Raw genomic sequence first — 143,117 nt, 5'->3', positions numbered from 1 at the left:
GGGGGTAGGGCCGCACTTTCACACGTTCCTATATATGCCTGAGTGCAGGAACAACACTACCTGGTAGCATTCTTTTTCCATAATATTAAGGGTTAAATACGCATACCCCCCTAAAATGTACTCATGCCCCCCCTAAGGTTTTGATAAGTCCACACGCACCTCCTGAAAATTCCACGTGCCCCCCCCCTAAGGTTTTGATAAGTCCACACGCATCTCCTGAAAATTCCACGTACTACCCTTTACGTCTTTACCCCCTAAAGCCATTTAAGTCCAAAATGCTAAAAAATGGCCAAACTACCCTTTCTTCTATCTTTTCTAAAATTTGAAAAGACCTATTTGCCCTGACCTATTTACTAAAATTTGAAAAGACCAAAATGCCCCCATCTTCCCCAAATCATCATCTTCTTTTACAATATAGATACCCACCACCACCACCACCGTCACCCACCACCACCACCACCGCTTTAGAACGGATATACAGGTACCACCACCTCTCTCTCTCTCTTCACCCCTCACTTCCTCCATCATTCTCTCTTCCCTCCAATCTCTCTCTCTCTCTCTCTCTCTGCAACTGATTGAAGGCGACGAAAGTGAAAAGTGAAATAAATAATTGCTAAGCTCCATTGATGGCTGAATCACTCAGAGAGAGAACTTTCTCGCGCACTATCTCATCTCAAGTCTCAGTGGTCGCGCCCACCTCCCATTTCCATCGTACCCTAATTTTCCTATTCTCTTATCCTTTTCCATGGGAGAATCTTGAGTGGTCTCTAATGATTCTAAGGCCCTAGTTTTCAAATACACAATGGAAAATCTCGGAAAGGGAACGGCTTGTAAGGTTGTGGAGAACCAAAGCTTACTAGACACAATGGAAAATCCCTCCCTCAAGATGAAGGAGGAGTTGAGGAAGTTAATAAATTCAAAGCACCTCTTTTTCAGGGAGATGTGCGCTTACCACAATAGCTGCGCTGGCGGTGGGGGAGCTGGCGCAGCCGCTGCTGCTGGCCATCAGTCCGCCGAGGTTTCCGTGGACTCTACCCACCATTCACCGCATCAGCGTTGCCTCCATTCCTCTGAAAATAATGGCGTTCTCGCTAATTCAAGAGGTGGGGCTGATACACAGGGATTGAAGGTGGATAGGGGAGGAATCGGGAAGAGGAAGGAGATGATGAAGAACTCGAATTAATTACCTTGACATCATTAAGAAAGATAAACTTCCAACCATTGAGATGAGCACGAACAGCTATATCCATACCCTCTACAGTAGTCCTTTCTAGCCAACCCCCAAATCCTCAAGGGTTTTGATTCTCCACACCTCAGCAGTCCCATTAAAGCCAAAAAAATTTAGGAAAACCCCATTAACCTGCTGCTCTACTTCAAAGTGGAAACAAAGATTAATGTTTTGAAGGCGAGTCAACAGGTTTTCATTTTGTTCACAAAGGACCAACGAGCCTGAACAAATCCCATTTCAAGATTGCCCTGCAACACAAAATTACAAGCAATAAACAACAAGTATTCTCATCTTTGTCACTTAAATAAAGCTCTTTGAGTTTATTTTACCTTAAAATGTGGAACAGTGACCTTAAGGAAATCTGGGTTTGGTTGAAAATGAGAAAATGGTTCTTCTCCTTCGACACAAAGAACTCGAATTAATTGATCTTCAGCAACACCAACTTTCATCTAACAGAAGGCCTGACCCATCTTCACTTGTTCGTCGCCTTCAATCAGTTGCAGACACAGAGAGAGAGAGAGAGAGAGAGAGAGAGAGAGAGAGAGAGAGTGGAGGGAAGAGAGAATGATGGAGGAAGTGAGGGGTGAAGAGAGAGAGAGGTGGTGGTGGGTATCTACATTGTAAAAGAAGATGATGATTTGGGGAAGATGAGGGCATTTTGGTCTTTTTAAATTTTAGCAAATAGGTCAAGGCAAATTTTAAAAAAGATAGAAGAAAAGGTAGTTTGGCCATTTTTTAGAATTTTAGACTTAAATGGCTTTAGGGGGTAAAGCAAGGGTGGTACATGGAATTTTCAGGGGGTGCGTGTGAACTTGTCAAAACCTTAGGGGGCATGAGGAATATTGGGTGCATTTTAAAGGTATGCATATTTTAATAATAAGTATCTATCTATCCCGTGTATATCCAACCTTTAATTTGTTTTCACCAAGTTTTCCAAGGTCTTGATTTTTTAATGATTATCAAGGGCAGGGTGTTCTAGGTTAGCCAACTTGGAAGGAGCCATGATTTGCATGTCTATTTTTCCTAGTTCACAAGTCATTGCGTTTTTCAAACAAAAAAAAAAAAAAGTCATTGTGTTACACTGAATTTTGCCACTCAAATAATCCTTGCAATAAAAAGACTAGTAGTAGTACCCTTAGAGCATGTATGCCAAAAAAAAATACTCAAATCTACCCTTTGCTGTGAGGACGACATCACCTCATCGCCATTTCACATTGAAAACGTATTCATAGGTTCCCCATTTTGAAGGTATTTTTTGACATGATTTCCAAAATAATTTATATCCAATATATACATCGTTGTATAGGATTCATGGAAACGTTTCTAGTGATATCCAGATCATCAAAATCCGATGGTCAGATTAAAAGATATCATTCTCAAAAGAATTTAATAATAGTAATAATTTCCCTAGATTCTTCAAAATACCCTCACAAGTTGTAAATCGAAATTCTACCGAAATTGTAATAGTAGAGCCAAAACTCCGCCCTACTAGCTTGGCAAGGCCGGCCAATATCTCTTCCCTCCCCTATATAATTTGTATGTATGTCATAGTATAGACATCTTTTCCTAAAATACTCTATTCATTCTGTTATAATGCTGAAATTGCTATAAATGGAATTTTGCTAAAATCTCTTATTTATATCATTATAACACCAAATTAGAGATTTTCTAAATAATAAAATATGTCTACACCGAAAGGCTGCCCAAATGATTTTAAAAAATACTTTAAATAGTTATATTTATTTGGTATCCGTTATTAAACTAATTGTAACCATGCATTATTACATAGTGAATATTGGTTCAAAATAATCATGTGGTACAAACCATAGTTAGTCAAAACGCTTTTAAACGCCATTTTCTTTTCTGTCTCGGTTTTTTTTATTTTTTCATTTCTGAATTGATCTCAATTATAAATAATTAAAGGGCAAGAGAACACTAACCAATCGTGTAGCCCAGCTGCCTAGCGTAGTTGGTGACCTATGGTGCGCTTCATGCCCATGCTCACCAGGGTCTTGAGTTCGAGTCTCTTGGTTGTTACCTTCCCCCCTCCCCAATGCAGTAGCCAATGAAAGTGCACACAAAGGCATAGGTATGGATGTGATTTTCAATTTCATTGAGGGTTGGTTTGTGTGTAGGCACAGAAACCATGCTAACCACGCAACCGGTTAGCATTCTTTTTACATAATTAAATATTGGGTTAGAGAACGTTAACCATGCCTATAGGGCCTGCACATGAGCGATGACCAGTGAGAGGGTGCACAAACGTATCATGGGGGTGGGATTTCCGCCTTTCCATGAGGTGGGACGGTCATTCCGCACCCTGTGAGTTTAGGTGCAGGGCTACTGGCCCAATTAGATCGAGTTATTTTCCCCTAAATATTGTATAAACTTATGATTAATACATAAAATATTAATTATTAAGGCATGAGTTGGTCCCACATTTTGTGTTCTTTTTTTAAGGCAATTGTCTTTAGGGAGCCCAGGGTGCTGCCAGCCGTTGGGCTGTGCCACACACATCCCTAGGCATGCACCAAGATGTGTGCAGCACAACTCGACCACTGGATGCCCCCTGGCCTTGGCACTGGGCTCCCTAGAGACGATCCTAATCCGCCATTTTCATTTTTGTTTTTAAAAAATGTTTGACCATAATTTTGACTGTACCACTCAAATTCTGAACCATTTTAAACACGGCATACTCTGAAAAGTTTTTTTTTTGTTTTTTTTGACTACTGTGATACAAACACAATTTGGATCCTCTACTGCCGAGTTTCCTGGCAAGATCGTGTTGCTCAGACACGGTGTTGCACGTAATGTCCGCCTTATCCCTACCCAAATGCTTTGCCTGAGTGGGGGTAAGGCGGTCATTGCATGCAACACTATGTCTGGGCAGCACCGTCCTGCCGGGCAGCTCGGTAGTAGAGGATCTGGATCCGTAGAAACAAGCCCGTTGGTTGTTCAGAGTGGATTCCATCTGAACAGCCTTGAATCGTTTACGTACGTGAACATTCCCAATACTCAAGAAATTCAAAGAAGAAGAAAAAAATATGTAGGGAGCACTAATGAATAGAAAAAATGTAAACTTTATATTATTGGTGATGAATTAATTCGTCATAATCTTTTGGTGGTGCGAGTGATTCGCGTAATAGGATTCACAAAACCAGCAACACAGGATTATATATACATAATAATAATGGCTTGCTGAACTTTGTAATTCAGATGCCTTGCGTTTTTCACGCTCAAATAATAATATTTAGTTCTCTGTTTACCAAAACAAAAACAAAAAAAGAAAAAGAAAAAAAGCTACAATTCTAAGAACACTCATCCCTTAAATATATGATACTACAAAGGGATTTGGCTTGAATTGATTATTCTTAATTTGCCTGATCGATCATCTTAATTATGAATATAATCGAATGCTTAATCAATTTATAAGTCTCTTAATCACGCATCATTGGTCTCAATGTGCGTTCTTGGGGTTGGCTTCAACGAATAATTGAATAACAGCGTCTGGATCGCCTCGCATATTAAAACACGCATCTTCACAAGCCTTCTTGCAAGGGTTGTGGGTAGCACGAGGGACGGCCATGCATGTTGGCATACATCTGGTTACACATGGATCATCAACCCCTTCACCCACTTCCACACAGCCCATGATCACCATTGCAGAGATTAAAAGCATCACAATCACCTTCTTGCTGCAACCCATTCTTATATATTCTTGTACGTTATTGTGATCTTTCTTTCTTTCTTTCAGGAATTCAAGAATTCAAGAACTTCTGAGTTTGTGTGATCAAATGGAGTTTACGAGAAAACATGGAAGGATAGAAGGATTAATTGAATGTGTTATTTATATGGGTTCGTTAGTTGCACTAATTTTGGAAAGGAACGACAATTTCTCAAATGTTATGGTGTGGATGGAAACAAGGTCAATCAAAGGCAAGAAGAAACTATGAAGGATTAGCCGATTAGGTTCCATGGTCTCTATATATATATATATGCCTCGATCAAGCCTGTGAGATCTATAGATACTTAAGCCCCATGCATGTTATGGGTGATGATCCCGGTAAAAGGTTCTTTGCGTGGCACACATAGGAAGGACTAGTTTCCATGCAACCCATCTAGCTAGTAGTGCCACGTAAAAGATTGACGTGGTAATATTTCTTAGTGTAGGATAAATAGAACACGATGGCGCGGCCGGTGGTGATTAACCAAATGTCAAATTTCATAGTAAAAATAATAATAAAGGCAATCGATCTCTATTTGGTCAAGTAGTGCAGTTCAACACGAGTCAATGAGAGTGCACACATGAACATCAACATATATGTAATTTTTTATTTATTTAATTGGGGTAGGGCGGCACTTTCACATGTTCCTATATATGCCTGAGTGCAGGAACAACACTACCTGGTAGCGTTCTTTTTCCATAATATTAAGGGTTAAATACGCATACCCCCTAAAATACACTCATGCCCCCCCTAAGGTTCTGATAAGTCCACACGCACCCCTTGAAAATTCCACGTACCACCCTTTACGTCTTTATCCCCCTAAAGCCATTTAAGTCCAAAATGCTAAAAAATGGCCAAACTACCCTTTCTTCTATCTTTTCTAAAATTTGAAAAGACCTATTTGCCCTGACCTATTTGCTAAAATTTGAAAAGACCAAAATGCCCTCATCTTCCCCAAATCATCATCTTCTTTTACAATATAGATACCCACCACCACCATCGTCACCCACCACCACCACCACCACTTTAGAACGGATATGCAGGTACCACCACCTCTCTCTCTCTCTCTCTCTCTCTTCACCCCACACTTCCTCCATCATTCTCTCTTCCCTCCAATCTCTCTCTCTCTCTCTCTCTCTGCAACTGATTGAAGGCGACGAAAGTGAAAAGTGAAATAAGTAATTGCTAAGCTCCATTGATGGCTGAATCACTCAGAGAGAGAACTTTCTCGCGCACTATCTCATCTCAAGTCTCAGCGGTCGCGCCCACCTCCCATTTCCATCGTACCCTAATTTTCCTATTGTCTCTTATCCTTTTCCATGGGAGAATCTTGAGTCGTCTCTAATGATTCTAAGGCCCTAGTTTTCAAATACACAATGGAAAATCTCGGCAAGGGAACGGCTTGTAAGGTTGTGGAGAACCAAAGCTTACTAGACACAATGGAAAATCCCTCCCTCAAGATGAAGGAGGAGTTGAGGAAGTTACTCAATTCAAAGCACCTCTTTTTCAGGGAGATGTGCGCTTACCACAATAGCTGCGCTGGCGGTGGGGGAGCTGGCGCAAGGTTTCCGTGGACTCTACCCACCATTCACCGCATCAGCGTTGCCTCCATTCCTCTGAAAATAATGGCGTTCTCGCTAATTCAAGAGGTGGGGCTGATACACAGGGATTGAAGGTGGATAGCGGAGGAATCGGGAAGTGGAAGGAGATGATGAAGAACTCGAATTAATTACCTTGACATCATTAAGAAAGATAAACTTCCAACCATTGAGATGAGGACGAACAGCTATATCCATACCCTCTACAGTAGTCCTTTCTAGCCAACCCCCAAATCCTCAAGGGCTTTGATTCTCCACACCTCAGCAGTCCCATTAAAGCCAAAGAAATTTAGGAAAACCCCATTAACCTGCTGCTCTACTTCAAAGTGGAAACAAAGATTAATGTTTTGAAGGCGAGTCAACAGGTTTTCATTTTGTTCACAAAGGACCAACGAGCCTGAACAAATCCCATTTCAAGATTGCCCTGCAACACCAAATTACAAGCAATAAACAACAAGTATTCTCATCTTTGTCACTTAAATAAAGCTCTTTGAGTTTATTTTACCTTAAAATGTGGAACAGTGAGCTTAAGGAAATCTGGGTTTGGTTGAAAATGAGAAAATGGTTCTTCTCCTTCGACACAAAGAACTCAAATTAATTGATCTTCAGCAACACCAACTTTCATCTAACAGAAGGCCTGACCCATCTTCCATCACTGGATGATTATCAGATACAAACCAGAATTTTTCTTCACTTGTTCGTCGCCTTCAATCAGTTGCAGACACAGAGAGAGAGTGGAGGGAAGAGAGAATGATGGAGGAAGTGAGGGGTGAAGAGAGAGAGAGGTGGTGGTGGGTATCTACATTGTAAAAGAAGATGATGATTTGGGGAAGATGAGGGCATTTTGGTCTTTTTAAATTTTAGCAAATAGGTCAAGGCAAATTTTAAAAAAGATAGAAGAAAAAGTAGTTTGGCCATTTTTTAGAATTTTAGACTTAAATGGCTTTAGGGGGGTAAAGTAAGGGTGGTATATGGAATTTTCAGGGGGTGCGTGTGGACTTGTCAAAACCTTAGGGGGCATGAGGAATATTGGGTGCATTTTAAGGATATGCATATTTTAATAATAAGTATCTATCTATCCCGTGTATATCCAACCTTTAATTTGTTTTCACCAAGTTTTCCAAGGTCTTGATTTTTTAATGATTATCAAGGGCAGGGTGTTCTAGGCTAGCCAACTTGGAAGGAGCCATGATTTGCATGTCTATTTTTCCTAGTTCACAAGTCATTGTGTTTTTCAAACAAAAAAAGAAAAAAGTCATTGTGTTTCACTGAATTTTGCCACTCAAATAATCCTTGCAATAAAAAGACTAGTAGTAGTACCCTTAGGGCATGTATGCCAAAAAAAAAATACTCAAATCTACCCTTTGCTGTGAGGACGACATCATCTCATCGCCATTTCACCTTGAAAACGTATTCATAGGTTCCCCATTTTGAAGGTATTTTTTGACATGATTTCCAAAATAATTTATATCCAATATATACATCGTCGTATAGGACTCATGGAAACGTTTCTAGTGATATCCAGATCATCAAAATCCGATGGTCAGATTAAAAGATATCATTCTCAAAAGAATTTAATAATAGTAATAATTTCCCTAGATTCTTCAAAATACCCTCACAAGTTGTAAATCGAAATTCTACCGAAATTGTAATAGTAGAGCCAAAACTCCGCCCTACTAGCTTGGCAAGGCCGGCCAATATCTCTTCCCTCCCCTATATAATTTGTATGTATGTCATAGTATAGACATCTTTTCCTAAAATACTCTATTCATTCTGTTATAATGCTGAAATTGCTATAAATGGAATTTTGCTAAAATCTCTTATTTATATCATTATAACACCAAATTAGAGATTTTCTAAATAATAAAATATGTCTACACCGAAAGGCTGCCCAAATGATTTTAAAAAAATACTTTAAATAATTATATTTATTTGGTATCCGTTATTAAACTAATTGTAACCATGCATTATTACATGGTGAATATTGGTTCAAAATAATCATGTGGTACAAACCATAGTTAGTCAAAACGCTTTTAAACGCCATTTTCTTTTCTGTCTCGGTTTTTTTTATTTTTTCATTTCTGAATTGATCTCAATTATAAATAATTAAAGGGCAAGAGAACACTAACCAATCGTGTAGCCCAGCTGCCTAGCGTAGTTGGTGACCTATGGTGCGCTTCATGCCCATGCTCACCAGGGTCTTGAGTTCGAGTCTCCTGGTTGTTACCTTCCCCCCTCCCCAATGCAGTAGCCAATGAAAGTGCACACAAAGGCATAGGTATGGATGTGATTTTCAATTTCATTGAGGGTTGGTTTGTGTGTAGGCACAGAAACCATGCTAACCACGCAACCAGTTAGCATTCTTTTTACACAATTAAATATTGGGTTAGAGAACGTTAACCATGCCTATAGGGCCTGCACATGAGCGATGACCAGTGAGAGGGTGCACAAACGTATCATGGGGGTGGGATTTCCGCCTTTCCATGAGGTGGGACGGTCATTCCGCACCCTGTGAGTTTAGGTGCAGGGCTACTGGCCCGATTAGATCGAGTTATTTTCTCCTAAATATTGTTTAAACTTATGATTAATACATAAAATATTAATTATTAAGGCATGAGTTGGTCCCACATTTTGGGTTCTTTTTTTAAGGCAATTGTCTCTAGGGAGCCCAGGGTGCTGCCAGCCGTTGGGCTGTGCCACACACATCCCTAGGCATGCACCGAGATGTGTGCAACACAACTCGACCGCTGGATGCCCCCTGGCAGCACCCTTGGCACTAGGCTCCCTAGAGACGATCCTAATCCTCCATTTTCATTTTTGTTTTTAAAAAATGTTTGACCATAATTTTGACTGTACCACTCAAATTCTGAACCATTTTAAACACGTCATACTCTGAAAAGTTTTTTTTTTTTGTTTTTTTTGACTACTGTGGTACAAACACAATTTGGATCCTCTACTGCCGAGTTTCCTGGCAAGACCGTGTTGCTCAGACACGGTGTTGCACGTAATGTCCGCCTTATCCCTACCCAAATGCTTTGCCTGAGTGGGGGTAAGGCGGTCATTACATGCAACACTTTGTCTGGGCAGCACCGTCCTGCCGGGCAGCTCGGTAGTAGAGGATCTGGATCCGTAGAAACAAGCCCGTTGCTTGTTTGAGCCATAGTAAGTGGGAGTGTGGGACTGCCCCATGCTTTATACAGGTGGCATAATCTACCATGCTGCTGGTCGGGCTCAAATTTTGGCTGCTGATGAGCCCCACCCATTCCTATTTCCAGATTCAAGTTCAACCCAAAACCACCTATGTTACAACAATGTAAAGAAAAAGAAAAATGCTATTGGAACTAAACTTTTAAGTAATTTTGAATCTTTGGAAGTATAAGAAAAAAAAGTGCAATACAAGTAAATTATAAGATTCAATTAGCCCGTCCCTTTCTACTTCTCTACCAAAGTCGTAGTCTAATATAAATTGGGCGAATGTGTTTTTAAAAAGCACAGCCCTGATAAGCTACCAGAATGGCCCAAATTATCACTTCGCAAATCGGATAGAATAAGCATTTTTTATCCCTACAGAATGGATTCTATCTGAACAAGCTGTGAGTCAAGAAATTCTTTGTATTGAAGAAATTCAAAAAAGAAAAAAAAATATAAAGAACATTAATGAATAGAAAAATGGTAAACTTTATATTATTGGTGATGAATTAACTCATCATAATCTCTTGGTAACAAAAAAAAAAAGTTAAAATTCTAAGAACACTCATCCCTCACATATATATATATGAGACTACAAAGGGATTGGTTTGAGTTCATTAATCTTAATATGCATGATCAATCGATCGATCATCTTAATTATGAATATGATCGAATGCTTAATCAACTTGAAAGTCTCTTAATCACATCATTGGTCTCGAGAGACCTAATAATTCAATATCCATTCCCAGAGGCAGAGCTGCCGGGGACTGAGTCGTCGCCAGCGCCAGCGCCAGCGCCAACGCCAACGCCAACGCCAACGCCAGCGAATGATTTAATAACAGCGTCTATATCTTGTCGCATATTAAAACACGCATCTTCACAAACCTTCGTGCAAGGGTCGGGGTTAGCACGAAGGACGTTCATGCATACTAGCATACATCTCGGTACACATCGATCATCAACCCCTTCACCCACTTCCACACAGCCCATGATCACCATTGCAGAGATTAAAAGCATCACAACCACCTTCTTGCTGCAACCCATTCTTATTCTTGTACGTTATTGTGATATTTATTTCTTTCTTTCTTTCAGGAATTCAAGAACTTCCGAGTTTGTGTGATCAAATGGAGTTGACGAGAAAACATGGAAGGAAAGAAGGATTTGCATGTGTTATTTATATGGGTTAGTTAGTTGCACTAATTTTGGAAAGGAACGACAATTTCTCAAATCTTATGGTGTGGATGGAAACAAAGGTCAACCAAAGGCAAGAAGAAACTATGAAGGATTAGCGGATTAGGTTCCATGGTCTATATATGCATCAGCCCCATGCATGTTATGGGTCATAATCCCGGTAAAAGGTTCTTTGTGTGGCCCACATAGGAAGGACTAGTTTCCGAATCGTGATCGTCTACGGCCTGTTGCCCGTAGCGACCATAGCAACGCATCAATGAGGCGAGGCATAATGACTGCCTTACCCCCGCTCGGACAAGGTGCTCGAGCAGGGGTAAGGTGGTCATTGCATCAGTGCGCCACTCTGGCAGCTACGGGCAGGCAAGCCGTAGACGATCTGGATACCTTGTTTCCATGCAACCAATCTAGCTAGTAGTGCCATGTAAAAGATTGACGTGGTAATATTTTGGAGTGTACGTAGGATAAATAGAACACGGTGGGTGGCCGGTGGAGATTAATCAAATGTCAAATTTCATAGTCAAAATAATAATAAGGGCAAGCGATCTCTATCTAATCAAGTAGTGTAGTTCAACACGAGTCAATGAGAGTGCACACATGAATATCAATATATATGTAATTTTTTATTTATTTAAAAGGGGGGAGGGAGGCATTTTCACACGTTCCTATGTCTGCAGGAACCACACTATCTGGTAGCGTTCCTTTTTTCATAATATTAATTAATAATAATAAATATCTATCTGTCCCATGTATATCCAACCTTTAATTTGTTTTCAACCACTTTTCCAAGGTCTTGATTTTTTAATGGTTATCAAGGGCAGGGTGTTCTGGGTTAGCCAAATTGGAAGGAGCCATGATTTGCATGTCTATTTTTCCTAGTTGACAAGTCATTGTGTGACACTGAATTCACTGAATTTTGCCACTCAAATAATCCTTGCAATAAAAAAACCGGTGGTAGTACCCTTAGCATGTATGCCAAAAAATACTCAAATCTCTGCCATTCCACAGTCTTAAAAATCTGTTAACCTTTTGGGATCGAGTAATGGTGTGTGATTTGTGTGATTACAATTTCATCAAAAAATATTCAAATCTACTGTTTGGTGTGAAGACGACATCACTTCATCGCCATTCCACCTTGAAAACGTATTCATAGGTTCCTCACTTTGAAGGTATTTTTTGACATAATTCCCAAAATAATTTATATCCAATATATACATTGTCGTATAGTACTCACAAAAACGTTTCTAGTGATATCTAGATCATCAAAATCCGATGGATAGATTAAAAGATATCACTCGTAGAAGAATCCGATAATAATAATAATTTCCCTAGAACCCCCAAAATACCCTCACAAGCCGTAAATTGGAAGTCTACCGAAATCGTAATAGGAGAGACAAAACTCCGCCCAACCAGCTTGGCAAGGCCGGCCAAACAAGTAAGTTTCTCTCCCCTACCCTATATATGTCATAGTATAGACATCTTTTCCTAAAATACTCTATTCATTCTGTTATAATGCTAAAATTGCTATAAATGGGATTTTGCTAAAATCTCTTATTTATATCATTATAACATCAAATTAGAGATTTTCTAAATAATAAAATATGTAAGTCTACACCGAAAGGCTGCCCAAATGATTTTCAAAAATACTTTAAATAGTTATATTTATTTGGTATCCGTTATTAAACTAATTGTAACCATGCATTATTACATGGTGAATATTGGTTCAAAATAATCATGTGGTACAAACCATAGTTAGTCAAAACGCTTTTAAGTGCCATTTTCTTTTCTGTCTTGGTTTTTTTTTTATTTTTTCATTTCTAAATTGATCTCAATTATAAATAATTAAAGGGCAAGAGAACACTAACCAATCGTGTAGCCCAGCTGCCTAGCATAGTTGGTGACCTGTGGTGCGCTTCATGCCCATGCTCACCAGGGTCTTGAGTTCGAGTCTCCTGGTTGTTACCTTCCCCCCTCCCCAGTGCAGTAGCCAATGAAAGTGCACACAAAGGCATAGGTATGGATGTGATTTTCAACTTCATTGAGGGTTGGTTTGCGTGTAGGCACAGAAACCATGCTAACCACGCGACCGGTTAGCATTCTTTTTTGCATAATTAAATAACCAGGCCTATAGGGCTTGCACATGAGCGATGGCCAATGAGAGGGTGCACAAACGTATCATGGGGGTGGGATTTCCGCCTTTCCATGAGGCGGGACGGTCATTTCGCACCCTGTGAGTTTAGGTGTAGGGCTACTGGCCCGATTAGAGTTCTGTTCCCCTAAATATTATATAAACTTATGATTAATACATAAAATATTAATTAAAAAGGCATGAGTTGGTCCCACAATTTGTGTACTTTTTTTAAGGCATCATCTCCAGGGAGCCCAGCATGCCCAGGGTGCTGCCAACCGTTGGGCTGTGCCGCACACATCCCTAGGCAATTGTCAAAATGTGTGCGGCACAGCTCGACCACTGGATGCCCCCTGACAGCACCCTTGGCGTTGAGCTCCCTCGAGATGATCCTAATCCTCCGTTTTCATTTTGTTTTTCAAAAATGTTTGACCATAATTTTGACTGTACCACTCAAATTCTGAACCATTTTAAACACGTCATACTCTGAAAAGTTTTTTTTTTTTTTTCCCGCTATTGTGGTACATACAAAATTTGGATCGTCTACGGCCTGCCTGATCGTAGCAACCATAGCAGCGCCCTAATGAGGTGCTGTGCAATGACCGCCTTACCCCTGCCCTAGAAGGGGTAAGGCGGTCATTGCATCGCACCTCATTAGTGGGCTGCTATGGTTGCTATGGGCAGCAGGCCATAGACGATCCTGATCCGGTACAAACAAGCCCGTTGCTTGTTTGAGCCATGGTAAGTGGGAGTGTGGGACTGCCCCTGCTTTACACAGGTGGCATAATCTACCATGCAGCTGGTCGGGCTCAAATTTGGGCTGCTGATGAGCCCCTCCCATTCCTATTTCCAGATTCAAGTTCAACCGAAAACCACCTATTTTACAACAAAATGTAAAGAAAAATGTCATTGGAACCAAACTTTTAAGTAATTTTGAATCTTTGGAAGTATAAGAAAAAAAAATGCTATACAAGTAAATTATAAGATTCAATTAGCCGTCTCTTTCAACTTCTCTACCAAAGTCGTAGTCTAATATAAATTGGGCGAATGTTTTTTGAAAAAGGACAGCCCTGATAAGCTATCAGAATGGCCCAAATTACCATTGGGCAGATCGGATAGAACAAGAATTTTTTATCTCTACAGAGTAGATTATCTAAACGGCTGTGAGTCAAGAAATTCTCTGTACTCAAGAAATTCAAAGAAGAAAAAAAATATGTAGGGAACATTAATGAATAGAAAATTGGTAAACTTTATATTATTGGTGATGAATTAATTCATCATAACAAAAAAAAGTTACAATTCTGAAAACACTCATCCCTCACATATATGATACTAGAAAGGGATTTGGTTTGAATTGATTATTCCTAATTTGCATGATCGATCGATCAGCTTAATTATGAATATGATCGAATGCTTAATCAACTTAGAAGTCTCCTAATCACATCATTGTTCTCGAGAGACCTAATAATTCAATTTCCATTCCCAGAGCTGCCCCCGGGGACGGAGTCGCCGCCTGCATTGCCTTGCGTATTTAAACACCCATCTTCACAAGCCTGCTTGCAAGGGTTGGTGGTAGCACGAGGGACGGCCATGCATGTTGGCATACATCTGGTTACACATGGATCATCAACCCCTTCACCCACTTCCACACAGCCCATGATCACCATTGCAGAGATTAAAAGCATCACAATCACCTTCTTGCTGCAACCCATTCTTATTCTTGTTATTCTCAAGAATTCAAGAACTTCTGGGTTTGTGTGATCAAATGGAGTTGACGAGAAGACGTGGAAGGATATATAGAAGGATTAATTGAATGTGTTATTTATATATATGGCTTTAACTTGTTAGTTGCACTAATTTTGGAAAGGAACGACAATTTCTCAAATGTTGTGGTGGGGAAGGAAACAAGGACAATCAAAAGGCAAGAACAATCTTAATTTGAAGTTTATAAATTAGTTTTCAACGGTCTATATGGGACCAGAAAACTCTGAGGAGATCATTTAAATTTTAGATCTAAATTACCTAATTTTGAAATTTAGGATATAATGATATTGAAATTAGGTCAATTGGAATTTCAGGGAAAAAGATTCAATTTCGAGGGTCTTTATTAGCCGACAATGATGTGAGCCAGAAAATTATGAGGAGAACAAGGAAAGGTAACATCTGGACTCGCAACAAAGAGAGAGTTTAGCAGAACAGGAGACGTGAGCCAATGGTTGATTCCTAAGAACGGAAAATAAAAATGAAAAATCCATAACGGATGGACCATAACAAATGCCTCACTCCCTCCATTTGGCTTTAGATAGGTGTCGTGCTGTAGATGGAGAGTCATTTATACTTAACAAATTGAAGCTTCTTTTTTTATTTACTTAGAACCATAGAGGTTTACAATACAAATACTTGTTAATATAAATAGGGAATAGTTTTTATACACTGTTGTGTAAACCATGTATGTGAGAGGGTCTCTCACAAAGAGTTAGAAAAATAATAAATTCACACCCATTAATTAATACCTTGAAACTCTCACCCTCTCACATACACAGTTTACACGACCGTGTATGAAAATTTTTCCTATCTATATATTTAGGGAAACCATTCTCTACATGGGAGTGGAGGGGCAATACGCCAGTGGCAGCCAATGAGAGCGCATTCTAGCACATTAGATGTAAAAATTCTGTCATTCATGGGGATGGGACAGTCATTTCCACCCCCCCAACGTGTCTTGGCATAGCCATGCATCCCATGCCTGGGAACTTCTCTCCATGTATTTATCAAACAAGATGGGTCATTCTGAAAGGCCTCCCTAAATAGGTCATGGAATTAAGAACCTCAAAAGGCCATACCATCAAAAAATCAGTGGATATTAACCCAATTCATGCTCTAAAGATATATATGCGAGAGCAATGCCACTTGGTTCTCATCTCTTTTAGGCTTAAGAACTGATTAATGTGGTGATATTTAGTGGTAGAAATGGTGGCTTGAGCCTCCTAATGCATGTTTCTTATCTCTGCAAAATCAAAAAAAAAAATTCGCAAAATATTTTTGTTTTTGGGCTTTTTGGGAGGCGGGGAAATAATTAATTTATTTTACTGATAAGACTCCAGCTCTTAATTAATTATTTTGTTATGAGGAAAGATTATTTGGCTATCCTTCTCAATTGATCTACTGTTGTCAATTAGACCCATTTTTTTACCCCCAAAAAAAAATTTTAATTAGACCCTTTTAGAAAGAACCAAAGCCAATTATGAGCAAGAATCACGGATCACCTACTGCCTATCTGCCCACCAAAAAAAACCAGATATCCCAATCACAATAACAGATCAAGTTAACGTTATATCCCAATCATTATCTAAACAAATTCAAGAGCTCACCATCTCTGCTACCACACCCCTTTTGCATCAGGGAGACTTCAGGGAGCAGGGAAAGCTCAGGGTACTATTACTCGTTGGATTGTGCGACACACATTCTTAGGCATGCATCGACATGTGTGTGGCACAGTTCCACCATTAGATGTCCTCTTACAGCACCTTGGGCACACACCTCCCTGGAGATGAGCTAAAATTCGCTAATCTTTGGATTTTAACCTTTTAAGGCCTGCTTTTAATTATAGAATAAAATGTTACGGTGTGCATGTGAGGAAAGGAAAGAAAACTACGTATTGATTGCCAAAAGAGACCGATGAGAGTTTAATAATGACAAGTTCCAAGGTTGACTCATTGTGTATAACCAACCTTCTTTTCTTAGTTGTATGATGAGAATTTAATAATGACAAGTTTCAAGCTAGGTTGGACTGATTGTTATAACCTTTTTAGTTTTTAGTTTGGAGCAAATAAAGTTAGATGGTCGCGTCCAGCATCTAGACACAAGTCTGTGTGAAATGATCATAGTACTTTTATGAAAAAAAAAAAAGAAGAAAATCTTTGAGAGCATGACAGTCATTTTGTACATTCCTATGTCTAGGCGCAGAAACCGTGTATACACGATTAGGTAGTGTTCTATTTTCGCAATTAACCCCAGCCCCCCAAAAAAATCTAAAATAATAATAATAATAAATAAGCCCACTTAGCCATGACAAGGCACTCAAATTAAAAAGTGATACCTGCCTCAAGAACCAAGAACTAAGCATAGTTTTCATTCCAAGCTGATACCTCTCTCTCACTCACACACACTGAGAGGAAAGAATAAAAGAGAACTAACAAGTTTCAATACAAAAGGCCAGTCCGAAATTACGATAAATATGAGTCTAGTAACGATGTACACAATCCATAGGTAGGGGGGAGCGGGAGGGGGGGGGTGAAAGAAAAGTACACAATGAGGAGCAAGAAATTAAGATAAATGGATGAAGCAAACACATCCAAATCCCAACAAAATACTCCATAAACGACTAATATATACCAGAATGGCCCAAATTATATAATCAAGATCGAGCATGCATGCATGGATCTCAAACATCTAATACTACCAATTAAGTACTGGTCCAAATTAAGAAGAACGAGTATCAAATTAATGTCATAAATTAAGATCGATCTCATCATGGGCTAGTTTTAGTTGTTGAAGAAGAAGTTGAAGGTGGTGGGGAGACTGGTTTAAAAGGGATTGTGGTTGGAATATTAGAAGGGATTGTGATTGGAATATTTAAAGGGATGTTAGGGATGACAAAAGGTAATGGCGGCGATGTAGTAACCACCGTAGGAATAGAAGGGATTGTTGGCATGTTAGTAGGAACTGGGATGGTCGGAATTGGTGGTATTGGTGGCATTTGGGTGGCTGGAAATGGTGGTGGCAACATCGGTTTCGGCATTGAGGGAATGCTCGGAAGGGCTGGTACTGCCGGAGTTGCAGTTTGAAGTAGACCGCGAGCCGCCGCGAAGCACATGTCCATGCTTTGAAGTGAGACAAGTAATGTAACCACAAAAACGAAGAAGGTCTTGCTGGAAGCCATGGATGGCTGGCTGTAAGAGATTGAGGTCTTAGAAGAAAAATACTACAAGAGATTGAAAGCCTGAGAATAGATAGCTAGGTACTCCATTGAGTAAAGAATAGGAGCAAATTTTGGGTTTATATAGAGAGGAAAAGTGGGGCAGAACTTTGGATTTTTGGTAGTTCAAATAAGTCTTGAGTTGGTGGGTGTCTGAGTTCCATGGGTCGTTCGGGAAGCGTATTAATTACTTGTTTTTATTGTTTTTGTTTGTTCATCTCCCCACCCACCCACATGGACCAAGATGTCAAAAGGGGGAGAGAAGAAAATAAATTCTTAATAATGATGACAATGATAGGATTTTCATCTTCTCAACTGCGTTGTACTATCTATCTTGTACCTTTAAAGTGTATGGGATGGGGAAGTGGCCATTGCACTTTTTTTTTTTTGGATAAAAATTAAAAAACTAAATTATCAAAGACGAAGGTTCACATCAGTTTTAACCCCAGAGGGGGATGGAACATCAAGAGAGGTTAGAGAATTATGCTTGAGTAAACTAGCTAGCCCACAAAAATAGAGCTGCTCCTGGGCATATGTACAAAATTACATAATTGATCAGAGTCCAAAATGTTTAAGATTAGAGGGATCAAAATAAACGGCGTGGCCATTGCACTTGATACTTAGGAGGATAAGAATCCGAGTCTCATTCAATGCACTTTAAAAGTATAATGGGCAGTGCATCACACTTGAGAGAACAAAAATTCTGATTATGATGTCCTGTATTAATTATGGGCAAGAGAATGCTAACCAGTCCTGTAGCCCCTCACCAGCGTGGGGCCAATGAAAATGCACATAAAGGAATGGATTTGGATGGAATTTTCGATTTCACTAGAGTTGAACAGTCTTTTCGTACCCTCCTATATTTGGATGTAGGAACCACACGATTAGTTAGCGTTCTTTTTCCATTAACTATTAAGACTAAGGGAGGAAGATCACTGTCAGGCTACGTGACCCCTGCACCAATGCTGGGCCAATGAAAACATGCAGAGACATCCAATAGAGGTGGGATTTTTCGTTTTTATGAGGTAGGGCGGTCATTTCTCCCTTCCTGTGCTTGGGTAGAAGCTCCATGCAACATGGCAGCCTTTTTTTTTTCTTAAGATTAAATATGAGATTTTTTATTTTATAGGGGTAGGGTGGTCATTTCTCCCTTCCTGTGTTTGGCCACAAGTTCCTTGCACCCTGACAGTAGGGATGTAAATGGATAGGATTCGGCTCGGATAGTGCTATATCCGCATCCGCATCCGATTAGCTTTTGGACAAATTCGGATAGTGCTAAATGGATACGGACACAGATACGGATCGAATATTTTATTCGTTTACATGTAAATATAGTTTTTCGGATAGCTATAGCCTATCCGTATCCACATCCGTTTAGCTTTCGGACGGATTCAGATAGTGCTAAACGGATATGGACATGGATTTCGGCTATTCATTTACACCCCTACCTGGCAGCCTTCTTTTTCTGTATTTGGCTCTCCTCCAGCCGTGGCAGGAGCTGGGGGATCCAACCCAACAAAAACATGGGTGTTTGGGTCATATCACAGTCGGACCCCCCTATGAAATGACCAAAACCCCCTGTTTTTGTTGGGTTGGATCCTCCAACTCCAGCCACTGCTAGAAGAGAGCCAGGTCCCTTTTTCCATAAGACTAAATATCATTTAGTTTCTATTTTTTCTTGAGTTTTTTTTTTTTTTTAAAGAAAAATGATAGATATATTATCAAAATGACAAGTATAGAGATCAGTTATAAAAACAGAGTTATTTAATTGAATCAGAGTTAAAAACTGAATTATTAAAGAAAATTATGAGATGTTCTTTATTTTTATTTAATGTTGAATTGGTGCCATCCATCCCCCAAAGTATTCTAATTTTGCATTAGGTTACTGCCCTTTGTCGTTCAACTAACTCTCAGCATCTCCACAGGAAGAAAGAGAGAGAGGTTATAAAGGTTTTGTTTCTGACCCAAAGCAAGAAATGGAATCATAACAACTTACACAGTTGTTGAACATTTGGAATCAAAGATAAAACTCTAACGACAATCTTATAGAGACTAAACACTACACATGTACATTGGAATTGGATTAGGAAAAATAAATTGCGGCCAAATCACAATTATTTTGTAACATGACTTTAAAAGAAATTATCAATAGCTTTATGAAAATTATTATTTGTTTAAAAGACATAGAATGTTGTTAGTTTTATATGGGAAAATGTTCTCCGCACTAGGGTCACAGGATGTGGGCAAAATGACTGGCCCACCACGTGTGTCTGGGCACAGCCTATGCCCCCGTGCACTCGTGCGCACAAAGACATTGACTTGGATGGGAATTTCGATTTCACTAAGGGCTGAGTGGTCTTTTTGCACGCTCCTATGTCTGGATGTAGGGACTACACGGTCGGTTACCATTGTTTTAGCTCGGCTTTTTTTGTTGCTTTCTTTGTTATAAATTGTGAATCACGTAATTAAGCAGGTTCACATTGAGACATAGGTGGGAACCAAGACCTTTCAAAGGGATCCGGACTTGGGTAGAAACCATCCTTAAAAGCTAACCTTTGAGGAGACAGTGCCCAATTCCTTATATACCTCCACACCGGATTATTCACCTCCGATGTGGGATTATTGCTCTCGCATAGAACCCTAACGACACTTGACAAAATGAGGATTTTTATTTGCTCCATTACTGACACGCTCCATTTTGCTCCATTTACCCTTTAGATGGTTGACACGTGGCATATTTAAATCCAATGGTCAGATTTGAGTTATGAGATTTACCCATCCAACCCTAATCTAACCTGAGTTAATTACCCATTCTCTCTCCTCTCTCTATGCAGCTCCACCTGCAACACCGCCCCCTTCTCTCCTCCCACCTCCACCCTTACCCATCTGAAACCCTCGGCGAAGAACAAAGAAGAAGAAAGTCAGCCAGTTGCTAGCCCCCATTTTACGCTTCTTCGTTTGACCAAAGGTCTCTGCTTCTTCTTTTGCTTCATCAAATCGGGGTTCTAATGGCAGAAACACTGAAGCGAAAAGTATGCCAGAAGCTGAGAAGAAGAAAGAGCTACATACAACATCATGGCCTACTCATCTGATTTCATTTTATATCTAAGTGATGTGGTCACCAATGTTTATTCAATGTCTCCAGATAAATGTTCCAAAAGTTATAAAGAAGTGGGAAGTAGTTTGGAAAACAAGAAGAAAAGAGAAAGAAACAGATGAAAGTCTACAGGGAGAAATCCCTTAGAACACATAAAATCTTTATTCATCAGTTATCCACAAGTTGAACAGAACACAAGTTCATCTGTTCCAAACCCATCTCAATAAAGGCAATGGATCCAAACCTGAGCTCCAAAACTTCAACCCCTGCTGAATATATGGATTAAGAGGATCAAAGGAGACAAAAAAATAAAACAATAAAAAAAAGGAGAGATTGGTCGCTGCCACAGTGGATTGGGTCTTCTCCCTAGGGCAACTGAGATCCTAGGTCCCTAACCCCAACTATCTCCTCTATCATGAGATATTAATTTGAAACCAGACCTGACATTCCTTCTTCCGCTAGACCCAGGTTCATATCCACCAATCCCTCTTATTGCAGGCTTTCTCAATTTGATTTGTAGCACTGCTGGGAGGATTGGTAGTTGCGATTCACTGCCTGAAAACCCACATCGATTGAGTTCCTCAAGAGGGAGATCCCATCTCGAATCATATTCCTCGTCTCTGAGAGTTGCAGCAGAGAGAGAAAGAGAATAGGTTAGAATTGGAAGAGGAGAGAGATGAGGGTTGGATTTGAAAACCATTGTTAGGATTAGGATTGGGTTTGAAAACATGGTTAGAATTGGGTTGGTTAGATTTTGAATGGTTTTTATTCTTGATCGTTGAATTTAAATATGCCATGTGTCAACCATCTAAAGGATAAATGGAGCAAAACGGAGCATATCAGTAATGGAGCAGATAAAAATCCACAAAATGATGTAAATAGTGCATTGGCATTTGTCATCGGAGACGATTTGAATTGGAAATTGATGCAATTCAAAGCAAAAATACAAATTATATCTACTTGACATTTGAGTCTCTATGCTATCGTTTTCTATATGTAATTAATATTAGTCATGTAAGTCGGGAGTAGAACCTTGAGCCACCTAATTCAAACAAATGATGCCTTAAAAAAAAATTTATAAATTTATTTTATTCAAATAAGTGCTTTAGATGATTATATTGATAATATGGACGGTGAGATTTTAAGAACGCATTCCGAAGCTTCTTTCCGGCCTCCTTTATTAGTTTTACCTATTCCGTTTTAATTAAACTTGAAATTCAGACTTTGATTCGTCATTTAAAGCACCTTAAAAGAGTTAATTTAGTCAATTACTTCAACTCTTACTCCTCATCGAAAGGGAATTAAGAAGAACTTGGCTTTTACCCAAATACATAACGAGGCTCCAGATCTCGTAAATGTACCTATGCACACAGACAGACTAGCCCCCATATTAATGCTGGATTTGGACCTTTCCAATACACAAAGCAAATTCTGATAGTCAACTTGTAATTAAGTTTGGATTAAAATCTTTTTCAATTTCTTGATCCCCGTATGCGGTGAAGTTCGGGATAGAGAGGTTGACATCTGGCAGGCTGTGACATCCAACGGCCTAAGGTCGATTGAGGCAATTTTATTTATTTTTTTTTTTTTCTCGAACTTGGCACCATTTGATATCGCACCTGTCAGGTGTCAAAGCTTTCAATCCTACGCTGCACCACAATGTACTTTAGGAAATTGAAGAGGATTTTTTTTTCTATTAAATTTAAGCTTTTTGCTAGTTCTAGCAGTACTCTCATAATCTAATTGTCTTGAGGTCTCTCTCTCTCTCTCACACACACACACACACACACACACACACACACACACACAGAGGAAGAGTAATAGAGAACTGATGTGTTTCACTACAAATTACAATATGAGGCCAACAAGTACACAATCCATGGAAAATGGCATTAAAAAAATAGTACACAATCAAGACCCGGAAAGACAAATGGATAATAATTAATAAAGCACACACTCACACCCTAACAAAATACTCCATATATATATATAATACCATAGTAGACCAAATATATAGTCCAATATTACTACTGCCTCCTCACAATCAAGAGCTTCTCAAAAATATAATTCTACCACCAACTGATGCAATTAAGGCTTGTCTTGAGAGGAGCTAGTATCGACTTGCTGCATGAAGATCTCAAGGACTAGTAGTTGAAGTAGAAGGAGGTGGGGACAAGAAAGGGAGAAATGGGATTATGGTTGAAATAGATGGGATATTTGGAATGGAAGGGATGGTGGGCATTGGTGGCATTGTGACCTTAGGAATTGAAGGGATTGTAGGCATGGTAGGGATGGTTGGCATTCCAGTAGGTAGCGGCGGCAATGTTGCCTTAGGCAAAGGTGGCACTTGGGTAGTTGGCAATGGTGGTGGCAATGTTGGTTTTGGCATTGAAGGGATGGTAGGTAGAGCCGGTGCAGGAGGCACGGTTTGAAGTAGATTGCGAGCAGCGAAGCAGGTATCAATGCTTTGAAGAGAAAGAAGCATTACTGTAACCACAAAAATGAAGAAAGTCTTGGAAGCCATGGCTGTAAAGAAACAATTAGGCCTTAATTGGAGAAGATGATCGATAGTACAATAGAGGAATTAAGCTAGAATATACTTAGTTGAATGAAGAGGAGCAAAGCTGAGTGGGTATATATAGAGGGAAATGGGTCTAGGGTTAGTGGGGTTTGAGTTCCATGGGTCGTTTGGAAATTAATGGTGTGAGGTAGATGTTTATTGTCGTCGTTAGGTTACCTCTCCTTACCCACACATTGCAAAGGCTGTCAAATGGAATTCTAAATTGGGAAAGAATATCACTGTAGTAGATACCACTACCCATCCCTTTCACCAAATCTTTCTCTCTCTCTCTCTCTCTCATATATATTCTCTATAAGATGAAATGACATCTATTATCATTTGGTTGGTTAGCTAAGTTGCACAATGGGCCAATGAGCCGTGAGAGTACCCATAATGCCCAAAGATAAGAGGACCTTAGGTATTAGGGTTGGAGCAATATTAGCTTTAGGATTGGTGGACCTTATGGAGACTTGTATATATACTTATTTTTGGGCAAGTGTCATCTTGATATGTTTGAACATTTTTCTGGGATTAGACAATAGATTGCCTAAAATCTCAAAATAATATTTGGAGTGTAAGGACTCATACCTAACTTAAAAGATGATATGTCACTTATATCTTATATAGCATGAAATTATTTCAAGGGATAAATTAAGTTATTTGTACTGGGGCACAGGATGCACGTAGACACATGAGGTTGGGTGAAATGATCGACCCGCCTCCCTAAATGATCGAAATCCCACCCTTGTCTCGCCCCATGTGTCTAGGCACAACCTATACCCAGATGACTCTCTCTTAGTAGTCTAAATTTTTTTTGGTGAAAAACATGTCTACTTGGTTGTGTTTCCTACGCCCTCTCATAGAGTATCATGAGATAACGCATCTACCCCCTATGCTAGATACCCACGCACGCTCACCCATTGGCCCAAATGCTTGTGTAGAGATCTCTTGTCCATGTTTTTTTTTTTTTGTATACTTATTTTTATCATGTGGTAAATCCTATCAGGTTCTTACCACAAAAAAAAAAAAAAAAAATCTCATCAAATTGAAACTTGACATGTGAGCAATCGACCTTGGATTCTACTTGTCAACTACACTTGGTCTCCTTAAACATGCCATGTGGCAAAAAATGAGTGTAATCAAAGTAGGATAAATCTTTACCCAAAAAAAAGAGAGGGATAAATCAAGAAACCCTTACCAAAACTTTATATTCACTTTTTACCACTTCACAAGCTGAGAGGTCCTCCATTGCATGATTGCATACACCACGTCACCACATCACATAATAATGTTTTAAAAACCGGGGACCAAATCAGTTGGATCCACTGATTTGACCAGTTGAGATGGACCGATCCTTGGAAACTAAAGTTAAGCGATTTGATATTCTCCGATCCACTTAGATTGGATTATAAAAATATAATTAAATAATAATTTATAATTAATTTTTTATAATATTAAAGAAAAAAAATTGCTATACTACCATTGTAATTCTTTTTATATCTTCCCCACATAATAAGTAGTGGGACTCACACTAACATTTCTCACTTCTATTTTGATCATTTGGACCTCATGTAGTGGACTCATAAGGATGATCATTTTTCAACCCCTTATTGGTTGTAATGTGCAAATTCCTTCTTACTTTGTTCTCGTAGAAACCCTCTCCCAATATTAAAATAACTCTATCAATTCACAGAAATGATAGATATAATCTTACTGTCTCCAGACTCACTACTCTCCATTCTCCATAAGGAATATAAATAGATAATCAAAATTTTATGGGAGAAAGAATGCTCTCTGGTGCGCTGCTCTTGCTCCCAAACACAGGGGACGGGTGAAAATGACTACCACGCTCCCATGAAAAGGCGGAATTTCCCAAGGGCACGATGATCATTTTCCCCACCCCTGTGGGCGCAGAGGCAGTGTATGCATCCAAATAGCGTTCTATTTCCCAAAATTTATATATTCGATTTGTATTTATATCAAATTACATACAAATCCATTTAGGCGAATCCATTTTAAAAAAAACGGTTTCCAGAAACTATCTGAATCCGTTCTAAAACTAAACGGAAGTGGATACGAATAACGTTTTTTTCGAACCAAATTCGATCGGTTTACCTCCTAATCGTGACTCGGGTCGGGACTAATGGAGTCATCTCTGAAATAGATTTCCTCCCTCTGAGGTTCTGACCGACAATCAGTAGTCCGTTAGTTCTGGTTTGAAACCCTGTTCGTAAAGCCGCAAAATTATTTGCAGAAGAATTCTTATCCTCAGTTCTTGTGTTCAATCATAGTCTCCTCATTATTCCCATTGATTATTAGCAAAGAACTCAATCGTTCTTCCTTCCCGCCTTAGATTGTGGTACGTATAATTTTTTCCAAAGATTCTCAGATTATCATTTTCGCTTTTTGGATTGGTATTTAATCTATTTTTTTGGGTGATGTGGTTGTGTATTTTTGGGGAATTCTTAATATAGGACTCCAGTTGTTTTTCTGGGATGAGATGTTACTCTTTTAATTAATTTTTTTTCGGGTTCATTTAGGAATCAGCATACCTTTTTGTATTTCCCCAAGTTGTTGGTTTAAGAGTCTCGAGTCAAGACTATTTGGTCTTGGTGGCACTTTCAGAAGTTCAGGAATGGTAAGTTGTCTGAATTTTTGGTTAAAACCATAGATACTGATATAGGTGCTCAATGCTTCTCGTTATGTTTGTACTATAATGGCCTCATTCTACTTTCTTGATGGAATTTTTCTCAACTTTCAGCGTGCCCCCTTATTCTTTCAATTTCTTCTTCTCAAATGAAAATTTGAGGTAATTACCTTTCTTATGGTTGTCTGTATGGTTACATTTGCATTCATGACATATCCTTCTAGAAAGATATTTTGGATTTCTTCTGTAACATGGAGAACTTGTCATGGCATGTGGTATTGGTGATATTCTGTTCTGTTTTTTTTTAAAACCCCAAAAAAAGTTCAATTGTTTGTGCTCTAAGCTAGATTCATCAATTGCAATGCCCCCTTTGTTAAAGTAGCTATTCACTTTGTTTATAGACTTTTGAGATAGCATGCTATCTATTATTTATACTTCATTACCCGGTATAATTTAGGATGGGTAAAATGTAAAGCTAGAAGCTTAATTTTCAGCTGCAAGTGTTGGTTATTTTGTGGTAGGCATGGCAGGATTCTAGTGACGGAAATGTTCGGATGTAATTCAGTTTGGTCATATAAAAAAATACATTGATAAATTTGGCACCTATACAAATTTGATATCTTTATATTTATTTCAATTAATAATATTTTTTAAAGGGATCACAGGGCGGGAAAGGGTATCAGGAGGGTATTTTGGAACATACTAAAACCCTAGGAGGGCTTTGTGAACCCTAGGATGGTGGGTGAACCATCCTCTATGGGTAGAGGGAAACTTAATCCTTTTTTAAAATACAAATATTTGAAAAATACTTCATTTGAAGAATTTATCCAAAACACTGTATGACACTGGAATATTTGCAAATTACTTGTGAATTTACCAACATATAGATTATTGGTGTGACAGTCCAACAAAGGAAAATCAGAAGAATATTGGGAATGAAGTGAAGTCTTTTTTTAAGAATTAGGTAGGTGATTTGGAGAATCTCAATCTTCAACACGTTCCATTTGTATGTTTTATTCCTAATTTTTGCTACATGGAGATTGTGTAATCATTTCTGAGTGGTGAGGAGTTTTTTTGAATTCTCTTATAAATGAGGTCTAGTCATATGGGATAGTATGGGTCAGTTTGAATAGGAAAGCATGAGTTTTGTTGGTCGTAGGAAGGATACCTATTTTCTTTTCTTTTTTGTTTTAAGTTTTGGAGTCAAAATAGGATTTCATAAGTAGGGAACCTAGTTTGAGAGTGCTTTCTATTCGTGACAGAATGTTGATCTATATATACAGGTTGGGTTGGATAGACAGACTAGGGTAACTGTTTTATGGATCGAGAATTGAAGGAAGGGATTCTTTATTGGTAGCCATGGTCTGATGCAGAAGCTAGATACCAGCAGCAGTACTAGAGGAAGAGGAAGACGAAGAAGAAGAGACCCAGTTAATCTTGTGGTTCCAGATTTCTATGCCTAGTCTATTGTGGGGTTCTGTTTTTAGTTTTCTTTTCCTTTTCTGATTGTTATTAGTTGCTATTAGTCAGGCTGGATCAGGACCTGTTAATTCCAGTCCTGTTTTGGTTCTGTTTTCATTGTTATTTTGGAGTCCTTGTTAGTTTTGGGATACTTTAATAGCTGGTCAATTGGAGATGTTTGAAGTCTGTTCTGCTTTTGTTTTCTTTTCCTTTTCAGGTCAGGAGTTCTTGAATCTTTCCTACGTCAGTCATGTCTGCGTTTCAAAATTATTATAAGTAGATGTAAAGGCCTCTAATGTAGTCCTAGATTGGTAGAAGACCAACTAGGAGCCAATCAACCAGGATCTGTTATGAACAGGTGAATCGGCTAGATCAAAAATAGGGTTTTTGGTGAAATTAGGGTCAGGGTTTGATGTAAGGGTTATGTCAAGTCAAGGTAGGGGAGTCTATCAGTAAAGGTCCTGAGATATTTTGATGGATGGAAGTGTGTAAATTTGAATAAGCAGCAAGTTAGGGTTAGGGTTTCAGGTTTTGGAAAAGAGGAAAAGATGGATTTCTAGGGTTTGGCTGGACGGAAGTTAACCAAACTTGAATGGTTTTCTTAGGAGGATATGAGGGATAATCGGTCAGATTTGTAGACTGTTCTGACGGTTGGTTTGGGCTGGGCAGAAATTAGGGTTTATGGGGTTTTAATAGAAGTGGGGTTTTCTAGGGTTTGAGTGGGAAGATGGGGCTAATCTTTGGATCGAGTTTCCCAATATGGCAGGGGAGTAATCGATCCAAATATGACAGGTTTTGGCAGGCTGGTTAGGTCTGTGGAGATTTTAGGTTATGAGAAATTGAAAATAGAAAAGGGGGAAAGCTAGGGTTTGGGGCTGTAGAGGATTAGAAATAGAATTGGGGAATGGGGAGTGTTTCAGACTTACTTGTAATGGCAGAATGTGATCGGCAGCAGCTTATTGATGGAGGAACTTGAATAAAAATCGAATCTTTGACTGAAACTAGAAAGTAGAACTTTAAGAGAATCACCCGGGCTTCACACTGCAAAGTGGTGTCAATTGGATCAAACACCAATCCTACCAGTCTTGATCATACACAAGACAATCTTCAGCAATGAAGAACAAGTTCCAGAGCCGCAGCTCAAAAGAGATGTTTTTTTAAAAATTCGGAGGTGAGAATAACCCCCCCCCATCGAATTGTTTTAATAGTGGCCATAGGCCATATTCCTAATCAGTCTAGGAGTGTAAAAGCTCCTAGCCGACTCTAATTACACTTCACAACCTCTCTCAAATTCGTGGAGAGCTGTGGACCCAACGTATAATGAAAGAAAAGAAAAGAAGCGTGACTCAAGTCACTTAAATTGAACCGCTAGTTCAAGCTAGTTTTGGACCAGTTCAAGTTAAAACACTAAAACATGAAAATAAACTAAGTATAGAGCTAATCTCGTATGCAACCTATGTACCCCTACTTTAGGTCCATAAAAGTGACCATTACATTGAAAACCCATGGGACCAAAGGCCCAACATGTTGTGTGATCAGCTTATTCCTTTAAAACTTAAAAGGAAAATTTTATAAGGCAATCATACAACAGGATATGATGTATGGTACGGAATGTTGGGCAGTTAAGAAGCATCATATAGATAAACTCAATGTAACGGAGATGAAGATGTTGAGATGGATGGGTAGCAAAACTAGGAGAATAAAGTAAGGAATTGTCATATTAGAGCTGATTTGGGAGTAGCTCCAATACATGATAAGCTACTAGAAAGTCATTTGAGGTGGCATGGCCATGTTCAACGGAGGCCTTTGGATGCTCAAGTACGGAGAAGTGATTTGATTCAGATTGAAGGAACTAAAAGAGTAAGGGGCAGACCTAAAATGGCCTTAGGAAAAGTGGTGAGGAAAGACATGCAGAGCTTAGGCCTCGTGTCAAGTATGACCTCAAATAGAGTTGATTGGAGGGCAATGATCCATGTAGCTGATCTCATTTAGTTGGTGTAAGGCTGAGTTGTTGTTGTTGGAATTTGGAAGAAAATTAACTCCTCAGTTTCTGAAGGAGCATTACTGGCTTTTAGATGTGTTCAACTTTTCAGTTGGATTTTATATGTGTTAAACTGTTTTTGAACTTCCTTAGACTGATTAGCAGCCGGCCTCTTGTCAGGAGTACATAACTGGTTTAGTGGTTTTGATCCTTATCTCCTGCAGGAAACATAATGTTGAACACAATTGACTTACCTGAACAGCATCCTGCAGTGCCTCTTCAACTAACATAACCATTGTCGTGAGGAACAAAAACCCTCATTCCGTTATCATCGATAGGGGCCACAGCTGACTCCCACTCATTTGATATGTTAGTCCATTTCTAGAGCTTGAGCCTCAACTTTTGGCACTAGAGGGTTGTTTTTGGGTAGATCCGGAGGCTTGGCCTCAGAATTCTGAGCCCCTACAGCTTCGGATCTGTGAATCCTGGACGAAAGGAACCACCACCAGTGGAGAAAGAACTTTAGTAGCTACCAACACTTCACTGCTGCCTGAATGATCAAGATTCCCATTATACACATCCCTGTAATGACAACTCAAGCCTATATCATGTGGCAAGTTTTGTAGGCTGTTTCAATCACTATGGATGCTGATGAAGTCACAAAGTCGAAGAGCAAGAGCTTCCACTTATTAGCTAAATCGCCATAGTTTTTCTTCTAGGTTCTTAGACTTAGAGATGGGAAGGTCACATTCACCCACCAGTCTTAAATTGAAGAGCTGGACCCAAAATTCCCTCAGCCTCCCTTAGATTAGCATTATTTGGGGATTAGTTGGGGTTGCATAGCCAACCAACAATAAGCCTGATTCGATAAGTCGCCTCTCTAAGATGGATGGCACATGCTCACCACCCATATGTCCCACTTCAACCCATAGTAATTTCAATCTTAAATTTATATCAAAGCTATATCCCGTATTCCAGTCCTACCCGATTGCTAGCCTCATCATCATCTTGGATGCTGATCATCATACCCAGCTCTAACATTACCGACATCATCCTGAACATATCTTTACTGAACTCCAACACTTCCACCATCATCTTCAACCTAACCATTAATAGCAGCATTATCAACTAAAAGCAACCAACAAGCATCCTCTCCTTCAACTAGTGTGCATAAATCCTACTGTTACATTTAAAAACTATATCAATGGTTTTAGGGATAGAGTCAATGCTCTATACTACCCAAAAGAAAAACTATAAATTCCCCACATCTATTGCCATGCGCTTTGAAGATAGCATCAACAACCACTACCAGGGTTAGAATCCTTGAAGTATTTGCTTTAAAACCATGGAGAGATCAAGCTTGAGGATGACCTCAAATTGAAGGGCAAAGAAACCACCTACAACTCTCCTGACACTTGAATCATGTGCCAGTCTCCTCACATTTAGCTATTTTCCACCTATAAATGGAAGGACCAGTAGCATTAAAGCTTAGGAGCAGCTACAAGCTGTTCAAGTCATTGCCAATATACTTAACCCCAATTAAAATTGAAGGGATGGTCAATGAAGGAAGAGAACCAAGCCCCTCCTCTATTGATTCAAGATTTGAACGTCTCTCTACTAATAGCATTTCTTGTATTAAGTCTTGTTCTATCAACAGAACATTGTTGAAGGTCCTGTCCCACAAACCTCTCTTGAATGATGCATCTTCGTTTCTTCTTGCTTTTGAATGGAGTCATCATTTATTACCAATAAGAGGCAGAGTGGCGAAAAAAAGCCGCTTTAGATATGTTATTGGCATTGAATATCCTTAAAATGTTTATGAAGTGTTTTCATTATGAGAGCAATATGTTTTGTTGATTCTGATATTTGCTACTGTAAAGTTACTCTCTCCTTTTCTGTGCTGGTTGGGTTTTTCATACCTGCTAATTATTCATTTTTCAATACTAATAAATAATAACACTGGCTGTTATGTCCTATTGCAGGGAATTGAACTCACAAATCTACAAGCTAGTAATGCTAATCAGCTGGGTAGTGGTACTTAAGACTTGAACCACCATAGATGTTGTTAATGCAAATCAGCTTGGCAGTGGTACTTAAGACTTAAAGAGTACCTACTTCTCTGAAACAGGAACATTCTCAAAAAATCAAGAGGACTGGATCCACTGTAGAGGTTGTCTCTGTATCCCAGTTCTAGGCAGGCAAAATACAGTTGGTTTTAGACACTTCAAGTAAGTGAAATATGAGGGCAGAATGTAAGTTGACAAAGGGACAATTTCCTTTCTTATCATTCAATAATAGCACAACTGGTATAAACATGCTAGGTCACTTCTAACCATTGAGAAAATCACTACAAAATGGCTAAAACAGTAGCTATTCTTAACATTATATACCTCCTCACTACTTGGGCCATCCACAAATTGAGTCATACTTGGTTATTAATAAAAGAAAACAAGCCTCTTAATATTTGTAGTTAAAAATTTGATCAGTAAGAGAGAGTTGTCACATAGATATCTATATTAAAGTAATAAAACTGAAATATATTACAAAATACTGCTACATACCTCAATGAGTGGACTATCAAAAGTTTTTCCCATATCAAAACCTTGTAGTGGTGTGAACTCTATATATCTAGAGACATAATCCTCCTAAACCTTCTATCCTCTCTGTTCTAATCATCACTCAACCCCTTCCCATCTTACAAGGGAAGGCAAGTAGGCAATCCCCTAATAAAAAATAATATTATGCTGCCGGCGCAACAGACTTTCCATCATCATCGTCATCGTCGTCATCGTCGTCATCATTTTCTTCATAAATACAAGCACGACGAATCACCTTTTCGTCGTCGATGATGACCGTAGTGAAACCAAGTTTTTTATTGGGAACCACCATTCTTGTGATGTTTAAATGAAGAACCAGGAGGAACTACCAGTAACAACACAATGCCATCCTTTATATATACATGAAAAATTGTGGAATATATTAGGTGTACATTCTTTATCCTGAATTGCATTTAAGCTGCTCAATTTTATTTGCATTTTTTTCATATTCAGAAGCAGAGCTCCTCTCCATACATTTATATGGGCCCCTCACTTTTAAGGTTTGCTCATGGAGATTGTTTGCCTTACACATTCCGCGTGTGGAAGCAACAGTTCATGCACACTCTCAGGTTCCCTTGTCACGTGTAGGTCACATTCCATTTAGGATTGTTGAAACAATCATAGTCCCACTGTTTAAGGTTCAAAAGTATGTGAAACTATTACAACATTTGGTCCAGAACATGCCCTGTTGCATCTATTTATGGACTTCTTTGCTAGGCTTGTGTTGCTGTTGGTAGATTGTAGCTCCAAAATTTTAAGCCCAATGAAGCCTTAACGTCCACAATGCGTAAGCCCAATGAGCTCTTTGGGTTTTAAGCCCAATGAGCTCTTTGGGTCTTTAGGACTTGCCCTGGGCCCAGTATTGAACTGACAGACCAACCGATAAAGAAACCGATATTATGTTTTGGGGTATGTCACGTTTCATAAATGTTATGTTTGGATATTTTCCCATAAAAAATTCTTGACTCATTACCGAACTCCTATCAAATTCAATAATTTAATAAATAAGCACATCAATGATTTAGACTAGTCACTTAGAGATAAGAACACATATCCCCCAAGTACCGTCCTAAGGCTCTCTAGGGCAATCACATGGAATTCACTCCTCATGTGGGTCCCATAGTGGATTCCAGGTGAGTGGCCCTGGAGGGCTTTGGATGGTACTTGTATAAAGACATGATCCGGTCTCATCCTGCAAACCCCTCTCTCCAAAGAGAGTTTCTTCCTTGTGCACTTGCACAAAATAGGTACGTCCAGAATTTAAACAGAGTATACTTCATGAGTGCGTGACTTGTATGGATCAAGTATTGATATCGTATCAGTTGATACATATTGGTATTGTAGGTACTCAATAATGACACGATACCATATGCTTTTGATATCTAAATCGTATCAATATACTATCAATGGTGATCGATCCAATCACCAATACCGATACATATAATGCTATAACCCTGTCTGTGAGTGGCATAGACTCATAGTGATTGCATTGCAATCATGGTTTGAGGAATCGATATTGAATTGGTTGGATCCGTCGATCTATATCAATATTGATAAAGATCGATACCGATTTCTACCTGATTTCGTATCCATGGTTCAATATGGAACAGAGGTAAATATGTTAGATCCAGACCGATATAGGCTGTTTGGATTGATATTGGTCGAAATCGATCTCGATATCAAAATTTTAAAAAATTTAAATTTGGTGCCACGTGACACCACTCGATATCAAGATCTGTAGTGGCATAGGCTCATGGAGATTGCACTAGAACTAAAAATAATGTAGTGCCACGTGGCACCACTCATATCCAAACCTCTATAACCTTATCCACTTCGACATCCAAAATCCAAAACCATCCAATCGCCTTTACAAGAACACTAGCAGTCCAACTATTAGCTAAGAACATAAAATTAAAGAAAGAAGAGACCCTCCAGACTCAAGAAAGAGAGAGAGAGAGAGAAGGTGAATCAAAGCAATGGCGTCCGCTTCATGTTTCCTTCACCACCATGCACTCACCACTCCCACTGCCGCTAGATCCTCATCACAGCGCCATGTGTCAATAATCAAACCTACCCAGCTGGTCTGTAGGGCCCAAAACCAGCCAATCCAGGATGAAGAAAACAATGCCGCCGTCTCCCGCCGGTTGGCTCTCACAGTCCTCATCGGTGCTGCAGCCGTCGGTACTAAGGTTTCGCCGGCCGATGCCGCCTACGGAGAAGCCGGTAATTTGTAAAATTTGATTCTTTACATTACTGAACTAAATAATTTTTATGATAAATGCCCTCATCAGTAGTATCTAAATGGGATTTGCTTAAATTGCAGCCAATGTGTTTGGTAAACCGAAGACAAACACCGATTTCTTGCCATACAATGGAAATGGATTTAAGATTCTGATTCCAGCGAAATGGAACCCTAGCAAGGAGGTTGAATACCCAGGTCAGGTTCTCAGATACGAAGATAACTTCGATACCATCAGCAATCTTTCTGTCATGGTCCAACCAACCGATAAGAAGTCCATCACAGACTTTGGTTCACCGGAGGAATTTCTCTCTAAGGTAATTTCGCATTTAATTTCTATTTTTTTTATTAACTCCAGGAATTTTGCAAAAATCCAAGGTTAGAACCATCATGAATTCAGGATTATTCTTGCTGCGTATGAGACTTGTGTCAGACTCTGAAAACATTTATATAGAAGGGTAATTTTCAGAAAAGGGTTTTCCTATCCCTATACTATTTTAATTGGGGTGTTAGAGTGGAGAGAGAATGTCAGTTTGGAATCCAAATAATCCACGTGGTGAGGATGTGGCAAAATCCTGAATGATGGCAATTCTGAATGTTTGATTCTATATGGGCCAGATGTTGAGTTTTAAACTCAAAGCAACCATTTACTCTCAAGTGCATTGACATAAGTTCTTATGTATGTCTATGCATCACTATTGTGCACTCCACAGTCCTAAATTTTCAAAACTCTATTTTGTCACTTGCTTAACTCTGTTTAACCCCCCCCCCCCCCCCTCCAAAAAAAAAAAAAAACTTTGTTTAGGTTGAAAGTAGACAGGTAAGTAAGGGGCCTAGGAGGTTTGTCTATCAACAAAATTTGGATAATATCGAACATGCCACATGGTAGATATTTAGACCGATCAAATAAGCTTATCTAATCGAGCTGATCAGTGTAATTTAGGCTATGCAATTGGGGCTTGTTTGGTAATGAACTTCTCAGCTGTTTGTTACTCATTGAAATAGCAGAAACAGAGTTTTCTTAGGCCGCGTTTTGTATGCATGCATTCCAAGTCGATTTCACATTCTCGGATGATAAAAATAATTGTTTGTATTATTCGAGAATGCGGAATCAACTTAGAATACATTCCAAGAATGCATACCAAACACAGCCTAATGACTCTTGTTTACCTACTGGGTTTCTTAAAATTAATGTGTTAGCAAACTCTGTTTAAAGGTTCCATTGGGCAAAGGGATATTCACATGTTAACTGTGTTGCCAAACTTGTCTTTAGCTACATGTCCACAAAACAAACCTTGCAAGTGATATTAGCTAAAGATCTAAACTATGTTGTGACTTTGTGCAGGTGGACTATTTGCTGGGTAAACAAGCTTACTTCGGCAAAACTGTTTCCGAGGTAAAATTGCAAATGAGAAACCTCAAGCATGCTTTAACAATCCATCCCCCCCAACCACCACCACCCCAAGCAAAAAAAAACCCTGAAACATACAAGCTATGAATCATCACCCTTTTAACCATTTGCATTTAAATGCAAGGTTTCAAAGAACAAACATTACATTTGCTCCATGTATTTATCATACTTTAATGATAGTTTTAAGTTACTAGAACAAACTGGTTATTTCAACCAGTTAAACAAGACCAGGCCCTAGTCTAGTTAGTAAATCAATCAGCATAGAAAAATTATCTGCAACTAAAAATGATTTGAATTCAATAGTTATAGTTGTCAAGGTTTCGTAGGCGGGTGTGCCTTGGTCCCCTTGCTGGTGTTGCTTCTGTCCAGACCCACTCCAACGCCTTGGATAGCCTAGATGCCGTGATTGAATTATGATTATTTTTGTTCTTGTCCTTTGCTGTGCTTGAATCTTTTTAGGGTGGCTTTGACCCTGATGCTGTTGCCACCGCAAACATACTGGAGAGTTCGAGTTCGGTGATCAATGGTAAACCATATTACTTCCTGACCGTTTTGACAAGGACGGCGGACGGAGATGAAGGTGGCAAACACCAGGTAATTACGGCTACAGTGTCGGATGGGAAGCTCTACATATGCAAGGTGCAAGCCGGAGACAAGAGATGGTTCAAGGGAGCAAGGAAATTAGTTGAGAGTGCTGCAAGTTCTTTCAATGTTGCTTAGAGATAAAATGCGAGTATGTGTTGTATTATTTGTAAATGAACAAAAAATGCTACTAGGGGAAATTCTTGTTGTTAGCACAAGAGATTCTCAATGTGAGGGAATTGACTAGTTAGAGCTATAATGGATAGTTTTAATGGTGTGGATGGTTACTTATTGCACAACTGCTATAGATGATTAAGCCATGGTCACTTTGTTGAAACTAATGTGAAATCACAACTCTCGGTTTTAGTTAACTTCACCTCTCACACACCATGATATGACAAAATCATATCATCCAAACAGGTGTTTGAGATTTTAAACTTCTGGGATATCCTCTCGAGTTTGAAGATCTGAGATTTTAGTTGATTTTGTTCCATTGGTACCTCCTAGAGATTTTATTTCCACTCAAGTTGGTTATATTCATAATATACCATATTCCAAGTTAGCAGTTTATGGTTGAATGGTAAAATCTCATTGTTTTAGAAGTCAAACTGCATTAAACTGCTAATTAAGGAGCCAGATTCCTGTTTGATCTGGTTCAAAAAGGTTTTGAGTTTTGACTAGGTGAAAGCTAGCTTATTTAATAAAAAACAAAAAAAAAAATTTGATTTAGTTAGGAAACAAAATAAAAGACCTAGCAATTAGAAAGGAATGAAAATTGGCCAGTTCAACCTGGTTTGGAAGAAAATCATGAAAACTGACCGATTGAATGCACCTTTGCCCATGTGTGGTTTGGGGGTTACACCCTGGAGGTGCCCAGTCTTGGTCCAAACTCCAAACCAATCATCTGGTCAGGCAATATCTTTAAATTATGATTAAAACTGAAACTGAATTGGTGGGTACTGCAAATTGGCTCAATTTTAGAGATGAGAACCACATAAAAACCAACCAATAACAGACAACTCGCTGCTCTTAGTCAAGGACTCAAGGAGATAAGAAAATTCAAAACATAAATTATGTTTTTATGCCAAGGTGGGAAGATTCAGGTTATATTACATCTCTAGTCTAGCCATTTTTCTTTCCCAAACCAAGGCTGTGTTTGGTATGCATTCTGAAAATAGATTATGAACCAAGTGAGTAAATAGAGAAGAATCAGCTTTCAGAATGCATTTTAGACCTAAAATCTATTTGGAGAATGCATATCAAACACATCCCAAGTGCTTTTTACTTCACCAGCAACCTAAGGCAATCAACTGTTTTAACTAGTGACATACTAAGACCCCCCTTTCTTTGGGTCCACATCCATTGGTGGAATCTTGGCCATGGAGGTATTTGGGGGTAAGGCCAGCATTCTGCTCCTTCATTTGAATGTTGGCAAAAATAAACAAGGCTGTTTAAAGAGAAAATAAAGGCAGAAACTGAACTAAACCAAGATATTTGACTACAAGCTCATTTTGGCTGGTTACTATTTACTAAGGCAGACAGTCTAACCAAAAATTTCAATAGAAAGTACAGAACCCTTAACACAGTATAGCAAACAGCAGGCAACTACAACATAGAGACTAACTAATTAAAACCCAACCTTATTGAAGAACTTCAACCTTACAGAGGTGGTGGTGTAGAGAATGGAATACCAGGGATTGTAGGCAGTGAAGGAATTCCTGGCATTCCAAATGGAGGTGGAAGTGGAATTTGTGGGATTGTTGGTGGAAGTGGGAGTTGAGGAATTGGTGGTGGAAGTGGGAGTTGAGGAACTGGTGGGATCATTGGTGGAATTGGGAGTTGTGGAATTGGGGGTGGAAGTGGAAGTTGTGGGATTCGGGGTGGGAGTGGGAGTTGTGGGATTGAGGGTCCAAGTGGTATCAGTGGAAGAGGTGGCAGATCCAATTTTTCACCTTCAAACAACCTTGTGTGGATTTTACTGAACACTGTCTTCTCTTCTCCACCTTCATTTTCATTTCCGCTGTTCCCCTTCTTCTCTTCAATGGAATCCTTCAGTCCCCGAGCATCAGTAAGGGAAGCAAGATTGATGAGAAGAAACAACCCAAACAAGAAGATGAGCTTGAAGAACTGCTTAGAAGAAGCCATAGTCTGAGAGAGATGGAAAGAGGTTGTGGAGAGGTATGCATGCATTGCATAGCTCACACTTCTTATGGAACTTCATGTGATATAAAGATTCTGAAGGATTGTGTCACCCACTTGCTAGGATTTATATTTGTTTTAATCCAAGACTAGATAATGAATGTAGAAGATAGATTCGTATAAGCAAAGGTGTCATTAAATCTGCATATATGTTTGCAGGTGTCTTGATATTAAGCAGTGTCTACAGAGTTCTGAGACATTAAATGAAGAATTGAATAGATAAAGACTGTCCTAAGGCACACAGTCTCCAAAGAATATGATAGACGGTTAAATGTTCATGAGTTTGTAGAATGAAAGTTTTGTCTTTTCTCTGATTAATTCTCTACACATGTTTGCTCTGAACAGAAGGAAAAGCTTTGTGAATGGGACTTGGCCAGCGAAATGAGCCCCACGATGGCCTGAAGTCAGGGTGGATCTCAGTTTACACTTGCCACCCTAGGCACCATGTGAGTACATGGCCTAGATTAGATACATTAAAGCTGTGTTTGGTATGCATTGTAGGTCGATAATGTATTCCGAAATGATAAAAACAGTATTATTGACCTAGAATGTATTCCAAGATTAATGCATATCAAAACACAACATAAATTTTAGAGCTTAATCTAACCAAATGTCTTTGTATATCTTCTTATGATACGATATCAATACTGATAGAAAGTATAGGTAAAAAAAATTTGTTTTTGAATTTATGTACGGTACAGGCGACCAGTATGGTGTCACTGAAGTGCTACAAACCCGGCCCCACCCATGGCACGATATTGTCTATTTTGACATGTGGGTCTCACAACTTTACAACGTGTCATGCCAAATAATGAGGCCATAGCATATATGTGCATTACATATTTTCTGTGGTACTATATCCATGCTTTAACTGCGGATATATTTCCGATTAAAAAAACCATCCATTGCTCTGATACCAATGAAATGCCATGAAACCGACCCTATTGATGGCACGATATTATTAGCTTTTACAAGTAAGTCTCACGTCTTTAAAACATGTCATGCTAAGTAAAAAGGTCATAGCATATATGCGCATTCCATGGCATATCTCCTAATTGTGATTATTTTCTGTGGTACTACAACTATGGCCACCCATATTGATACCTGATATCTATGACCCTGGATGCATAGGTACGACGTGCTTATGGTTTTATCAGCAGCAATTTCAGATAAATGAGAAATCAATGACTGGGGATCTTGGAAATAAACAGTATCACCAAAACCCTCACAAATTATCGAAATGCGAAAAATTATCCAAAAATAAGGAAATGCAGATTTTCCTATTAAATCGTTACAGATCGAATCTTAATCCTGATCCTGGTAGGATAAGATTTCATTAACAGTGGCTGGATTAATCACACTGGAAATCATCAAAACCATAAAAATAAAAAAAAAGGACCAGTCTCTCTCCACACCCATAATCAGGTTAGGTCCTATCTACACACAACAAAAGTCCCACAATTTTAAGTGGCCACCACTTTGTTTTTGTGTGTATGGCCATGCTGATTTTTCTCCTACTGCAAGAATCTCTCCATTCTTATGCCACAATCACTTGCAACAAAATATAAGTCACGAAGGTGAAACATGCCATTTCCAACATTGGTCTCTAAACCTGATAATTTCATTTTCTAATATTAGATTGACAAGAAATTTAATCAAACTGAAACAATAACCTATGAGTAAAGAAATAAAGAAACGTGGCATGTCTATTAGGATCTAAATTTTGTGGGCAGGTTGACCCTTAAGTCCGTTGCTCACATGTCAAGTTCCAGCTCTGAAGGACTTTATCAAGTTGCACAATAGAGCTTTGAAAATCCAAGATTACATGGTAGAGTTCACAATAGCTCTCGGAATTGAGTCTGTGACCCAACCAGACCATCCACTATCTCTTCAATAGTTGGAATAGCACATAATTCCACCACATGGCAAAATTTTGTGGACCGTGAAGAGAAGCTTATCTTGAGAGGACCCTGAGGTGGCATTTTTTCCATAAAAAAAGGAAAACCCTTTTCTCTGATAAAATCTGAATAAAGAAAAGCTTTTGGTCATTCTTCTAGCTTAGCAAAGAGGGTGTGTTTCAGGTAAATCCTAAATAGGTATTTGTTTTCCATGTCAACTTTTCTTCTCCTCGCCCCCTCCATTACCATTTCCTTTTTCTTAGAAGGTCATGGCACATCTCATGCCAATGATATATGCAATTAACTCACAAAAAGGGGAAAAGGTTAAAAAGAAAGATTAAGAGGAGGAGGGCAACATATAGTTTAACCAATTCTGAAGTCTAATCTTGTATAATGTATTTAAAGAAAGAAATGAATATTAGGGTCCAGCAACCATGCAGCTATGCAGTCCAATGCCTGCATTGAACAATCTATGTATTGAAAAACTTATGCACTATAGTTGTTCTGTTTGGCTGACATATTATATGATCTGTTAGAAGCTAAGAAAAACATTAATTCCAATACACTGTTGGATACTTACCAAAGCTTTTGAAACTAAAATCCCTTCTACCAAAGCATGCTACACGCGAACCAACTCACTTTGAGTGTATCCTTCCCAAACAAATGGTCGGAGTAGCCCAAGTCATCACTATCATCACCACTCTGTGGTGCCACTGACAAAGAAGAGGTCTCTCCAGGGGGCACTACAGAGGGAAGAAGAGAGTCTCACATCTTTACTGAGATTAGGCAGTGCATGAGGAAGTACGTGCCATTTCAGAATATCCACAAATGCCGCCGCCTTGTTTCTTTCAATAAAGAACCGATCATTCCTGGCAATGTTAACAGTTGAATGAAACCTGAAACTTTAAGTTTGTTTTATTGAAACTGATTTGCACCTATCACTTGTTCTTCCCAACTCTCACATACCTTAACACCCCCCCAACACAGTCCAAATTCACAGCTTCTATCTTAGTCATTCTCGGGAATAATCAACAAGGTATAGTTGCTTGAAGCCTGGAACAATGCAAAAATCCTTCACCCATTTTTCCATTTCATCTCCTTCAAATCCACATGTAGCCTCAGTGCCACCACTGCCTGAATGTCAATTGCCGACAGTAACCCTCTCATCATTGCACTTGCCATATATATATATGTATAGAGAGAGAGAGAGAACAAAGTCCCTTAATCCATGCAAATTCTAAATGGGACGGAACCACTTTTTCAACTAGAGGAGGCAATGAATAGCATTTTTTCTCCTTTAAACTCTTTGAGAGAGAGAGAGAGTTCACCTTGAAGAACCAAATGAAACCAGAACCGGTGTTCGTGATTAGCGTTTTGGATTGCCTTGTCAAATGGACCAGACAAAGAGTGAGGATTGCATCTGCAACTCCTGAATTTGAGATCCGCTATTGAGTGATAGAATACAAGTTTTTTAATCAATGAAAAAATAAATTGACCTAACCGATTTGAACCCATCACAATCTCTTCCCTCTCTTTAAAATCAATCGATTGAGTCATCACTGACTGACCCAACAATGGCTCTTAAATTTGTGGAGAGAATTAATGATGTTGGATGGCCTGAAAAAAGCAAGTTGATATTGTCAGAAATTATAGGTAGTATCAAGAAATAATTAATAAGGAGAGAACTAAAAAGAACCAGGGATGAAGCACCCAGAGCAGGGAATTCAAATTTTACAAATCAAAAACCAAATCCTCTCAATAAACAATCAGGCAATAATATTTTAATTCAAAGGGAAAGAACTAACTTAACTGGCTTCCAAAGTATAGTAAACAACCCCTTAAAATAATTTAGTAAAGCAGACATTCAACTATTCTTAATTCCTAGACCAAATATAGATTTTTACACAAATTACTGCGTTAAATATGTAACATGGAAAAGGACGCTATGTATCGGTGTTCAACACCAGTACGAGGTGTTAAATATGGCATATACCCAAAAAAACTTGAAATGTAGACATGCCTGTATACACATACAACAATGACATTCTTCCTGTAGGCAACAACAGAGTTGCAACTATGATTATTTTTCTCTTCAAGCCATACATAAACGTTTTCTTTCTACAAGCAAGTTCACTCTCTATCCCACCCGTCTCCCTATTTCTTATACTTTTTTTATTTTCATTTTCAAAGAAAAATATATATAATGAGCATCTGTTAGTTTGGCAGAACCGTAATTAGTATCAGAGCCACATACCTGCAATACCCAGTAACTATTAATGTTGCCCAGCATTTTCTGCAGTTGCTTTTCCTGTAAACCAAGATTAAGCTTATAAACTACTCAGGAACAAGATTCAAGATAAGAATGTGAAGAAAGACTAAAAGAATTAGAAGGATTACAGGGCATAACAAAAAAAAATAGTGGATGAGGTCAAGAATTTTGATTAAAAAATAAAAAGGCTCTCCCCATGTCTAATCTATTATCTAAAAACTATATTTACGTTACAGATAATCCTTTAGATACATTTGCCCCATAGGGAAAATTAATCCAATATATTTATGTTACATGGGCACCATTACCAACCAGAAACACATAATGATGAAAAAAGGAAGTCAAAGGATAGATAGTAAATATCCACCCAAAAAAAAAGACGGAAAAAGAGGGGTTTGTAATTCCCTATGCCCAAGTATTTAGTCAACCAGATCACCAATTTCTTCCCCTCTATAATTGCTATTCAAGTCAGGTAAATTCCTCCCCAAAGTGTTATTCCAAGTACCTGTCATCATCTATGAAAGATGTAATGGCAAGACATAAACTTTAGAAGAGGTAAGTAATGTGGAAAGACATTCTACAGGGAAAGTTGATGTAAAGCCAATGACATCATACCTCACATGCACATCATCCATCATGAGATACCACATGCATCCACAAGACCCATACGTTCAAAACATGAAAGGTGGGACCCATATTATTGAAAGTCTGAATATCATCAGAACACCTAGGAATGTGCACTGTAAGTGTTGTATCACCTCCAAACCCACAAGCTTCCCAGATTTGCTCCTAAACTGTGCTACTATACGGAAATCAACATAATTTCTCCATACTAACTCGGAATTCGGTGATTTCAGTTGTGTTGCAAAGACGACTTGCCGCACTACAACTTTTTAGTTTATGCTGCTTTCTTCAGATTCTGTCAAGTGACTGTTCCAAATCGGCTCCAAGGTTAACCCATCCGTGTGCTCCTATGATGCAATTTCGGAAATTGATATGAACTAAAACTATGTTGCTTCCAGCCTCTGTCAAACATCCCCAAACACAATAAAACACTACCAAAACACCTCCAAACACTGCCAGACATGCCTAAAAGCCTCAGTAAACTATCCAACCTATGTCTGACTTGTTTGACGAATCCAACTAACCAGTACACTGCCAGTCTCCAGAAACGCTGCCAGAACACTTGCACATGTCAATACGGCCACCGGTACCAAAGCAAATTGTATCACTGCCATGACTCTGCTCACTATGCCATCTGTGTGAGTGTGTTGCTCAACTGACTGTGTTGAAAACAATGACAACAACACAGTGGTATCAGGAATTTACTTGGTTGGATCTAGAAGCGGAGGTAGCATCCTCATACCCAAAGTTATAGGAATTCAAGGGTTAGGAAAGGAAGAAAATAGCACTGAACCTCCATGCATTACACCGGTCTCATTGCAACAGGTCATTCCAGAATGTTTGGCTCATAGGGCCCACAAGAGGAGCCTTTTAGGGTGGTATTTGTGTGAATAGATAGGGTTTGACAATTATATATTTTGATAAAAATGATCTTATTACATATAGATTAGTTGGGGAGATATGGTGTTGGTGATTCAAATTTAATTGTGTTACAGGGATAGTTTTGTAATTAAGGGGAACAATGTTATAGTGAGAATTTTTATTTGTTTCATGAAACAGCAGCCTTGTACCCATCCCCAATTAGTAGATAATAGTTGAGCTTTTCTTCTTCTTTTTTCGGCTTAGTTGAGTTGAGTTGAGTTGAGTTTAAGTTATGCACTTTATATATTGAAGGGAAAAGGAAATATAATATTATGTCCCAACACAGTAACACCATATTTTATCAGACAAAGTAGGATAAGAAAATGAAAAATGAAATTATAGAGAATAAAATGGTACCATGTGACAAGCCTGCAGATAGCATCCGATCTATATTATAAATACGCAGTTGTATCGATTTTAAAAGTGAGTTCAATGATGATACTCTCTTACGAACACCTGAAATTTTGGCTGCATGCTGCATGATGAATGGCAAGGGTGCATTTTCTAGTAATAGATCAAGCTCTGTAAACAAACAGAAAGTGACTATGTTAGATGAAGCACAATTATGTTTCAGCAACAGGAATGCTATACTAGTAAGACTCCCAGGAAAACCACAATGAAACAAGAGGTTGATCTTAAATGAAGCAAGAATGGCCAGCAAGATCATGAGCTAAAGAAACATTCACAATATATTCTAATTTGACTTTCAGACAAGCATCAATAGTGTCTAATCTCTCTGTAATCTATCCTGTTCTAGCCTGTAGTATGATCACCGCTGCTGTTTTAAAATCATTGGCTATAGTTTATGTGGCTGAGGTCAGGCCTATAGTAGTAAGAAGGAAAAACCTTTGCCAAAAGACAGAGCTTTAAGGAAAAGGAAGGATACAAAGTTTTAATAAAGATAATTCCGACATAAATTGAGTTTCCATTCCATTAGTTCTAGTTAAGCGGTCAACTAGATCACTAACATCTCTCAAAAATAAACATAACTGAACAAACATCTCACAATTTGATAGGATTATCATCAGAGTAACACACTGTGCTGTCAAAGTGGACTTACTAGAGAAGTCTCAACAGCATCTGCTGTGACTCTGTGAGGAGGATTGACCTCTAGTCCCCAGTCAACCTGCCTTCCCCTCACAGCTGCTCATATTTGGTCCTTTGATCCAGAGGACAACCTCAAGTTCAGCTTTGATAGATGGTTTTTGGGAAACCTGGGTGAATGAGCTGGTTCTGCCTGCAACCACATTGAGCAACTAGTAGATCTAGCCCACCTCATATTTGCAAATAGGAAGTCTGTTTATGGGGGACAGACAGCCAAAATATTTTAGCTTTGGTCAACACTAGAATCAGCAAGGGATCACAAAGGAAAACGCAAAGAATTTGGTTTTAAGTCCAAGAAGATATCTGAAAAGTGCAGTACCAATACAAAGACAACAAAAAAAAATACATGAATTTGATCAAATTTCCATTTCACCCGAAAACAGGCATTTTGACCGAAAGAGTAAAAGTTCAATCAAAATTCATTTATAAAAAAATGTAATTTTTTTTGCTCACTTTCTTTAAAAAAATTATTAGAAACTTGTTCTCCTACATAACTTGAGACATCCACATTGAAACAAATATTTCAGGGGATTGAAAGCAGACTGAATCCTTCTGCCCCATCTTTCAAGAAAAAAGCCCCTCCTGAAAAGCTACATGTAAGATGGAAATTATGGAAAGTAAATATTCATATCTACATAAAATATTTTCGGCCTCATTTCACTTAAAATTTATTCATGTATGGTTGTTAATTTTTTTGGCGTTAGTTTTTTTTCCTACATAATTTAATTTATTTTTTAACAATTAGCTATAAATTGTAAGATTAGAAATTACGATAAAAGAATTTGGAAATTGAAGCTATTTCACAGGAAATTATGCATATAATTAAAATACAAGAAAAGGGATTTTCTTATTGACACCCCTCAAAGTGTCAAATAATTTGTAACCTTATTTTTATTGTCCTTTTAGTATGGCTCACACTTTTTCTCCAATTTCTGGGTTTTCTCAATTATTATATAAGACCCAATTCATCAAATAAACAACCACAGAGAATAAAGTTAAAAAAAAGCCTCAAACATCTAATACAACACCAATTAAACGATTAAAAAAAAACAAAAAGAGAATCTTCAAAATTTGATCGAAATAACCAACATCCGGGAGCATCAAGATCAGAAACCCAAGCATGATAATCCATTTCACTGGTAAATAAATAACCAACCAAAGAAGAATACCTTTACTTAGTCGATCAATTTCGGAGCAGAGCTGATCTTGGCTTTTAACCGCATTTTCAGCTTTACAATCGAAATCCTTAATTAAGGACCCGAGCATAAAAGAGATCCTTTTAGTCAAAGCCTCTGAACTCTGAAGAATGAACTCAGATTCCACAACATTCGAAGTGGAGGAAGACGTGGAAGGCTCAGACTTGTCTTGACTGGAAACAACACCACTGTTATCTGTATCTAGGGTTTCTGAAGGCCGAGACTCCTCGGGAGATGGATCATCTCCCGCCAAAATTGGTATTGAAGAAAAAGAAGAAGAATTCATACTATTCGAATGAAGTTGGTTTTCACCTAGAAGGTTTGGTGAGAGAGAGAGTTTGTAGTTTTGTTTCAGGTAATGGCGTTAGGTTTTGGAAGGATTTTTTTTCCAAAGGATTAAAGCATTGTTTTTTCTGTTTTGTTGGGAATTGGGAGAGGAATGGGGAAGGGGTTAACAACGGTAAAAATGGTGCTGAATTTGGAATCCTCCAATCAGGTGATAGGAAAAGGAATATAAGGTTGTTTTGGGATATACAAAGGTTTGGATGTCAACTTAACAATGAATGTTGACTTACCAAATGCAAACTTAGGTGGGGAGGGATGATTGGAGTTCGGGGATTTGGGTCCTCTGCACATATCAACAGGTGAACGTACATGTGAGAGTCAATCATCTCTTCTAATTTTTCATTTACAAAGGGCGAAAAGGTTTTTATAAAAATAAAATTAAAATATGATTGATTCTAACCTCTTGGCAAATTTACAAGGGGAATGATCCATGGATTATTAACACGCTCGTATTATCTATGTAAAGCTTACATGGCAAATTTGGTCATGATTTAGAAAAACATATCTTTTCATCATCTCGAAAATTTTGAAGCCAAATTAAATCATTAGACCGGTTGGAAGTGTGTCCATCAAATTTATTTTTGATTGACTTAATTTTGATTAATTTCTATAATTATAATAGGCAATTGTTATTTACATACAAGGGCGCTGTTTTTTGGGTGGGATGCAGGGGCCACGTCGCACGTACTAACCAATGAGAGTGCACGTGATAGCACAAAAAGGGGTGGAATTTCTATCATACGGAGCATGGCGGTCATCCTACCCCTGTTGTGCGTGGGCGTGACCCCTGTGTCCCACACAGAAAACATTCTCCCTTACATATAATTTGACATATGATTAATCCAGGAAGGACCTTATCTTATCTATCCATGAGATTAGAAATTAGATATATAATTGAATTTTTACATTTTTGCCATTGTATATTTGCTGTAATTTTGAAAAACATGAAAAAGGGTAATGGATAAAGAGGACCTGTCACCACCAGTGGATGAGGCTGGCGTGGATGATTTTCTGCTTCCAGTCTCTGCAAAGTAATCTGAAAGGTGAAACTGAGAAGAAAAAAAAACTCACAAGAATTTGCGGTGTACGTTACGATCCTTTCTCTGATCATGTTCCTCTCTCTTCTTTTTTTCTGTCACTGTATAATTTGATTTATCTACTATTCTGTTCTTGGCAAATTTTCCGTAACTCTCTTCTGTATCTCCTCTATCACTTGTTAAAAGTCCCTTTTCATGTATTATTTCACTCTAAGAGACTCGAGACACATATTTAGTGCTGTATGTTTTGATGAACCATCGTTGGTGTGTGCTTGTTAATTCAATTACACTTCGGAAAATCTCTAGCTATGACAGCCCTGCTGCACCCCATTTCTCCCCTCACTAATCCATCTTTAGAAACCACAAGAAAAGCTTGTTGCTTCTTCTCTCAGATTACAAATATCCACAGTTCTTCACCGATCAAGGGCTTTTCTAGGGTTTTAGCTTCTGGGCACATCACTGTTTCTCCTAGGGAGACTCATTTCACTTTGCCCAGTTGGAGGAATGGAAGAAATGACCCAAGAATCAAAGAAGTCAAACTCAACGAGGCATTTTCTTATTTAGAGTACATGGTAGGGAAGGGGCAAAAGCCGGATTTAGTTCAATCCACTCAGCTCTTGCATGATCTGTGCAGGGCCAATAAACTTAGAAAAGCAATCAAGGTAATGGAGATGATACTTGGTTCTGGTAGTATGCCAGATCCCGAGTCTTATGCGTACTTGGTGAATCAGTTGTGTAAAAGGGGGAATGTTGGCTATGCTATGCAGTTAGTGGAGAAAATGGAGGAATATGGTTGTCCACCCAACACTGTTACTTATAATTCACTTGTTAGAGGGCTTTGTATCCATGGGAACCTGCAACAAAGCTTGCAGCTTTTGGATAAACTAATGCATAAGGGGCTGGTCCCAAATGTATTTACTTACTCGTTCTTGCTCGAAGCCGCTTACAAGGAGAGAGGGGTAGATGAGGCAATGAGACTGTTGGATGAGATTATCGCTAAAGGTGGAAAGCCTAATTTGGTTAGTTATAATGTTCTGTTAACCGGTTTGTGTAAGGAAAGTAGAACTGAAGAAGCTATTAAATTCTTCAGGAGTTTACCATCGAAGGGGTTTAGGCCAAACGTTGTGAGTTACAACATCATATTGAGGAGTTTATGCTTTGAGGGGAGGTGGGAAGAAGTAAATGGACTCTTGGCTGAGATGGATGGAGGGGACCGGACCCCATCTGTAATTACCTACAATATCTTGATTGGTTCACTTGCAGAACAGGGTCGAACTGATCATGCTCTTGAGGTCCTGGAGGAGATGATGAGATGTGGATTTAAGCCAAATGGTGCAAGCTACAACCCAATAATTGCTCAATTCTGCAAGCAGGGGAAGATAGATCTTGTGGTCAATTGTCTAGAACAAATGATGTATCGACGCTGTAATCCTAATGAGGGGACATATAATGCTCTTGCCATGCTCTGCAGTGAAGGGAAGGTACATGAAGCCTTCTCTATTATCCAAAGCTTGGGTAACAAAACAAACTCTTCCATGCATGACTTCTATAGGAATGTCATATCCAGCTTGTGTAGGAAGGGAAACACTACAGCAGCATTCCATCTCTTATATGAGATGACAAAGAATGGATTTACTCCTGATTCTTATACCAATTCATCCTTGATCAGAGGCCTGTGTACGGAGGGGATGCTAGCCGAGGCAATGGAGATTTTTACAGTAATGGAAGATAATGATTTCAGGCCAGATATTGACAATTACAATGCCCTCATACTTGGCTTATGCAAGGCCAGAAGGACAGATTTGTCACTCAGAGTTTTTGAGCTGATGATCGAGAAGGGAGGCATGCCTAATGAGACAACTTATACTATCCTAGTAGAAGGGATTGCCCATGAAGAAGAAATGGAGTTGGCAGCAGAGGTTCTGAGGGACTTGTATCAGAGACATGTTCTGAGTTTAAATACTGTGGAAAGGCTTGTGATGCAATATGACCTGGAGTTGTCAACTCTTTAGCTCAGATCTGGTGTAACAAAGAGGAAGGCTCCACCTTTAGCACAGCAAGCCAAAGAAAAACTGAAAATTTGATGGATAAATAACTGATTGGAGCAACAGATTCTGGCTCTCTGGATCAAGATAAGCATGAATTCTACCTGAGTGATGCATGCAGATTATTGGGTTATAAGCTTGACACTGATCTCAAGATTGTTTAATGGTGGCAAGAGAAAGGATTCAAGTTTTAGCGTCATTCTGGAGGTGAGACTATCCCAAACACATGCTTCCTATTTTGGTTTGTAAAAATTGATGTCAAGTTGGTTTCAATTGCCTGCCCCATTTTTTATTGCAACCAAAGGACTTGTATCCTGAAATCGTTTTCATAAATCAAGTGCCTGCTTTCCATTGGTTGAATCCATTACTCAATCAATCTGTGGGCATAAAGCATTCATTGATTTTCTCTCTCCTCTCTCCCCCCCCCCCCCCCCCCAACCAAAAAAAATTTATTTTCTTTCTGTAACTATATCTCCTTTCTGTATCTATTTCAGTCGGTTTATTCTACCATCTTGTATTTGAGCTTTTACAATAACATAAAAGGTTCAGTGATGATTCTTCTTCAGTGTGTGTACCATGTCCAATGCAACTATCCAACACATGTGGAGACAATTTTTATGTTCCATGGCAACCATAAAGAATACAATACTTAGATAATTGTCTTCATTTTTATTGTAGGTAAGTTCTCTGTAGTTCTTCGGTTTTCCATGGTAGATTGGTGAAACAAACCACACATAGATAGGCTTCTTAATATCTATTAGAAGATAGCATATCATCAAACAATTAGCCAGATTAGATAGGCTTCTTAATATCGATTAGAAGATAACACAATCATTGAACACTTAGCAGATATAGGTTTTCTTATTCAATAGTGCCTCTCAATTCCATATCAGTTGGGTTTATGTAAATTTTAAGGAGGCACTGGACAAATTAAAATAATATTCTATTTGTAGCAATTTTATTGTTTTTGCACATTACTCGCTTTCTGCAATGTCTGATAGAGTTTAAATTAGACAAAAAAATATTCTCTTATTGGTTTGTAGATCGCCTGTATTATTACATAATATGTGCACATGTGCATCCTGTGAAGAAATGACACATGGCACTCAAAATAACAGAAGAGTTTGGTGGACAAAGAATTACACTCATGCCTTATAATTAAGGCTGCTACCTCTAGTTCCATTTGAGTTCTCTTCTCCAACAGTTTTTTGCTAAAACTTTTCAAGTTATCTCATCTTGAACAAAACAGAAAAGTTATTTGAATTCAAATCTTTTGTCATACTTCAATATGTGTGCACTGGATTTGCTCACTGCGAGTATTTTATGGAATATGTACATTATGAAGGAACATTTATTCCCTTGAATGGGCAACAAGGATAAACCATTTTATCTCGTTAACGGGCGGTGGTGACCCTGATTGCATCCTGTGATGAAGGAAAGCGAAAACCAATGATGTGCTGTAGACTCGGATGCAAAGAAGATTGTCAAGGGGGTCAAGTCTTTGTTGGCCATTGGAGTGATTTTATGCTTTGTATGATGCCAAACTGTAGTTGTCCAAGTTTGAGTCATAAGAGTATCTTATATTTTTGAGTTACCATTGCTCTTGTTATCATGTCTCATTTGGTCTTAGGTAATGATATCTGGTATGTGATTTATGAATGCAGTTCCCATATGTCGTTCTGAAGGCTAGGCTTTTGCTAATCCTTGTACTTGGTTTATTTAACTTTAATAAAGTTTGTGGTTAGATCATTTTCTCTGTTTTTCCTTCCTTTTTACCCTCTCTTTTTTTTTCTTCCAAGTTTTAGCCTTGGATGAAGAAGGAATATTGGTAGTTTTTTTCCCCTGTAATGCAGAATCAAACTTGAACCAGAAAAGTAAACCAGCATCGCTAACAAGATCGTTCACAACTTACTTAAGTCAATTAGCAAGGAGCTTTGTAACGAATTTATAAAGGATATTGCACAGGGTTATAGATCTGAAATCCCAAATACAGATAGCCTCATCAGCTTTAGGAATTAAACAAAGGAAAATCTGATTTATCTTGGCCCGGATCCCTGAAAAAGCTTTGCACGATGTGCACCAAGTCATCTTTAATAATATCCCAAGATACGAGAAAGAAGCTCATGTTGAACCTATTTGGACCAGGAGCCTTGTGGGACTTATTGCCTCTGATAACAGAAATGATGTCCTAGGGGCGCTTGAAGCTGTAATGTTGCTCTTCAAAATTAAACTTGTCTATCAATACCATGGGAATCTGATATCTAAGGGGAAGGCACTGTAGAGTAAAAAAGCTTTGAGAAGTTGGAAGAGCAGTCCCTTCCCTGTTGGTCAACTTTGAAATAATGTTACCGTTAAACCTAGCTTTCAGAATTCATACAGATATCTATGGAAGAAGCCAGACTTTTTTCAAAGTTTAAGCAAGTAGACCCTCGAATTTTAACTAAACTCTCCTCCCTTAGCAGGAGCTCACAAAGATGCTTTAATAGAGCTTTCTCATCTCCCAAGGAAGGATTTCCAACATCCTCCAACAGCCTTCTCTGAACCTCTAAAGCTCCAACTTGTATTCCTATATTGAGTTCAGCATTGCCAAAAGAAGAGAAATTCCAAGCTTTCAAAGCTTATTTCACTTCTCTCAGCTTATGGGCAAAAATAATTAAAGCAAAGGCCTCATCTTTCATCGGTTTCTACGAAGTATCTTGCATAATTCTGAAACCGTCATGAGTTTAATTTTATGTTCAAATCAAACACAGGGTTGAATACCTTTGATAGGGCTATGATCTGAAACGCCCAGAGCATCAAAAGAAACCTCAGAAGAATTAAACAACGACAACCACTGCTCATTCACCATCAATAAGGACATTTTCCAGGATTCGCTTCCAACTGATCCAAGGTTTATCTTGTCATTCACAATGGTTAATATTAATCCTCATTAGTATAGAAAGACCAATTTCACGAGAGTTTCTTAGTCGAAGTCACCATAAAAAAAATGGACCTAGTTTGTAAAATTGAAACATAATCTTATATCTAGCAACGCATATGCATATTGAAATGGGCACCAAACACTATTGCATTTTGTAGATTTTGTAGGAAGATCTATCACAACTTACATTTGTAAAAAAACCATCATTACATACTAGACATTTGTAAAAAAACCATCATTACATACTAGAGATTAGCATTAAAAAAACCAGACTTGTGGACCCAGAGCAAACTTTTTCCATAAAATATCAAAGATAGTATGAAAGCAGTTTCAGATGATTTTTCGAACATAGGACAGTTTGGGGTTTACTACGGGCTGGGCCTATTCCAGGGTGAGCTTCCATATGAGTACACTAAAATTGTGAGACCAGTAATTTTCAGTCTCCAGAAAGGTCCTACACATTTGTGACGATCGCCTGCGTCAAACTTAGAAACCCTGTCCTCAAAAGGGCGTCTCTTTCAAGCTTTAAGCAGACATCCGGCTAGATAAAGCTTTCCCTGCTTCAGAAGATGACACTGCTCCCATTCACAAATCACCATTGTGAGTTGTCTGACCACAAAACACTAGCAAACCGAGTATGTGCTTTAAAAATCAGGGTAATATCGACCAGATCAATCCCAATTCGGCCAATTCATAGTGTTAGGGTTTACTGGGACCAATTCTTCAGGACTGATTCCGATCTGGATCCCAGTTCCAGGTTTTTAATCCTCGGTCTCAACACAAGCAAATATAAGAAGCAAGAATCAAACCCAATACAAGTTCTACCATTGTGCCTTGGAAAAGGGTACATAGAACAGCTTGGCATTGATCCAACCAGAACACCGATAAATAAAACAAGCTACTGCTCAACATAACTCATTTCAAGTAGAAAGCAGCATGATAACTCATTTCAAGTAGAGAGAAAGCATGACAAACACACGTCTCAAAATAGATTTTCCATTAAAGAAAATGAAAGATCCAAATCATCAGAAACAGGTTACTAAATAGAGGAATTATCCAATACAAGTCTATAATCGGGCACTAAAAGTAGTAGCCTGTAAGTTTTATCTAGACCTAAGACTGCAAAACAGTAAAAAGATAGACTAGAAACTAAGACGACTCAGCCTTCTACTACCCCATTCCCCTTCTTTTAAAACATGACGGTGATAAAAGAAGGGAGGCAATAGGTATGACGAGCCATCTTTGCATCCACGCTACTCTGCTCGGTTTTACTTAGATCTCTGCCTCATCTTTCGGCGCTTTCTCTTGAGTCTCCTCATGCGCTTCTTCTTCCACTGAAATCAGAATATTGAACAACTTTAATGCGAGGTATAAAGAAGCTTAAACACATAATTTAAGTAAAAAAGAAACTCAAATTTGGAAGTGGATTGCCATAACTTTCTTCCTAACACAAAACATGGGCCACTAAAACATGGAAGTTCATAATGGACTAAAGGATTAACTAAAGGAAAAAAGGCTCATTGAGCCTAAGGCCTCCTCACATTGATTATTATATTGTTTTTTAACAAATAATAATTAAAATAATCAATTTGTGAGGGTGTTTGTAGAGGACCGTGCTTGCTCAGAGAACCCTCTCCCGTAACTAAATTAAGAAAATTTGACAAGCACAACATGCAGAAAACAAATAACCTAAATAATAAAGAATTAATATATTTAATTTACTAAATCTTTTACCTGCTTGACCATACTAGCATCGAAAAATTAACTGACATGCAACCAAAAAGAAGGAAAATCCAAGCTTTGTAACTCTTGCAACTACAAAATATGCCTCCAATAATGAAGACATCAATCACAAGTACATACAAGGGGCAAAAACACACACGGGAAGATCTGGAACTACAAAATGAGTGCATGGGCAACCTATGGGTCTCCATAAACATACATGGGAGGGTAAATGTTTGAATTTGAGGCTCAATTTCGGCATATGACCTAGATATCCAACTGCCAGAACTGCAACACCATCATTTGAAGTAACAAAACTATGCATCCAGACCATAAGTTCAATGGTCCGTATACATTAACAAGGAAATGTCACCAAAGTTTAGGTGACACTGGGCCACAACAGTCCAGACCCAAGAGACTATCGAACCAACAAAACACTAGGAAATGGGAGGGCTTTGACAAACAATACAACAAAAATACATTTCGCAACCACCAAAATCAAGGTTTAATGGTAATCTCTACATAATCATTAACTGTTCTAAAATTCTAACATTGAATCTTGAATACCTATAGCAACTAGTAAGTGATCGAAAATAAAGACTCCACTGATACAGTAGTTGCAACCAAGGTATACACATCATTCCTTTCTAAACAGAACATGTGCTGAATCCTTCAAACTTCCACATGCTAATTGGACAGTCTTAAATTCTTGCCACTAACGTATGGAAGCCATATAAACTATAATCTATCAAGGATGTGTTCCCAACAGTAGTTGCAACCAAGGTATACACATCATTCCTTTCTAAACAGAACATGTGCTGAATCCTTCAAACTTCCACATGCTAAATGGACAGTCTTAAATTCTTGCCACTAACGTATGGAAGCCATATAAACTGTAATCTATCAAGGATGTGTTCCCAACCCCTCCCCCCCCCCCAAAAAAAATAACAAAAAAAAAAATATTGAAGAAATCTACGCGAATAGTAAATAAGCTTCCCGAATTCCTACACCACAATAAGATGATAGAAATGGACTGACAAGACGCCACCACAGCTATGCCCTCATAAAGATGTCTTACAGTAACGAGGACATAGCCTCAAGATGAAAAAAATAAATAAATAAATAGAATTACAAGACGCCACCACAGCTGTACCCTCATAAAGATGTCCCACATAATGAGGATATAGCCTCTCAATGAGAGCAAGAGACCAGTTGGAAAAGCTAACATCCATTTTCACAAATACACCAACTACAAACTCGGGCTACAAAAAACCTAAATTTAAAGATTGAAATCGAAGAGTTTATGTTGACGAAACTTGAACTGATTTCCGCATTTCCCCAATTATTCAATCATAAACTATCAGAACAAAGACCTCGATTAGCTACTTTCAACAAAATCGCAATCATCTCAAAGATGAAAAATACCGAACCAAATCAAGATGCATAAACCTTAACCAAAAGAATCTCATACGACCCTAAATTTAACAAACAAAACGAAAAAAAAAAAAAACCTAACCTTGAATCTTACTTAAAAAAGACAATCGACAACCAGTTTGAGGCAAATCATTTAACAAAAATAGAAATTATTGACAAACCTAAATAAAATAGCAGTAAAAACAATCAACCAAGAGTAAGAAACAACAGAAGATAGAGAAAACCTAACCTTGGCTCTCATCTTCGCTCTAGATCTCTGGAACCTTTATCAATTCGCTTCAGTATCCACGTTATACTGAGATTGAAGAAGAGACTGCAAGGGACCGTCGTTGGATATTTATAGAGGTTAGGGTTTTAAGAGAGCATAAAACCCTAATCCAGATGATTCCCCTTCCAAGACCCAAGGGCCATAAGGGTATTCACGTCATATAAGGTGATATTTATCGAAATTACAGATGCCTTCCCAACTTTCCAGAATAGTCCAGAAATGGCCCTTCTGAGAAATTCACACACAATCCGTGCTGGAAGGATTTAGGGCTTGGGCCTAACGTGGTTAAGCCCAGGAAAGGCCCAGGTTTATTTGTTTATGGCCCAATCCTGGTTCAACCTGAAATGAACCTGGAAGCCAACAAAGGTGGCTTCGGGACTCTACCAAGTTTAGGCTGAAATCAAGCTGGATTGACAAAAAACAGTTAGGAGTAGTAAATTTTAGCCGCCCCAGAAAACTCGACCAAACCTGCTCATTCTAACCCGCCTGGCTGAGGTGACTCACCTAATTTTACCACAGAAAAGGTTGACATGGCAATTCCAATGGTAGATATCTACGGAATGATCTAGATTGGCTAGATGCCAAATTTAACCATTTACCCTTCCATGTAAGGTCATGCGCGTCTCATTGGTCCATGCACCCTTTTGATAGTTTCAGATTTTAAAATTTTTGTTTTGCCATTTGCAAATGTCGCTGAGGCTGAAATTTGACATGTGAGCAAGGGGACTTTGGGTCTAGGGATGTAAACGGATCGGATTTGGCTCGGATAGCGCATCCGCATTCGATTAGCTTTCGGAGTTCGAATAGTGCTAATCGGATACGGACACAGATACAGAACGGATATTTTATCCGTTTACATGTAAATATAGTTTTTTGGATAGCTATAACCTATCCGTATCTGCATCCGTTTAGTTTTCGGACGGATTCGAATAATATTGAACAAATTCGAATACGGATACGGAAACGGATTTCGGCTATTCATTTACATCCTTGTTTGGATCTATATGTCCACTAGACCTGAGACCCACCTGGCATACCACATGGTATAAGTAGGTGAACTACCCAACCAAGCTGAAGTGTGCCCGCCCCTTCCCCCGCCCCCCACCAAAACCAAGTAGGTGAGCTATCCAACCAAGCTTAAGTGTGCAAACTTCAGCTACGCAGACTCATCTAGTCTTTGATGAGCATCAAAGCCTCCTGAAACCCAAGGTTCCTTCTCCCTCTCAAACACCCTCCCCCCCCACCCACCCACCCAAGTTCCTGCTTTAAGGGTGTTTTTGCTATTAGAATCCAAGGTTGAGAAACCACCCAAATCTACTGGTCTCTTGTCCGGCTTTCACTTTTAGTCCAGAATCTAGAGCAGGCTACAAACATGCCCATATGAATGTGTTGCCTCCAAATTCAATTGAGTAACTTTTACTTTGAGCAAGATTAATCCCCACAGGCTCTCCTCTCTTCCATCATAACAATGGCTCAAGTCTAAGGAAAGATTGACCAGCTCCCAACCACCCCTAGAGAACATTAGTGCCCATGTTTGGCTGCAAATACTAGTCACAGAACCCAAACCATTACATCGAAAGCAATACAAAGGACAGGGAGAGCATACAATGGATGGGTGAATCGTGAAACCCCCCTGGCCTGTACTCAACTGCAGTGGCAACCACCCTCGCCCCACACCCATTGACTATGCACAGCCCAAGCCACAATCAGAAATCAGATCAGGGAAACCATAGTGAAGAAGCATAAAGTTGCTCAAGGGCTACTGTGATGGATATAAGCAGATTAAGATGTGGTCACCTTTGCTAGATAATAGTGTTTTCCATCCCCTTAAGGCTCATACAACCCTTGAAAAGATGTAGCAGACTACACCAAGGATGAAAATGTTTCAAGACATTGCGCTAATAGACTCATTAGATCTCACATTCATTGGTCCAATATATAGAGATTTCCACTGTTACAGCTGAATTTATTCTGAGAGGACTAAAAGTCTCTTGCAATTTTATATGTGAGACTAACAAAACTAAGATACAAGGCTCCACGAAGATTCATGATATGCTACAATATTGGTGGCAGAGTTAGCTGTTGTCCAACGTTGGTTGGGGGTGGTAGCGGTGATGGCCGAGCTCTCTGGCCTTGAATCTGTTGGCCCTGAAAACCTTGTAGGGGCATCATTGAGGCGGCCGAGTGCGGAGTGCCTGGAGTGAAGTTTGTCATCGTACCATTACCAACTGGAGGGGAGGTGGGACTGGACGAGTACCATCCGGAGGCATGGGCCAAGGATCATTTAGTGTTAGTGTAGGGGGCGCTGGTGCAGATCCTGGAACAGGTGATGAACCACTAAGAGGATTTGCAATAGGAGCACCAGGAAGGAGTCCTTGTGGTGGTGGTGGACACAGCGGCAGAGCTTGAGGTGGGGGAGGCAACAACTTCGGAGGAACACCAGGAGCTGCTGTACCATTGGCAATGGGAACTAGCACATTTGGAGGTGAGGTTTATTTGCTTCTCATGGCTTCACCTTGAAAAATGGTTGCAACTGTACAGAGCACAAGTTTTATGTCGAATAAAACATGAAAAAGGTGGTGGAATTGTGAGGGAGATGAGGTTTCAAAAACAAATATCAAGGCAAACCGTGAACATTTTTGAGTAAGGATCCCAATGCGAAGAGAACTTTGGCATGGATTTGTCAATCTTGGTGCTAGGAACCTGAAAAGTGAATAGACAACCACAACCAATGGAGTTCACTTATAATTGGAAAAGAAAAAAGTTGACAACTTTAATTTTGTCATCATTAATGTACCTTAAACGCAATGATTTCATATGGCTCAGCTGCAAACAGAAGATACTGGTAGTCCTAGGGCTGCAAGTTTGGCCCTGTCAGCCCGAACCCGCCCTGAGCCCGAACAGGGCCTGGGCTAAAGATTTCTGGCCCTGAGGGCAGGTTAGGGCCAGAAATTCTTGGCCCTGAATCAGGGTTGAGACCTCGGGCTGAGCCCGATCTTGATTTTGGCCCTGATTTTTTACCCTGATTTTTGTACTTTATTTGTGTATTGTGTTAGTATTCTATTATGTGCTCTATGATTCACTGAAGCATCATTTCTGGGTTGTACTCCGTGAAGAAAATTCTTTATTTATCAAAAAATAGAAGTTATGATACATGTGATCAAGGAATATAATTATTTAAAATGGGGTCTAACCATTGTACCAAGGAAAAAAGAAACATAATAAAATAATCATATTCATGTGGATCTATCCCTTTATTGTGTTGCTATATAAACATTCAGCTATTTTAATTTGTTTATTGCAGTAGAGTTAGGGTCAGGGTCAGGGTCAGGATCAGGGCCAGGGTAGGGCCAATCAAGGCAGGCTTGGCCTGGGCTTGGGCAGTCAGGGTCAGGGTCAGAGTCAGGGTTTTTAGGCCCTAAATCAGGGTCAGGGCGGGCCTGGGCCCAGCTAAGGGGACTCAGGGTTGGGCTAGGGTTTTAAAAAGCCCAGCCCAACCCGACCCTGTTGCAGCCCTAACTGGTACCTTTTATCTCTCAGGATTGCACCCTCTATTTAGGGGGGGGGGGGGAGGGAGAAGAAATTATAATTCCAGCTCGATAAGCTTAAGCTGAGTCAGCAAAATATTGAGCACATGGTTGACCGTGCATACAAGTTATAATCGGGACACACTCGTGCAACAACTAGAAAAGAATTTCATGGATAGACTATATCTGTTCAAAGGATGACCGCATCAAACTGTGTCATGGCTTGGTATGGTCTTCAATTTCAAAATATTCGATCTGCACTATATTCCAAGAGACTCATAGAAAGCTAAGCTATTGCACAAAGAACATAAATGAGAACCAAATTGTTAAGTTGATATCTCACCTCTAGATGCTATGCATATCTGTTAAGCAATGTTAAATGTGGCTGCAACCATGTGCATAATATTTTTGGCAAAATAATTCGAAATCCTATGCGAAACACAAGGAACTTCAAAATACAAATTTGTCCAGCGAAATTTTGAACATCAGCCCATACATAAAAGCAAGATTTCAATAAAATTTTGAGGTCTCGTTCTTTTTGTATGAGAGCTCCAGAACTGCTACAAACCTCAATTTTTTTTTGGCAAAATTCTTCATTTTGATGCTGAATCAAGGCATGGTGGTCAATTGTGGAGCCTCCACTTCAACATTTGGTTGGATTTGAAGCATCATTTGGCCAAAGTTTCCCTAAATTTCAAAATTTCCACCTATAGGGCTATTATAATGGACTTAAAGCGATTTTTTGGGCAGAGGATAACATGGTCGTCATATGTCTAGGGTCCGAAGCCAAACTACCAATTTGGGTGTTTCTTTTCCCTTTCCAATCAAATTCTACAGACATGTGTAAACATGCTTAAATAGGCACTACTTGAAGTTTCAAGGCAAAATTCTAGGTTTCGACCACCGAAATTGACCAAAATTTGATACCGAAATGTAGAAATATTTTGGTTTTGGTGAGGGTTGAAATCCCACCAAAATCCAAAATTTTTTTACCTCGGTTGTAACTAATATATTGAAATATATACAATTCAAATAATTAAATGAATAGAGAAGGACCTGAAAGAGAAAAGATCTTTGTTTTGTCTCAGGATCAAATTGCTTTGTCACCCTATATCCTTTCAATCTTGCCTGCCACCACAGTACAAGTTCATAGCCACACTTAAAAACAAAATTAATAATTAACCATGTGAGAGTACTAGAAGTCTACAATCATGATTGGACCAAAGTTACTACACTAATTTTTCATCAAAAAAAGCTCAATACTTCTACAATTTCGTCTCAGTGGGCACACATCAAAATACAACATTGAAAACAGAATATAAAAGAATTTGTTATAAATAATGCTTCCCCTCAAATTGGGAGATGACAATATAATACCAAAACCTTGCACAGAGAAATAAATTAGTCACCATTCACCAAAAATGTTAAAAACAAGACTGCAACGTGAATGCTAACTTTTGTACTTCATATATGGCAACCATATATCAAGCTATTAATTCCCTCAAAACAATTACATCGAATTAGGCAGCTCATAACCCAATTCAAAAGAACCAGAAAAAATACTTGAAAACCATAAAAGTAGTAAAGAGAAAATGCTAAAACTACCCTTCCATTAAGAAGGGGAGGGAAGTAATTTACTACCCCAAAATACCATGAAGACCATGCTATTAGCCCCTTTATAGTTTATGTTGGAAAACATGTTATCTTGCATTCTTTTGGGGATAAATTATGTTGGAAACAGGATAGATAAATTAGATGGAACTAAAATATATAAATAACATTAAGGCATCACCAAATCATCAATTACTTCCCCCCCCCTCCCAAAAAAAAAAGATGCACAGGTTTTGTGTTGGTCATTCCCACTATTCAAATACTCAATAGCTAGAAAATGACCATAGGAGAAGTGGTGAGGAAGGACACGCAGAGTCTAGGTCTTGTACCAAGTATGACCTCAGATAGAGCCTATTGGAGGGCAAGGATCCATGTAGAAGACCCCCTTTAGCTGAGATTTTCCTGGCGTGCTGGGTTGTGCCTCTTTCCTCTCTTTTTTTGTTGTTGTTGTTGTTGTTACAGCAGTTTCTTCAACCTCTGAAACAGCCTCTTTTTCAGCATTAATCTCCATCAACCAACGACCCAAACACAGCTATAGCTTGCTTCCATCAAAACTTACCTTCAACCTTTCATCGTCCATCTAAAAACTGGTTATTAGACTATTTTACCATAGTTTCAGTTTTCAGTCAATCCACAACAGCGCCCATTCAGAGGGCAGGCCTTGGAACAACTGTAGGGTTGCTCCATTGTGACCAAGTGGTCACGGGTTCGAGTCTGGAAACAGCCTTCCCTGCGAAAGCAGGGGTAAGGCTGCGTACATTATGACCCTCCCCAGACGCCGCAGTGGCGGGAGCCTCATGCACTGGGTACACCCACAACAGTACCCATTCTAGACCTCAAACCTAGCATCCAACTTCACAAAAGAGTAACTGCTTTAAATCCTAGGACATTACAATCAAATGACCATGGACTGTTCTAAGTTGATTATGGCTTTGATTTCAATCTTTGAGGATTATTAATTATAGAAGCAAGTTCTACAACCATAGGTACCCTAAATGCTAAAATCCCCTTTATTCTTAACACTTCCTATACCAAAATAGTGAGCTTTCTCTCCCCTACTCCACTAATATGTAGGCCTATTGTATAACCCCAGTTAAATATCACAGGCAACAACAACAACAAATCAGTCTTATCCCAACTAAATGGGGTCAGCAGTTCCATATCACAGACATTATAAGAAATAAGGTTGCCATTGAAAGATAGGAGTGGCATACATGCAGTGAAAGAATACTTTCTTGAGTTTTTCTCTCTTATTTTTATTTTTTATAATACATGAAAATTGGCAAACAAGAGTTAAAGAAAGTGGATTATTCGTTTTTCTTTGATTACCAAGAAACATGAGTTGATGGAGCGCAGAAAAGCACAAGAAGGAAACTACTTTCTAGAAAGAAATATATCCTTCCAAACCTTCCCACCTCCCAATCCTCAACCCCAATTTTTTTGGCAATAAAACAAGAAAAAAGAAATAACAGATCTCTTTCACCAGTTGCTTGCTAACATTTTACAAATATACAGAACGTGTTCTTTTAGCATTTGCATGTTCCTACTTTCTAACTATATTATTGACTCCCAAACTCTCCCCCCCCCCCTCTTACCCCCCCAAGATTTTTCCTGGGAATTTTAAATGAAACTCAACACACATTTGTCTACAATTCTTTGAAAAAAACACCATGGAGTGAACAGGTTCTCTAATTTGTAGAGTCTTGAGGTTATATATGGACTTTGCACAAATACTTCACATAGCATGTCAGATGGCGCTGAAATTTTGTGAATAGGTAGACCACAAGGTATCCTGCTCACATCTCTAGTTTCAGCCCACACAGCTGGCCAAGTGGCAAAAAAAAGCACCGAATAATCCAGAAACACGGATAGAGTGCATGGACTACCAAGAGGGTGCATGGCAATAAATCCAACAATATGGAAATACAAGGAAGGGCATGTGATTGAATTTGAGTCTCACGTTTGACAAATGACCAATCCCGAGCATTCCCCAAATATCCATCAGTTGGAATCACCGCAACACCCTTACCGCATAGCACATCTAAGTGTGCTGTTCAAAAGATAAAACTTTTGCCAAAAAGGGAAAAGAAATACCCCTTAAGCCTCTTTCCCTTCTAACATGGGTTAATCTTGGTGTAATCAAGAATGATTACAATGAGATGTCACCATCATACGTGGCACATATAAGACAAAAGATAATTACATATAAGACAAAAGATCATTATCACAATCTCATCAGTGTAATAATGAACTTTTGTCTTATATGTAATCATCTTTGGTCTTATATGCGCCACGTAGGATGGTGACATCTCATTGTAACTATTCTCTGTTACTCCAAGATTAATCTTTTAACAAATGCTCACCTCTAAAGCCTCTCTCCACCACATTCATCTCTCATCTGAATTCATTGACATTTCTCATCCAAACATAATTGTCATGGCGTCTAGGCAATCCAAGGCATTGGAGGAGGCATGGATGCAAGGCGACACCAACAAAGTGACCAAGGCGCATGGATGCCTTGGCAATGTCTTGACAACTATGCACCCAAATTAAGAAGACTAAACAACCATATATGCTTACAAGCAAGGGACCAAGGACAGCATCAAAATTTGGCAAGATTGATGAGCATAATACTTGAACAATCACATAATTGTATCTCCTCCTCCAATGAACTATTCCTCAATTTGGGTATCGGATTTGATAGACCATGTCAACAGAATTTGGAGACACGACTTGTTAGCATCCTTATTTCCCCCTACAATACAAGAAACTATCCGGAGTATCCCCTCAAGTATAATGGTGCATGAAGATCAACTTATTTGGGGAGAAGACTTCAATGGAAACTTCTCAGTTAAACGGGCATACCATCTAGCTACACTTCTTGCTAGGTAACTCCACAATTCCAGACATTCCACTTCAACAATTCAGGGGCGCCAAAAAAGACTTGGAAATTCATTTGGAGCATCACAACACTCCCAAAAATAAAATCCTTTCTCTGGCAGTGGTGCGCTGAGGGTCTAGCCGTTGGGGAAGGTTTCCAGAAACGCAATCTGCTTTTTAACACCTCGTGTATCAGATATGGTGATGTTTCTGTAAACACTCTTACATGTTCTTGCTTTATGCCCATTTGCAAAAGCAGTCTGGTTTGGCTCACCAGTATCCATTTGTATGGAAGAACTATCTATTAAGGGCATGAGTTGTTGGTTCAAATCATGGCAAAATCTCCCACCCTCAGCCCAAACTCGAGCAAAGGAAATCACTGGTCTCACTTTTTTCTTATGTTGGCAGCTGTGGAAGGCTAGGAATGCATCAGTGAACAACAAGCAGGTCTTCTCCCCTAAAGAGGTCATTATCAAGGCTCAACGCGCCTACACGGATTTCCTCCTAACCACAACCCTACAAGAAGTAAGACACAACCAAAGAGCCCCAATGGAGACAATGCCTGGTCTCACCCGGCTTCAAGTTTCATCAAGATCAACTCAGATGCGGCCATTGATAGAAAACACCATAAAGCCGGACTTGGATACGTTGCAAGAGGTGATATATTGTTTGCAATTTCAGAGCCTATAAGATTTATTCTCCTCTGATTGCAGAATCTCTTGCCATGCGAGCCAGAATGCTTAGAACTACTTCTGAAGGATGAAGTTTTGTCATGTTAGAAAGTGACTCTCAGCAGCTCATTTCTACAGTTACTGCTAAAATCTTCAATGCTGAAATCAACTCCGTTGTTGATGATATCATACATCTCTCAAGTTACTTTGTGAAATGCAACTTCTGTTTCTGTCCTAAACGAACAGTGCTGCTCACTCCCTCGCTCGCAGGGCTTTATTTTTTCATCTGTAATCAGGGTTTCAAGAATCAGCAAATCGGATCGGGAATCGCCCGATTCAGATCGGAATAGGTGGTCACCAATCCCGATTTCTGACTAGTCGATACAGCCGATTCCAGGATAAAAACACCAGAATTGTTGTAACAATCCTCAAATATGCTGATTCTAGGGTAATTTCAGAATTCAAGCCAATTCTGATCAGAGCACTGACTGCTTCCATCACCGATTACGCATTTTAAAACACTGTCTATAATGGAATTCCGATATGCTCTACCTGGCTTAACGATGTTTGGGTCAGGACGGATACCCCTGTATCCACTTTCCTTTCATCTGAATAAATTTCCGTTTAACCAATAAAAAAAGGACCACCACAGATAGAGATACTCCAAAAATACCAATGGGATAAGATACATGATTCTTTCTCATGCTACCACTGAGAAGAGTGTAAAGGGTCGCGTTCTTTCTCTAAGGTTGGCTGGATAAAATTAGAATACCTTTGCCCCTACCTTTATTAAAAAAATTAAGGAACCTTTTAAATGGATCCCAAATCCAACCGAACTTAGGAAGAAAAAAAAGGTTAAGAGGTCCGCAAGCGATAATCAATTTAGAGAATGATTTTCACTCAAAATTTAGTGAACAGGCAGAAGAATAAGAACTTGACAATGCAAAGATAAGTGATGAGAGAGAACCTGTCATGCGCTGGGTGACTTTGCGCTTGTGCGACTGGGGCTGGACCCGGGCGTCCTTAGCTTCACGGACATCTCGCTTCGCCAAATTGGTTTGGTTTCGCTTCCCTTGTGTGTGAGAAGTAGATATCGTCATTGTTGTGCAATGTCCAGTAAAGCATACTCTCATAACTATCAAACACGAACCCCTCCAAAATAAAGAAACCAACAACAATCAACCATTAACTCACCGAATGATAAAAAGATAAGCAATTCCTCACTAGGGTTTCTATGGAAAGAAAGAGCAAACCTGCCGATTTGGTTCCGCATGAAAAAGGGATCCTTTGCCAGATAGATGGTCTCAAGGGCTAACCTCTCGCTTGTCGACCGCTTCATTCTGAACGGAGGCTGCTCCTCCAGTAACAGGCTTTGAACCCCAATATCTATCCATTCTCCTATCTCTATTTCTCTTCCATCAACAGTTCAAGAGTAAAATATCTGGTTCTTGCAGAAAAGATATTGGTCGAATTGGATCAATAAGCAGTTCAACAAAGAAATATAATAACTGAACCTCTGGTTTCTGCAGCTGATGTTTTTGGTCGCCGAGAACGGCGAAATAAGAGCGAAAGTGGTCTGGATTAAGATGAACAAGGTAACGGAGTATAGCAGAAATGGTGGCGGAGATAGTTGCATGATGAGTTCAGGAATCAGGACTTGAACTGCCGCTGACGGTGGCAGACCACCGACTCGGTTGCCAGTGAGTGGGTAGACATTGAAGGAGGGAGATAGACAAGAAATGTCAAGAATACTGAAAGAGGAAAAGAACGCTACTTGGTCGCGTGGCTCCTGCGCCCAACACAGGAACACACAATTCTCATAAACGGGATTGGAATCGGCAGCCTGAATGGAATACTGTTTAAAAAAATCGAACGATCCAATCGCCCGATTCGAATTTAGATCAATACGGATATTATGGATCCGATCTTTGATTCCAATTTCCATAAACTTAGATTAGAATTAAGAATTTTAAACTCGAAATCGAGATTATTTGATTCTAATTCAAATCCATCTATTTGATTGGTTCAATTTTGATTTTGAAACATAATTGAAATCAAATATCGAGTAGTTTTCTATCTGAGAGTGTGGCCTATACCAACACTCTCATGTGTCTATGAGTATATCTCTTTTCCTCAAAACAAAGGATATAGATGTTTTTTCGTATGAGACTAAGGGAGATAGATAGACTCATGGAATGCTGGAATTATCCACACCCTCGGTATACTCGTATAGAGTTCTTTCCCTCTTCTTTTATTTTGTTGTATTTTTTTGAAAGATCAGGATGATATTTGAGATTTGCAATGGATGCCAAGAGATCTCCCGTTTAACTATTTTTCCTTTTTTATATTAAAAAAAAAAAAACTATTTTCCCTATTTTCTTAATCGATACAGTTATTGAATTTTTTTATTTGTAAAAGTCATTGAAAGTTTTTATCAAAAAAAAAAAAAAAAGATCATTGAATGTTGAAACCTATCTTTCCTAGCTAGATTTACAAAATATTTTAGAATAAAAAAAAGAATCAAGTTTCTCTCCACCCACAATGAATGAGATCCCATTCATTGAGGGGTGGAAGAAGGCAGAAATGGGTATGGATGGTGGGTGAACCGTCGTCCTTTATGGGTGGAGGAAAACTTTGTCCATAAAAAAACTTTAAAAATCAAAGATATGTGGAAACATGATTTTTCCCCGTAGTTCCATTTCTAGGGTTATGATCTGATTAACTCCGACCAAATCTGTATGTTTTCTTATCAATTTCTATCCGGACGCCAATTTTGAATTGATTTCATATTTTCAAATCTCAACTAAATTAAATCTAGTAGATTTTTGTAGTTGTAATAAATCATTATACTGAACCGTCCTTATTTGTGTTGAAACTTGAACATTAAGATGCATATGAAGTACTTTCTCACATTTCTATCCTTCCCTTGATCCGCTCCCATAACCTAAAAATAAAAAACTTTATCATATAGACTTAAGGGTATCAGTTTGCTAAAAAAATTGTTCAATTTTAATGAAAAGATGAAAGATTAAAAGGAAGAAGAAAAAAAATTAGAGAATGAATCTGATCACATAACAAGTAAGTAAGAAGAAGGGCAAAACAAAAATTAAGAAGAAATTAATTAATAGAGTCTCCAGTGGCTAGCAAAAGGCCGGAGAAATAAATAAAATATTAATTTATTATCCAACTGAAATACATAGAGATTTAAATTGCAATAATAATTAGTAGTGTGGGTTGGGAGTAAGCCAAATAGGTGGGGCGTCGCAAAATCGTGTGTACCGGCGATGATTTTCTTGTGTTTGAAATGGCGGCAATTCCAATGGCTCAATGCGTTTATGTTTCAAGTCAAATACACCCACATCCAAAATCGGATCACCGTAGCGTTGATAAAAAAGGAAATGATGTGGAGTGAAATAGATGCGATTCCCTCTTCTTCTTCTTCTTCTTTTTCTTCTTTTTCTTCTTCTGCTACAAGATCCAGCAGCTGATGTTGATGGTAGAGATAAATCATCATCATCATGATGGGATGCCCATGATGCTGATGATGATGATGATGATGATGATATTGAAAGAGAAAAAGAGGAATTCACTCCCAAAAACAACATTATGTCGTCACCTAAGTTGTTTATCTGCTCCCAACTATACTTTCCCAGCTGAGCCTGAGCCTGAGCTTGATGAGGTTGAGAATTAGGAGGACACAATAACAACAACTTAAAGACGGTGAAGCCAATTGTTTTATTAACTTGAGGAGGCATGTGTTTGGGAAAAGGCAGATTTGGAAAAACTTGTACTTTCCTTGCAACCATTAGCAAGTCACCACACGACGATTCCACCAGATAAGGAAGTACTTGTCTCACTCCTCCTCTACTGGGTGCTCTACGTCTAGACTTCTGATATCCTTCGGGAAGTTGTAGGGTATCTACAAGCTTTGGCTGAACTGTGGTAGTCCTAGTTCTAGGACAACCACCACTACTCATCATGTCCATGTCCACGTCCACGTCCATGTCCATCTGAAAGATTAAGATATCATAGTCCACCATATCCTCATCTGCGTTACACAGGGCTCTTACGGCATAGAGATGGTCCCTGTAGAATAAGACATCCATGATTAAATCTGAAGCGAAACGAGTCCATGCCATTGCCTTCTTGTCCTCCCTCTCGTCTCCTCCTCCTCCTCCTCCTCCATCATGTATAATAGAGAAGGCCATTCCAGGATAATATCTATTAAATCCTGGAAAGTGTCCAAAGGTAGCTACAGCCACAACAACGGAGGAGGAGGAGGAGGAGGAGGACAGAAGAGAAGAAGAAGAAGAAGAAGGAATTGGAATTGATGAGGATAAGACAACCTTTTTCAAACTTGTGCGTTCTAATATATGGGGAGTGTAGTGGGGTACATAAGAATAATAGGTGGAGATGGGTGGAAGGGGGAGTTTGGCAGCGGTGAAAGGGTTGATGAGATAGACGATGGAGGAGGAAGAGGGGGAGGAGGGATCAAGAGGAGTAATTCGATAATCATGATGATCAACTATAACCAGCCAACCATGATAGGATCCAACACACTGCATCCGTATAATTAATCTTGAACCACCCTGACCCTTATTACTTTCCAGAACACCACGGGGATAATGATAAACCTTACTATTCTCGCTTATGCTCAATAATCCAACACTACAGCTGCTCGTGGTCTTGGTGTTGGTGATATTCTCCCTCTTCATCTTCTCCATCTCCCTCACCTCCTCCAACTCATCATGACCACAACAAGGTAGCAACAAGAAGGGGAAGTACTGGTCCTGGTCCTGCCATTGCCGCTGCTGCCGAGATCGGTGGTGGTAGTGGTGGTTTGCAAGTGCAGCAGCTGCAGCAGAGTAGTTCCGCCATGAGACACATACTGAGCAAAATCGAAGGTAATCTGTATATAGACTCAACCTTTCCCCGATCGCAACAACCAAATCCTCCGGAAGCTCTGACCACTTATTGGGCTCAGCTGCCTCGACCGCCGCCGCCATATCGATACGCCGCACTACACAAAAATAAACAACCAACAAAGAAAAAGAGAAGATGAAGACGAGGGAATAGAGTCCGTCCGGTCCGGGTCATTAATTAATTAGGTCATATTCATCACCTCACCTTCATGTTACAACTTACAACTGCTCGGGGATCCGTCATTTATTAGGTCATATTCATCACCACAACCCTTCATGTTACAACTGCCCGGATTTTTATTCGTAGTTAGTTTTTTTTTTTTTGGTCGAATTATCCGTAGTTAGTTAGTTAGTTTGTTATTACTCTCATCGAGAATTTGAATATGCCTAAAAATTGCTTCGAAGTGTTTTTTGTAATTATTTTTATAAACATAAATCAAAATTTATGCTCCCTGGAATACTTTTGATAGAACATGTTAATTTAAAAAATAATAATAATAAAAGGACTTTGCTTCTTTCCAATAACATATTTACCAAGCAGGTCAAAAACAGTTTCTCAGTACAAAAAATGAAAAAACTGTTTTACTGTTTCTCAGCATATAATCAGAACAGAAAATGAAAAAACTGTTTTGCTGTCTTCCGTGGCGTTCATAATCTCGGATCGGTATCGGTCGAGGCTGATCCCGATATTAGATCGATATGACAAGGTTTTACAAGATTGTTCCTTAGATCGGCCAACTCAGTTGAATCGGTCAATCCGATTCGATACTTGTTATATTTTTTTATAATTTTAAAACTCATATTTCTCTTTATCTCAAGTGTTTCAAGATCTGATTCATGGATTTGGGGTTTCAAATCCGTGAGTACAAAAAAAAAAAAAAGGGAGAACCTTATCGTTTTTAACCAGTTTTTAATCAAGGAATCGATTGAGGGAGTATTTCATTATATACATTGATCTGCTTAATTAAGATAGTTAAGGTTTTAAAACCCAAATTTTCTAGGGTTATGATCTGATTAACTCCGACCTATTCTGTATGTTCCAATCCATAAATAGTAGACGCCAATTTTGAATTGATTCCAGAGTTTTAAACCTTATCTAAATTAAATCTAGTGGATTTTTGTAATTGTAAATCTTAAATCATTATACAGAACCTTCCTTATTTGTGTTGAAATTTGAACATTAATATGGGTATGAAGTGTTTTGTCACATTTCTATCCCTCCCCTCCCCTCCCCTCCTAGCCTAACCTAAAATTAAAATTATCACATATATTTTTTATTTTTTTTTGGGTGGAAATCACATAGACTTAAGGGTATCAATTTGGAATCCAAATGGAAATCAGGCCAAATCGAATTGAAGAAGAATTAGTTCTGGTTTTAAAATGAATAACCTTTTCTTGATTCGGTTTGACATTGCTTTCAAAGGTGAAACCATTACAACTGAATAAGATTACATTCACATTGATCTTGGAATTTCAAGGAGGCATGCTTGTAAGAGAATAAGATGAGATAAGACAAGATGGGGACACACGACAAAGACCCATTCAAGATTAAAATAGAATGGTCCATTTTCTCCGATCCTAGTATCTCTGGTTGATTATTTTGTACAATTTATGGTTGATTCAAGTACTGCAATTCAATATGTTTACCAAAAACAGAATCTGTATTAATAGTTGAAGGCTCAGTTTTCTATTTTATTTATTGATGAAATGTTGTTGTGGGTAGGAATGCTAAAATAGATCATAAACTGAATATAAAACCAAATTAAAATCGAAATCGAATAAGGGATAGAATACGAAACTGAATAAGAATTAAGTTGGTTCAGACTTTCAGTTTTGGTTTGAAAATGTGTTCTTATTCTCGGTTAGATTCAATTTTGGTTTCTACATTTGTATATTGAACCAAATTGAATAACCGAAATCAAACTAATTGACAATCCTTACATAGACGAACCCATGTTGCCTCAATATCAAATTATAATAAAATATAAAAAGGAAAAAAGAAGGTTGTCAAGCTGTGTTGCGCCTGCGCCCAGACACAAGAAGGATGAAATGACAACCTCCTACCCTGAAATAAAAAATTCCACCCTTATTGGATGCCTCTGCACGCTCTCATTAACCCTACGCTAATGTAGAAGCCATACAACGTGACAACGATTCCCCTCCCAATATAAATTTACACAAACCCTTGTGATAATTAAACTCTCTTTACTATCAATATACAATTGATATGATTTGATAGTATCTTTGCCAAATGGAGAAGAGCTGCTATTAGGTTGCATCTCACCACTTAAGTTATGACCTTATACCATGTTCATTTCCATAACCCCAAGGAGTAGGCTGAGTAGCTCAATTGACAAGGATCCTTGCCTTATGTAGCAGAGATTTTAGAAAGAGGGATCAATTCATTCCACCTCTTGGTGTCACCCGCACAAGGTCCCATCGTTTTTCTTGGTTTATGCCCATTGTGGCGTAGTGAGTTAAAAATCCGATCAGTGCCTATTCAAACTGAATCGATACGATTAGAGATCTATAGGGGGTTTTCACAACTGATCCAAACTAATTTAGTCAGTGTTTAATATACATTAAAGATTGATTTTGTATTCTCGAATAATAAAAACATAGTCTTTGCTCTACCCCGAATGGTGGGTCAAGATTTCTTGTTGCCAAAAAAGCAAAAGGAATGTGTTAATGTCCATGGGCCTACGATGCCCTCTCCTTTTTGAAAGAAAAAATGAAAAAGAAGAAAAGGAAGGCAATACACTTGCACAATGAGCTCAAACGGCTCTTTGACCGGTGGGGCCTTCCATCATGGCCAGCCAAAATTGGTCTAAGAGGTAGTGAAGGCCATCATAAGTTATCAACATAAAGGTTTTGTATTTTGGCATCCTATGATACAAAGGAGATTTTTCAATCTAAACAGATGATCACATGTCAACTTTCACTTTCCCCCCCCCCCCCCCCTACACGTGGGAAAAGAAACTCTCTTCAATGCGCATCCAACGGCTGGAGGGGCTGGCGCACTGGAGAAGATCCAGGTCCCCATCTGAGTTGGCATATATTCTCAATGCTGCCAACTGAAAAAACAGAAAAATTAAAATAGAAAGGTCCCTTTCGATTGCAACGGCAGAATTTGAGTCCAACAGTCTAAAGCTCTATTAGTAAGAGATTGGATGGCATCTGGCAGAAGGAATAGGATCGGTTACTGATGTCGTTTTCTTTATGAGAGTGGTTTTTCTGAATCTTTATCACCTCCGATTCCTGCCTTCTCCAATTCCCTTCAATCCCTCATATAAGAACAGAAATGATCATCCTACTTCACCTTGGGCAGTGTATTCGGACAGTGAAATGACCACCTTATCCAATGCCCGAACACACTGCCCAAGGTGGGGTAGAGTGGTCATTTCTGCTCCTATGTGAGGGATTTGAGGGAATTAGAGGGGACAGCGAATTGGAGGTGATAAAAATTCAATTTTTCTTGGTAGGTCAAATACAACTAAGGATGTCAATCGATTGATTCAGATCGTTTTGGTTAGATTGAACTCGTTTCAGGTTGATAATTGATCAAATTGAAACCAAATCATTAAGTCAAAAGTTGGTTTCGGTTTTAGTTTGGTCTAGAGCTGGTCAAATGATAAAATAAAACTTTTAAATTTCAAAGAATTTTTTGTTTAAAAAGACGAAATACTAAAAATACAAGAACGTCAACACATGGAAGGATATATGAATGAACTCAAATATGATTTTTGACACGTGGCCAATCTGGACCATTTTTTAAGTATCCATATGTTCAAAATATTTGACCAAAAAAAATATGTTCAAAAATTGCTTCACCCTTTCTTATGAAAAGACTTGATGCTTTACTAGATACCCTTTGATTTTGCCAAACTAATAAAACTTTTTCTTCTTTTAAAATGGTTCATAGGTGAATGACATAATTAAATAGATTGGGCATTAGTACAGTCATGGCCAAAGGGAATGATAGTTTCGACTCCAAACAATAGTGAAGTGGGAATTGGGTCACATCACCGATGGTGAAGTTGATGAATGAAAACTTTCGCCTAATCAAATTTTCCATAGAGGAACAAAGGGCAGAGAGAAGACAGAAAGGGCGAAAGGTGGGACTCGATCCTAAGACCTGACTACCAATGGGTCGTAGTCTTTAGCTGCAGTGCACTATGTTGGCACCTTCGAGGAAAAAAATCCCCTCAATTGGGTTATATGAGGGGAAGAGTTTATTGTCTGAGACCAACACAAGGGTCAATGGGATTGAGCACGCACAAAAGAATGAATAAGGATGAAATTTTCAGCTTTCATGAGGGTGGGGCGATCATTTCGCTGCATCCTGTGTCTTGGTGAAGGAACCACACTCCCGAACAAAGTCATTTTTCCCTATGTCTAATTACCTCAGTGGCTATATCCATCTATATGCTTCTTTTAATATGTTGAACCCGAAAGTTTTAAAGGGATCAAAAGGGTCAAATTAGGGACCTTTATTCTCTATAGTACACATTGTGCGGTGCAGCAGTGACCATGTCTGCATAGTGGGGCCTGCTGTGCACACATGGCGTGCGTAGAACAACGGATAAAAATTCTCAAATTAGGACCTGATCCTGTAGCCGGTTCAACACTGACCGGATAGGTTTTAGAAAATTGGGCCCATGCCCAAAAAGTAGTCCATAAAATTTATAGTGGAATTATGATCAGGGCATAAAGCCTGTGTAGAATGAGCAAAAGAAAGATGGAAAATTCCCAACAAAACATAGGGGAACCCTTTAGCATGTGCCCTTCCATAGAGTACTCAACACACCACCGTCCCACACGCCACAAGAAGGCCCACAACACCCCAAACCCATGACCCCACTAGTCTCTCTCTCTCACACCGTTTCACAGACAAAGGTAGTCAAAAAATAACGATACCAGCCCTTTTTGCTCTCGTGATCACTCACTGAGTCACTGCCCTATTAAAAACATTTCAGACGTTGGGAAAAGTCCTGACCCCATCATCAATCCTATCTTTCCCAAAACACCCATCAGCCAATAGTCTCTATCTCTTTCATTCTCTGTGCTTTATCTTTTTCATTTGTTGTATTTTTGTCATTTTAAATCTGTTTTGATTTTCTTCTGCTACTTCCACTGCAGGACACCCAATACCAATAAGAGCAAACATAAAAACAAAGCAGGGCAAACGTTCACCTCTCTTTGTCACTCTCTCTTTTAAAATAAACACAGTGTCACAGTAACCGAGAAAGTGGCTGATTCTCACTCTCTTCAGCTGATATCTTTTGAGAGCTCAAAAAGGTTTTTCACAGAGAACCCCAAGTGTGCTTTTCATTTATGGATGGTTGATGGGGTTTTGTTGTCTCCTTTCTCAGCATCTGTTGTGGTTTTGCTTTGGGTGTTCCTTCTCTGCTAAAGCCTTACTAGTGGGTACTTAGAGGATATAGAAAATAAGAAAAATATTGGTGCTTTAATGGGGAAGAAGAGTTTTTGTTGAGGAGTTTGTATTACTTTCTTTCTGGGTCTCCCAAGTTCTTGTTTTTACTGTACTTTCTGTAATGGGGGCCCTTCATTGTTTGGTGCATTTAATGGTGGTTCTTTGCTTGGGGTTGTGTTTTAGGGTTCGGTCTCAGGAGGAAATAGTTACATCAGTTTATATTGTTACTTTAAAACAAGCTCCTGCAGTTCATTACAACAATGAGGTAGGATTGGAGAGTATCGGTTCTCGATATGGAAGTACAGAACGATTAAATAGACTGCACAAACCAAGGTAACTTTACTTCCCTCTCTTCCTTAAATGAATGACTTTTTCACTTCTGAGTGAGGTTATTTCCTACTCAACAGTCAGCTCTGAGCACTCAGTAGTTAGCTAGCAGTGCAAACTGCAAAGTAATCTTACTGTTGTTTTCTTTCCCGTTGGCTCTCCTTTTAATTCTTTACCTCAATTGAATGTTAAACCCGGTTTTATCTTCACTGTAATGTTCAAACAATGTAAGTTGGGTGTTCATATTGGATTTTTCTCCTTTTCGTTCTTTATTGTCCGACTTCACCTAAATCTATTACTGGTTTTTACGTTGAGCTTCAATTCCTCTTGTAAATTCGTTCTTGTGATTTGATGTTCTTCTCCCTCGCCATGTCCTGTTTTGTGTATTTCTTTTTCCCATTTCAGTTTGAATTTCCTAAGTCTTTTTTTCCACCCTTAATAAAATGTAAACATGGTAAATTGGTGTTTAATGATTCTTAAAAAAAATATTTTCCTCATTTTTTCCTTTTTGAGCGTTTCCATGTAGCAGTGAAAATTTTGTTTTCAATACCAATTGTATAGTCAGATTGTATCTTGCAGTATTCATTGAGTTTTCTTTTTTCCTTCAAAAACTATATATTTAATACTTTCTCTTGAGTTTTTGTAAACAAGATAAATTATTTTCTGAAAGATTTTCATGATCATATCTGAGTCTGACTCCTGGGTTCTCTTCTATTTATTTTCCATTTATTTAGTTTTGTGGCAGCTAACTGAGAGAATTGACCGTTGTAAAACCATAGCAATAGGGTTTACGTAGGTTTTGAATCTTGGGCTTTGCTTCCTCTGCTGTTTCTGCGTGTTAAGAAGTTTGAATTAGTAAAGAGGTTTGAATTGAAGGAGAAAAGCCTTGTTTCAACTGCTTTTTATCTTAATTTCTCCCCCTTAAATTTTTTTTTTTTTTGATGAAAGTGTAATCACACAAACCACACACCAATCCCAAAAGGTTAACCCCTTAATTGATCCGCAACAACTACCACTGTACCTCGTATGTAGGATTTATGCTGCTTCTTTCTCTTATTTATCCTTCTCTATTTAAGTGGATTAAGTCTACAATTAGGCAAAGCTCCTTTTTATCAGTTTCTTTTTAGTTGAAACTAGTCTTTATAGAAGTTAGGAGGTACCTGGTACATGTATGATGTACCACACATTGAGGCTTTTATAGAAGTTAGGAGGTACCTGGTACATGTATGATGTACCACACATTGAGGCTCTCTCTTTCTCTCTCTGGCAAACACACACATGCAACACAATGTTCTTTGACGATCAGCTTAATCAGGGTTAACAATTTGGTATTGGGTTGGTGGTGGAGTTCTGTTCATGAATGTTTTCTGTTGGGCCACAGCCGGGTATAAGAGGTTTCCTTTTTGACAAAGTGCAGGAATATTTCAAGGTCTGATCGAATATATGCTTCTTATTTGAATCATGTACATGATTCCCTATTGAGGAAGGTGTTACGGGGCGAGAACTATTTGAAGTTGTATAGTTACCACTACTTGATTAATGGGTTTGCTGTGCTTGTAACCCCTCAGCAGGTATAATGCCTATGATTTTATTTTCATATTTCTTCTTTTTCTTTTAATGGTTTAGTTTGACTACATTATCTCTTTTTGTTGGGATGAACATTTGGTTGAATTTAAAACCATCTTTTATCAATGAATTTTTTTTTTTAGATGTTGTCTGTGGTGGTTCTTAATCCTGGTGTTAGTTTGGTGAAGGATCCTAACTTTACCATGTGGGTCGGTTCACCAGGTGCTGTCCAGACTCCTAGTACAACTGATGAACAAAATTCAGAATTTAATGTCAAATCAAGTTGTGTCAAAATTGCTTCGACCCTAACGTTATGCATTTCTTAATCATGTCAAAGTATTCCTACCTAACACTACCCATTTATTAGTGGGTTGTGTCCGTGTCGATTCATGTTAGCATTTAATTTTAATGTTCTATTAGTTTTGGGTTAGTTGGTCTTGTTGGATATCGTTAAATCTATGTCTGAAGGTGGCGGCAGAAGTGCAACAATACAATATCCATTACAAAAATTTAAGGCATCAAGGGTCTCAATGAACACCTACGATAATGATACAAATAGGGTTTGTAGGTTACTGAAACACACTAGTGGTGTGCTCCTCCAAAGGAATGTAGTGCAAGGTTACGATCTTCGTTGAGTGCACCACCTCTAATGGCCAAAACCCTTGCTTGAAGAGGAAGAAGATTCTTTTTCTCTCTTTTGTGTGTGCAAAGTATGTTCAGTGCAATCAAGGTTTCAACCAAGCTTCTCTTAAATAGAAGAAACTAACTTAGGAGATTACAATCTAACAGACTCGATCACGCCAAGTGGTGGGTTTTTGAGTTGTTCTTAATTGCACAAAAGGATGACACTACAAAAGGCGAAACCTGAAAACCCTAGTGGTAGATAATTTTCATTGCACTTTCTCCCGCACAACACTAACACCCACAATGGACATAGCAAAACATGGAATAAAATCACAGCCATGTAATAAATCCATTGTGCACAAATTTGAGAATGTCATGACCAGTGACTGGGCACACAAACATTTGAAAACGCTTTTTCAAATATAATATTTAATATAATAATAAAACAAATAACTTTTTGCAAACTCTTTACAAAACAATTACCAGTCCCTGAATTTCAACTAGTCACAGTTCAACAACTCTCTAACTTGAATGTTCTCCCTAAACGGTCAGTGGAAACCTTATTGAGCGTCACTCCTATCACCATTTATATTGTGTACGCCAAGTGGCCGATGTGTAGTTAGTCTTGTAGGTAGATGTCAACATTGGCACATCACAGATGCACAAAACACATATATAATGGTAAGTCCTTCTCAGGTATGGAAAAGAAATGACTATAAGAAATTCTTGTTGTCAAACACAATTGGCGGTGAGCCATTCAGGACTTTCCATGGATCATTGTTCAACATATTAAAATGCTCATATTTATATTTCCAACCAATTCCCATTGGGGAATTATACAATACTGTAACCCTAGAACAGAGTGCCCAAGACTGGCCATTGTTGAGAATAAATAACGGTACATTATGGCCAGTTGCACAAAATATAACAATTATAATAACATACACATAATAAAATTGCATTTAATCAATTAATCCAATTAAGTTGGGTTTGATGGACACATCAAATGTCAAAATATCCAACAATGTCAATTCATCAATGTTTTGTCATGGATTGATGGACACATCAAATGTCAAATATCAACAATGTCATGACTTGTTTTAAGTAAATTAGAGCCAAAAGTTTATTACAAAGTCACAAGAAAGGACTTAAAATCCAAACCTAATGAATAGAAATGTATAAATCAAAACTCCAAGCTACACATTCATCAATGTTTTGGTGTATTATATACTTTATAGTGTGTCTTTAGTTCCTACTGTTAAAAGGTAGTGGTGGCACTGAGGAAACCCTAACCCTAATTATAGTTTAGGCTCAAAGTGCATGTAGCTAAAAGAGGACAGAGTAGGTTTTAAATCTGGGCTTTAGGAATCTAAAACAGAAATTAGTTAATGGAATAAACTGTAAAGAATTAACAGTACAGAAACTGGGAATCAAACAGATCTGAAACTAGGGCAGAATCAAGGCTCAATGGGGGAAAATTGGTCTGGACTGAAATTCTGGGCGAGGGAAGGTTGTTCTGGTGGGACGGTTTGATGGTTGAAATTTCAGTTCAAACTGAAGCTTCTGGTGGCAGTTTGCGATGGGTGTAAGTGTAACTGAACACTACGGCCAGAACAGAGTAGGGTATAACTAGCAATGGCCAATTTCATTAACTAAGAATTCTGCCTGCAACTGAGGGCGTGACCTATTTATATAGAGTAGGGATGAGCCTCCTTACTTCTGTAACAAGTAAAAACCTTCCATTCTTAGACAACAACAAAATAAAAACTAATTTTAACTTGCTAATAGACTATCCATACTGGAGTAAAACTAGATTTGGTTTAGCAAACTAGATTTGATTTGCTAAACAAACATAGAAACTCAATCTAACTCAATCTACTGCTGCTGGAAATCCTCTATAAACATACTATTTCTACACAAGGCCAAATCAGAACCAAATCATGGCCAAATATAGGGGAATTGATCGGCCTATTTCCCCTTTCTCCTTCTGCCGGCTGCATCAGTTACTGTGTCGAACAGGTTGAGTGGTTCAGGCAGGCTCCCTCAACCCTAACACCACCCGTTTATCAATCATGTCATATTGTGTGTGTGTGAATTTTCTCTTGCATTGATCGAATATCTCTCAATCCATCTTAACCAGCTAACCCTGAACTTTTGTGTTTGTGTTTGTGTTGGATTGGTGGGTCATCTCAGAAATTGCCACCCCTAAATTTTACGTTGATGCCGGAAGTATCTGACATGATTTAGTAGTAATTTCCTTATTTGATTTGTTTTAGCTTAAGTTTTAATCCTGTCATCTTGGTGAATGTCAAAGGCTGAGAAACTCTCAAGGAGACGTGAAGTGGCAAACGTGCTGTTGGATTTCTCAGTTAGGACTGCTACTACCCACACTCCGGAATTCCTGGGTCTGCCTAAAGGTGCGTGGGTCCAAGATGGTGGGCCTGAATTTGCAGGGGAGGGGATTGTGATTGGATTTGTCGATACTGGAATTGATCCAACACACCCCAGCTTCTCTGATGACAACTCCGAAAATGCTTATCCTGTTCCTCCACACTTTTCTGGTATTTGTGAAGTTACTAGGGATTTCCCTTCTGGCTCCTGCAATAGGAAACTTATTGGGGCCCGTCATTTTGCGGCATCTGCTATCACTAGGGGAATATTCAATGCTACTCAGGATTATGCTTCACCATTTGATGGCGATGGGCATGGCACGTGAGTAATTTTCTTGCATTTCCTCATTCCCTGATAACATCTTAAATTCATTTTATTTTTTATTGAAAAGTTGTGGTATTGAGTATGCTCTCTTCATGGGAAGTTCATAATTTCTGTCCATCCATTTTGAATCTTGTATGCCAATTAACTTGAGTTTTTTTTTTGTCTTAAACCTATATCTTGACATTAGAGATTGTACATTCCATCTTAACATTGAATATCAAATTACGTTGTTCATACTGAGGGGATTATCCATGATCCCTGTCAATATCATATGGGTTTGTGTGGGTGGTTTTGTTTGGATGATTTTGATGGGGTGTTTGTGTGTGTGTTCATTTGTGTTTTGTTTTCATTATTTCTTCTTCATTTTCTTTTTTTAGGTTCCTGTACGCTACTAGATTTACTGTTTAAACTTATTATATTGTTTAATTTCCTATATACATTAATCATATGAATAAAGAAGAGGGAGACAAAAAGTTACTGATTGCTTCCTTATTATCTACCAGCTGTCTCCTGGGGATGTTATTTGGGCTCGGCAGCCCATGGCTGACTGAACTGGCCAGCTTTTGGCTTGACACTCCTGGATGGGCTTGGGCTGGCCCTAGATCTATGTCCTAATGAGTTTTGGACAGGTTCAGGCTTCATCTTGGCATAGCCTGACACAGCCACGGGTTGAGTTGGGGCCTCAACCCAGCTCAGCCTAGCCTGAACTCGGCATAAAAAGTGTCGGCCTAAACGGAGCTTCTTTGTGGATCTAATCCTACTATCCTAGTGAATTACGTTACTCCATCTATCCTGATGAGTTTATCTATATGGCCTCCATTTATAATACGTGTATTGTAGGTTCTTCCATGTGGATCTAATCCTACTATCCAAGTGAATTACGTTGCTCCATCTGTCCTGTTGAGTTTATGTATATGGCCTCCATTTATAATACTTTTATTGTAGGTTCTTCTTCCGTTAAAAAAAATTTATGTTGTAGGTTTTGGACAAACTAACATATGGGAACTGACAATTCTACTCTTGAAACACAGGCACACAGCTTCTATTGCAGCTGGGAATCATGGGATACCCGTTATTGTAGCTGGGCATCACTTTGGGAATGCAAGTGGAATGGCTCCTCGTGCACAGTAATTAATCCATTCTTTTTAAATTTCTTGTATCAGGCTAGTAGCAGCTGATGTGCAATGTAGTTGATAAAAACCTTTCTAGTTCTGAAAACTGCTATGCTAGGTTACTTTTCTTTATCAAATGCGTACTTCAAATTTTCTGACTTTACCCCCCAACAAAAAAAGCATACTTCAATTTTTGTTTATAATATTTCTTTTTAGATCAATTAGTAAATTGTTGAGATATGTACCACAGGAGTATTATTGTCAGACCCTGTGGTACTCTATTGTGTTTATTTGTCTTTGATCACGATAGGGGGAGTGTCCCTATCATGGTATGTTTATGTTTATGTTGCTTTAGATACTTTCTTTCTTTGTAACTAGACTTGTACTCTTAGTAGGTTTCCCACTAAGAGTCTATTATCTTTTTGTATTTTTGGTAACACTAAGAGTTTATTATCTAATATTATAAATAAAGGGATTGGACCACGATAGAAGTATTCTGGATCTATCATGGTCTAGTGCTTTTCTCTTCTTTTTCCTTCGGTTCTCTCTCTTTCTTCTTCTACTTCTTCTCTTCTCCTTCACTTCTTCAAGCTTTTTGTTTCTGATACCAGCACCTAGTTTATTTTGTAGACTTAACAGTGGTAACTTATCAAAAAGTATAGTTTACTTTCAATGTTTCTGCCTCCTAGTATTTTACTCTTGTTCTCAGGCATTAGCATGTATGATAATCCAACCCTTATTTATTTGTTCATTCTTTTCAATTTTTCCACAATGAAAAGCTGGAAAACAATACTATATAATGATTAGTGAGGAGAGCTTGTTGGGCTTTGGCAAGCAATCATCAAGTAACACTCAGATAATACACTTGCTTACCTCTCCTGCCTACAAATCTACCTACACCAGTGGCCCATGTAAGAATGGGAAATCCCATTGATAACTGTCACAAGTTCCATCTAATCCCTTGCTTCCACATGTTAAATAATGGTTTTACCCCATTATTTACTTATTTTTATTATGCTGTACATCTCTTCTCTGGAATTGCAGTTGCTTCAACAGAAGTCAGATCTCCTCCCTCCCCCATGCTCTCTCTCTCTCTCTCACTCACTCTCCCTGTGTGCCTCAAAGACTATATACATTTTTTGGACTTCAGGTGTCTTCTATGCTGATTTTGGACCAATTTGGATGATGTGGGAAGAGTAGAGCACAAGAGGGTCCCCCCCCCCCCCGCTTTTCTTCTTTGCTCACACCTGTTATTGTTCTTGTCCCTTGGTTCCCTACCCCCTGAATCCCGATTAATTCCTTTATATCAAGCAAAGTAAAGAGAGTTTACTTTTTTTTTTTTTGCCTTTCATAATTATAAGAAGTTTGAGTGAAGTCCTGTAATTCAGCACCCGTAATTTGTTCTTAATGTTGATCCGATTTCAGAACTTTTCCCCCTTTTTTTTGGCAGAAACGAGAACTACAGAAGTGTTTTGAACATTATACCCCCTTAAATTGATTGACTTCAATTATTCCTGGTGGCTAGAGTTGAAATGCAGAGAAATCTTATTGCTGGGGATTTTTTTCAAACTATTCTATTAAACCTGTCCTTTTTTTTTTTGTGTGATTGTTATATGCAAAACTACAAATTAATGGGGATAAGTTTAGCAATTGCTGGATGGAGAGGTAAAAAAAAGGAATCCTATTAAATCCTATAAATATCCGTAGCATTTGACTTGCATGTTCTTTCTACTTGGCGTATAGGACCTCTTACGGTTTCATTTCCAATAGTTCATGTTCAAAGTAGATAGATATGTTTGTATACTTTTTGAGGTTTTGATGTATTTACTGTCTATCTGCATCAGTATTGCTGTCTACAAGGCATTATACAGGAGTTTCGGAGGCTTTGCTGCAGATGTTGTTGCTGCCATTGACCAGGTAAATGGTAAATTGATCTCTATAACAGTTACATGAATGGTAAATTGATCTTTATAACAGTTACATGAATGTATTCATGCTTCAACCGAAAGAAGTATTTATTACCGTTTAAAGGATGGGCATGGCTACCAAACTGTGACTGAACTTTCATTTCGTCCTGGTTGAGAAATTAGGCCTGTCTTCAGCCTCAGACCAGTGAAAACTTGACCCAGACAATCCAAAATCTGTGCTGGAAAACCAGCCAGAGTTTCGTCCTCTAACAATTGGTGGGTCCCTCACTCCCTCTAGGAGTATTTTCATGTTAAAAACTACACTTGTTTGACTTCTTTGGTCACTTCATTTATTCCTTTGGCTTGTAAGAAGATATAAAGTGAACAGTAAGAGACACCAAAACAAAAATGAAAAAATGAAAAAAAAAAAAAAAAACAAAAAACTGTAAAGCCTGGAAGTTCACCATGGTTAGGTGCATTAAATGATATTAGATGGTAAGTTCCAACCCTAGTTACCTACATGTGCGCTTTGTGCACAGCACAATCAAGAAAGATGGGCATCCTTTTCCTTTTATTGGATGCAATGATTCTTATCTTTAATTGTCTGCTTATCTTCTGAAAAGTGTGTGCAGATGACAGATGGATCTAAAAACTTATATTGATTGCATTCACAGGCAGCTCAAGATGGAGTGGACATTATAAGCCTTTCAATCACTCCCAATAGACGTCCTCCTGGAATTGCAACATTTTTTAATCCCATAGATATGGCCTTACTTTCGGCAGTTAAGGCTGGAATGTTTGTTGTACAAGCAGCTGGAAACACTGGACCCTCACCCAAGAGCATGTCTTCATTCAGTCCATGGATCTTTGCTGTTGGTGCTGCTTCTCATGACAGGTTTTACAATAATTCCCTAGTCCTTGGCAATAACATCACCATTTCTGGAGCTGGATTTGCACGTAAGTATCCAATTAAGACTTATGCTGCTTGAGATCTGCCCTTTGTATTGAATATGAGATGCCTGTAGAACAATTTTATTGTTTGGTGGTTCAGTATACAGCTATTATTTTTAGTTGGTGCTGTTCCTACAGGTCTGCTATGGAACCCTTTCTCATATGCTCACTTTAACTGCCATGTGGCAGCTATGTTAGTGCCCAAGTTCAGTGGACATGTCGTCCATGCCGCCTATTCATATGTGAAATTCCAGATCTATCTGCATGTCATTACAATACTAATTTTTTTTGGAAGTAGTGGGATTGTTTGACTAAGAAGGGCTGTGGAGAAAACAATGGGAAAACCCTGTACTTAGTGGTCCATACGGTTGAGATGGGCCGCCAAATTTGATGTGTTTATCCACGGATTCCCTGTCTATCCAAAAATTCATAATGCCAAACATTTTGTTCACATGGCAAATTATTAGGGCCCGTGGAAAGGTTCCTACAACAGGCATGCATGAACGTTTTTCCTTATTTTGTTTAAAAGAAAAGGAAATAGATTCATGTCATGGTCCCTATTTCTGCCACATAGATTGATGGTTTGATCATCATTTTGTTTGTTGGATGTAGAATCCCCTTGATGGTTGCATGTTAGATTTAGTGGCCTATCTCAACCATATGACCTACCATTTTAGGGGTTTTTCCCATTGTTTTTCAAATGGTCTAAAACTCTATGTTCTTCAAACAAAATCAAAATTTGAAACAATTTTCAGGGCATTACATCAATGTTAGCCAAAGTCAGTTTGGATGGAGAATCATCCATGACTAGCGAATGCATGAACAACATGTCCACTTAATTTGAGTGCTAATTGAACTTCCATTTTACTGTTATAGCCGACGTGTTGGAATGGTTTCTGGCATTGTCTGTGCTGGAAACCCTCCCCTTAGCAAAAGGCATTGACTATTATATGATGGAGAATTATCTTACCGGTGTTACAAATATTGTTATCTCATTCCCTGACAGCCTGATATGAAAACTGATACATATGATTCTGGTAATAGACAAGTTATAAAGAGTTCTCTTATGATTGAACTTATTATTTCAAAAACTGAGAAATATTTGGATTAATAAAGAAGAAATGTAAATTATTTGATTTCCAATAAACAGTAATTGTACTTGTTGGGATCCACGAAAAATGTGGCACATATACTACGAGGATTGGAACTACAATTCAGTGGGTTTATGCTTTCTTCTTGAAACTGGATCCACTTGAGTTGAAAATAGTGTTACTTTTGTTTTGGTTGTAACATGGTGAAACAGTAAACTATAAGTTGGCTGGTTATTGTCATCAAAGTGATAATTTTTTCACCCAGAAGATTCATTGTGTGTGGCAGACTGGCAGGCTCCATTAAATATTGCTTCTGATGTCTGCATTGTGCTTTTGACCTCTGTACTCCCCTCCCCCCTCTTTTAACCTTATGCATGGAAATATATACTGAAGTTGTATTAATCTTCAGCGGGAACAGAGGAAGGTAAAATGTATACACTGGTTTCTGCACTTCATGTTTTGAGCAATGGCACGACGGATGTGGATAATATGTATGTGGGCGAATGCCAAGATCCCAGCATCTTGAATCAGGATCTTATTCAGGGGAATCTCTTGATCTGTAGCTACTCGATCCGCTTTGTGCTTGGGCTCTCATCCATCAAACAAGCCCTGCAGACAGCTAAGAACCTCAGTGCAGCAGGTGTTGTGTTCTATATGGATCCTTATGTTATTGGTTTTCAGCTTAACCCAACTCCAATGGCTATTCCTGGCATGATAATTCCATCATCTGAAGATTCCAAGGTTTGTTGTGATTTTATACCATTTCGGAGACCATCGTTTCCCCATTCTTTGTGTGTCGGGTCTTAAGTTTTAGAAATGAACTATTCGAAATGGCAAAAGGTTTATGGGTGGGCATACCTGGTTGTGCTACAGATGATGTGGCTATTCCAGCATTGGATATCTGAGAAATTGTCTGGATTGGGCATGCCTTAAATTTCAGCCTCAAATTTTAACCTCCCATGTAATGGCACGCCCTACCATTTGTATGTCCATGTATCCCCTTCATAGTGCATGAACTCTCTTCGAAGTTCTGGATTTTTTAATGATTTGTTTTGTCACATGGGCAACTACATTTAGTAGGCTGAAACTTGACATGTGAGGAAGGAGGGGACCTTGAGTGTGCCTGCCCACAATTTCAGTATCATCTGACCTACCATGTGACAGGACTAGGTGCCCATTCAGCTATTCTATGTGGGTGTGCCTGCCTATAAATCCTGAATAAGAACCATTCCATAGATTCTGGAGTTTTTGGAAGCTTTCCTTTTTGTTTCTCTTCCATATTAATTGTGTGCCTTTTCACAACATAATCTATGATCCTTGATTATATGTGTAAATTATGATTAGAGTGAAAGTTTGTTCTGTATTTTGTGGCATCAATGGTGTCTACTACAGCATCACTGGATTCAACTTATTTTGGGTGGCCTAAAGTTCAAAGAAACACAGAGTTGTAAAATGGGGTATGAAATACAGAGAATCCATGATTATGAGACATGAGTTGGATATAATTTGAACAGAACTACTATATAGGTTGGGTTGGTCACCGCCAACATGCATATTTTTCTCTTAGAACTATATTCTACTCAAGTTGTCACACACACGTTTTTTTTTTTAAAATCTATTTTGGACATGTTAAATTATTCATGTTTAGGTATTTTCCAGTTTTGGTCCTAACGTCTTAGTAAATAGATATTTTACATGGACATTCAGTACTTAATTAGTTGGTACTGTTGTCGCCGACATATGTCACTTTATGAGCATTTGAATAATTTTGATAAGTAAACATTGGTTTGGCTAGTAGCAGCGAAGTTATTACCTATGCTTTCTAAGATGAATGCTGCCTTTTGTCCATCTTTAATATTTAGTGATGCTTTGGTTATTTCTTCTGCAGATTTTGCTTCAATATTACAATTCTTCCTTGGAGAGAGACGGATCTTTAAAAAACATTGTTAAATTTGGGGCTGTAGCAAGCATTTTAGGGGGACTAAAAGCAAAATACAACAACTCTGCACCAAAGGTTATGTATTATTCTGCAAGAGGGCCAGACCCAGAAGACAGTTTTCTTGATGATGCAGATATATTGAAACCTAACTTGGTGGCTCCTGGAAATTACATATGGGCTGCTTGGAGTTATTTGGGTACCGATTCTGTTGAATTCCAAGGTAAACATGCATAAACGTGCAGTCTATAGTTTAAAAGACACCAAGGCACTGGCCTACGTGAAGCCTTATTGGTCAAGGTGTGCATAAAGCAGGTTTATTTTAGGACCCTTCAGGTTATCTTAGTACTTTTTACTCATACCATGACCTGGTTATGTTAATATTTAATCTACTTATTGGTAATATAAAGTATAATCTAAAGAGGAATAATGAAGCATTCACGAATCAATCGATGATCATTCAACATTCATTAAAACATGCAATAAATGATCAAGGAAGTGTACCTTTTTCTGATTACCATGATTTTAGAAGTTTGTTTTTTTTTTCCAATTTTGACCCCCCCTTAAAGAAATGATGAGCTGCAATAAGGTACAATATAAAAGCTTATAACCATACATCAGTACCCAAAAAAATAAAAAGTCAAACCTGTTCAAGGTGACCTATGTGACACCTGGACGAGGCCTTGGCAACCAAGTGGAGGGACAAGTTGTAAAAGAACTAGGCGAGTGCAGGCCTTGCCCACTCTAAAGGGCCTTCAGGGCTAGGGGAGGCCAAGGCAAAGCCTTGACAACCATGATGCAGTCTCACTTGCGTAAGTCCTTGATTTCTTGGATGACATGCCTTAATTTTAATTGTTATTATGCATGTGTATATATTTATTTTAATTGTTTATATATATTAATATACATATCTGCATGGTTGGGTTATGGTTCCCTTGAGATATAGGATCAATAACTTCTGTTGGTAAAAAACTATCAGAAACTTTAAAGCAATCATAAATGAAAGCAGACTAATCAAAGTCCCTAAATTAGAAGAGGAAACTCAACACATAATTGGAAGAGGAGGTTGAGCTCTAGCGGATTTAAAAGGACACAATATGATGCATGAAAATAATTGTTGCTCTCTCTCCATCTTTGGTAGGCATGGGAAGAAACATTACATGCCCACATCTAAAATTATCCCTCGGACTAGTTGAAACTTCTTTAAGATTTCAAGCTAATGAGAAACCCACGAAAAAATTCTATTTGACTCGAACAGGTAATTGTCTGACGCTCAAAACTTTTTCGAAAAGCTAATCCTTGTTGATTTTTACAACATAATTCTACGATAATGGATTCAAAATAGCACTGATATTCAGCCTAGCTGTATTTTGATGGTAATCTGCTAGATTTCATACTGAAAATGCAAGTACTGTAATCAACGTTGCTTTCCATCCACACTGTTGGCTTGTCTTTGTTGCTTTCTGTCCATTCTGTCCAACCTATGCTAGTCGAGAAAACTACCTCTTGGCTTCTTCAAAAGTTTAAATTCTATCCCATAGAATTCGATTTGTTTTCTACATGTGGTTGGATAGAATCAATGGTTCTGGTACCACATTTTATTAATGACTACAATACACATACTTGTCATGTTGTGATTCCTCTTTTCTGTGTCGTGTGTTTTCAAAACCTTTTCTAGTACTACAATTTCATTCTCTCCATCACTTGCATATCAAGTTTAATAGGTTATCTTTAGGTGCTGTTGCCAAATACTAAGTGAGCCTTGACCATTACAACTGTACCACTGCTTTTAGTCATCTCAATTTTGATAGTGAGATGTGTGAATGCTAATGTACAATTTTCTAGGATCTCACATGATATAAGATGGCCTCGCCTTGGTTTTCAGTCTAATTGACTCCAATCTTCTTGCAATAGTTATGATTTAGTATTTAGCCACTTTGTGGGTCTACATGTTAGAGATGGTAATGGTATAGGCTAAAGTGGAGACCCATCCAGTTCTGGCTTGTGCGATGGGGCTCTACCCCAATCACCTTGTGCATTTTCATGGGGCTAGTAGGTCAGTTGAGAAATATTTTAAGAAGGTTTGGTTGGTATTGGTCAGACCTGCCCTAACAAATTCCATTGCTATCCGTACTACATGAGTTTGGTTGGTATTGGTTGGTACTTCTCCTTTCTCTCCTCTCTCATTTGTCTTCTAAAGTACTGTTCACATTCCCGAAACCGCTCCTTATCTTCTCTTTCCTTTTCTTTTATTCTCTCTTAAGCCCACCACAAGCTGATCCTCTAATTGTTCTATATTAATTATGATTCACCTGAACTTGTTAATGGAAGGTTGACTAGTTTGGCAAGTTTAGCACAGCCTCAACTTTATTACACCTGCCTATTGCTCTTGTTATCTTTGTGGAGACGCAAACATGATTTTTTCTGCTACGATCTTTCTTTTTTTCAGGAGTTTATTATGTATCCATGATTTTGCTGAAATTTGATTGTCTTTATGCAGGCAGTATGCTATGCCACACATTTATTAAACTCAATCTTGCTTAATTTCTGATGACCTAGTTCAACTTCTGTTCATTGAATGGCTCTTAATACCACTGGATGATTCAGTCCGAGTCACCTTGTTTGAAAAATGGATCCTGGTTTTTATACTCCGAGTAACTGGAGCTCCCAATTATTTGTAACCATATAGTCTGAAAGATCTAGACACTGATTGAATTTTCCCTATTATCCTTGCATCATCTTATAATTTATTGCGTCAACATCCAGGAGAGAATTTTGCAATGATGTCTGGGACGAGTATGGCGGCTCCTCATGTTGCTGGTGTTGCTGCATTGATCAAGCAGAAGTTTTCAAGTTTTAGTCCTTCAGCCATTGGTTCTGCGCTCTCAACCACAGCTTCTCTCTATGACAGGACTGCTGGTCCCATAATGGCCCAGCGTGCTTACACCAATCCAGACTTGAACCAGTCTCCAGCAACACCCTTTGACATGGGCAGTGGCTTTGTCAATGCAAATGCTTCGTTGGACCCGGGTCTGATTTTCGATGCCAGTAAGTTTTTGTTATTTGCTAAAGATAAGATGCCTATGGGGATTCTAGAATCATTATTTGCTTATAAATATGCATATTAAGGAATCAACGTCACACGGATGGGTCCCACCACTCTGGGTTCATCTGCTGGCTTAATGAGCCCTTGTCTGGTATATGTAATGGGTCAAGGGTCAGACTACCGTGCTGAAGTGGTTGCACCCTTGTAATTTCTTGTTGGAAACCTTATTTTGGACTGCCACTAAAGTTAGGGTGCATTGGACCAGCCACCCTTCTGCTGGTGATGGGAAAGAGAGAGAGAATGAGGAGAGGAAGAGAGGGAAGAGCGAAAGCCCCAAATCGTGAGAGGGAAGTGAAGAGAGTGGAGTGAGAAGAGACAATAATCTCAACTCTTTAAACTAACTAATTTTATTCCATTCAATTAGATCGTTTGTGGCTGTTAGCCATTACATGTGTTTATAAAGGTGAACAGAAAAAGAAAATAAAAAATAAAAACAGAATTCTAACCTGCCTTAAAACTTTGTGTGCTGCTGTTGGTGAGTCCTTAATTAACAAAAGAAATCAGCCAAAAGGAAAACTCCTCTAGTCATTGGCTGCCTTGGAGTGTCCTAATCTATGTTAACTACCTAATCAAAAAAGCAAAAAACTAGCCTACTTATAGTGTCCTAACCCAGCCCCACTTTTACATAAAAATAAGTTGTTGTAATCTACTAACTAACAACTAATGCATCTTGCATAATTTTATCCATACATCAATAAACCCAAAAATAAAAAGCCCAAGGTCTATAGAACCCAATCATAGATCAAAATAAAGTCTTCTGAGGCCTGATTGACTCATTTGAACAATCTTAAGTGCATCACACACGCATGTTGTTTCTATGGTCTCTTACAAATTTAACTCTAGAGGAGACCATCTTTTCGTTAATATTTGTCCTCCAAATGGTGCATATAATAAAATAGGTCATTGATATGGATGGTCTTACTTGATCTTGACTTTCTTGTCATCAACTAAAATTACTTTCTATGGTATGGAATTTGGCCTAAAATATCTATACTGATGGGGGTGATTTTGGGCTATTGACATGGGTGTCCATAATATTTCATGGACAATGGGGGAAACAATACAAGCACAATGGCTCTTTTTTGTTAGAAATGAAGAGAAGTAAAGATAAAATCTTCATTGATAAAGTGAAGTAAAGAGAAATGGAAAAGAAATATAAAAGTAGATTTTTCAAAGGATGTTTGGTTGGAAGTAAAGTTGATGTAAAGTGGTATGAGAAACATGTGGAAATCACAACATAGAGAAAGTAGGAGGAATTAATTTTTTTTAAAATTTTCTTTATGGAAATAAACCGGAAAATAGTTATGTTAGGTAAAATGTTATCCAACAAGAAAAGACAATTACGGTACCCAAAATTTTGCGTTATAACCAATACCATGGAAATCAATTTTAATGAATAGTGTGATGATTTCATTCCTCTTTTGGCTTTTTTATGTTTACTTTCATTCACTTGTCTCATTTTACTTCACCAATGGAAATTTAGGCCCTGATTGGTTAGATGTCAACTGCGAAGGGAAGTGTTTCATTGTTACAGAGTAATTTGAAGTTAAGTGAATGGAAGTGAGTGACTGAAAATCAGCCAAAACATTGAAATTAACCAAAGTCATTTTACATCAAAGATTAATTTCCATGTGTTTGGATGTAATGCAATTTTTTGGTGGGAGCCACATGTTTTTTATTCTTGGGTAATATTTTTTTCTAAAATGATGTTCTCAGTTTGTAGAAATAAAATTGAAAAAATTTTAAACTCCTACTTTCTTTATGTTGTAGGCTTCACAAGTTTTTCATGGCACTTTATATCAACTTTACTTCCAGTCAAACATCCCATTGAGAAGTTTCTTTTATATTTGTATAATTTATTTCATTTTACTTGACTGACGATGGATATTCTCTTTTTCCCCCCCCCCTCTTTCTAACTGAAAGGAGCCTTAAGAATTTGGGTAAGATATCTAATGCGAGCTGATGTCATCAGATGGTATTCTGAAATCTCTTGAAGTCCCTTCTGCAACTATCTGTACACTATCACTTGATTACTATTGCAAACAATTTCATATAATGTTGAAGAAAAAGACAGTTTTTTTATGTAGTATCCTGAGTAGACCTTTATGCATTAGTTTTGTAAGTTGTAATTTTGTACAATATCTACTACTGTAATCAACTATACTGTAATCAACTAATGTTCCTGGACCTCGTTAATTTTTTAATTAATACATCAGAAATTTAAGAAGAAAATCTGTCTTTACCTTAGAACCTAGAGACTATAAGACCTCATAAGTGCTAAAAATAGAACTAAACCCACTTTATCTTCGAAAATATTTTAAACTGTCTGTTCAAAGTATAAAAAACAGAAGTTAAAAGTACCTAGATGTTCAAAGAATGATTAGAAAAAAATTCTGCAGCTGAATTTGCTCGATGGGTAAACGTGAGTACCTAAAAAGATGTAATTGATCTTAACTGTAGCAACTTCAAGAGCCAAGACCTTTTCCTCCAAGACAATGTCCCTTGACAATTAATTGCCTGAACCACCACAAAAGAATCTTACTCAACTGATAAACCAGGGATCTGAAGTTGCACAGCCATGCTCAATACATCATGGCTTGCTCAGATTTCAGCCAGTATACTAGAACCATAACCATAATAACAAACCACCCGCCCAGCACAAGATATACTATTTTCTATCAATGTGCTAGTAAAACATAAAATGTCATGTGGTAAATGTATCATATCTTCTATGCTATGCTTTAATATACTGATAGAACATTTATGTTCACTGTATTATCTGTTTACTACAATTCCATGATTAATCTTTATGAGAATGTTTCATCCAAGGCTTTCAATGTGTGCTTAGCTTCTACATCATTTGTATGAGGGTTACTATAGACGGATGTGTTCATTATCTTAGTTATATTGCTAAAAGATTTAGTTATTTTTGTACATAATTCATATATATTGACATGTATAAACTTCTAAGGAAGAAATCTGTGGTAGTTGTACTACAAGGGTGTTCTGATAAGAGACAATGAACTGTCAATTTGATTTCTGTTGAAGTATCTAACCCAAAAGCTTAAGCTACTAAGTGGAGAGCCCAACTGGTATATCAAGTTATCCAAGGTCCCCCTGAGTTTTCCAATGTGGGATTATTCCCAACACTCTTCCTTACGTGTTGCCCTTCTTTTGGGTGACCGTACATAGGTGTATTATTAACGTAGTGAGCTTGATGGCTCTAATACCATGGTGGGATATCCAACCCAAAAGCTTAAGCTATAGGTGGAGAGGCTTTACTGGTATATGAAGTCATCCAAGGTCCCAGAGTTTATAGTGCAGATTCCCAACAATTTCCCTCTTAATCTCTCTTCTTTAGTTCCTTCCTTTTCTGTCTTCTCTTTCTCTTTCTTCATTCATTTCTAGACTGATGTATCTATGCAACACTGATGAAATACTTTTTTAGGTCCTTGGCAGCCTTTACTAAGCTTTAACTAGGATATGTTGGGTTCTAGTTGTATAACCCATTTTTAGGATAGAATACAGTTTTACACTTTGCACTGCACAATGCAGCGCCTGCACTTATTATGCCATCAACTTTTATTATTGCTACTATCATTTTTTATTTCATATTAGCTCAGCTGACTTAGATTGCACTTTTGGGTTTGTTGTAGGTTTTGATGACTTCTTATCATTCCTTTGTGGCATTAATGGGTCGGCCCCTGTTGTTCTGAACTATACTGGCCAGAGTTGTGGAATTTCAAACATGAATGGCACTGACTTGAACTTGCCTTCTATTACAATAGCAAAGCTAAACCAGTCTAGAACAGTACAAAGGATAGTTACCAATGTTGCTGGCAATGAGACATATAGTGTTGGTTTGTTTGCTCCCTATGGAGTTTCAGTTTCAGTGATTCCCACTCACTTCTTCATTGCAAGTGGGCAGAGACAGGTTTTGACGGTTCTCTTTAATGCTACAATGAATAGCTCTACTGCCAGCTTTGGAAGGATTGGGCTTTTCGGAAATCAAGGTCATATTGCCAATATACCATTATCTGTGATCTTGAAAGTCTCATCCAACATCACTAACAGCTGATTATATTTTGGTGATTCTTTTTTCTTGGTTTACCTCTTTTGTTGTTGACCCATTTTTTCATTTGTTATCTTGTAAATTGTCAACGAATCTGTTTGATATGTAAATACAGTAGTGATTAATAAGTTTATAAGTTAGTGCTGCTTCTTTTTGCTAATGCATTACCCTCTCAGAAATTTCCCCCTGTTTCATTAACTCCTTCCACTTTCACCTTCATTATAACCAGGTTGATTGCATATTTAGTCAGTGATTATAGGTTGTGACTCGTGATTATTGTATGTTCTAAACTGAATTATTTTACGTAAGAATATTGTATGACTTGTCTGCTGTAGAACAGAGTAATTAAGTATGCCACCAAATGCTTGTCTTGGTTGAAGCAGAAATCCGTAACAGGAATGTTCAAGCATGTTGAATCTCAAACAAAATAGAATTGAGTCTTCTCTAATCGGTACGATTTTTGGGTCGTACGCACGGGTGTGCACGGTGCATGTGTGTGAACTTGCATTGGTGCATGTGTTCCTTTGCCCTGCGAGTAACCAGCCCACCCCATCTCACACCATCCGTGGAATGTGGTTCCCCACACCCCATGAATGGGGTGAGATGGGGTGCAGGGGAGGGGATCCGGACTTGTGTGTGTGTGGCATGTCAAGTTCAGGCCTTAATGTGTCGGGCTAATGCAGTTGACTCAACCCTAACTTGATATGGGCTTATGGGGCTTGGCTTAGGCCGACTTTTGGCCCAGTCCATCCTAGCCAAATGGCCAATGCCTAGAAGGGTATTACTGGACCGAATAGTAGTCTAACATCAAGATAGATAGCCTCCATGATCATTTTCTGATAATTTATGGGTTCAAGACTATAGTTGACAAAATGACTTCAATTAAGATTTCATTACACATTAACAAGCTCAAGATAATCTTAGCACCCCAAGAAAAAAAAAAAAAAAAGTTGCAAACTTATTTACACATTGGAGAAGTTAAAAAAAAAAAAAAAAAGATCTTTCATCTTCTTTTGATATTTGATAAAGAAAAAAAAATTTTCTTTTAATCAGTTTCTTCTCAGTCTTCGACATTCTTTGTTGCCGAATTGGTGCCACTCTAAAAGTTCGTATAAGCCACTCGTCTTTGAAAATGAGAAGTCCTATGACAATTCCAATTGCCGTTCCGCATCCATACATAACCCATCAACATGAATTGCCATTCAAATTTGGAGTAGTCATCATTTGTTGATTCCTCACCACCTTGATGTGGTGGCGTATCATCATCATCACTGCATTTCCTTGATAAGGGAAACCCACATAATCCTGGATTCTCATTGTAAGAAGTGTTTGAAAATGTTTCCAACTGATTCCCTCGTGGTATAGGTCCCTCAAGATGATTTAGGGAGAGGTTTAAAAATGCAAGAAATGTAAGATTAGCGAGTTGGCCAGGGATCTGGCCCGAGAGCATGTTTTGTGAGAGATCCAATGACTCAAGCTGTGCCATGTTTCCAATCGATGATGGGATTTGGCCGGTTAAGTCATTTTGAGACAAGTTTCGAATCAAAAGTGATGTTAGGTCTCCAATGACTTCTGGAATATTACCTTGGAAGTTGTTGTCAGATAGATCAAGAGCTGTGTAGATGGTCAAGATCCTCAGTAGTTCCATTTCTTGCCCTTTGTTCATGATTGTCACTGAGTCTCTGTAGTAGGCATCTCCAACGAAATGTCTTTCTCCATTCAAGACGGAAAATATTTGATATTTGGAAGTTCAACATTGAAGAAGATCTTTTGTTATATTTGAAACCCTTTATTTAATCCATCAGTACTCACAAATCCACAATTCACAAATCTATTTCGCATTTTTTCCTGTTCCTTTTGAAATGTAGTAGTAGTCACAGAAGATTGTAAAATCTTACGATTCATTCAAAACAGAGTACAATCATCCAAGCAAGGGAAAGAAACACAATAAGTGAGCAGCCTGCGGTTGGTGGGGGCGCATGGACAAGCGACGGTGACGTTCTTCGTTAGTGAACAACGGTGTTTAGCATTGAGCAACATGCTTTAGTACATGTTCAATCACCCATGTTAAACACAAAAGAAAAAGTTAAAGTGAAAAAGTTTTTTGAACCACAAGTGGATTGAGCTCTGATGCTGAGTTGAGAAGAGAAAATGAGATAATGATTTGACTTGTCAGAGTGACAAGGTCACCACTTTATTTATATCTTGAGAAGATTACAAATATGGAATGATTAACTCAATCCTTATCTAGTTAACATATTTAAACATGTGTATAATGAATCTCGACACTATAATATACCTAGATACATTACACACTCCAACAATTAAGAGAACCGAGCTACACTTCAATAGTATTCGCACTCAGCATCAATAGATTTTAAGCAACCATCTTTCAGTATTATGACCAAAACATAATGTAAAGTGAGTCTCATTCTCAATGAAAACCTGCAGCAACACATGCATCACTGTTTTTTCTCCCACACAGCGTAGCCATCTCCATAAGTAGAAATCTGGAACGTTGAGGGAATAACGTCTCCAACAGGAATTCTTGAACCAATCTTGGCAATAACTTTCTCGTCAATCATTGCTACATACTGATCAGATTCAGCAGTAATAATACGAACGGTGCTAGTTGGTTTGATCCCATTCCTTTCCCTTATTGCAGTTAAGTTCTTGATGTTATCCTTAATTGAGTATTCGAAGAAGTGATCATAGAACTACACAAATTAAGAAGAAACGTACTAGATCAATAGTTAGTTATACAAAAGTAGCATATATATATATATGGGGTGTTATATCAACATTAAATTCAGGAAAGAAAATGAAAACTTACTATGGAAGGTATCCCTGGGTGAGTGAGAATGTAGACATATCCTTGCAATACTTTGTTAGATGGAAAAGGCCATTGTTTCTGTGACCCTGTATCATGATTGTCAATGAAAGTTACAGCATTTGATGGTAAGAGACCAATCATTCCTGGTGGCTTTCCTTCTGAATCCTTCATCCTCCACAGCTCTTCCTGTTCCTGTACAGCAGATGTCAGAATCCCTTTGGTTGTGAAATCAAAGGTTGTCACAGTCCCTCCTGCAGCTTGTACCCATTCCACTAATTCACGACGGTGTGGATCCTGGTTATACAATGGTTTATTGTCTGTACCATTAACAAGATATCTGAAAAGCTCTCCAACTGCAAAATTTGGGTTTGTTGGTTGCATATAGATCTTGGTATAAGCTGGAGCGTATCCCAATACCATATCAAATCTCCATCCATCAAACCCAATTTCAGTTTTGAGCCAATTCATCCAATCTGATAACTCTCTTTGGACTGTTGGATTGGTGTGATCAATGTCTGGAGCATCACCCCAGTTAATCCCTGTGTCCTGATTCCCTGTGCCGTGAAATTTTGTGTCATCACCACAGATCATGGATGGACCCCAGTCGAGACGATTATCTGGGGTTCCTCCCTCGAAGATGTTCAATGTCCCACTCTCATCTGTCTTCTCTGCAACTCTATGGTTTATGACTATGTCTGCAATGCATTTGATTCCTTTGTCATGAAAACCCTTTATCAGTTTCTTCAGTTCTTCCTGATTTCCATATTTTGATGCATTCAGATCATACAATCTTCCTGGCAAATACCCTGTAGAGAGATTAAAACACATAAGATCGATTGTGGCAGAAGAAAAAATGGTAATTAAGGCACTTGAGACACAAGGAAGACTAGGTAGGAGAACTTTCTATTGATTCAATAGTACAAACCCAAAATCCAAATAACTCAAAAAAACCCCAACTTTTGTGTCAGCATCTGGGTTCTGCAGAAGCTATAATTTTGAGTTGTATCTCCTTTTGGGGTGGGGGAGGATCTCAAGGGTGTTTGAAGGAAGTAGGGAGAGTTAAGAGGCCAAGTAAATGGATATATGGTTCCTACAAACAGGGAGCTCTATATATAAATGAAAGAAAGAAAAAAATATATATATCTAATATCACATGAGATGAGATCAAGAGATTGCAGGGACCACTATGTATATATAATATAGAATCTCAATCATCGCCCACCTCATAATGTAAAGGACTAGAATACCCCCTAATAATCTTAAAACAGTCTTAAATCAGGATTATACTCATGGACCCACACCAATAACTAAGGTATAATTAATTGAACTCCACAAGAAATCTAACAAGAGGGCCCATCCGGATTATTTTTTTTTGACGAAATAACAATACCTTCATCTGCAGCAGAATGAGAGCATGGAGGAAGCCAAACATGTGTGACCCCAGCGCTTGCCAAATCAGGAATAGAGTTGCTGAGAAAGTTATACCATCCCCCTTCCTTCTTCCATGATGCCCAATTAAATCCCTGAAAATAAAAGAAAAGACCAATCAATATTTCAAATAATAATCTATCAAAAATACAAGGATCAGCCATGACAATTAATTATACCTGAAATAATATTTGGGCAACTGTGAAGGAGGGTTGGAGAGAGATGACGAGGTAGAGACCCAAGAACACTGCAACAAGATTATAACCCATCTTTTTCTCCCTTGCTAGCTACTTACTTATTGCCAAGGGAGAGTAGTATGAGGAGGCCGGGACTGTTTGATTGAAGTAAAATGGCCATCCATTCCATTTTATAGAATGGCTGAATGGCAAAAAAACAAAAATTTGCAGATAGAAATAATAATCCAATCAAGGGATCGCGTCAATCATGGAGGTTGGACTTTTCATTTGAGTAAGAAACCAAGCACTGCTCACGCACAGTTTTCCCCTTCTTCGAGCCATGGTTTGAGATATCGATCCCGAATCTGTGCCCGGAGCGCTTATTTTTCAATCTTCAGAGAGACTACCATTACAACCACAACAGTATTTCTATTTCCAACAGTGTATCATCTCTCATTATTATTACTAGTAATTTTTTTAATTTTTTTAGGTCAGAATTATTACGTCATTTTCAGAGTTTCAGGTTAAATATTAAAAATAAAAGAAAAGCAGTCATGATGATCCCGTGAAGCGGAAAATTGTCTCCTCCACGTCCCTGGGGCTTGTAATAAGGCGGGACCTCACCCGGGCTTAGTGTTTGGGCAGGGGTAGGGTGATCATCGCCCACCCTCTTATTATAGGCATTGGGGAAATTGGGACGGACAAGAAACTAGACGAGACAAAGATCCCCCCGTTGCTATTGCTGATCCTTGCAATTCTATGTGGAGAGTCTCACTCCATTTTATCAATTCTCAAGAGAATGGGTTTTGTGGGGAAATGAATTTACTCCAGTTGTGGCGGGAGCTGGAGGGTCTAGCCTCACAAATCGACAACAAAAACAGGGGTGGAATGGTAGTTTTACAGGTGGGATCCACCTTGTTGGGTCGGGTTGGGCTGAACTTTTTAAAACCCCAACCCAATCTTGGATCCCCTTAGCTAGGCCCAGGCCCGACCCTGACTCAAGGCCTAGAAAATCCAACCATGACCCGCCCTCAGGGTTGGGCAGGGCTGACCCTGATTGTCATACATGACAATAGATTTTTACGAATCAAAATGAGTACAAATCATCCAAGGGAAAGAAAAACAATCAGTCGTCCTCATTGGCAACCTTAGTGGATGATGGATTGTCACTCCCAAAAGGACCATGTTTGATTAAAAACTACTATAATGACTCAAACCATCCATCCATCAATGCTTGGCTTGATCCGCCATGAGTCGAGACAATCAGATGATCAACTATAGGACCTAACAATATATTTTTGTTGCATAGACTAAAATGATCATAGGAGAAGTTATAAGAATTGGCATGAATTATCTAAGTCTTGTGTCAAATATGACTTCGGATAGAGTCTATTGGAGGGCAAGAATCCATGTAACAAATCCCATTTAGTTAAAATTCTCCTGATTTGTTGGGCTGTACATAGTTCCTTTTACTTTGACCTTTCTTTTTTCTTTGCATTTGCCACCTTTCATTTGTCAGCGTCCACGCTCCTCTTTTTTTTATCCATGTAGTTGTTGATCCCATTAAGTTGGGATAAGATTGAGTTTGTTGTTGTTGTAGGCTCCTCATACAATATCTCTTGGTGTGTGGTTTCGCAAGAAACATTCTTTATGTATGAACACTCGATTCGATATATAGTAAAGTCTGGATAAAATTATTTTGTGGCAGATAGACCAAACTCCATGTTCATACCTTGTAAGTTTTAATCCAGATAGAATTAGTCATTTAACAAAATAAAGCATTAATTGAATAAATCCAAGAAAATAATAAGGACTGGGAGAGGTGCATATATACACATACTTGGGATTTAAATTATTGAATTTAGGTATGAAATTTTGACATGTAGCAAATGCAGATCATTCCCCTAATATCTAACGGATTGAATTCAAAATTATTTCTCCACATGGCAAAATTATTGTTGCCCCACTTGTCTACCAGTCAAGTGCTGCAAAAATAACCAATTGGAGTGAAAAATGTCTCTCTCTCTCTCTCAAAAGAGAATACCCATTCAACACTCTATGTAGAATGTGTTGAATGGCCGGTCACGAAGTTGTCTCAAATTGAGAAAAAACTAATAGGGATTAATGACTTATGTCATGCCTCCATCCAGGAAATTTTGGTAATCTGAAATTTCAACATTCGCAAATGAACCCTCATTTGGTTTTTTTGTTTTTATATATTTTATTTTATTGAAGGCCTAGATATAGTTATAAGATTTTCATTTGCCCTATTAAAATCTATCTATAGAAGAAGAAAATAATAGAATCTTATTGTTGTAATAAGAAAGGGGTGCTCGGACAGGGGTGGAATGATCATTGCCCAGGGAATTGCAAGGAATAAAGATCCGCTGTCCCATGCTGTCCACCAAGAGGATGATACACACATCTCCTACAGGGACATGCAAAGATGCTTGCTAGGATCAAGCATATAGAGAAGATCTACAAATCGTATGTCGATCATGACGAAGACACCTCAATGAGTACCTGGCCATGTAGGCATGTATCCTAGCGGCATTTTTTTATGTAATTCTTTCTAATCTAGTATGATTTTTTCTAGGGATCAACTCTCCTTTTTTTTTGTTTTTGGATAAGGGGATCATCTCTCCTTGATATGAAAACAGGAAAAGTTCTAATTCACTTACCTTTTGGGTTCATAAATAGCCTCTTAGGTTTTGATATTTTCAAAAATATCCTTTAAGATTCCATTTCCTTGGCTGCCAGCAGGATAGGTAGCAGCAAAATTTCGTTCCCCTTTAAACATTCGGTGTTTGAGATTATGTTGTGGGCCTGTAGCATATCAAAAGTTCAGGCCCTATTGTATTGGGCTAATGCAGTTGGGCTGAACCCTAAACTGGGCTAATGCAGTTGGGCTGAACCCTAAACTGATTATAGAAGGGCTTTCTGGCTTATAGTGGTCCTGAAATAATAATGTAGCTAAAACATAAATCGAACTGTTAAAACATGATATTATAATTATATTAAAATTAGGGTTTTGGGGTTCCCTATATATTGTCTGCTGATGTCGAAAACTTTGTCAAACGTGAGAAGGAATACTTTGTAGGGTGGAGTGATGTAGAGAGTTTTTCAAAAATAATGAAAAATCTCTGATTCTCTTGGAGTTAGGCAATCTTGCCAAATTACGGTTAATTCCTTGTGTTGTGTTTGATTGTTTGTTTGGGTTCTTGATTCATCCCAAGAAGATGACCATATTAAATGCGCATAATAATTCTTGTACCTTTCATTTTGTTAAAAAATTAAAATTTTGTTTAATACAATTTGGCTTTTTGATAGTTTTTGGGTTCATAATATAGTTGACAAAATTACTGCAATTGACTCATTAAACAATTAAAAATGCTGCAACTAAGGTTCTTTTACAAATTAACAAGCTGAAGACAATCTTAGCACCCCAAGAAAAAAAAGTGGAAAGCTAATTTATAATATTTACTGAGAGAGAGAGACAGAGATTTTGATTGCCTTTGTCATCATCTACAATTGATCATTTTTTTAATTTCCATCATCGTATCATCGATCTTCCTCTCTTTGACTTTCTCTGCCGCCCAATTGGTGCCAATCTAAAAGTCCTTACAAGCCACTCATCTTTGAAAATGACAAGTCCTATCACAATTCCAATTACCATTCCGGTTCCATAACCCATCAACGTGAATTTCCATTCAAATTTTGAGTCATCATTTGTTGATTCCTCACCACCTTGATGTGGTGGTATATCATCACTGCATTTCCTTGATAAGGGAAACCTACATAATCCTGGATTATCATTGTAAGAAGTGTTTGAAAATGTGTCAAACTGATTCCCTCGTGGTATAGGTCCCTCAAGATGATTTTGGGAGAGGTTTAAGAATGCAAGAAATGTAAGATCGGTAAGTAGCCCAGGGATCTTCCCTGATAGCTTGTTTACGGAGAGATCCAATGACTCAAGCTGTGCCATATTTCCAATGGATGATGGGATTTGGCCGGTTAGGTCATTGTGAGACAAGTTTAGAACCACAAGTGATGTGAGGTCTCCAATGACTTCTGGAATCTCACCTTGGAAGTTGTTGTTGGATAGATCGAGAGCTGTGTAGATGGTCAAGATCCTCTCTAGCTTTATTTCTTGCCCTTTGTTCATGATTGTCACCGAGTCTCTGTAGTAGGATTCTCCCAAGGTACTGAAATTAGTGTACTCAATGTACTCTGCTACTGAACCCGGTCCATTTTTTAGCATCATTGCCTTCATGCTTTGAAAGTATTCAGTTGGCAAATTACCTGTAAATCTATTGGAAGAGAGATCCATGATTTGCAACATTGAGAACTCATTAAAAGAAGTTGCAGAGTAGTGTCGGATGGGACCATAGAATCTGTTGGAATGCAATACAAGAACTCGCAACAGAGGCAATTCCCCCAACCAGAAGGGGAAAGTATCAAGTATCTTATTCTTCCCCAGGTCTAGAACCTCTAATGATGTGCAATTAGCCAATGACCTAGGCACTTGGCCTTCTAATATGTTTCCATTAATTTTGAGTGTCCTCAGGCTGATTGCATTTGTAAAATCTTGAGGCATTCCATGAAATCTATTCCCTTGTACATCCAATACTGAGAGAGTGGGAATGTTACCTAGACATTCCGGAATTGAACCGCTCAAGTTGTTGTAAGAAGCAACAAAGATTTCTAGGCTGTTCAATTTGCATATTGATTCAGGGATTTCTCCAACAAAGCTATTATTCGAAATTGAAAAGAATGTGACATAGGATGGTGGAATTGGGATTGACCCCTGTAGCTTATTGCTACGAAGATCAAGAAAAGTTAACATGCCCAAGGAGGAAAAACTTAGGAGAGGTCGCTCCAAAGCATTTAGAGAGTTGTATGAAAGATTCAAATAATATAAATTATCATTCTTCCATATCCAATTTGGTATTTGACCAGAAATGTTGTTGTTTGAAACGTCTAATCTCTCCAATCCTTTTTGAGTCCTCAAGGAGTTGGGGAATTCATTTATATGGCAAGATCCCAAGTTCAACACTAGGAGCTGGGGAAGATCAGTAGAATTACTATCGCCAACTTCAAGTGACAATAGGACGTTGTTTGAAAGGTCAAGAGTCCAAAGGTTCTTAAGGCTCGCAAAAATGTCCAGTTTTAGAGTGCCACTAAAATTGTTGGAGCTCAGATAGAGGGATTGAAGACTTGAGAATTGAGAAATCGATGTTGGTATTTGTCCATTCAATCTGTTTCCACTCAAATCCATGAATTCCAATGATGAAATAGATGATGAATTACTCAACAACTCAAATCGACCACTAAGCTGATTACCCGAGAGTCCTAAGTTTTGCAATGATGGGAGGGTAAATAGAGAAGAATCAATTATCCCGTCAAGAAGATTTCCAGTTAAGTCCAAACGAACAAGATTCGGAGCATTGTCTTTATTAAAGAGAGGGACTGAACCAGTAAAACTATTGTCGGAAAGACCCAAAAAGGCTAGATGGGTAAAGTTTGTTAGAGAATATGATATTGAACTAGTGAAAGCATTCGCTGAAAGGTCTAACTGAGTAAGCTGGGTGAGGTTTGCTAGGGAAGGAGAGATCGAGCCTGAGAAATTGCAACTCGAAAGTAGTAATTTCTTCAGAAATATAAGATTTCCAATAGAATCCGGAATCCCACCAAAAAATTGTGTGCTTGAGAGCGAGATACACTCAAGGGCATTGTTATGTGGAAAACCTGGGAATTGACCAGTGAGGAGAGAATTGTTTGACACATCAAGGATCTGAAGATTAGGTAGATGAAAAACACTGGTTGGGAATTCCCCATACAATCCCCAAGAGCTTAGACCAAGAGTTCTCAAATGAGAGAAATTGGCCAAGAACTTGGGTACAGCAAAAAAATTATAATTTTCATCAAGTCGGAGTTCCGAGAGGAAGACAAGGTGGGAGAAAGAAGAGTGAATGGGACCTGAAAGAGCACAGTTAGACAAGCTCAATGCACGGAGGTTGGGAAGTGCCTGCGGCAAGACCTGAGACCAATGATCGCTTCTCCCCTGTTTAGAGAGGTCTATACCATCAAGGTATAGTTCTTGTAGAGAAGTCAGATTCTGGATCAATGCCCTAAGGTTTGGTCTTTCCAATTTTAGACTAGGATTACAGAACTGAACGTAGGGGGTAGGGAGATCAAGAGAAACTAACCTTGTTAGGCGTGAGAATTCCCAAGGTACCTGGCCGGAGAAACACGTATTGGAGAGGTTGAGATGTGTCAAGCTTGGAAGCCGATCAAACCCAGATGGGATAGGAGTCAGCTCAAAGTAACTGTAAGCAAGATTGAGGGTTTGGAGATGATGGGAGAGCAAAGAGGCTGCTGTTGGAATAGATAAGTCCTGTAAGCTTGGAAGTGATGGAATTGAGACCATCGGAATTACTCAATTCCAAAAGAGCACTCAAGTCGAGACCGATCACATAACCAGTGGTGATGTTGCATGTGACGCCTTCCCATGAGCAACAATCCATTTCCGGTTTCCATGTTGGATAAAAGGATTCTTGTTGCAATTGCAAAAGAGCAGATTTCTGGTCATCTTGACAAATATGGCGCTCCCTCAACAGGGTTCCTCCGTTGGTAGTCTGAGACAAAAGCAATATTAGGAGGAAGAAACAGCTGAAGAGGAGACGATGACCAGCAAAGTGGAGATTTCCCATTATACTGAAGATAACAAGGAAAAAGAAATTATACGAAATGAGAGAAGAAGAAGAAGAAGAAAGAGTCTTAAATTGTAAGATTTGGATGAGGAAATTAAACTGGATGTGGAGGTTCCCCCTTTTTATCTTTGAAGATAATACGTGTTCGATCAACACGATTTGTTGACTTACTTGGACTACTCACAGACTTGGTTCAATTAATTCAATTGAAATCATTTGTCTTCATTTATTGAAATATTTGATATTTGAAAGTAGGGTAAATTTCAAGGAAATGTCCATTGCATCTATTGCATTCCAACAGATTCTTTGGTCCCATCAATCAGTATCCCTGTAGGTAAATCGAATGGCACGAATACCTCAAAAACTACTAAAATATCAATCTTCTTCCTATTAGCAGTTGAAATGTCCATTTTGATCTCCTTAGTTATTTAAATAAAAAATTTTCATTCCATCTTCTTCTCGTTGGAAAACTATGGTATTGCAATCTTGGGCGACCATCACCTGCACCAATTCCAGCTCAGCATAACTTTAGTTGACAAAATTACTGCAATTAACTCAAAAAAAAAAAAAAAAAAAAAAAAAAAAAAACATTACTGCAATTATGGTCTTTTTACACATGAACAAGCTAATGAAAATCTTAGCACCCCAAGGAAAAAAGTTGCGAACTTATTTATATAATATGGAGGGAGAGAGATTTTGATTTCCTTTGTCATCATCAACAATTGATGACCTTTTAACTTCTATCATCTTATCATTGATCTTCCTCTCTTTGACTTTCTCTGCCGCCCAAATGGTGCCAATCTAAAAGTTCTTACAAGCCACTCCTCTTTGAAAATAACAAGTCCTATCACAATTCCAATTACCATTCCGGACCCATAACCCATCAACATGAATTTCCATTCAAATTTTGAGTCATCATTTGTTGATTCTTCACCTTGATGTGCCGGCGTACCATCACTGGCATATTTGCATTTCCTTGATAAGGGAAACCCACATAATCCTAGATTCTCATTGTAAGAACTGTTTGAAAATGTCTCCAACTGATTACCTCGTGGTATAGGTCCCTCAAGATGATTTTGGGAGAGGATTAAGAATGAAAGAAATGTAAGATCAGCAACTTGCCAAGGGATCTGGCCTGAGAGCTTGTTTCCTGAGAGATCCAATGACTCAAGTTGTTCTATATCTCCAATCGATGATGGGATTTGGCCGGCTAAGTCATTTTGAGACAAGTTTAGAATCACAAGTGACGTGAGGTCTCCAATGACTTGTGGAATCTCACCTTGGAAGTTGTTGTCGGAAAGATCAAGAGCTGTGTAGATGGTCAAGATCTTAACTAGTTCCATTTCTTGCCCTTTGTTCATGATTGTCACCGAGTCTATATAGTAGGCATCTCCAATGTACTCTGGTTCTGATTTGTGTCCATTATTTAGCATTGATGCCCCCAAGCTTCGAAAATATTCAGCTGGCAAATTACCTGTAAATCTATTGGAAGAGAGATCCATGATTTGCAGCATTGGGAATCCATTAACAGAAGTTGGAGCGTACTGATTGATGGGACCATAGAATCTGTTGGAATGCATTACTAAAACTCACAACTTGGGCAATTTCCCCAACCAGAACGGGAAAGTATCAATTATCTTGTTCTTCCCAAGGTCTAGAACCTCTAGTGATGTGCAATTGGCCAATGACCTAGGAACTTGCCCTTCTAATATGTTTCCATTGATGTTGAGTGTCCTCAGGCTGCTGCTTGCATTTGTAAAATAATCTCCAGGCATTCCGCCATCAAATTTATTCCCTTGTACATCCAAAACTATGAGAGTGCCCATGTTACCTAGACATTCAGGAATTGAACCGCTCAAGTTGTTGTAAGAGGCAACAAAAAATTGTAGACCACTCAATTTGCATATTGACTCGGGGATTCCTCCAACAAAGCTATTGTTTGAAATTGAAAAGAAAGTGAGAGATGATGAGGGAATTGGGAGAGACCCTTGTAGCTTGTTGCTGCGAAGATCAAGAATTCTTAATGGACTCAGAGGAAAGATTTAGGAGAGGATGCTCCAAAGCATTTAGAGAGTTGTATGACAGATTCAAATAATACAAACTTTTCATTCTCCATATCCAATTTGGTAATTGACCGGAAATGTTGTTGTTTGAAAGGTCTAAAACCTGCAAATCCTCTTGAGTTCTCAAGGAGTTTGGGAATTCTGTTATGTTGCAAGATCCCAACGACAACACAGATAGAAGGGGAGGAATAGAAGAACTACTGTTGCCAAATTCAACTGAGAATAGGTTGTCTGAGAGGTCAAGGACCATAAGGTTGGAAAGGTTCCCAAACATGTACAGATTTACAGTACCACTAAAATCGTTGGAGCTGAGATCCAGGATTTGAAGAAGACTTGAGAATTGAGAAATTGAGTTTGGTATTAATTTGTCCACTAAATTTGTTTCCACTCAAATCTATTTCTATTAATGATGATATAGATGATGATGATGAATTATGAAACATTAACTCATCAAGCCGACCTCTAAACTGATTATCTGAGAGGGAAAATATTTCCAATGATGGGAGTGTAAATAAAGAACAAAAATTGACTGTCCCGTCAAGAAGATTGCGAGACAAGTCCAAAAGTACAAGATTTGGAACATTGTCTTTATTAAACAGAGGGACTGAACCAGTAAAACTAGTGGAGGAAAGGTCCAAAAGCTCTAGATGGGTAAGGTTTGTTATAGAAGATGGAATGGGACCAGTGAAAGGGTTCCCTGAAAGGTCGAACGCAGTTAGTTGGGTGAGGTTCATTAGTGAAGGTAAGACGCCTGATCCGGAGAAATTGCAAGATCTAATATTTAGTCTCGTCAAAAACCTAAGATTTCTAATAGAATCTGGAATCCCTCCAGAAAAATTTGTGTTGCTGAGCAACATGACCTTGAAGGCATTATTATGTGGAAATTCAGCTGGGAATTGACCAGTGAGGCGAGCATTGTTTGACACATCAAGGAACTGAAGATTGGGTAGAAGGAAAATACTGTTGGGGAATTCTCCATACAATCCACAAGAGCTTAGAATGAGAGTTTTCAAATGAGAGAAATTGGCAAAGAACTTGGGTATTTCAAGAGAAAGATTATAGTTTTCATCAAGTCGGAGCTCCGAGAGGAAGACAAGGTGGGAAAGAGAAGAGTGAATGGGACCTGAAAGACCACAATTAGACAAACTCAAAACACGGAGGCTGGGTAGTAACTGCGGCAAGAGCTGAGACCAATGAACGCTTTTCCCCTGTTAAGAGAGGTCTACACCATCAAGGTACAATTCCATGAGAGATGTCAGATTCTGTATCAACTCCTCAAGGTTGGGTCTTTCTAGAATTAGATCACGTTTACAGTCCACGTGTTAATTGGTGTAGGAGGAAAGATCAAAAGAAACCAACCTTGTTAGGCGTGAGAAGTTGAGATGGGTCAAGCTTGAAAGGCGATGAAACCCAGATGGTATACTATTAGGAGTCGGACGAGACAAGTTAGCGTAAGCAAGATTGAGGTTTTGAAGATGATGGAGACGAAAAAGGCTGCTGTTGGAATGGATAGGTGATCCAAAAATCTTGGAACTCAAGTTGAGACCGATCACGTAACCAGTTGTGAAGTTGCATGTGACGCCTTCCCATGAGCAGCAATCCGTTTCCGGTTCCCATGAAGATGAAGATGAAGTGGTATAATAATACAAGGACTCCTGTTGCAATTGCAAGACAGCAGATTGCTGGTCATCTAGGCAAATATGGTGCTCCCTCTCACTCTCACTCTCACTCCCACTCCCACTCTTCTTAGTAAAGAAGGTGGTTCCATTGGTAGTCTGAGGAGGCAAAAGCAATATTGTTTGTTTCTTGGGCCTTTTTAGCTAAGTTAGACACCACTAGTGAACAGAATGAGAAGAGTGTTAATTATTGTAGGGTTGATTGGATGAGGAAATTAATTAGCTTAGTTCCCCCCTTTTATATTTGAAGAAAGATATAGAACGTGGGTGTTGATCAACACGCTTTGTTGACTGACTAGTCACAATTAAACTCGGTTCCAAAATCAAATAAATGTCTCTTTCATTTGTAGAAGAAACATTTGAATTTTATTTTTTTTTAAATAGAAGCCCATCGCAAAAAGACCGCCACCACTGTCACACCCCTGGAAAGATGGAAAGGGCCAATCCTTATGTCATACAAGATAGTAGATTTCTACGAATCAAAATGAATACTAACTCATCCAAGGGAAAGAAAACAATTAGTCGTTCTCATTGAAGGACTAGCTATTGTGATCAGATTTTCATTTATCCTATTAAAATCTATCCATAGAATAAGAAAATAATAGAATCTTATTGTTGTGGGTAAATCTAGGTTTGGGGGTGATCATGATTGCACTACATCAGTAAAGGAAGGGTGAAGGGAAAAGCGTGGTCCTGGTCCATATAAGGATTGGAATCATCACTTCTTGTAGACAGAACTTTGCACTGGCTACAAGAAATTTGCTCTCCATCATGAAGATATGAATCTACAACAGTATGAATCTGGGTGGTTTTTGCAGACAAATCTTAATTTAAAAGTATGAATCAATGTGCTGGTGAAGATGCAGGAGATGGGGATGTTGAATTCTGTGTGACTCTGACAGATCAAAACGATGTAGGCGGCTTGAGATGAAGCTGCCTGCTTCAAACACTTAACTCCCTTCTGTGACTTCAATTTTGAATGAGCTTCAGACACCACCGCTTTTCCTTTCGAAGGGACCCCAGTGGGATGGCCACATGCAATATCCTTCAACCAAGTGGCAATCAGTAAAAAAGCTTCTCTACCTCTTTGGTGCAAGCATATATAATGAAGCAAATTAACCAGGATATCTGGATCTATTGAAATTCCCAAATATATTATGATCACAAAACCTTGGAACTTGAGCTTCCCTTCTATAACTTCTTGATTCAAAACTTATGTCTATTACTGCAAGCTTTCCTGGTTGCAGCTGCTTTTACCTGGAGAATCTTCAATGCTGGTCTCAGATTCTAAAAGAACACTTGCTCTATAGTTAGTCACTTCAAGGTCGCAATGCGATGGAAGGCATGAATCTAGCTGGCTTGACCCAATTGACTTGGACCACATGGTTCTTCTTGTTATTGGGGATGCCCAGAAAATAAACTTTGAAACTTCATTAAGATCAATCAATGCTATTCGTGCATCCCGGAAAGGAGGTAAGCACTTCTCCTTTCCTAACTTGAGACAGGATTCTTTAGAAGCAGCAAGACAGGATGCCATCTCACGCTCTTCACATTGCTCCCGTGCAGCGACATCAACAGTAACAGCTCCAAACAAGGATCTCCACCATGGTGGTTTGCACTTGTTAGAAGCACTAATAGAACACCCAATCCGTGCTCCAGCCTTGATACATTAAAAGATCAACGAGTACTTCAGAATTTAATGAAAAAGAAACATTAATATCCTTCCCCTTTTTTTAAAATTAGGAAAATGAAGTCAGAATAAGAGTGCAACTGCACAAGGAAACATATAGTATGGTAAAACAGAGAAAGACACAAGAAGAAAACCTACATGATTGGATATGGCCCTACAAATAGATGGTCTTGATGATAGCCCTCCCTGACAAGCATATCCGCTACAGTACTGTCAGATGACTCAGATCTAGGCCCCCACTGGAATGAGTCATTCCTAGATGGGAGGAGATATCTCGCCTTCCTGTTCAGAAGTGGTCATCTCCATAAGATTTCCTTCTATGGCTCATTCACCTAATAACTAAGGTGGAATGTCCTTACATTTCCAAGTGTGACCACTCTAGTGATGGGGAAACTAATGATCGAGTACAAATAGCTTTGAGTTCTGCCACTACTAATTTGCATTCTCTCATGTGATTTCCAAATGAACCTCCAACACCAGCCTACCCTAGGTGCCAACTGCACAGCTGCCATCAAAATTCAGCATAGGAGAAACAGGGGTGAAGGAGTTGTACACTAATGGGAAATAACAACTGAATTCAGATTCAATCTAATGACTATGTTGCATTCCCTGAAGATGGGTGATCAGGCCGCTGCCTAAAATCTAAGCAAAATTAATTTAGTCAGAGTCTCCACCATCCTTGGTATATCCCCAAGGATCCTGTTATTCCTCTATTTCTATAAAGTCCTCAAAACCACTGTGATGGTGTGACCATAGACCTAATAGGAGTTTACCCTTTTGGCCATTCCTGACCTCACTTAAATATCATAGTGGGTAAAAAAGTAGTTGAAAGATTCACCCACTGCTTTCTCAAATAGGGAAAATATATGGACGGAGTGCTCAGCTTTCATCCTCATTTGCACTGTGTCAAGGTATTTAATCACTCATGGGTAACTTCCCAAAGTAGAGCTTTGTATTCTGGAAAGTGTAACATACACTCAAAACCAGTAATACAAACATTGCTGCACAACATTTCTGCTATTTATATTTTTCCAATTGCATTTGCGGAATACATGGAAAGCGATCACAGATCCATTGGGGATGGGATGGGGCAGGACCTGCAGCTCAGAGGATTAAAGCACGTGGCTACGAACCATGGTGTCGGGGGTTTCTCCCGATTATTATCAATGAGAAACCTCACTGCTATCTTTCAATTTATGATAAGAGTCAACCTGCAACATGTCTCTTATCAAAATGAATTTATGCTGAGATCATACTCCTTAACATTACCCATTGGGAATCTTCATCACTTTAAACACCTTGATTACTAATTCTATATATATATATAGGGGGTTTTGTTTTTTTTTTTTTTTTTTTGGTGGGGGGGAAGCTACACTTACAGTCTAGTCTGTTAAATCACCAAATAAGATTTTTCCTCAAGATTAAAAAATTAACTTTTCTTTTAATTCACTTCTTGTTAATATTAACTCTTCTTTTAATTTGCTTCTGGTCATAAACATCAGAATGTTGACCTTTGGAAGGAAATGACGTTAGTGGATGTACAACACTATCAATCTCAACTGCATAAACTCAAACAGTCAAGAGCTGGTTTTGTGCTCCATATAAATCTGCGCAGCTGTGTAACTTACTGGTTGGCTATACTACAGCCAACCAGCTCGGCCAGCTGCAACATAAGTCCCTCAAATTGAATCACAAAGCTTACCTAAATAATAAAATAGATCCAACAAGATTTAGCTCTAACTAAACAAACAGGACACAGTAAAGAACTCAGCAAGTAAATTTCATCTTCTTATCATTTATATTTCAGGAATAATATTTCCATATAACTTCCATGTATGAAATATAGTTGGTGATTAAGTTTATCATTAAGTTAAAAACCGTTGCACAAGCCAATCATCCAACTGATCACCAGGTTTGCAGAAACTTTCACAAAGGATTCCAGATGTCCAAAGAACTGAAAACAAAAATTTCATCATCCAAAAAGTGAACAGAGAACATAGAGTAAATCGAGAGTACCTCGCACTGCTCAATGACTTTAGATTCACAAGTTTGAAAAGCAGACTTCCAGCTTGAAGGATCTCTGAAGGCGAGAACGAAAGGACCTTTCGATGGGTCGTCTGATAAACCAGCCGGTATGGGACCTCTCAGTAAAGGAAGTGGACGATCGTAAGAAATTAAAGTTGTAGAAGGTGAGAAATCGTCGGCATCAATTGATGGAATCGCCATCGTAAGGTTTAGAGCAAGCTTTCTAGGGTTTGGTCGTTTGGGATTTGTACTTATAAAGTGTTGAAGTCTTTCATTTGTTGGGACACATGGGCCATTGAACCTATTCGGGTTAGGGTATAACCCTTAGATCAAACATATCCAGGCAGCTGGTCCGTTGATTTGATAATCGAGTTTCTCTCTCACCCTTACTTGGAACATTTCTGCATGTCTATCTTGTTAAATCGTAAACTTGATAAGTCTATTCTGATTTGGTTTTGTTTTTATAATGTTCAATATAACTTGTTACTTTATTTGGGACTCTAGGAATTGTATTACATTTAATTTGGTTAAGCCTAATCCACTTTTAGTTATGAGGAGGCTTGAACGTTGGTTGAAAGATCTGCATATATCCCCCCGCCCCATTTCATCCATTGATGTAACTAATCATTCTGGAATCCACTGAACCCACTTGATGGCAATGGATTCTATCCGAGTGGAGGTCGGCTCCCGAGGAGCGACCTCCTACGAGGAGCTGAGCTCAACTCTCATTCTGAGGATCTTATTTTTGTCACCTCTTTGTCATCTTTGCCTATTTTCGATTTTCCTATTCTAATATGCGCAAGATCCAACTCCAAAAATCTAGGCTCTTCTGGTTGGGCATTCTGCATTTTGTTAGATGGCAAATTTGTTTTGATCGCTACAAGTTATATCAATACTCATCACGACCTAGAACCTGAACTTTTTGGTACTGTTACAAGTCTAGCTCATGTTGAGAAGATTGGGCTGAAGGTGAAAGAAGTTTGGTGCTCTCACAAGTTGTTGCCCGGTCTCTTTCCATCTCCAACTCAATCTATCCTTGGCCCTAGCCTGTTCTAAATTATTTTTTGGAGATTCTGGATCGATCCATAGGTGTTGGTTTCAATCTCGCCAAGGACAATTTTTTGTCTACAATCTTTCAATGTTTTGGACTCATAAAGTCTACAGTCATAAGTCCCATTTTGTCCCATAAACTCTATCTCAAATCAGCTGATTCGGATTAGAATGGGTTGTGACCGATCTAGATTCTGGACGTTGTTGAGCAGTCTACTCTAGGGTTTTTGGGAGAGGATTGTTAGATTTTCAAATTTGAGGGGCCAACTCTTAAGGTTTTTGGGATCCAATTCGACCGCCTAGTTCCAAATCTACAATTCATATATATTTTACTGTTTCTTCCATTAACAGACTCTGGACTAGAAGCTTATGCTTATATAAGATGACAGCTCAACTGAGTAATTTAAATATTTCTAACAAAATAATTAAACATTTAAAATGTAAATACTTTTAAAGACAATTATCTTTCAATTTTATTTTTTACTTTATTTTTCATGTAAATAAGATGGGAAGAGATTTTTGTTATCAGACATCTTTAAAAAGTACGAAGCCATGTTCAAATGATCCTGATTTGCCTTGTCACTTGAACAGCAGGGAAGACTAAATCTCTATGTACATAACTAACAGTACAATTGTTTAAAAATTTAATGTGAATCTTATAACAAAGGAAACAACCTCCATGGTCAACCATTTAAGTCTTTCTCCTTTATAGATCAACCGCCCCTAAAAATTCATCCATGCTGCCATGATCTATCCCTTTGAGCTTTACTTCTAAGACTAATTGAAAAACCCTGACCCAACTACTGCTTGATTAATTAAGTTGGTGACAGTGTCCTGGTGACCTATTTTCCTGTACTTATGAATCAGACTCAGCATAAACATGATTCTTATGATATTCACATAGATACGTCTTTCGTCAACATCATTGAAGACCAACGATCCAAATTTCATTGTGGCCTCCCCTCCAGCTCGCCGGGGAGGGGGTGGTAATATTCTTTTTCTTCTTTTTTCAGTTGACTTGTGTTAATACTCTGGCAAGCAACTAAATGTAGAATGGGGATCAACTAGAGCACTCCGACCATGGAACCAGGAGCAGTAATTGCACAACCTGTATGAACACAGTTTAACACAGGAACCAACTGAAGCCTTCAACAGACTTGCCCAAAAGCTCTTAGAAGAAAACAACTTCCAAATACAACATAAATTCAATCTTGATCATCCATACTGACTCACTCTTTAAGGATTGCTCTTGAGCTAATAAAAAGGATGTGGTTACACTTCCAAATTTAAAAACAGAAATTCAATGTGATTAGTGATTAGTTGTAGCATTTCCAAATGATAGAGTACAAAGGTAACTAAAAACCATAAATTACAAACGCCGATTCCTATGAAGACTACAAAATTTTGAGAACAAATTGCTTGCTGGTTGTCTCATAACAAAAAAAGAAGGGAAAATATAATGAGACAAAAAAGGCTGGTTATGCGAGTACTTTATAATCACTGCATCCATGGATTCACGAAGAACCTCCTGAGTATCCCTTTTGTTCCTCATACAATATGAAAGCCACACAGATGTAATCTTCATTTTTATATTGAACAATTTTGCACTCACCTGCCATTTTCCAAAGCATGCATCAGCATTTTCACAGTATCTAACATTATCAGCTTAGCCACCTTCTCTGTCCATCATAAACATGTTCCTGTTCTTTGCTTCTGATGGCGCGTGACTTCAAAAAAATGGCAGGAGGGACTCTTTAAATATCTGTAGCTAAATCCTCTGAGCCACTTGGTTCTTTCAAACCATTTTAAACAGTGAATCACTCTTGAATAACCGGTCTCTTCTCCAACAAGGATTCCAAGAACGTTGAACACAATTTGGTAAGTGGTGGAAGAATATGTGATGACCCACTAAATATAGTCTCCCAAGGCTTTTCTGATGGTGCATAAGAGACCTCTGGAGTCTGATCTCTCCTGATGTCAAGTTCTCGTAGTTCCCCATAAATAGATGCATAACCAAAATGTCCTGTCAGCACGAGGGAAAACAATGTAAGGATTCAAGAGTACATGGGTAACCTTAATCAGGTACTGAACTTCAATGTACTATGCTATCTTACTGAAGTTCAATGGATTATGCAGTGTCGATACTTTCGACTTAAGGATTGTGCAAGTCATACAGAAGTCCAAACCTCCAAGATGCAAGTCAAGATCAACTCAATTGGATGACACTAAGTTACTAGATATCCAGATTAGATTTTCCCCAGGAATAATTGATATATGTTATTCTTTAGTTGAAACTATGCAATCAGATTGAATTTTGACTCGATGCCTAGCAGAAAATCCATGTGCTTTATTGTTCAAGTGATCTGTAATTTTGGCAACTTGAGTTTCTTTCCACATAAAAAGGAATTTAGATGCACAAAGGGTTTTTAATTGGTTTTCTTGTGGTCAAAATTAGTATCAACTGAAAAGGAAGTTCCAAAAAACCAAAGATACATGACACATTTCATAGAAATTGGAGTACTGCAGCAGTGGATAATTAAGGAAGTGTACAGGTCCTACCTGTTTCTTCCTGAGGAACGAAATTCTCCGGGTGATTCTTTTGTGTCTTATGGTCCTCTCCATTGTATGGATCAAAGACAATATACTCATGGTCGCCATTGATATAAGCAAGCAATGCTTGAGATTCCTTTTGTTCGGAAATCTTCTTGTCATGGAGAGATGGATCCACCTGAAGAAAGGCCAGTCCTCCTGCCTTCGCCTGAAAGAATGGAAATAAAATTGAGAAAAAAAAAATTAAGATTTAAGAAATGAAATCATAGATCGCTTGTTTCAATTTCCCTCCCCTAGAATATAACTGGTATATGGATGAAATGATTACTCCTTGTGAATGACGAGCCCACCCCAACAGAGTATACTCCATACTCATAAATCCAGATAACCATATTGATGGACCGAACCCCGGTTTGGACAAAGCTGGAGAGAAAATAAGTAAACTGAGCAGAAAATCAAAGCATCCTGCTCTTTATATGGAGGAATTCTTATGCTTTTCAAGCATCCAATTTATGCTCTTCAAGTAAGATGACCAAAGCAGCTTGTAAGCATTTTAATGGAGCTTTGGGCAGGGTGAGTAGATAAGAACTGTCGAGCCCCAGGCCAAGAGCACACATTCAGTAAAATTTTGGCTTGACCCCTCCAAGAGGTGGCCCTCCAACGAATGTTGTCATGACACCCACCCCCTCAGACCACAAGAAATCTTTTTTATCAAAACGCCGCTGTATATCAGCACGTTTTCAGAAAGAATTTTCCTAGTTACAGATCAATGAGATGGAATTGATTAATAAGATGGAACTTGGAAAAGAATCAGACTATACCTTATTTACAGACCAGGTGGATAGAGGTATTGGATTTTCCACATTGAATAGTAAAAGTACCCCATCTTTTCCTGTCTGTCTGTTCTCATCAGATGCCAATCTTTTAGATGATTTGGGAAGAAGAGCAAGAACAGCAAATGATGAAGCATCTGTCATACAAGCTACAGCTGCAAATGCACAAGAATAGCGTGATGATCAAAGTAGCGATCTGGATTGCATCCAACAAAATCCAAAGCTGGAAAACATCCAAACTGGTAGCATAGAAATGTGCTGCAACATAGCAGTTAGAAACTTCAAGCATCATGGACTATGGATAAAATTGACAACCTTAATGACCCTTTAAAGACTATGGAAGCACTTCCAAGGTTGTTGGAGGTTCTTAATCTTTCTCATATTACAAATGGTCAAAACTAAAAGAGGGGGGGGGGGGGAGAGGACATAATTTACTGGGACTCATCACCAGCCAAATTTCCTTCTCTCAAATAGGGTTTTCCACCCTCAAAACAATTGGCAACCATCTAAACTGCTTAGAATCCTTCAGTCTATAACTAGCAAATCTTATAACAAAAATAAGAAACTAAACTGACCCACAAACTGGTTGGTTAGCTGAATAGAAGGAAATGACAAATAATCCTCCATTGGCACTTCTCTTTTACTTAAAACTATCCTACATGACTCATCATATCAAATTACAATAGCTACAACTAAAAAATACACCTCTAATTGGGCCTTTTTGAAAAGTCGAAACAATAAAATTGTAGAGGATGGGGATCATGGTTCAAGTAGATGTTTTCAGCAACACATCAACTTTATTTCATAAATCCAGGACAGGATACAGAATTACAGAACAATGCATCACATCCAATACCCACACTTCTAGTCTTGTAAGGCTAAGCATTGTTTCTACTCTTTATATCGAATGACATTTCATTATAGCCAAACCACTATGATGTTAAACAACATGATCAGTAGTAATGTGTTATTCATCAATCGTTGCATATGACAAAAATAATGTCACTTATAGAAGCCTATCAGAAAATAAATTGTCACATTTTCTGATAAAGTAATAATTCTGAATTGTGAAAAATAATATTTAGTACAATAGTGAAGTATGTTGTACCAATGGTCAGTATTGTAGATTATAGTGAAGCCCTAAAGCTAGGAATGTTCAAGTATAGCAACGCATAGCTTAATAGTCATATTCATGCCTCCATGTAAGCGTTATTAACTCTTAAATTAGAAAACTCAGTTAAGATGAATTTCAAAAGAAAAATATCCCCACAGGAACTGTCTAAATGGCATCTCTATAGACGTATTTAGAACTTGTAAGTTATAACCTTATTTTGACTGCCCCTTGTCTTATTCCCAAAATTTCTTTGAGTCGGGTAAAAAAAAGGTTTTCAAAATAATTTGAAAGTGGCTTTATCATTATGTCATTATCAAAAGTTCTCATTGCCTTGCACATTTTTCAAGTATACGTGTTAAATGACAGGATTTACCCTTATTGAAACAAAAAATGTGTTTTAAAAAGGCAAAAAAACAAGGTTACAAATTATTTGACACCTTAAGTGGTGTCAATAAGAAAATTCCTTACATAAAACCTCAATAAATGATTTCAGATCTTTTTCGCCCTAGAAAAGGACAAAGGGTCAGGTCCCCATGAGCATACAGATCACAATGATCCTGGAATTTGTAAATGATTTAGTACGCAATTACAAACAAGATTTAAGTCCTTGTGAGGATCTGATATGAATTAGTAAATGGTATTAATGTAGTCCTAGATAGGTAGTAGACCTACTAGGAGCCAAACAACAGGATCAAATAAAAAAAGGGGCTGCTGGTTCGAATGGACAGCACTAGGATTTAGGTCAATTCCTAGGGTTAGGGTTGGATATTGGGAAAGGGGTTTATAGGGTATTAATGGGCAGGTCTAGGGGGTCAATATGGTATAAAAATAATAGGATTTGGGAAGGTTTTAAAATTCTGCAGTTCTGGACAGAATTGTGTTGCAGGTTTTGGGTTTTAATGGAGTGAAGGAATGGAGGGGATAAAGTGGGAGTTTGGGGCTGAAACTTGGATCGAGTGTCAACAATGATGTAAGGGATGTATGTTGAAAGTTTGGTTTGAAACTGATGGATAGATTTGGAGTTATGGAGGTTTCCTAGTAGAAGTAGGAGAGAGGGATAAAACTGTAATTCCAGACAATCGGCTGGGTGGATGGTGCTGAAATTTGAATCGAGTCTCTCTTAGGGTTTGAGAAAGACTTGATCAAATTTTTAGCAGATTCTAATGGTTAGATTTGGCTGGGCAGAATTCTCACGAAAATCACCTTGTATGTGACCTTCTAGAAGGAAGAAGAATAGTTGCAGAATTTCTTACTTGTTACAGGTCTTCAATGGAAACAACTTTGAAGATGAACAATGGGGTCTCCCGATCTTCACAATGCAAGGAGATAAGTAGCAGCCCTCCCGATCTTCACAATGCAAGGAGTCGATTGGAGATCCACCAATCCCTTCAACCTTGATATTACTCACAAGGCAACCTTGATATACTCACAAGGCACACTCACGATGGAGCTAAGGCACAAAGGCAGAAGCATAAAGCTAATTTTTATTAATCAAATTCGTATACAATGCTGGCCTCCCTTACAAACTTATATAGAAGACTCAAAAATAGACTTAGACACTAAAAAGGAATGGCTAACCTTATCCCTAATCTATTAGGCAACTTAAACTGACTAGGAAACTCAAATAGACTCAAAATAGAGTCCTAATGACTTAAAACAACTTAAACTACTTAAAATAAAGAAGATTCCCTAGTAGCCAATAGGATATAAGAACCTCTTAGCCAATAGGATCACTTCACTTAAATTAGACCAATTGAACCAATTGGATGCAACCAATTTAAACCGCTCAATTAAAAACACACAATAAAAACTAAGTATTGGGCTAATCCCGTATGCAACCTATGTACCCCTATTTTAGGCCCGGAAAAGTGGCCTATTACATTAGAAACCCATGGGATCAAAGGCCCAACATGTATGTAACCCAACGCTAGACTTATTTCTAATGAAACAAGCCCTATTTGGTGATGAATCTGCATCAACTCTCCCAACTTGAAAAAATTCGTCCTCGAATTTTGTAATGATGAGGGGAATCAACATGTGATCGCGACTTTGACCATCCCCAAACAGAATTCCGATAAAGCGGGAACATTAAGAATATAGTCTTCAAGGCGTGGAGCTTTCTCTGAAGAACCATGGTGGCATAACAAACTCTATGTGCTCTACCTCGAATCAGCACCAACGTGAATGCCCTATCCATAGAGTCTTTAGTGTTAGCAACCTTCTCATCTAATACTTGAGATACAAGCTCCACCTCTTCAAGAACAACATCTTGAATATCATTGATCTCCGTGGAATATTCTCAACCACCTCTTCATCTTCTTGCTTCAACTTTGTCTACTTTGACTTCTTCAAGGTAGACCTCTTGATAGAATCTTCCGCATGTTGACTTTCCATCTTTGAAGCTCCGGCATTGTCTCTTTCTTTTCATCACAATTCACTGTGATCACTTCAGCTTTGTCTTCAACTTGTGCTCTCTCAATTTCCGTTGGCAATGTACATTTGTATTCAGCCGCTGATTTAACACTGGTGATGTCGATTTCCAACACTCTTCAACTTGCAAACGGAATCTCATTGATGGAGGCTTCAAGTTGTCTTCGATTGAAGGCTTTTGGTGGTGATGTTGTCGATGGGAATTTAAGTTACCTTGTTGTAGAGCTCAACGTCCGTGGGAAATATTTCTTACTCGGATCTTCTTTCATCTCCTGCCCATGTAACGTGGTTCTCTACCACGGTAGTCGAATAATCCATCCGGGTTCTCCACCAATTATGTGTTGGTCCCACTAGCTTGGTATGTGCTAGTCTCATTTTCCTATGCTCGGCAAATCATACCAATTAAAATAATCATCTAAAGCAGCTAACCAATCATAGAATACCGTGGATCCGGTCGCCATCATAGTCTCTCAACTCATACGCCTCGGAGGTCTATGGCGTCTCCTGTAATCTTTGTATCCTCTGTTCCTATCTTCACTATGATCTCTGTCATGCCTACGTGATCCTGTAATCTCTGTCTTCTCTGTATTGATCTGTCCTTGGGGTTCTTTGTGCTACCGAATTGACTTGATATTTGTCCTTTTCTAGGGGAATGTTGTTGTTCCTTCTCGGAGTAGTTTGGTGTTGCTCAATTCGCTGCAATGTTTCACTTATAGCCCTTTGACCAGCATGAAACTGCTGAAGCTTCTCCAGAATTTTGTTCAAAGAGTCGATGGACACAGAGGTAATGGGCTGGCCATGCTCATCCATGGCTTTGATACCACTTAATGTAGTCCTAGATAGGTAGTAAACCTACTAGGAGCCAAACAACAGGATCAAATAAAAAAAGGGGCTGCTGGTTCGAATGGACAGCACTAGGATTTAGGTCAATTCCTAGGGTTAGGGTTGGATATTGGGAAAGGGGTTTATAGGGTATTAATGGGCAGGTCTAGGGGGTCAATATGGTATAAAAATAATAGGATTTGGGAAGGTTTTAAAATTCTGCAGTTCTGGACAGAATTGTGTTGCAGGTTTTGGGTTTTAATGGAGTGAAGGAATGGAGGGGATAAAGTGGGAGTTTGGGGCTGAAACTTGGATCGAGTGTCAACAATGATGCAAGGGATGTATGCTGAAAGTTTGGTTTGAAACTGATGGACAGATTTGGAGTTATGGAGGTTTCCTAGTAGAAGTAGGAGAGAGGGTAAAACTGTAATTTCAGACAATCGGCTGGGTGGATGGTGCTGAAATTTGAATCGAGTCTCTCTTAGGGTTTGAGAAAGACTTGATCAAATTTTTAGCAGATTCTAATGGTTAGATTTGGCTGGGCAGAATTCTCACGAAAATCACCTTGTATGTGACCTTCTAGAAGGAAGAAGAATAGTTGCAGAATTTCTTACTTGTTACAGGTCTTCAATGGCAACAACTTTGAAGATGAACAATGGGGTCTCCGATCTTCACAATGCAAGGAGATAAGTAGCAGCCCTCCCGATCTTCACAATGCAAGGAGTCGATTGGAGATCCACCAATCCCTTCAACCTTGATATTACTCACAAGGCACACTCACGATGGAGCAAGGCAGCAAAGGCAGCAAGCATAAAGCTAATTTTTATTAATCAAATTCGTATACAATGCTGGCCTCCCTTACAAACTTATATAGAAGACTCAAAAATAGACTTAGACACTAAAAAGGAATGGCTTAACCTTATCCCTAACCTATTAGGCAACTTAAACTGACTAGGAAACTCAAATAGACTCAAAATAGAGTCCTAATGACTTAAAACAACTTAAACTACTTAAAATAAAGAAGATTCCCTAGTAGCCAATAGGATATAAGAACCTCTTAGCCAATAGGATCACTTCACTTAAATTAGACCAATTGAACCAATTGGATGCAACCAATTTAAACCTGCTCAATTAAAAACACACAATAAAAACTAAGTATTGGGCTAATCCCGTATGCAACCTATGTACCCTATTTTAGGCCCGGAAAAGTGGCCTATTACATTAGAAACCCATGGGATCAAAGGCCCAACATGTATGTAACCCAACGCTAGACTTATTTCTAATGAAACAAGCCCTATTTGGTGATGAATCGCATCAACTCTCCCAACTTGAAAAAATTCGTCCTCGAATTTTGTAATGATGAGGGGAATCAACATGTGATCGCAGCTTTGACCATCCCCAAACAGAATTCCGATAAAGCGGGAACATTAAGAATATAGTCTTGAGGCGTGGAGCTTTCTCTTCGAAGAACCATGGTGGCATAACAAACTCTATGTGCTCTACCTCAATCAGCACCAACCGTGAATGCCCTATCCATAGAGTCTTTAGTGTTAGCAACCTTCTCATCTAATACTTGAGATACAAGCTCCACCTCTTCAAGAACAACATCTTGAATATCATTGATCTCCTGTGGAATATTCTCAACCACCTCTTCATCTTCTGTTTCAGCTTTGTCTACTTTGACTTCTTCAAGGTAGACCTCTTGATAGAATCTTCCGCATGTTGACTTTCCATCTTTGAAGCTCCAGGCATTGTCTCTTTCTTTTCATCACAATTCACCGTGATCACTTCACTTTGTCTTCAACTTGTGCTCTCTCAATTTCCGTTGGCAATGTACATTTGTATTCAGCGCTGATTTAACACTGGTGATGTCGATTTCCAACACTCTCAACTTGCAAACGGAATCTCATTGATGGAGGCTTCAAGTTGTCTTCATTGAAGGCTTTTTGGTGGTGATGTTGTCGATGGGAATTTAAGTTACCTTGTTGTAGAGCTCACGACGTCCGTGGGAAATATTTCTTACTCGGATCTTCTTTCATCTCCGCCCATGTAATGTTCTCTACCACGGTAGTCGAATAATCCATCCGGGTTCTCCACCAATTATGTGTTGGTCCCACTAGCTTGGTATGTGCTAGTCTCATTTTCCTATGCTCGGCAAATCATACCAATTAAAATAATCATCTAAAGCATAACCAATCATAGAATACCGTGGATCCGGTCCGCCATCATAGTCTCTCAACTCATACGCCTCGGAGGTCTATGGCGTCTCCTGTAATCTTTGTATCCTCTGTTCCTATCTTCACTATGATCTCTGTCATGCCTACGTCGATCCTCGTAATCTCTGTCTTCTCTGTATTGATCTGTCCTTGGGGTTCTTTGTGCTACCGAATTGACTTGATATTTGTCCTTTTCTAGGGGAATGTTGTTGTTCCTTCGGAGTAGTTTGGTGTTGCTCAATTCGTTGCAATGTTTCACTTATAGCCCTTTGACCAGCATGAAACTGCTGAAGCTTCTCAGAATTTTGTTCAAAGAGTCGATGGACACAGAGGTAATGGGCTGGCCATGCTCATCCATGGCTTTGATACCACTTAATGTAGTCCTAGATAGGTAGGAGCCTACTAGGAGCCAAACAACAGATCAAATAAAAAAGGGGCTGCTGGTTCGAATGGACAGCACTAGGATTTAGGTCAATTCCTAGGGTTAGGGTTGGATATTGGGAAAGGGGTTTATAGGGTATTAATGGGCAGGTCTAGGGGTCAATATGGTATAAAAATAATAGGATTTGGGAAGGTTTTAAAATTCTGCAGTTCTGGACAGAATTGTGTTGCAGGTTTTGGGTTTTAATGGAGTGAAGGAATGGAGGGGATAAAGTGGGAGTTTGGGGCTGAAACTTGGATCGAGTGTCAACAATGATGCAAGGGATGTATGTTGAAAGTTTGGTTTGAAACTGATGGACAGATTTGGAGTTATGGAGGTTTCCTAGTAGAAGTAGGAGAGAGGGATAAAACTGTAATTTCAGACAATCGGCTGGGTGGATGGTGCTGAAATTTGAATCGAGTCTCTCTTAGGGTTTGAGAAAGACTTGATCAAATTTTTAGCGATTCTAATGGTTAGATTTGGCTGGGCAGAATTCTCACGAAAATCACCTTGTATGTGACCTTCTAGAAGGAAGAAGAATAGTTGCAGAATTTCTTACTTGTTACAGGTCTTCAATGGAAACAACTTTGAAGATGAACAATGGGGTCTCCCGATCTTCACAATGCAAGGAGATAAGTAGCAGCCCTCCCGATCTTCACAATGCAAGGAGTCGATTGGAGATCCACCAATCCCTTCAACCTTGATATTACTCACAAGGCAACCTTGATATTACTCACAAGACACACTCACGATGGAGCAAAGGCAGCAACAAAGGCAGCAAGCATAAAGCTAATTTTTATTAATCAAATTCGTATACAATGCTGGCCTCCCTTACAAACTTATATAGAAGACTCAAAAATAGACTTAGACACTAAAAAGGAATGGCTTAACCTTATCCCTAACCTATTAGGCAACTTAAACTGACTAGGAAACTCAAATAGACTCAAAATAGAGTCCTAATGACTTAAAACAACTTAAACTACTTAAAATAAAGAAGATTCCCTAGTAGCCAATAGGATATAAGAACCTCTTAGCCAATAGGATCACTTCACTTAAATTAGACCAATTGAACCAATTGGATGCAACCAATTTAAACCTGCTCAATTAAAAACACACAATAAAAACTAAGTATTGGGCTAATCCCGTATGCAACCTATGTACCCCTATTTTAGGCCCAGAAAAGTGGCCTATTACATTAGAAACCCATGGGATCAAAGGCCCAACATGTATGTAACCCAACGCTAGACTTATTTCTAATGAAACAAGCCCTATTTGGTGATGAATCTGCATCAGGTATAGTACACAAGAACAAGGAAAAGCATATCTGGTAACAACTGTAGCTTGTGACAAATATTAAACAATAAATTTCAACAATGGTTGCACATTCTTGGGCAATTAAAGCAGACATTGACACATTGGTGGTTCTCCTAATAGGAGGTCTAATATGACATTGAATCTCACTCAAATAACTGGGTTTTGATGGAATGGAGCATTGCTGTCACAGCAGTTTTCTGAAATCCTAGAAGAGATACTGATGGAGTTTTCAAAATGGTTAAGCAATTCATAGGCCCTCTGGTGACAGGGCTTTAAAAAAGAAAGAAAAAGATCCCTTTCTAGTGAAGTCTTGTAGTACCACAGAATATATAACAATAAATGGCTAGTTGGCTATACCATACAGCATGGCATAATACACATGCTGGAATAGTCCTCTAAAATGATGGAAAGATAATTTGCACACCTTCTACATGGAGCTTATAGGACCAGGACACAGATAGCTTTGACATACTCCAAACAGATAACTGCGGCTCTGAACCTCGTGATATTGATACAAAATACTCAGAGTTGCCAACAAAAGATAGTGAAACAATTGGCTGAAAAAGGAAAAAGAAATATATTAGAATGTACAAAAATGAAAAACAGAAAATAAAATATAGTGATGATTAAATAATAGATGTTTGTGCTGATGGATATCATGTTCAGTACATATGCAGACTACCTAATCATACAAAGTCTTCAAGATAACTTTTGTTAAAAATAATTGGTTCTCAGCTTTAATACCTTCTCTTCATTAACGAGTACCCTCAATTACCTGTAGGCTTCAAGTAACTTTATTATGATAACCAAATAGGAACTGATTACACCTCTCATCAAGCATCGGGGATGATCGTTACAAGCCAGGGTTCACTTCTTGTGGAATGTGGACACCTGCCTAGACCCTTTTTTTATATGGTTTACTTGACTAGAGCCAATCTAGACAGTAATCCTAATGCAGTTCAGGGTTCTAGAACAATCCAGAAGCAATAACTATGAATCTATGATTATATCGAGGATCTCGTGGATTGGACCCGCCAAGAAACTCCTCATGAAATTGAGTGGTGAATGTTGCATGCTTGTTTTCCCATTCTTATGTATGTTTTGATTGTTTTAGTAGGCTTATGTACATTTCCAGTAGCTAAATTATATGTAGACTCAATGTTTTAGTAGCTTATTTACAATTCCAGTAGCATTCAGCAAAACCTAGCAAACTTGGGTCAAAACCACAAGTACCTTTTTTTTTGTGTGTGTGTCTGTGAAAGTGATTCATTGAATGTGTAAAATGTTAAAAACAGGTAACACAAACAAAAGAGGTAAAAAAATAACTTTTTGGGCCTCGTATCAAGTTGGCCCAGAAAATACCAGGTTTCGACTTGCTTTCGGTCGAAACCTACCAAATCTCGGTTTTGGCCAGGATCAAAACTGGCCTCAAAACTGAGATTTGGATCCTTGAAATTTGTTACTTCTTATTTTGCATGTAATAGCAATGGATCCTCTAGAAGGATTCCATCCTAATTTCTATTTTATTTGCTTTCAATTTTCCTTGTAATAGCCAAGGATCCTTTCTAGAAGGATTCCTTTTTAGTGTTTGGTTGGCAGCCAAGTAGCAAGGAGAATTTCTATTCTTGTAATCAGTTTGGTGGTTATTATAAATAAAGAGCAAAGGGCACACTTGATGCAGAAACAAGGGTGTATTCAAGGAAGAAGAAGAAGAAGAAGGGTGCTGCCTACCTTGGTAGCCAGCCACGATTTGAGTAGGCTACTGTCCAGCAGTAGCCCACAATTTCACTGGGTTGTTTTATGTTTTAATTCTTGAGTCCTGTAATAAACCAGTGAACCAGTTGGTTCAGCTGGTCTAATTTAAGTGGTGGTCCCATAGACTAGTTAAGTCCTTTTATTTACTTAAGTTGCTAGTATAGAAGTCAGTCTCACATCAGCCATGAGTTATTTGGGCTGATAGTGTCTTGTAACTCAAGTAAGGTCCAAATTGGAAGTTTCTAATTTTGAGACTTTCCAATTTTGACCCCTTGCTCTCTTTATTCCAGTTAATATAAGCAACCCAGTGGGGCAATCAGCAAACGATTTTTGCCATTCAATATTGTTTTTAAGTTGCTGCTTCTTCTGAAGTAATTCCATGATGTTCGATCCTTGGTGATGGAGCTGGTGTGTGATCCAAGCTTGACTCCTTGCGGTGGGAAGCCCAGGAGGTTACTCTTTAGTCCTTGTTCTCATTCTCTTCAAGCATTCCAGCCATTAGAAGACCTCCCTACTCCAGCCGAGACTCATTGTTGCTGCCTGCTCTGCAATTCCTTGGTTAGTTTCTATTTTTGGTTTACTTTCTAATTCCATTCCCTCTCTCTCCTGCCCTATCCAGACATTAGTTTCCTTCAAGCTTTTGAGCAAAGTCAGCAAACCTTCCCCCCACAAAGACCTCCGCTTGACCCCCCTTTTAGCCCCATCTGACCTACAGATCACCTTCCTCAAGAAACCTACCTAAAACCCATCAAAACCCCCCTTTCCCAACTTGCAGACCAAATCGGCAGAGACTACTGCCCTGCTGCAAATCTGTTTGCCTAATCCCTTGACTTCCCTGTTATCCTAGACCTATCCCCTCTCTTTTCCCTTTACCCTCAGCCTATTCATTAATACACCAACCCAACCCAACCTTAAACCCATCGAATTGAACCCCTTTTTCCCTGATTCAGATCCTGTTTTGGGACTGTTTCAGCCCACGGATTTGATGTTTGAGAAAACTATGCTCTATGTGAGTGCGTGCACATTGTGAATCAGTCACAACCCTTATGGTGAAGTAAGTGGCCACCAAGGTGGTGAAGCCTTGGAAGGAGGGCGGTGATGCCCAACTGCAGGCCATAGGTGGTGATACCCATGGTCATATCCCCTTCTTCTCCTCTTCTACTTCTTCTTCTTCATTGTTCTGCAGAAATCCCAGCAACCATATACTGTTCTGTTAACCGTGGCCTGTAATGGCAATTTCTAACTTCTATTTTATCTTCTACTCTTAGTCTTATTGTTGCTTTTGCTTCTCCTCTAATATTCTGCAGGATTTCATCATGTATACCTCCATACGATATTATGTTCTGTAAATTCCGTGCAACAGAACTTCAGAGTTGCAATCCTCTCTAACCCACTGTTGGATGATCTTCAATTTCTAGTATGTTCTACTCCTTCCCCTCTACATTCGATCCAAGTTTGGTGTTCATCCAACCAGCCACTTGTGAGTTATAGTTGTTTTTCTTTTAGTTTCTAATTATGGATTTTTAGTTTCTATATTCTGTCCTTGCTTGTTTTTCCCAATCTAACCGTCATCTTGCTTTGCTATTTTAACCACATAGTACCCCCATTAGGGCCTCCATTCTACATTAGTTTCATCCATAGTTGTCATGGAGTCTAGGCAAACCAAGAAGGTCAAGGGGATCAAAAAACTATGGCAACACCAACAAGGCGCCCATCCAAAAAATGCGTCTAGTCACCTGCCTAGTTGATGCCTTGACAACTATGGTTTCATCTCCATCGGATGTAAGATTTGTTAGTTTTAACTCTATTTATTTTCTTTCTCTGTTTTCTAATTCACTGTGATTGTGGTTTCTTTAGGTTTGCTAGTCTTTGGTTCTTTCACCCTAGCTTAACCTCATCAGGAAGAGAGAGAAAAAATGTGGATGAAGAGAAGAAGAAAGAACAGGAGAAAAGAAATCAGGTTGGGATACCAATCCCATTTGCATTGCTCAACAATACCAGAACTTTTTTTTTATTATTAAAAAAAAAATCATATTCTTTACTCAAATCATCCTTAATTGATGGGGGAGGTGTATATAAAGACCTTCTAAAATTCCCTTACACATAAAAGGACCACTAATCACACTTACTTAATAAAGTAAATAAGCACAAAATAGAACTAGTTATAGCTATTAAGTATTCTAATCTAACCCAAACACTTAACTACCAATCCCGCATACTAACTTTATTCCTGTTGCAAAACACACTTGAAGAATACTAGAACCGAGAAGAGAAGAAGATGGGAAGAGAAAAGAACTGTTGAATATAACAGTCTCCCTCAGCATACTTGTATTTATAACTTGAAATTACAATAGAAAAGAGGGAACTCCTAATCTGATTAGGAATTGCTAATCAGGATAGGAGTCCAAGTTACAGTAGGAGAATAATAAAACTAAGACTAACACTTAGGACTCAAAGTAGAACTAGGACTACCAACTAGGACTACAGCAACTCAAAGAGAAATAGGACAGACTCAAACTATACCTAGGAGTTTAAAATGCTAATTATAAAAGACCAAAACCAAATCACTGTTCACGTGAACAGTTCTTCAACAATCCCCACTTATGAGCTTATAAATTAGGCCCATTAAAATGAACCCTAAAAAAATAAAAATAAAAACTCAACCTACAGTATAGCCACCCAAAGGTCAATTTCAGCCAATTGGACTGCCACCAGCACCATATGAGTCTCCCAAGCTAGGATATAGGTCTCATATGGGATTAATGCCTAATGCAACTGCATCAGAGATCCTTGCCTGGATTTTCCAATCAATATTGGGTTCAGTATCACTATCAGGCTATCAGCTGATCCAGCCGATCTCAGGTTGTCCCAACTGATTCACTGTTTGAATAGGTAGATCAAATTCCTGACTCCTGAGTCCTCAATTCCGCATTTATGAATAAAGACAGGCCTCAGAGGTGATCTTAACCTAGCATCACTCAAATTTGTATGAGCCTATGCAAAGGCCCATTTTCTAGACACAAGGCAAACATACGAGATTACAGCTTCTCTAATTTAATTAATGTGAACTTTGATGTTCCCTTTTATGTGATGACTTGGGACATCGTGTAGAACTCAATAACAAAGATTTTAAGGTTGAAATTTATATGTTGGACTTGAAATTTTTTTGGACTTATGTTCTGAAAATTGCATTTAAGTTCTAACTTCTAAGATTAAGTTTCATGAAGTTATGTCATACTCAATATTTCGTACTTATAAACTTATTTCAATTAAATTACCAAATCTTCAACAAAGACAAATTTAATCCCTTGGAAGATGGAAATTAGTTGGCCAATAGAACTCAGACAGTCAGACCATGCAAGAGGTGGTTAAAACCAAAAGCTTTTTTGGCCGCAGCGTATTTTATAACCCACCACAATATGTTTATCAAAGTAACTAAACTATTTAGCTGCCCCCACACACAGCACAAAGAATAAAGTCAAGATAATAAAGTATCACCATGAGGCTCTCTCCAATAACTGCAACAAGGACATTTCTATCCGGGTCCCATAATGTAACAACAGTTCCTGCAGCTACAGCGAGAACAGACCCATCAGCAGAAAATGCAGCAGCTGTCATGGGTTTTTTCCTGCAAGGAAATCATGCTTCAATGAGATGGCGAAGGTTGCAAAAATTGGTGCATAAATGGTAGAGAGGAGTTCTACCATTATGACAGTGTACCTTACAATTGTTGGTCCAGCCACTACGTACAGTGGGTCCCATTGCTTTATATTGTAGGCCCACTGCAATGAGCAGTTGGATCAACAGTCGTAAATTATAACTGTCATAATACTAGTATATTTCAATAGTTGATATGCGCGTAAAGTCTGTAAGACAATTTTATGTATTTCTTTCCGAAGTCCCATCACTTTTTGTACACAAGATCCAACTGCATAATCCTCAGTCCTTTTTTTGGTGTATGTTTAGTGTCCTGTTGTGGCATTCTTAACATCCTAGATTTCCTTAGTAAGATTTTCCATCTTCAATTGCTTTTCCTTTCCAGATTTTTAGATCCCCCCCCCCCCTGCAAACAGAGTCTCATACTTATTTGCAGAATAAGGAAATGGATGGTATAAAGTATAAACTCCCAAAGAAACCTTAAGAAAAACCATTAAAACATACTTATATGAACCAACAGAATGGCATCTCCATCCAAATTTCTGAAGCATTTGATCCTTTTGCTGAAGGTCATTGTTGCAAACCCAAATCTAAGAAACAAACAGCAGAGTGCAAATTAGAGCAAATAGAATACTAAAATTTAACTTCGAAGTGAAATTAATTACCTTGAAGTCACCACCATAAGAGGAGCTCACAGCCATATGACGAGTAGGGTTGAACGCAAGAGCAGAAATCCCAGCATCACTGTAGTTATAGAAAGTTGAGGAAAGATTTTAAGAGAAAGTAGCAAATTGTTCATCCAGACTAAAAAGAGCAACCCAGTGAATGAGGCTCCGGCTATTGCAGGATCTGGGAGGGGCAAACGTACGCAGCCTTACCTCCTGCTTTGCAGGAGAGGCTGTTTCCAAGTTTTGAACCTGCAGCAAAGCCAGCAATAGCACAACTTAACCGTTGTACCAAGGCTCACCCACAAATTGTTCACCCAGACTGAAATATAATAAATCAAAATGTTCACAAATTGTTCACCCATGACAAGTGTCATCTGGCATGACTGAGTTTAGGTGACACCGTGACAATGTGAGAACTTTTTAGACAGTTCCATAACATCAGGAACAGTAAGGCTATACAATTAAAAGTATTCCTTTTCTAGAATGAAAGTCAGGATGCCTTTTTCACAATCTATTAAGTATCAACAGCCATGTTCTCAAGCACAATTTGTCATGCTCCTGACATAGGGGGGGCCACCAAGTAATTAACACCATAATAATTTTTTTGACTCTCTTTTGGGAAATTATGTAGTTGATCAAACCTGTGAGGTTCATAAATGACAGTGGACAAGGTGAAATCTCCACTCTTTGACCCAGAAGCCCAAAATTTGAGACAAACAAGACCACCTATTCCCTCTTCAGGAAGCTTAACTTCAACAGTACCCATCTTAGAGCCATCTACCGAAAGAGCCAATAACGTCACGACTAGCTGCAAAGAGTATAAAATAACTATTAGACATAAATAAATCAAAAAGTAAATTAGAAGCTAACACTGAAAACACTTGAAGATATATCATTGCACAAAAAGCAGTCCAAATATAAAATTAAAAATAAAAAGGTAAGCATAAACGCAAATATAGTACAACAACAACGCAGCCTTATCCCAACTAAATGAGGTTGGCTACATGGATCCTTTCAAAACAAAGTAGGGACAACTGAGGTCCTCACAAAGGGAAAGGAAAGTAAGAGGAATGAAGAAATGAGATGAGAGAAGTGAGAAATGGAAAATGAAAAATGAAAGAGGAAAATCTCAGCTACATGGTGTCAACAATGTGGATCCTTGCCCTCCCTCCAATAGGCTCTATCTGAGGTTATTCTTAGCACAAGACCCAAGCTATGCATGTCATTCTTCACAAGCTCTCCTATGGTCATTTTAGGCCTGCCCCTAGCTCTTCTAGCTCCTTCAATCCAATCAGATCACTCCTCCTTACTGGGGCGTCCCCAAGCCTCCCATACCATCTCAGACGACAGTCTCGGAGCTCGTGTTTGATCGGGACAACTCCCACATCAGCTCTAATACGTCCGTTCCTCACTTTATCCTTCCTAGTTTTGCCACACATCCATCTTAACATCCTCATCTCTGCAACACATAGCTTCGCTATATGACACTTCTTAACTGCCCAACATTCCGACCCCATGCATAGAAATCAAGACTACCCAACCATGAAAATCAAAGTAGGTCAATCACATACAATGTAGATGAGAAGCTCAAGCAGCTTGGGTCCAAGCTCAACAAGCTTAGTCAGAGGATCTAAGAAACCTGACCCCTCAGTCTATGATAGAGCACAGGTATGCAGACTTTAACTCAATATCTACCATCTCATAGGAGTTCAATCCATGATAATAAAAAAAATTCCAAAGATCCTCTGATGAAGATAGGGTAAAAGACCCAAAGTGACCCTCTGTAATGGGCCTAAATAAATCTAAGATAAAGAATAGATGTGTACAAAACATATAGATCAGCATTCCAGAATAGGGAAAAGAAATAATATTACAATAATCAGATCTACATTACAGCATTATACAGAAGGAGGAGGAGGTGCAGAACTGAATATGCAATCATATAACAGATTCTGAAGAGAATTGCAGGGAAGAATTCAAAGAAAGAAATATGATGAGTAGAAGAAAACAGAGTAAAAGGTAAGAAGAAAAGAAATGATGAATCGAAGGAGTAGACCAGCATCAATCACAATTATAGATCTAAATCCTGTTCTGATCCTGCACAAGAGATCCGTCAACAGAGAAGTACAAAGATATCACAAGAGAGTCTGAGAAGCTGATCTGTGACAGAGAGAGAGTTTTTGTAAAGGTCTGGTTCTGCCATTATTAATGGATTTTTTTCCATTATCGATTAAAAAGAATACCTTAGGTGTCAATTTTTAAAATGTATAAAACCCCCAATATTCTGATATTTGCTCCGGCAGAGAAAACTAATCCACAGACTGCAGTTGCAGCTATAAGAATGTAAATCTTGGAAATAAAAGCTTCAGTGAAATATTGATTACAAACGAACTATAACTGAAAAAGAACAAAAAAGAAGAAAAATAAGGACCATCATAAAGATTCCTAACCACCGTGATATTTAAATAAAAAATTTGTATACCGTGATGTCATCATCTGGTTGATGGTTCCTTTCACAGATTCGGACCTACAAAAAAGCATATTAGTCATTTCGAAATTTAAAACCTAAAAGGACATCATGTGCATCTTAAGGATGCTCTCATCCCCTAACCATACTTTACATAGAATACACATCCCGAAACATTGGCAACACCATTCAATATGCCGTCTAGGAAACCTATGAGGTTTTAACTCACCAGGTGGCTCACATTCAATGATTATAAGCATCCAATAGTACCCATTGTAGGGCCCAAAGAATAAGAAGAAGGGGTAACCTCAATCATTAACCCTGCCTGATCTTGTAGACTCTTAGCATTGAGGCATTAAATGGTGTATATATAAAATGAGGAAAACGGAATGAAGCTGTGTCATAATTCATAAATCCCACCTGTGAAACCTCTCGGTCATCAAATAAGCTGTAGACTTGTATGCAATAGTCCTCTGTCTGTATAGCAACTAATCCAGCAGTTTGATCAAAGATAGACCCACCATATAAGCCTTGATATATCTCTGGAACTGAACAATGGGGCTGAAAACACAAGTGTAAGAATCTCCAGCAGCATTTTGGTGTCGGTTAAGGGAGAGAGATTGAGGGTCAACCAGGTTCACAATCACAATATTCCACTAATATCAGATCTCCACTGTAAATAATACAAGAAGAAATCTACAACACTAGTTGAATTAGGAGGACTTTCAATCAATTAAACAGCATAAATGGTGCATCTGTGGAGGGAGCGGAAGCATATTAGGTGACTCCCACATTGAAAAGAATCCACCACCAAAAATCAAAAAGGGTTGATGGTCTTTCATCTGTGTCACTGTAATATCGACAGTGATGTAATATAGTCCCTTGTCCAGAAAAAGAAAACAAAAGTGAATTGGTTATGATAACCAAATTGATGGTAATTTGCAACAGAAAAATCTCTGAGCTGGGACCTGTTGATAACCAATAAAGGAACCACTACCATATAAAGGGAATTGGTTATGATAACCAATAAAGGAACCACTACCATATATATATACATGTACAAACAGTAATGGAAACCCAGAGAAAGAAAGCTGAGACAAACCTTAATTCCAGCAATGGAATTTAAGATTTTCATGGAAGGCATTTTGAGCAGGTGAATTTGATTATCTGCACATGAAATCTACAGATACACTATATCAGTTAAACCATTACAGGCTATTGCTTTCATTTCATAGACATAAAACACACTAGCTGGGAAGTTTTCTTACAGAGAAAAGTGAAGGATCTGGGGAATGTGTAAAAAACAAAAGTGGGGATCCAATGCGTGGTAGAAACTTCTTCTTTCCTGTGTCCAGCTGCCAAACCACAAGAACACCTTCCTTTCCACCTAAATACACACCAAAAAGTTTACAGAATGAATAGGAAACTAGATTGACCTAGCATTAGTAATCAACTGATTTGAATGGTTGATGGGAAACATAGTTGTCAAGGAGTCACCTAGATGATGACTAAATGCCACCTAGGTGAATAGGAAGCTAGCTTGACCAAGCATTAACAAATTAATTTAAGTGGTCGATGTACAGCATAGTCATCGAAGCATTGTCTAGACGATGACTAGATGCCACTTAGGTGAGAAGCCACCCTGGATACCCAAGGTGACAGGTTATCCTCTCTATCTAGGCACCTAGATGAGATCCAATCAAAGGGGGGCAAATGAAGCAAAAAGGGAAGAAGAAAAATACTAAAAGGGAACAAAAGGTCAGCATCAGAAGAAGAGAACATGCCTGAAACTGGAATACACATCTAGAATAGGCATATTCTTGTCCAAATATGGCACTAACCTCAGGCACCTTGGCCTCACCTAAACACCAAGGTGCCCAGCCACCAATATGGCTACCTTGGCATCATAACAACTATGATGGCGACGACAAGATAAATGAACAGAAAGCCACAAACAAATAACAAACTCAAGTCAACAGCCCGAAAAGTTACAAAACTTCATACAATGCTTTAATATCGTAGAAAAAGGAGAGAGAGAGAGAGAGAGAGACAGGAAAAGTAACAAAAGAAATTTAATTATTAAAAGAAAAAGAAACGAGAAAGAGAGGGGGGTTCAACCCAACATAAAATACTTGGGTGCTAATCCTTAATATACCTTCCAATCAATCAGTAAGGAAGCTTATGGAAGGAACACCAGTACATTTAGCTACCCAATGCCAGACCTGCCATTAAATCACTCCCACTTAGAATCCCAATGCCAACAACTCACCCACTCAGTTCAGTTGAGTGTTATCATCTTCCCCATTGACCTCCATTTCCTTTTGCATTCGCCATTTTCTGACAGTCAAAATAAATTTCATGGATCTGAAGATCATAATTGCCAAATAATTTGGCACAGATCCCAATGTGTGAACCATTCAAATGAGGTATCTCTCCCCCTATCCCAACCCACCCCATCACATCTTCCAACTGTATCATAAAAATACAGATAAAAATATTGACATTTAATTTCTAGTTAAAGAAAAGGTTCCATTACCTGAGTACAAATAAGCTCCATCACATGAGAAAGAGAGAACCATCACTTTAGCTGGGTGCCAGTGCCAGGTTGAGCAGGACTCAGCATCATCATCTCCCCTCACCCCAGGCCTTTCTTCCTGATTCTCCACTGTTCTTCCATTCAGAGGTCCTACACTTCTAGAGAAAGTTCTCTTCCCAAAATCCCTCCAAATCAAAATCCTCCCAGTTACATCACCCGCAGCTATGATATTTTGAGTAGGATGAAAAGCAAGAACTGTAAAGTTCTTTGTGTGATGCAATACCATCTTCTTGACAATATCATTTTCAGTCTCTTTGTCAGGGACTTTCCACAAAATAAGCTTGCGCTTGCTTACAATGCCAAAGAAATCCCTGGAGGGACTGATAATTATAACCTCTGGTTTTTGAGTCTGCAAGTGAAACGAAACAACTCAAGTCCTGGCATCTGACTGTAAAATGACATATCCTAGATAGTTCAAAATAACCAGTCAAAAATATTTTAAGGATCCATAAGTAAAACTAAAACGACCGAAAAATGAAAAGAAAACAGTATATGTTAAAGTAGGTTCAGTGATACTCACAAGTTAGGTTTCTATGCATTTTCTTTGATATGATGTCAAACAAATCAAGGTAGGCAAAAGGAGTCATTAGTGCTTTAGTTCTGAGTCCAATCTAGTTCTGGACCAATCAATTACATTAAAGTGTATTCAAATATGTTTTGGATACCAAGAAGCTAACAGATTTAGTTCAGCCTATATAATGCGGCAGTAGAGTCCTGGTTAGTCATTGTTCTCATAGTTTTCAAGACATAGGCTCTTTCGTATGTCCAAAGCGACAATGCCTTGTTGACACTTCATGAGTTTATGTTGATTTATGTTTATTACTTTGTTTTTCAATGAATATGATCATATTATGTCCTATACTTTGTTCATTCTATGTTGATTTTCTCATATAGGTCATTACTGGCATAATTATATCATATTGCATTGATATTGTTTCTATGTTGCATATAAGCACGATTTTATAAAATGATCATTGTTATATTGCATATAGTCATATATTGCACTCCTAGGGCGCCTCTCTTAACACCTTGGGTTGCCTTGACAACTATGATTGTTCTTGTTATTTGAAGCTTCAGAAATTCAATAGAAAACATGCCACCATATTCCTGGAGGAAATTCTGTAGTTTGATAGCTGTTGTAGCTATACTACTGCTGCTCAAGGTCACTAAATTTCTTCTTAGGATGCCGTTGGAGCAGGTCAAATGCAAAACCTCAGTTTTCCTGCCCCTAAAGGTCAGGCCGTCAGGGTTTGGTATGACACCTTTAACTGATTAAGGATGACTGTGGTGCGGCTTAAAAAGACTCAGAACATCAGGGAAGATAAATAATCAACTGGTCCAGGTTCATTATTGATGCAACCTGGCCTACCCCAAACTGTTGCACATCCCAATTTATGTGATTGTTCTTCCTCATATATGATACTTAATGATTTTATTACTTTATTGTTGTCCAACAATCAGAGCATAGTTTTTTAATCTCTTCACTGTTCAAGCAAATATAATGGTTTCGTTGATCTGTTTGCTAATTGCATATATTTTCTCTGAAATGCAACTATATTTACTATTCAATTTTCATTAACAAACTGTAAGTTCTCAGTTAGCATCATATCTGAGAATGTTCTATAAGATGTTCCTTTCTTGTTTCTGAAATCCCAATAACCATAGGATTAGTTTTCTTGAATGTTAAAGTTTACATCCTTACTAAGTTCCCTCTTCGTGATTCAATAACTGTTAGAAACCCTATATAGTCGACCCTGTTCAATCGAGAAACAATCCAATAAACAATAAACCTTAATTGAGATTGTTCAATCCCCTACACTACATGATACTAGTCCAAGTGACTAGCCTAAGACTTAATGTGCTCCATTCTAAGGGATTATTCACCCCATTTATAATTTTACCGAGTACAGTAGTTTTGAGCCCCATTGGAGTTAAGCTGTCATATTTTGGAAAAAGGTTTCATCACTATTAACTGATTCTCAAAATTGTTCTAAATACTGTGGTAGCTGTTAGGATTACATGGTTAGTGGTATTTCTTCTATTTTCTACTATTGACCATCACCCACAGGTTCAGAGCTGAGGTGATAACCGTCCTGCATTTGAGATAGATCCATACCCCTCTCTTCACTGTAGATAACAATCCACGCATGATTGACGTATCATCCATGCTACTATCAGAAGCTGCAACCAAAGTTCAGGGGACCTCCTAAGGCAACAAAACAGAGCTCTCAGTCCAGCTGCAACTGAGTAGCCAAGATGTTTCGGTTACAGAACACATATGCAAGTGATCCAATTAGTTTCTACAAGAGACATACCAAATAAAAAGTAATTCGTATAAGACTTAGTCCTGTGACTCCTGTCCTACTGAGCCATTTTTGTTTCACTGATTCCGTAAACAATTGAACACGACTTCCACAGAATGACGTTCTTGATAATAATTTCAGCACATTAACAACAAGTAACTCATAGAATGAGCAGTTATCTGATTGCACCTCTGCCAAAGTTACACCACCAAGTAAGCGAGACTTAGACAAGTTACACTTCCTGATTTGTCCACACAAAGCTTTAGCTTCATCGTCTGGCTTCGTTATATCTTCCACCGAAATATAAGCAAAAATATCAACTGGTTTCCCATTGTCCCCAATTGGTGGGCCTGATACATTTGGAATTACCTGAAACATCAAAGTCTAAATTTAAGAAACAATTCCAATTGGGTTCATCTTAGAAACCTAGAACTGAATGAGAGCCATATTAAAAGAATAGCAGTCAAAGAAGTTACCACCAAATAGTTACAAAACTGGCTTATTTTTACCCTCATCATCATCAAGAACATGAGACTAGACAAAATCAAACCCTACTAAGGCAGGTACCCAATCAACCCAAGACCAAAATAATTAAATAAATAAACTAAGATAAACCATTTCAATTGGGCCCGTTCTAGAATAAGTAATATTAAAAGAACAGCAGCCGAAGCAGTTACCACCAAATGGCTACAAAGTTCCCTTTTTCCCCTCTTAAACAGACAAAATGAAACCCAATTCAGGCAAGTACCCAATCAACTCAAAACCAAAAAGAAAACACAAAAATTATAATCCATCTTACCATTGAAAAAATGGGAAGACGAATATCAACCTTCTTCATCAATTCGGGCAGCGAAAAATCCCAATAACAGATGGTTCCGTCAAGTGAAGAGGTCCAACAGTAACACAGAATCTTAGTCGCAGGAGTGGAAGCTGGTAGGACTATAACAGAAGTTACAAGCGTTTTATGACCCTCTAATTCCGTCATCTACAATACACAATCACAACCGAATCCATCAAATCAATCAATTAACCATAAAACAAAATAAAAACAACTCAACCTCAAAGAATAAAGAATTACCAGCAAGCCTGTGGAGGTGCTGTACACGGAGACAGTATTGCCCGTACATACGAGCAGCTTTTTGGCATCATTAGAGAATGCTGGGGGAGAAGAAACGAATCTTTTACCGCCTGTAATCATTGGGTTGGAAAGAGCTGGGAAGAGAAGAAGAGTTAGAAAAACCCTAAGAATCGATTTGAACGTCAAGCTTCTCTCCTTTTGGTTAGAACCTCTGTAGTGTGTTTCAGACTTCCCTTTGGTGCTTCTCCCGCCCTAAAATGTCTAAAACCCTCGTTAGTACGTGTCTATGATCGAATGCATAAAAAAAACAGAGATTCTCATCGAACGGCAAAGTTCAGTTCGCTCATTAAAATATAATTTTTAAGAGAGAGACAGATACAGGAAGCGCTAGCGTACCTTACGCAGTCTGACAGCGTTCTTTCTCTTTTTCTTGTTTTTTGTGGTTTTGTTTTATGAAATTCTTTCTTCCTGGTTTAGTATATGAGAGTTGCCAAATTTGGTTCAACAATTTTATTCTCTTTCTAAAATCATCTTCAAATTATTTAATTTTGGCTTATGTTTCTCATTGGACATGGATTACTGAATTAGTGAGAGTATGGCATATTAAGATTCAATGCTCTTATTCACCCCCCCAAAAAAAAAAAAAAGATTCAATGCTCATTGGGTGTAAATCGTCTGATTTGTCATCATTTTTATAGTCTTTAGCTCCAAATGTATTTTTGGGAAAAAAGTTTGGTACAACACCAGCTCAAGAGTGAAATTGCACATTCTTTCATATATCATTGTTTATGTGAGGAGGTGATATCATATGTCATAAAAGATCCTTTCCCTTTTGTCTGACTCCAAAAGGGGTTCCTTCATTGGAACAAAACTACACTCCGACAATGTATATGTAGGGAATTCTCCCCCTTTTTGGTTGTTATGACAAATGAAATTTAACGAAACTACACTCCGACAATGTATATGTAGGGAATTCTCCCCCTTTTTGGTTGTTATAACAAGTGAAATTTAACGATAATTAGTTCTTTGTCCTAACAAATGTGTTTTACCACTTACCAAGTTCTCCTTGTCTTTCCAAAAAAATAAAGATCAATTTTTTTAAGTTGTATTTTCTCTTTCTAAGTATTTTGGAAGAGGGGGAGGGGGAGGGGAGAGGGGAGAGGGGAGAGGGGAGAGGGGGGGGGGTAGGGAATGGGGAACAAGTTGTACAATGTCAAGTAGCAAGAGATTTTAAAGTTAGTTGAAGTTTAAATTATTTTTTTCTTTTCCTTTTTTTGAGGGGTGGGAATGTTTGCGATATTGAGATTTCAGCTAAGCTTCTCACTTTGTTGTGAAATAACAATACAAGTTAGTTGATAGATATGAGAGTTGTGTTGCATTGTTATATAAGTTTTCCATATGGAAAAGTAAATAATTCATTAGTCAATGGTTTTGGGTGTCTTGGGATGGACATTGAGAACAATGGGAAAGGCATCGTCAATTTCGTATTACATGGAACAAAGTAATTATGACCTTAGAAGGTAATTTTGTTTGCTCACGATGGAGAAAAACTTTTTCATATTGAAAATATAACATATACAGACATGTTTTTTGTTTGAAGATGTAAATAATTTTAAGGGTCGGTGTTCTTTGTGGGGAGCATGCCTTGCGAGCGCATGGGGGCCAATGACAGCATGTGTTATGATATCAAGGGAGGAGGGATTTTCGACTTTCATGGGGGCGGGTTGGTCATCTCGTCCCCTCTGCATCTGGGCATGGGCTGTACACCCCCACAGAGAACTTTTCTCCTAATTTTAATTTGATATTATATATAATTATAAAATCAATATTTTTCAAATACCTATAAAATATGGGATAGAGTTCCCTATGTAGCGCCTTTCTCTCTCTCTCTCTCTCTCTCTCTCTCTCTCCCCCCCACACACAATGGGGAGCAGATATGCCAATTCATTGGGAGGAGGAGGAGAGAGAGATGAACACAAGGAGGTGCTACCGTACACTACAAAGCCTGACAGCAATCCCTATTAGATGTTTTCTTTTGATGGGATACTCCAACTACATATTTTCCACCAATACTAATGGTACTTTTCTACCAGAAAGAATACTATTGAGCCTGTGTTTTGAAGCTACCAATTAGGTGCAATACCATTGAGCCTGCATTTTCTAAAAAACAGTCTCTCTACGAAAGCACGGGTAAGG

At 38.5% G+C, this 143,117-nt stretch overlaps 12 protein-coding genes and 1 long non-coding RNA gene across 19 annotated transcripts; 3 read left to right on the top strand and 10 right to left on the bottom strand.

Annotated features, from left to right (window-relative positions):
* Window positions 1–23,268: 23,268 nt before the first annotated feature.
* LOC122651187 (RNA-binding protein 12-like) lies at window positions 23,269–23,655 on the bottom strand. Its single transcript, XM_043844501.1, has one exon. The coding sequence runs from the start codon at window positions 23,653–23,655 to the stop codon at window positions 23,269–23,271; it is 387 nt and encodes a 128-aa protein (XP_043700436.1).
* Window positions 23,656–34,316: 10,661 nt separating this feature from the next.
* LOC122652161 (oxygen-evolving enhancer protein 2-1, chloroplastic) lies at window positions 34,317–36,786 on the top strand. Of its 2 annotated transcripts, none has more exons than XM_043845835.1 (4): window positions 34,317–34,600; window positions 34,701–34,933; window positions 35,962–36,012; window positions 36,487–36,786. In XM_043845835.1, exons 1-4 carry the CDS (start codon window positions 34,354–34,356, stop codon window positions 36,745–36,747), a joined length of 792 nt encoding a protein of 263 aa, XP_043701770.1. In that variant the 5' UTR covers window positions 34,317–34,353; the 3' UTR covers window positions 36,748–36,786. The 2 variants fall into 2 exon arrangements, with proteins under 2 accessions (XP_043701770.1, XP_043701771.1); XM_043845836.1 differs by having other exon boundaries at window positions 34,490–34,607.
* A 1,482-nt stretch (window positions 36,787–38,268) lies between these two features.
* On the bottom strand, window positions 38,269–38,846 carry LOC122652715 (protein PELPK1-like). Of its 3 annotated transcripts, none has more exons than XM_043846539.1 (2): window positions 38,509–38,846; window positions 38,269–38,454 (listed from the first exon to the last, which is right to left on the bottom strand). In XM_043846539.1, the coding sequence occupies exons 1-2, from the start codon at window positions 38,797–38,799 to the stop codon at window positions 38,269–38,271; spliced, it is 477 nt and encodes a 158-aa protein (XP_043702474.1). In that variant the 5' UTR covers window positions 38,800–38,846. The 3 variants fall into 3 exon arrangements, with proteins under 3 accessions (XP_043702474.1, XP_043702473.1, XP_043702472.1); XM_043846538.1 differs by having other exon boundaries at window positions 38,269–38,442; window positions 38,497–38,845; XM_043846537.1 differs by having other exon boundaries at window positions 38,269–38,446; window positions 38,501–38,845.
* Window positions 38,847–40,320: 1,474 nt separating this feature from the next.
* Window positions 40,321–47,108, bottom strand: LOC122652285. Of its 4 annotated transcripts, none has more exons than XR_006331578.1 (5): window positions 46,794–47,108; window positions 44,878–45,042; window positions 42,961–43,014; window positions 42,035–42,132; window positions 41,796–41,840 (listed from the first exon to the last, which is right to left on the bottom strand). XR_006331578.1 is itself a non-coding variant. In XM_043845987.1 (4 exons), exons 1-3 carry the CDS (start codon window positions 47,104–47,106, stop codon window positions 42,980–42,982), a joined length of 513 nt encoding a protein of 170 aa, XP_043701922.1. In that variant the 5' UTR covers window positions 47,107–47,108; the 3' UTR covers window positions 40,321–40,420; window positions 42,961–42,979. The 4 variants fall into 4 exon arrangements, 2 of the variants coding, with proteins under 2 accessions (XP_043701922.1, XP_043701921.1); XR_006331579.1 differs by having other exon boundaries at window positions 42,035–42,126; XM_043845987.1 differs by lacking the exons at window positions 41,796–41,840; window positions 42,035–42,132 and adding an exon at window positions 40,321–40,420.
* Window positions 47,109–48,267: 1,159 nt separating this feature from the next.
* On the top strand, window positions 48,268–50,799 carry LOC122651885 (pentatricopeptide repeat-containing protein At1g79080, chloroplastic-like). Its single transcript, XM_043845445.1, has one exon. It carries the CDS (start codon window positions 48,511–48,513, stop codon window positions 50,212–50,214), a length of 1,704 nt encoding a protein of 567 aa, XP_043701380.1. The 5' UTR covers window positions 48,268–48,510; the 3' UTR covers window positions 50,215–50,799.
* Window positions 50,800–54,093: 3,294 nt separating this feature from the next.
* On the bottom strand, window positions 54,094–56,795 carry LOC122652063. Its single transcript, XR_006331550.1, has 2 exons — window positions 56,553–56,795; window positions 54,094–54,501 (listed from the first exon to the last, which is right to left on the bottom strand). It is a non-coding gene; the product is annotated as an uncharacterized LOC122652063 (long non-coding RNA).
* An 18,758-nt stretch (window positions 56,796–75,553) lies between these two features.
* Window positions 75,554–95,200, top strand: LOC122649998 (subtilisin-like protease SBT2.2). The gene is made up of 10 exons (XM_043843283.1): window positions 75,554–75,969; window positions 77,381–77,534; window positions 80,468–80,865; window positions 81,900–81,995; window positions 83,825–83,897; window positions 84,562–84,844; window positions 86,339–86,670; window positions 87,818–88,088; window positions 90,632–90,913; window positions 94,628–95,200. The coding sequence occupies exons 1-10, from the start codon at window positions 75,758–75,760 to the stop codon at window positions 95,047–95,049; spliced, it is 2,523 nt and encodes an 840-aa protein (XP_043699218.1). The 5' UTR covers window positions 75,554–75,757; the 3' UTR covers window positions 95,050–95,200.
* A 922-nt stretch (window positions 95,201–96,122) lies between these two features.
* Window positions 96,123–104,326, bottom strand: LOC122650000 (receptor-like protein 35). Its single transcript, XM_043843285.1, has 2 exons — window positions 103,705–104,326; window positions 96,123–96,744 (listed from the first exon to the last, which is right to left on the bottom strand). Exons 1-2 carry the CDS (start codon window positions 104,324–104,326, stop codon window positions 96,143–96,145), a joined length of 1,224 nt encoding a protein of 407 aa, XP_043699220.1. The 3' UTR covers window positions 96,123–96,142.
* On the bottom strand, window positions 97,417–99,583 carry LOC122649999 (alpha-amylase-like). The gene is made up of 4 exons (XM_043843284.1): window positions 99,484–99,583; window positions 99,267–99,399; window positions 97,877–98,682; window positions 97,417–97,760 (listed from the first exon to the last, which is right to left on the bottom strand). Exons 1-4 carry the CDS (start codon window positions 99,571–99,573, stop codon window positions 97,506–97,508), a joined length of 1,284 nt encoding a protein of 427 aa, XP_043699219.1. The 5' UTR covers window positions 99,574–99,583; the 3' UTR covers window positions 97,417–97,505.
* On the bottom strand, window positions 102,994–103,682 carry LOC122650002 (receptor-like protein 35). The gene is made up of 2 exons (XM_043843288.1): window positions 103,045–103,682; window positions 102,994–103,009 (listed from the first exon to the last, which is right to left on the bottom strand). Exons 1-2 carry the CDS (start codon window positions 103,643–103,645, stop codon window positions 103,002–103,004), a joined length of 609 nt encoding a protein of 202 aa, XP_043699223.1. The 5' UTR covers window positions 103,646–103,682; the 3' UTR covers window positions 102,994–103,001.
* Window positions 104,327–106,936: 2,610 nt separating the features above from the next.
* LOC122651186 (receptor-like protein 43) lies at window positions 106,937–107,949 on the bottom strand. The gene has a single exon (XM_043844500.1). It carries the CDS (start codon window positions 107,771–107,773, stop codon window positions 106,937–106,939), a length of 837 nt encoding a protein of 278 aa, XP_043700435.1. The 5' UTR covers window positions 107,774–107,949.
* Window positions 107,950–110,664: 2,715 nt separating this feature from the next.
* Window positions 110,665–113,875, bottom strand: LOC122650001. The gene is made up of 2 exons (XM_043843287.1): window positions 113,639–113,875; window positions 110,665–111,592 (listed from the first exon to the last, which is right to left on the bottom strand). The coding sequence occupies exons 1-2, from the start codon at window positions 113,846–113,848 to the stop codon at window positions 111,155–111,157; spliced, it is 648 nt and encodes a 215-aa protein (XP_043699222.1). The 5' UTR covers window positions 113,849–113,875; the 3' UTR covers window positions 110,665–111,154.
* A 2,302-nt stretch (window positions 113,876–116,177) lies between these two features.
* LOC122649511 (WD repeat-containing protein 75) lies at window positions 116,178–141,161 on the bottom strand. Its single transcript, XM_043842695.1, has 16 exons — window positions 140,922–141,161; window positions 140,643–140,828; window positions 140,033–140,212; window positions 137,481–137,889; window positions 136,213–136,331; window positions 136,047–136,124; window positions 135,365–135,505; window positions 134,960–135,004; window positions 133,119–133,285; window positions 132,475–132,553; window positions 132,314–132,399; window positions 131,651–131,780; window positions 126,822–126,954; window positions 118,069–118,235; window positions 117,257–117,455; window positions 116,178–116,720 (listed from the first exon to the last, which is right to left on the bottom strand). The coding sequence occupies exons 1-16, from the start codon at window positions 141,039–141,041 to the stop codon at window positions 116,515–116,517; spliced, it is 2,445 nt and encodes an 814-aa protein (XP_043698630.1). The 5' UTR covers window positions 141,042–141,161; the 3' UTR covers window positions 116,178–116,514.
* Between the last annotated feature and the right edge of the window lie 1,956 nt (window positions 141,162–143,117).

Source organism: Telopea speciosissima, chromosome 2 (genome assembly GCF_018873765.1).
Source record: "Telopea speciosissima isolate NSW1024214 ecotype Mountain lineage chromosome 2, Tspe_v1, whole genome shotgun sequence".
NCBI lineage: Eukaryota > Viridiplantae > Streptophyta > Magnoliopsida > Proteales > Proteaceae > Telopea > Telopea speciosissima.
The sequence above is the reverse complement of the archived record's forward strand: the minus strand, read 5'-3'. Positions and strand labels throughout refer to the sequence as shown.

What these genes read in the sequence shown, in the direction of transcription:
- LOC122651187 (XM_043844501.1), bottom strand. Translation starts at nt 23,655, where the DNA reads ATGGCTTCCAAGACTTTCTTCATTTTTGTGGTTACAGTAATGCTTCTT.
- LOC122652161 (XM_043845835.1), top strand. Translation starts at nt 34,354, where the DNA reads ATGGCGTCCGCTTCATGTTTCCTTCACCACCATGCACTCACCACTCCC. An exon ending in CGGAGGAATTTCTCTCTAAG is followed by an intron (nt 34,934 to 35,961) that starts GTAATTTCGCAT and finishes GACTTTGTGCAG; the next exon opens with GTGGACTATTTGCTGGGTAA. An exon ending in TCGGCAAAACTGTTTCCGAG is followed by an intron (nt 36,013 to 36,486) that starts GTAAAATTGCAA and finishes GAATCTTTTTAG; the next exon opens with GGTGGCTTTGACCCTGATGC.
- LOC122652715 (XM_043846539.1), bottom strand. Translation starts at nt 38,799, where the DNA reads ATGCATGCATACCTCTCCACAACCTCTTTCCATCTCTCTCAGACTATG. An exon ending in TACCACTTGGACCCTCAATC is followed by an intron (nt 38,455 to 38,508) that starts CCACAACTCCCA and finishes CCACCCCCAATT; the next exon opens with CCACAACTCCCAATTCCACC.
- LOC122652285 (XM_043845987.1), bottom strand. Translation starts at nt 47,106, where the DNA reads ATGAATTCTTCTTCTTTTTCTTCAATACCAATTTTGGCGGGAGATGAT. An exon ending in AATTGATCGACTAAGTAAAG is followed by an intron (nt 45,043 to 46,793) that starts GTATTCTTCTTT and finishes GTTTGTTTACAG; the next exon opens with AGCTTGATCTATTACTAGAA. An exon ending in ATCTGCAGGCTTGTCACATG is followed by an intron (nt 43,015 to 44,877) that starts GTACCATTTTAT and finishes CTTGGTTTACAG; the next exon opens with GAAAAGCAACTGCAGAAAAT.
- LOC122651885 (XM_043845445.1), top strand. Translation starts at nt 48,511, where the DNA reads ATGACAGCCCTGCTGCACCCCATTTCTCCCCTCACTAATCCATCTTTA.
- LOC122649998 (XM_043843283.1), top strand. Translation starts at nt 75,758, where the DNA reads ATGGGGGCCCTTCATTGTTTGGTGCATTTAATGGTGGTTCTTTGCTTG. An exon ending in AATAGACTGCACAAACCAAG is followed by an intron (nt 75,970 to 77,380) that starts GTAACTTTACTT and finishes GACAAAGTGCAG; the next exon opens with GAATATTTCAAGGTCTGATC. An exon ending in TGCTTGTAACCCCTCAGCAG is followed by an intron (nt 77,535 to 80,467) that starts GTATAATGCCTA and finishes TGAATGTCAAAG; the next exon opens with GCTGAGAAACTCTCAAGGAG.
- LOC122649999 (XM_043843284.1), bottom strand. Translation starts at nt 99,573, where the DNA reads ATGGGTTATAATCTTGTTGCAGTGTTCTTGGGTCTCTACCTCGTCATC. An exon ending in TTGCCCAAATATTATTTCAG is followed by an intron (nt 99,400 to 99,483) that starts GTATAATTAATT and finishes TTTTATTTTCAG; the next exon opens with GGATTTAATTGGGCATCATG. An exon ending in TCATTCTGCTGCAGATGAAG is followed by an intron (nt 98,683 to 99,266) that starts GTATTGTTATTT and finishes ATCTCTCTACAG; the next exon opens with GGTATTTGCCAGGAAGATTG.
- LOC122650002 (XM_043843288.1), bottom strand. Translation starts at nt 103,645, where the DNA reads ATGAACAAAGGGCAAGAAATAAAGCTAGAGAGGATCTTGACCATCTAC.
- LOC122650000 (XM_043843285.1), bottom strand. Translation starts at nt 104,326, where the DNA reads ATGTTAACTTTTCTTGATCTTCGTAGCAATAAGCTACAGGGGTCAATC. An exon ending in GGGTTCAGTAGCAGAGTACA is followed by an intron (nt 96,745 to 103,704) that starts TTGAGTACACTA and finishes AAAGACATTTCG; the next exon opens with TTGGAGATGCCTACTACAGA.
- LOC122651186 (XM_043844500.1), bottom strand. Translation starts at nt 107,773, where the DNA reads ATGCATTCCAACAGATTCTATGGTCCCATCAATCAGTACGCTCCAACT.
- LOC122650001 (XM_043843287.1), bottom strand. Translation starts at nt 113,848, where the DNA reads ATGGCGATTCCATCAATTGATGCCGACGATTTCTCACCTTCTACAACT. An exon ending in AAGTCATTGAGCAGTGCGAG is followed by an intron (nt 111,593 to 113,638) that starts GTACTCTCGATT and finishes TAATGTATCAAG; the next exon opens with GCTGGAGCACGGATTGGGTG.
- LOC122649511 (XM_043842695.1), bottom strand. Translation starts at nt 141,041, where the DNA reads ATGATTACAGGCGGTAAAAGATTCGTTTCTTCTCCCCCAGCATTCTCT. An exon ending in GTCTTCCCATTTTTTCAATG is followed by an intron (nt 140,213 to 140,642) that starts GTAAGATGGATT and finishes TTGATGTTTCAG; the next exon opens with GTAATTCCAAATGTATCAGG. An exon ending in ATTCCATTGCTGGAATTAAG is followed by an intron (nt 135,506 to 136,046) that starts GTTTGTCTCAGC and finishes TTGTGTTTTCAG; the next exon opens with CCCCATTGTTCAGTTCCAGA.